Source organism: Giraffa tippelskirchi, chromosome 10 (genome assembly GCF_054371585.1).
Source record: "Giraffa tippelskirchi isolate mGirTip1 chromosome 10, T2T-mGirTip1v1.2.pri, whole genome shotgun sequence".
NCBI lineage: Eukaryota > Metazoa > Chordata > Mammalia > Artiodactyla > Giraffidae > Giraffa > Giraffa tippelskirchi.
In genome coordinates, this window is record NC_137284.1 from 7310963 (window position 1) to 7450905 (window position 139943).

General features: G+C 49.4%; 6 protein-coding genes, 1 long non-coding RNA gene and 1 other non-coding gene across 15 annotated transcripts in view; 1 reads left to right on the forward strand and 7 right to left on the reverse strand.

Annotated features, from left to right (window-relative positions):
* Positions 1-8790: 8790 nt before the first annotated feature.
* TIGD3 (tigger transposable element derived 3) lies at positions 8791-11741 on the reverse strand. Its single transcript, XM_081532442.1, has 2 exons — positions 11514-11741; positions 8791-10569 (listed from the first exon to the last, which is right to left on the reverse strand). The coding sequence occupies exon 2, from the start codon at positions 10551-10553 to the stop codon at positions 9141-9143; it is 1413 nt and encodes a 470-aa protein (XP_081388568.1). The 5' UTR covers positions 10554-10569; positions 11514-11741; the 3' UTR covers positions 8791-9140.
* Positions 11742-15080: 3339 nt separating this feature from the next.
* DPF2 (double PHD fingers 2) lies at positions 15081-27709 on the reverse strand. 2 transcript variants are annotated; one of them, XM_081532443.1, is made up of 12 exons: positions 27658-27709; positions 23304-23464; positions 22812-22919; positions 22348-22511; positions 21443-21535; positions 21202-21280; positions 20651-20692; positions 19498-19635; positions 19242-19370; positions 18983-19095; positions 18393-18474; positions 15081-16372 (listed from the first exon to the last, which is right to left on the reverse strand). In XM_081532443.1, exons 1-12 carry the CDS (start codon positions 27687-27689, stop codon positions 16296-16298), a joined length of 1218 nt encoding a protein of 405 aa, XP_081388569.1. In that variant the 5' UTR covers positions 27690-27709; the 3' UTR covers positions 15081-16295. The 2 variants fall into 2 exon arrangements, with proteins under 2 accessions (XP_081388569.1, XP_081388570.1); XM_081532444.1 differs by lacking the exon at positions 20651-20692.
* A 9790-nt stretch (positions 27710-37499) lies between these two features.
* On the reverse strand, positions 37500-43306 carry CDC42EP2 (CDC42 effector protein 2). The gene is made up of 2 exons (XM_081532445.1): positions 43205-43306; positions 37500-38928 (listed from the first exon to the last, which is right to left on the reverse strand). Exon 2 carries the CDS (start codon positions 38632-38634, stop codon positions 38002-38004), a length of 633 nt encoding a protein of 210 aa, XP_081388571.1. The 5' UTR covers positions 38635-38928; positions 43205-43306; the 3' UTR covers positions 37500-38001.
* An 8703-nt stretch (positions 43307-52009) lies between these two features.
* Positions 52010-52081, reverse strand: TRNAS-GCU (transfer RNA serine (anticodon GCU)). Its single transcript has one exon. It is a non-coding gene; the product is annotated as a tRNA-Ser (tRNA).
* Positions 52082-60466: 8385 nt separating this feature from the next.
* POLA2 (DNA polymerase alpha 2, accessory subunit) lies at positions 60467-87183 on the reverse strand. 2 transcript variants are annotated; one of them, XM_081532447.1, is made up of 19 exons: positions 86719-87183; positions 86072-86152; positions 83587-83711; positions 82994-83091; positions 82587-82644; positions 79125-79231; positions 76548-76741; positions 75820-75908; positions 74227-74382; positions 73648-73710; positions 72645-72687; positions 69269-69393; positions 68406-68444; positions 67300-67373; positions 63688-63796; positions 63327-63433; positions 62439-62498; positions 61673-61799; positions 60467-60964 (listed from the first exon to the last, which is right to left on the reverse strand). In XM_081532447.1, the coding sequence occupies exons 3-19, from the start codon at positions 83668-83670 to the stop codon at positions 60815-60817; spliced, it is 1683 nt and encodes a 560-aa protein (XP_081388573.1). In that variant the 5' UTR covers positions 83671-83711; positions 86072-86152; positions 86719-87183; the 3' UTR covers positions 60467-60814. The 2 variants fall into 2 exon arrangements, with proteins under 2 accessions (XP_081388573.1, XP_081388572.1); XM_081532446.1 differs by lacking the exon at positions 86072-86152.
* A 24231-nt stretch (positions 87184-111414) lies between these two features.
* LOC145522989 (solute carrier family 22 member 20-like) lies at positions 111415-132494 on the reverse strand. Its single transcript, XM_081532449.1, has 10 exons — positions 132120-132494; positions 131936-132039; positions 130140-130294; positions 126831-126999; positions 125570-125693; positions 124469-124584; positions 120173-120387; positions 117966-118074; positions 117563-117766; positions 111415-111972 (listed from the first exon to the last, which is right to left on the reverse strand). The coding sequence occupies exons 1-10, from the start codon at positions 132492-132494 to the stop codon at positions 111876-111878; spliced, it is 1668 nt and encodes a 555-aa protein (XP_081388575.1). The 3' UTR covers positions 111415-111875.
* LOC145522990 (uncharacterized) lies at positions 112215-115307 on the forward strand. The gene is made up of 2 exons (XR_014066289.1): positions 112215-112409; positions 114497-115307. It is a non-coding gene; the product is annotated as an uncharacterized LOC145522990 (long non-coding RNA).
* Positions 132495-133958: 1464 nt separating the features above from the next.
* CAPN1 (calpain 1) overlaps positions 133959-139943 on the reverse strand; it is a 25980-nt gene continuing 19995 nt past the window's right edge. For all 6 annotated transcript variants that reach the window (XM_081532451.1, XM_081532450.1, XM_081532453.1 and 3 more), the window contains 10 exons: positions 138980-139191; positions 138823-138862; positions 138193-138258; positions 138056-138113; positions 136920-136984; positions 136463-136531; positions 136143-136221; positions 135453-135569; positions 135126-135184; positions 133959-134733 (listed from right to left, as the gene is read on the reverse strand). In XM_081532451.1, the coding sequence (XP_081388577.1) occupies positions 134707-134733; positions 135126-135184; positions 135453-135569; positions 136143-136221; positions 136463-136531; positions 136920-136984; positions 138056-138113; positions 138193-138258; positions 138823-138862; positions 138980-139191 (792 nt within the window). In that variant the 3' untranslated portion in view covers positions 133959-134706. The remainder of the gene's footprint in view (positions 134734-135125; positions 135185-135452; positions 135570-136142; positions 136222-136462; positions 136532-136919; positions 136985-138055; positions 138114-138192; positions 138259-138822; positions 138863-138979; positions 139192-139943) is intronic.

Consider the following 139943-nt stretch of genomic DNA (forward strand, 5'->3'; position numbering starts at 1 on the left):
CCCAAGATCTTTTGATGTAGACCATTTTAAAAAAGTCTTTGTTGAATTTGTTACAATATCGCTTCTGTTTATGTTTTGGTTTTTTGACTGCACTGTATCGTCCATGCTGCGAGCAGGCTTTCTCTAGTGGTGGAGAGTGGGGGCTTCTCTCCAGTTGTGGTGCACAGGCTTCTCATTGCAGTGGCTTCTCTTGTTGCAGAGTCCCGGCTCTAGGCACTTCAGTAGTTGTGGCACAGGGCTCATTAGTTGTGGCTCACAGGCCCCAGGGCACGCAAGCTTCAGTCTGTTGTGATGCGTGGGCTCAGTCACTGTGGCTTTCAGGCTCTAGAGCGCAGGCTCAATAGTTGTTGCACACTCGCTTAGTTGCTCAGTGGCATGTGAAATCTTCCCAGACCAGGGATCAAACTCATGTCCTCTGCACTGTCAAGCAGATGCTTATCCACTGTGCCACCAGGGAAGTCTTGCAACTTCGTTTTAATTAAATCCTTTTGGGGGCTGTAATTACACCTGCAAGCTTGCCTTTGCACTGTGGGGCACAGAGTTTCTCTTTCCTCTTCGTGTGGAGGGGCGGGAGCCCCCTTCCTCTGTGCTCCTTATTAAAACCAGAGAGAGTGGCAGGCCCCACTCTGGCTGACCATGCAGTCCCAAGCCTGAGTTGCTTCCACTGGCCGATGGCAAGGGCTGCCAGCTGACCTGGAGAGCAGCACTGTGGTGAGGTGAGGGTTAAGCGCAGTGTGATTAGAGGGAAAACAACTCACTCCTCTTGGAAAGGAGGGTGGAAAGACAAACAAAGATCAGGCAGGAAATGACTGAATATATTTTAAAAAGCCAGATGTTTTTACATCAGCAGGGGCTCAGAATATGCCTGTTAAACTCCTTAAGGAATTAACACATGTTGTTTGAGCATCACTGGGCTTCCCTTGTGGCTCAGTTGGTCAAGAATCCACCTGCAAGGCAGGAGACCTGGGTTCGATCCCTGGGTTGGGAAGATTCCCTGGAGAAGGAAAGGCTACCCACTCCAGTTTTCTGGCCTGGAGTATTCCATGGACTGTAAAATCCATGGGGTCACAAAGAGTCGGACATGACTGAGCGATTTTCACTTTCACGCATCGTTATTTGAGACTCATTCAGAGAGGAGTCCCTGAGAACTAGGAATAGTAAAGGAACCTGCTTTGAGGTTGAACACGGGGGTGGTGTCTGAGGGTCACAAGCAAAAGGGTTTACAACTTGGGTAAACATATTAAACAGTGTCTCATTGGATTTGGGTCATCAAATGTCATACTTATTTTTTTAAGGTCTTTATTGAATTTGTTACAATTGTGCTTCTATTTTATGTTCTGGTTTTTTGGCCCTGAGGCTTGTGGGATCTTAGTTCCCTGACCAGGGATTGAACCTGTTCCTCCTGCACTGGACTGGAAGGTGAGGTCTTAACCACTGGACCATCAGGGAAGTCCCCTGTCATATTTATCCTTACAGCCAGATGTTACACAGATCAATCACAGTAGGAGAAAAGGAGGAAATTAATTTCTGGGTATAGATTCGAGGGCTACACATGCAGGTAAAGGAGGCCAAGGCAGCACCCTGGGATGATTCTGGTTAAATCACTTTTGCCAGACTCACTGAGCCAAGAGGAGTCACACTTAATTGGTGTCTCTCGGCTGAGCACTGTCCTGAGCTCCCAGCCCACATGGCCAACTAACTGTCTCTGGTCGCAGATCCTTGAGCATCCCAAAGGTGCCTAGAGTTTCTGGAGGCCAGAAGAGCAGCTCTCCTTCTCCCCTGCTCCCACTTCAAAAGGGTCCCCAACCCCTGTGAATGCTGCTTCTAAACTTGGGACTTATTCTCTCTTTTCCAATCCTACTAACACACTCCAAGTCCTGTCTGGAATCTGGACAGATAACTTTTCAAATGCAAATCTAATCAGGTCCCTCTACTCCTCTTGCCCCTCGATGGCCTCCCATTGCTCTGAGGAATCAAGGCAGTTTCCTTCCATGGCCTGTAAAGCGCGTGGACATTCATCTTCTCTTGGTTCCCTCCCATCACAGGACATTTGCATTGCGCATGCTATTCTCACTATCTGTGTGCCTCTGGCTCTCAGTTCAGCATCACTTCCATAGTGAAACTTTCCTCGGCCCCTCTTTCTAGGTCAGTGTCCTTCGGTTTAGGCCAGTGATTCAGAATCACCTGGCGGGCTTGTTAAAATACAGATTGTTGGGTCCCCCTCAGAGTTTCCGATTCAGTAAGTTTGGAGAGGGTCTGAGAATGAAAACTGAGAATTTGCTTTTCACTATATTCCTGGATGCTGCTGGTTTCAGTCACCCTTTGAGAACCACTGACTTGTACTTTCATGTTATCTCCCCTTTTCAGTCTGGGAAAGTATGTAATCACATACTTTCATTAGCGTGACCCTGGTGGCTCAGATGGTAAGAAATCTACTTGCAATGCAGGAGACCCAGGTTCAATTCCTGGTTGGGGAAGATCCCCTGGAGACAGGAATGGCTACCGGCTCCAGTATTCTTCCCTGGAGAATCCCACGGACAGAGAAACGTGGTGGACTATTGTCCATGGGGTTGCAAAGAGTCGGACATGACTGAGTAACTAACACTTTCACTTTGGTTATAATTGTCTCTTCTCTAAACTACGAGCTCCATGAGGCAGAGACCTTGACTCTTGCTCGTTAAAACGCTAGTGGGCTTATACAGAAGCTCAATATATAATTGTTGAACGAACAAATGAATGAATGAGTGAAAACTGGTCTTCTCCACTTCCTCCAGCAGGCTGGTACTCTAGATTTTACACAGAGCCCTCCCACTATAAGGCATTAGGTTTCAACTTTTATAACAAACATGACTGTAAAACCATCGCTAACTTTGCAAGAAGTGAGGGAACTTCCCAAAGACCCCTTCGAAACAAGGAAGTGAGTATGTGTTGGACCTGTGCTGCCCTTGAGGCAAACGGTGACACTGAGAACCTGAAGATGAAAGAAACACACAGAACAAGACTTTGGCCCAGACAGGGAGGTAGCTGAACCCAACATTCATAAATTAAGTGAAGATCCCGGAAAGGGCTACACCTTTAGTAAAAGAGTAGAACAGAAAAATTCCACCCACCAGTAAAGGGAACCTACAAAGAAAACTGCCTTTCCCTGTGGTGGGAAAAAATGAAGAATAAGATGGACTCGTGTAACTCTGTTCAGTATTGTATAACAACCGAAATGCGAAAAGAATTGAAAAAGAAAAGATACAAGTGTATGTATAACTGAATCACTTTGCTGCACACCTGAAACTAGCACAACATGGTTAATCAACCAAACTCCAATTAAAATAAAAAGTTTAAAAAAAAACAAAACAAAAGATAGGTTCCTATGAACCACAGCATCTGCTACCAGAGTGTCCTTCAGCTCTGGGACATCGTCCTCCCAGAAATTAATTTATCATGAATGTAGTGTCCCCTTGTGCCTAGTAGGGATAACTACAGGTTTTTCCAAAGGAGAGTCCCCAAATGGGGATTTTCAGGTTTTCCAGAGATTAAGTGCAATCAATAAAAAAATTCCCAGGACAAAAAAACCCACCAGACCCACTAAGAAAAAAGCCACCATGAATTAATGCACCAGGAGAAACAAAAGCAAACAGATTTAGCTCGCCAGGATTTCAGGTATTAGACTTAGCAAATACAGAATTTAAAATAACCATGCATGAAAGATCTAAATATATAAAAGAATTAAAAGAGAGGAAACAAGAGAGTATAAAAATGACTACAGGGCTTCTCTAGTGGCTCACTGGTAAAGAATCCATCTGCCAGTGTAAGAGACATAGGTTCGATCCCTGGTCCAGGAAGATCCCACATGTCTCGGGGCAGGCCCATACTAGGCAACAAGAGAAGCCACTGCAATGAGAAGCCTGTGAACCGCAACTGGAGAGTAGCCCCCACTCACTGCAGTTAGAGAAAAGCCTGTGCAGCAACAAAGACCCAGAACAGGCAAAAATAAATAAATAAAATCATTTAAAAAAAAGTTTTAAAAAATGATTTGTTGTTGTTCAGTCATGTCTGACTCTTTGCAGCCTCATGGACTGCAGCACGGCAGGCTTCCCTGTCCATCACCAACTCCCGGAGTTTGCTCAAACTCATGTCCATCGAGTCAGTGATGCTATCCAGCCATCTCATCCTCTGTTGTCCCCTTCTCCTCCTGCCTTCAGTCTTTCCAAGCATTAGGATCTTTTCCAATGAGTTGGCTCTTGGCATCAGATAGCCAAAGTATTGGAGCTTCAGCTTCAGCATCAGTCCTTCCAATGAATATTCAGGAGTGATTTCCTTTAGGATTGACAGGTTTGATCTTCTTGGAGTCCAAGGGACTCTCAAGAGTCTTCTCCAACACCACAGTTCAAAAGCATCAATTCTTCAGCACTCAGCCTTCTTTATGGTCCAACTCTCACATCCATACATGACTACTGGAAAAACCATAGCTTTGACTATATGGACCTTTGTTGGCAAAGTAACGACTCTGCTTTTCAATATGCTCTCTATGATTGTCATAGCTATTCTTCCAAGGAGCAAGCGTCTTTTAATTTCATGGCTGCAGTCACCATTTGCAGTGATTTTGGAGCCCAAGAAAATAAAGTCTGTCACTGTTTCCATTGTTTCCCCATCTATTTGCCATGAAGTGATGGGACTGGATGCCATGATCTTCGTTTTTTGAATGTTGAGTTTCAAGCCAGCTTTTTCACTCTCCTCTTTCAGCGTCATCAAGAGGCTCTTTAGTTCCTCTTCACTTTCTGCCATAAGGGTGGTATCATCTGCATATCTGAGGTTATTGATATTTCTCCCAGCAATCTTGATTCCGGCTCGTGCTTCATCCAGCCTGGCATTTCGCATGATGTACTCTGCATTTAAGTTAAATAAGCAGGGTGACAATATACAGCCTTGATGTACTCCTTCCCCAATTTGGAACTAGTCCATTGTTCCATGTCTGATTCTAACCTGTTGCATACAGGTTTCTGAGGAGGCAGGTAAGGTAGTCTGGTATTCCCTTCTCTTTAAGAATTTTCCAGTTTGTTGTGGTCCACACAGTCAAAGGCTTTAGTGTAGGCAATGAAGCAGAAGTAGATGTTTCCTAGAATTCTCTTGCTTTTTCAATGATCCAGTGGATGTTGGCAATTTGATCTCCTTTGCCTTTGCTAAATCCAGCTTGAATATCTGGAAGTTCTCGGTTCATGTACTGTTGAAGGCTAGCTTGGAGAATTTTGAGCATTACTTTGCTAGCATGTAAAATGAGTGCAACTGTGTGGTAGTTTGAACATTATTTGGCATTGTCTTTCTTTAGGATTGGAATGAAAACTGACCTTTTCCAGTCCTGTGGCCCCTGCTGAGTTTTCCAAATTTGCTGCCATATTGAGTGCAGCACTTTCACAGCATCATCTTTTAGGATTTGAGATAGCTCAGTTGGAATTCCATCACCTCCACTAGCTTTGTTCGCAGTGATGCTTCCTAAGGCCCACTTGACTTCGCACTCCAGGACATCTGACTCTAGGTGAGTGATCACACCATTGTGGTTATCTGGGTCATTAAGATCTTTTTTGTAGTTCTTCTGTGTATTCTTGCCACCTCTTCTTATCTTCTGCTTCATAGGTCCATACTGTTTCTGTCCTTTATTGTGCCCATCTTTGCATGAAATATTCCCCTAGTATCTCTAATTTTCTTGAAGAGACCTCTAGTCTTTCCCATTCTATTGTTTTCCTCTATTTCTTTGCATTGAAAAACATGATTATATATATTAAAAAAACAGCCCAAAAGAATTGTCACAGCTGAAGAGAACTGGAAGGTAGATGAGGAGAAATTTCTCACAGGACGATGCAGATGTAAGAAGACAGGGAACCAATCTTTCTGCTTTGGGGATCTCTGCATCCCACGTTCATCATCTCAAGGTGGATGCTGATGATGAATGTAACAACAACAATAATATCTATTGTGTGCATGTGTGTTCAGTTGTTTCCAACTATTTTCTGGCCCCATGGACTATAGCCCTTCAGGCTCCTGTGTCCGTGGGATTTCCCAAGCCAGAATACTGGAATGGGTTGCCATTTCCTTCTTCAGGGGATCTTCCCAACCAGGGATCGAACCTGTGTCTCCCGCATTGGCAGGAGGATTGTTTACTACTGAGCCACCAGGGAAGCCCTCTCTAGGACATCATTATTTTATTTTCATCTTGCACTTATTGCTGTCCAAAATGACCATGTGTATTTCTTTACTTGTCTCTTCTTTATTACCTCTACCAGGAAAGAAGGGCTTAGCGAGGAAGATCTTCTTTTTTTCTGTCTTGTTCAGCACTAGCTTCAGGTCCTGGAACAGGACCCACTCCACAAGCAGTAAATGTCAGTGAATGCTGCTTAAATGAGCTCATGGAGTCACCAGGAAGAGGTAAGTATGGTACCTGGTAAAAATACAAAAAAGGAAGATGTAATGGATGGGTTGGGGAAAAAAAGGCTCTGGGACAGTCAATGAGAAAACCCTGTGCTGTCTCCCGCTCCTCCAACAGGAATAGGAAGGACCCCTGGGAACAGAGCTCATCCGTCCCCTCTGTTCCTCTGAAGCCTATACAGATTCTGTAAGTTTTGGCTTCAACATTTAGAGTTATGTCAGAACTGGAATGACTTCAGAAAAAGGACAATTTAAATAAGTACAGGCAAGGGGGACTTCCCTGGTGGTCCAGTGGCTAAGACTGCTTGCTCCCAGGGCAGGGGCCCCAGGTTCCATCCCTGGTCAGGGAACTAGGTCCCACGTGCTGCAACTAAGAGTTTGCATGCCTTAACTCAAGATCTCGAGTGCTGCAACCAAGACCTGGCACAGGGAAATAAATATAAGGAAAAAGGAATGAAGACAGGTAGGAAAGCAGAATCTGTGGGGAAAGGAGGATGATTTGGGATCTTATGCTGGGAATGGAAAGCCAGCAAGAAGCTTCAGAACAGTTTACGAGTAGACCGTGACATACCTTTGTCTCACTGTTGAGCTGCCAGGAGTGGAGGTGGTCAGTGAGGACGATGAGCCAAACTGAAAGAACAGTCGGCCTTTATTCGCTGAGGTGTCCCTGTGAGGGGCAGAAAGAGGCACCAGCTTCCAGGGGTCCATTTTCGCCAGCCTGGAGGGGAGGGTCAGATGGCAGGCTGCTGAAGGGGCTCCTCCCTCTTTATGGGCTCTGGGGATCGGAGTGGTGGAGGGAGGGAGAAAGGGCTGGGAGTGAAAGATGCTGCATCAAGGTGGAAGAAGTGTCTCAGCCCACGACCTCAGTAAGGATCTCAGTAAGACACAGTAAGGGTCTTGGCTGAGGCCCCATGGGGAGGGGCCTGGGCTGGAGATGCACAGCTGGCCTGCCATCCTTGCCAGCAATGCCCCCAGAAAACTGCACTGTGCTGGCTTGTGATTCCCGCAGTCGACCTGCAAGGCCACATGTACGATTTCTGTCAGGAGCTGGACTCCTCACCAGCCTGAGTCTGTCTGTGTCCAAAGTCCCGATCCTTTCCAGGTAAACCATCCTCTTCCTGCCCTGCTCCCTGGATCTGGCCCAGGCTGCCCCATCTCTCACAGGGACCAGTGGGAGTTTCTCTGCCTCTAGGTCTCACATCTCTGACCCATCTCCACATCTCAGTTTTCTAGAATCTTACAAATGACCTGTCCCCACCATGACTGAAACTCTTTGGGGGTGCCCCACCGCCAAGCTTGGTGGACTCCAGGCCCCTCCTGCTCCCCCTGGGCCTCCCTGTGCACTCTGGGAACAGCTGCCTCTGTGCCCACTACCCTTTGGCCAGGACTGTCCTTGCCTCTCCTGTCTGTCTGTCCTTCAGCTGCAACTCAAAGCTCCCCTCCTCCGGAGTCTTCCTAGGCTCACAGCCCTGTGCACACGCCTTTAGGATGACCGTTCATCGCACTCCACTGCCACTGTCTGCAAGGTCCTACCTGGCAGGGACACGATCTTTGCAACCTTGCCCTCAAGAAGCCTTGCTAAAGAGATGTGAAATAATCAGACAAATGAAAAAGAAAAGAATGAATGACTTCCAAGTTCTGGCTCCTTCTGTTTCCCTAGAATGTTCCTAGCCCGCCCCTCTTCCTTTCTCAGACACCACTCCAATAGTCACAACCTGAGAGGGAAATGATCAGAGCAGCAGAATGTCCTGGGAATCTGTCGTCTGTTAGCCCATCAGAAATCCCCACGCCCAGGGTTCCTTCTTGCTGGAATTCTGGGAGAGGAGGTTTACTCCTGGTCATTCTCAGACAGCTCTAGACAGCTGCATGGCAGCAATCCTTGGCAATCAATTAAAAAAATCTGAGTCTTGGGACTTCCTTGGTGGTCCAGTGGTTAAGACTTCGCCTTCCAGTGCAGGGCATGAGGGTTCAAATCCTGGTTAGGGAACTAAGATCCCACATACTTTGAGGTCAAAAACCAAAACAAAACAGAAACAATATTGTAACAAATTTAATAAAGACTTTAAAAGTGGCCTGCAGAAAACAAAAACAAAAAAGCCTGAGTTGGAAGTTTCTATACTCTCCTCCCATGAAAATAATGGGCTTCCCAGGTGGCACAGTGGTAAAGAATCTGCCTGCCAATGCAGGAGACGCAAGAGACGCTGGTTCAATCCCTGGGTAGGTAAGATCCCCTTGGGGAGAAAATGGCAACCTACTCCAGTATTCTTGCCTGGAAAATTCCATGGAGAAAGGAGCCTGGTGAGCTACAGTCCATGGGGTCGCAAAAAGTCGGACATGGCTAAGCACACATACACACATGAAAATAATACCTTGGCCTCTTTTCTGATTAAGCTTTATTTCCAGAAGCAGAACTGTTTTGAACACAGAGTTCAAGGGGTCAGTGTGTCTGTAAAGCCCTATTCTACCTTCCTAAGTCCCAGCCTCCACAGAGGTTCAGAAACTACCCAGCTGAGCTTCACTACCCCAATGCTCTCTCTTTAGACTCTCTTCTCAGGGCTTGGACAACTTTCGCTCAGAACCTACACTTGGTCTCCCAACTTGTCTCCCTTCAACACCTTTCACAAAAGCTCCATTTCCACGGGAAAGAGACCAGCCCCCAACCTGCCTTCTGAGAGGGCGTTTCCATGGGAAACAGGAGAGGAGGGGGCTCTGGCAGGAAGGGCCCTTCACAGGCAGCAGAGTCGCTCCACCCCCTCCTCACAGGCATAGAAATTTTCAAATAGCTCCGGGGTGGTGCCGCTGCACTCCAACCACCTCCTCAAGGTGCCCAGAGCCCGGAGGGCATCAGCCTTGGTGGGCAGGGGCTCGAAGCCATCCTCTCCGCCCCCCACCTCATCTGCAGGGCCCACCTCCTCTTTGCACGCTCCAGACACAGGCTCCTCACTCTCCAGATCCACAAAGCGGGAAAATTCCTCGAGGCTCAACCCACCGGGGACCTGCGGCACCTCTGAGGCTTGGTCCTGGGCCAGTGGCTTTTTGCCAGGAGTCAGCCCTTCCTGAATGAAGCTGCTCACAATGAGCTGGAGAGGCACCTTGGCCCAGGCCGCTGCTGCCATGTGCAGAGCGTCTAGCACTGTGATGCCCGTCCCAACCTCAGCCAGCGACATGCCAGCCCTCTCGCTCTGGGCGGCAGCCAGCTTGCTCAACAGACGGCGCCGGTAATGGGCCTTAAACGCCCGGACCACAGAGCTGGGCAGGGGCGGTGTGGGGCTCGCAGCAGACAGAGGCAAGAGCCTCACGTGGCAGAGCCTGGGCAGGCCTGCCACCTCCACCACTCGGGAAGCCATCAGCAAGGCCACCTGCCGGCCCTGCCGCCCCATGTCCTGATCAAACTGTGCCAACCACTCCGACCAGGGGATGGCCAGGTCAGGGTGGTAGGAGGCAGGCAGGGCCTCACTGCTGACCCCAAAGAAGCATCGTGGGGCAGCCTGGGGCCCACTGACCAACAGCCGCCGTTTCTCTGTGCCCCTGCTGTTGGCACACAGCAGCACCTGCACCCGATCACACGTACCCGCTCTGCTGGGCACTGCCCGATACAGCAAGGGCACTTCAACACAGCCAAAAATGTCCTCTGAGGAGAAATCTTTAAGAGAAAGAGGCAGCTGGGCCTGGGGAGTGGGAGCTGGGGGAGGTGGGTCAGGGGGAAACGGAGGCCCCAGTATGTGGCGGGCCCCGAAGCCCACGTTGTTTCGGCGTTTCCAGCGGACCAGCCAGCCGATGCTGGGCACAAAGTCCTGGCCCAGTATGTCGGCCAGCTCCTTGGCTTTGTGGAGCAGCATGGGCCCCGTCACGTCCCAGGCCTTGGCCTGGGCAATATGGTACCAGCAGAGTAAAGCCTCGTCGATGCCGCTGTACTTGGACTCCCGCTTGCGCTTGCGCTCCCGGTTGGCCGTGCCGCTGCACCAGTCCGCCAGCAGCTTCTCTTTATTCTTGCAGATGCGGGAGATCTGAGGCTGGGAGACCTGGAAGCGCCGGGCCACCTCTGACTGGGACATCTTGGATTCATCCAGGAGTTCCAGCACCTGGATCTTCTCGGCCAGGGACAGGGCATGAAGTTTCTTCTTGCCACACAGCTCCATGGCCTCTCGGCGGCACCTGGGCGGGGAGGAAAGGGTGAGCGGGAGACCGACGGTGGAGGCCATGCGGGTTAGGAGACCGACGGTGGAGGCCATGCGGGTTAGGAGAAGAACGCAGCAAGGAAAAGAGAGTATATGGGGCAGGGAGAGGTTGGTGTGGAGGGGCGGGGGGCAGTCCAGGGAAGGCTGGACCAGCTGGGAGAGGGCGTGGGTACCCTGGGTAGGAGGTGAGAGGGCTGGGCTGAAAGGAAGGGAAAAGGTCAGGCTGAGTGGGCAGTGGGCCGGGCACTGATGGGAGAAATGACAGAACAGAGCCTGGAGGGGGTGGCCCCCTGGTCAGAGGGAGAAAGGGGTCCGCGGGAAAAGGATGAATAGAGCCGAGGGGACAGCTGCAGACACAACAAAGGAGCGTGGATGGGGGCTGGGGCCGAGGGGGGCAGGTGTAGGGGATAATCAGAGCCGGCGGGAGGAACCTCCAGGAGGGGGAAGGGGGCGGAGGGCCTAGGCTGAATTTAGATGAAGATGTTGGGGGCAGGGTGGAGGAGTGAATGAACAGAGTTGGGGTGACAGGTGTACAGATGACAAAGAGGCACGGACTGGGGGCTGAAGAAGCAAGTCTAATTTGGGGCTGAGTCCTGAGCAGGGAAGGCTGGGCCGGGGTCCGGCCTGGAGAGGGGGAGTGGGAGCACAAGGCCGAAAGGCAGGTGCACAGGTGACAGAGGGCAGGAGGGTTTAGGAGGCCGCGGGCAGCGAGAGGGGCGGGTTGTCCTCAGCGGGGAGGCTTGTGGCCTGGGAGGGCGGGGGGGACGAGCGTCCGGGACCCAGGCCGGCCAGGAGTCGGGGTCCGCACCTCGGCCGGCCTCTCCCTCTGGTGACCCGGAGTCCATTGGGGGGTCGGACCCAGTCATCCGCCTGCCCGGCCTCCCAGCCTCCCGTCCTCCAGCCCTTCCGCTCCGCACCCACCTCAGGCGCTCGTCCCGCGGCTGCCGCCCCGGTCCCAACCCTGGCTGGGGCCGGACTCCCGAGCCCCTCTCCCGGCGGCTACTGGAGAGCAGGAGAGGAACGAACCGAGCGGACAGAAGGGCTGCGCGGGCGGCGGGCGCGCGCACCCGTTGCGCGCATCCCGCGCGGGGGTCTCTCCGGGCTGGGAAGACCGCGGTCCGCCGCTCAGCTCCCACCAGCCGCAGCCCCGCCCCGAACCAGTTAGATTGGCCTTCGGTGGCGTCCGTCCCGCCCCCGGCTAAGTCTCATTGGACATTGCGAAAGTGGCGGGTCGTCAGGTCCCCGGGGGGACGGAGCTCTCTGCAAGAAGGGATGGCGAGGCGGAGACTGGTCGCGGCGGGAGTCCTGGCTGCGCCGCCAGCATCAGGGGACCGGCCCCTCGGAGCCTGACAGGACTCGGCAGCGTCGACGCAGGACGTCTTCCTGGCCGTGACCCTAGGCAGCTTCCTCATCTACCAAACAGATCTCACTCCCCTCACCCAGTGGTCTTTAAAAAATAGAACCAGGTTATAAGCCACACAAAAGATGTTACCATGGACAGCAGTGACCTCAGGTCGGTCAGCCAAGATACAACAGACTGTTGTAACCACGCGTTCCGGGAAACAAACTCACTCAGAAGGACAATGCAGATAGTGGAGTGGTTTATTACACCAGCAGGCCCAAGGCAGAGTCTCCTCTTAGCCAAGGACCCCGACCAGTTTTTGTGAAAACCTTATATACCCGTGAAGGAGAAAACAGAACAGGCTCCATCTTGAAAGCAGGACTCCATCTTGGGCCGGACTGTGGACTTTGAGCTGTATGCCCAGTAGCTATGGAAATCACATACCAACTGGAAAACCAGACCCCCCCCACCCCCACTCATGGAAGAGCCCCAGGGCTCGTACCTAGACTCTTCATTGCCTGAAAGAATAACCTAATTATCTGTGTAACTGAATAAAATCACAAATTCTATTATGCTTATTGAGGTATGCTAACTGCTAAGTCACTTCAGTCGTGTCCGACTCTGTGCGACCCCGTAGACGGCAGCCCACCAGGCTCCCCCGTCCCTGGGATTCTCCAGGCAAGAACACTGGAGTGGGTTGCCATTTCCTTCTCCAATGCATGAAAGTGAAAGTGAATTCGCTCAGTCCTGTCTGACCCTTAGCAAACCCATGGACTGAAGCCTACCAGGCTCCTCTGTCCATAGGATTTTCCAGGCAAGAGTACTGGAGTGGGTTGCCATTTCCCTCTCTGATTGAGGTATGACCACAGGCCTATTGATAATTGTCCACTGTTAACTACCTAGGCTTAAGGCATGTAAATCACGGGTTAACTTTGATTGTATCTTTCCTTTGTTCAGACTAGTTTCAGGGAATTTGGGGAGGTGGGTTTGTGGACGTACACTTACGGTATACAAGGTTTTCACAAAAACTGGTCAGGGTCCTTGGCTGAGAGGAGACTCTACCTTGGGCCCACCAGTGTAATAAACTGCACTCCACTATCTGCAGTGTCCTTCTGAGTGAGTTTGTTTCCCGGAACTCGTGGCTGCAATACCCTAAGTGTATGTGCCCAAACCCACCTCCCCAAATTCCCTGAAACTAGTCTGAACAAAGGAAAAGAAAGATACAATCAAAGTTAACCCTTGATTCATATGCCTTAAGCCTAGGTAGTTAACAGTGGACAATTATCAATAGGTCTGTGGTCATACCCGAATAAGCATAATAAAATTTATGATTCTATTGGGTTACAGATAATTAGGGTATTCTTTCAGGTGATGGAGAGTCTAGGTATGAGCCCTGGGGCTCTTCCATCCAGGGGGGGATCTGGTTTTCCAGTTGGTATGTCGTTTCCATAGCTACTGGGCGTATAGCTCAAAGACCACAGTCCGGCCTAAGATGGAGTCCTGCTTTCAAGATGGAGCCTGTTCTGTCTGTCTCCTCCTTCAAGACTACTTGCTTGGGGCTAGTTCTGATTTAGGGCGTGTGGAGATTAATTTTTATTTAGTTTTGGTACCTTTTTGGCAAGACTCAAGTTCCTAAAGTCAAGATTTAGTAGTATTCCTTTCCTTGGTAGACTTCAGTTCTTTGAAGTCCAATATAGACTTTTTAACCCCGGGTCTAGAGTGCCGAATCCTCAGCTCTAGCCTGCTTTCCTCTCCCTTCACAGTCAATTGGAAGGCTGGGGCCACAGGTGAGTCCTCTTTCTCACAGGCTTTCCTTCCCATCCCAACCCTGATCCCTCTTCATCCTTCTATGTCCCATCTTAAATCCTCCTTCAGCAACCTTTCCAAATTTCTTCTCAATAATACAGGGCTCTCATCAGCATTCTTTTTCTACACTTTTTCTTTTAACCATCTTATCTGGCCTTAGACTACTCAACCAGCAAGGATCATTCACTGCTTTACTCCCTCTGCTCCAGGCCTACTTCCAGGTATAGACATGAGGATGGGGGCTGTGCTGTGTTCCTAATACAATTCCAAACTGGAACACCTGGCTTACTTAACTGAGCACAGGGTCCCAGGCCACTCACTGCCTTCCAGTAGGAAACAAGTGACTTTCAGGCTGTCCCAGAAAACCCTAAGCATATTTCAGGGGATTCACAACTGATTCATACCTTCCACATGTTGGCTGCAGAAAAAGGAAACTCATTTTTGTGCTCATAAATCTGTCTGGAGGAAGGCTGTAGCACTGTATTGTGGGCTCATTCACACTGCATTCAATTAAATGAACGAACGCCAGGCAAGCAAGGTTGGGGTCTCTCATCTGATGTTCATGGCTTATGCAAAGTCGTGTGTCTCATCATGATGTCATGAGTCGTCCTGTCATTCTATTTATGTAATAATCAAGCTTCTGGACCTATTTTTAAGTATCTTAAATTGCAAGGTCAACTGTTATAAAGCTGTCATTACTTGCATGTACAAATCCAGCAGAGTTTCCCCCAAAGACGCAAAAATACAGAAACAAACAGGATTCTAAAGTTATTTTTAACCGCAATGTTTAAAATTATTTTTGCCTGCACTGGGTCTTCGTTGCTGCACAGGCTTTCCTCTAGTTGCAACGCTCTGGCTTTTCACTGCAGTGGCTTCTCCTGCTGCGGAGCACGGGCTCTAAGGTGTGGGCTTCAGTAGTTGTGGCTCCTGGGCTCTAGTGCACAGGCTTCAATAGCTGTGGCCCCCAGGTTAGGGTTAGGGTTAGTTGCTCCGAGGCATATAAAATCTTCCCAGACCAGGGATTGAACCTGTTTCTCCTGTAATGGCAGGTGGATTCTTTACCACTGAGCCACCAGGAGTGCCCCCAAATTTTGTATTAATCAAAACAACTTTATTTTCCTTTATAAGAAATTGTCATAACTTAATTTACATAAAAGATTAAAACAAAGTACCCAATTTTGTATCAACTTAACCTACTAAGGTTAAGCAAAAATTTTAAGTTGGGTGAAAAGCTATGCTTCAAAACATTTAAAAACCACTGTCCTAAGGAAAGAAGTTTTAGGATAAAGTGGCCTTAAACAGGAAAGGAGATCTGGAGATAAAAGAATCCAGCAGAAGGCTCTGTGTAAAAATGTTTATTTGTACTAATGCTTAGAATATAGGAACTAAGGAAAGAAAGAAAAAGACACCTCAACTCCAAAGTGACAGTGAATTAGGGCCTGCCCACAGCCAAGGGGAAGGACATTCCAGGCTGTCCTGGGATGAACAGTCACCCCTATTACTTAAAGTGTCACCAGGCAGAAAATAAAAGAATCAGGGTGTGAAGACCTTACCAGCTGCTAGCAAGTGTGCAAGAGAAGAGATGTCTAGGTGGCTTCCCCACGACCCAGGAGCCAGGATACACAGAGCAGGCGGCAGAGGCTCCCAATTCAGTTAAGGGCAGGAGCTGAATGCCCAGGTCCAGGAAGAACAAAAAGGGGATTTCGGAGGTAGGCTTTTTCATCGAGTTAAAAAACAGGCACATTATCCAATCTCTCCCAGTGGCCCCCAAGCTTCTGGCCTGGCCCCGTGCTTCCCCTCTCCCCACAAAACCAAAGGGAATAAGGGGTGGGGGGGGAGACAAAATAACAAGGGTGGGGAATGCTTCAGTCACTAGAGACCAGGGCCTGTGAGAATGAGACAGGCAAGCACAAGGAACAATCAGGGTGAGGCTGCTACTCCCCCTGGAGTAGGTTGGTGGGAACGGGGTAGAGCCAGGAGCAGGACCAAGAGCATCCTGGCTCAGGTAAAGGATCCTGGGTTGCAGGAACAGAGGGCCACAAAAAGCCACTCTGGGGGAAGGAGGCGGTGAGGCTAAGCAGCATGAGGGCATGGGCAGCTGCTTGCCAGCTTGCTCAGTTCTCACTCCCAGCTGCTCTGGCATATGCCCCAGTCTGACTCACCTTCACAAGAAGGGGAAACCCTGGGACCAGAGTGGAGGCTGAGCTGAGAGAAGTGAGCTGCTCTCCCACTCTTTCTCGGAGGACACTGTTTGAACCCTGTGATCACCAGGGCCTCGGCCCAAGGCAGACAGAGTGAATGCACTTCAGGGAGAGCAGGGAGAAGCTGGGCCCACAGCTATGCCCTGGGGCAATGTGCTGCTCCGTTCTCCCTGAGGGCCTGGGGCCAGAGGTGGTCAGAGCTGCCACCTCAGCTTGCTGCTGCCAAAGGCAGGTTGGCACAACCACCCTGCGATTCTCTGGACTTGAGAAAGGGGCGGGGGGGAAAGTGGGTATGAAAAACAGAGAGGAGGAGCGAAACAGCCCTAGATGTATGAGGGGTCGGGGGTGGCCACATCAAGAGGAGTTCTGATTCTGGTAGATGGAAGCTTTTTCCTTCAACAGGTCCAGACACAAGTGGCAGCTCCAACTTCCTGCAGAGAAGCATAGAGAGTCAGGAGGGCTCCACACAATCCTCACCTGCTGTCCTTCGACCTCCACCCCTCACCTCCAGTGGCAGGACTGGCTACAGGTAGGACTGGAGATGTGCTGCAGTAGCAGTTTCACAGTTATCCTGAGCAGGGACGAACTCTAGGTCTTCAAACAGCATGAAAAATAATTCTCAACAGAGATGAAAGAATGAATCACTTGGAGGCCTATTTCAGAATACAGATACCCAGGCCCTCTGGGCCCTATTAAATCATAATCACTAAAGAGGACCTGGTGAGATATAAAAACTTTTCTAAAGCAACCGAGCTTTAAACTCGTGATTACAGAAGAGCCAGACTTTGTTCTCAAGGCCCCAAAGGTTAGAATAAAGACCATGAATAGAGGGTCTAGAGAAACCAATACTGATTCCACAGAAGACGGTTTTCTGCAAAGCCCACAGACAAAAGAGAAGGGCTCTCCACCATCACCAGGCGTCTGAGCAGAGGCTGAGGACCCAGTGAGAGGAAAAGGGGGCAGCTATGATGATGCAACTGATTGTGACCCAAGTCTGGTTTCATAAAAAAAAAAAAAAAAAACAGAAATAATATCCCTTATAAGAAAAGTAACTGGTTGATACCTCATTTATTAATACTTGCTACAGCTAAATTCTTCTATGCCTTTTTTTTTGGAGAAACAAAATTAGCCCTTAGTGCCTCACAACTATAAGCATAGCTGTACGTATGTATTTCAATGATGTGTATTTCAACATCATTCTGAGGGAAAAAATCCACAGCTTTTATCAGCTCTTCAGAGGTGACTCTCAGAAGGCTAAGGTCCTTTCTAACCCAAAGGTCAATATATACCAGTTGATAGTTTTTTTCTGTAAACTGCCAGACAGCGTTAGGCTTTGTGAGCCACATCGTTTCATTTTTTTTTTTAAACTGTTTAAAAATGTAAAAATAATTTTTAGCTTGTGAGTTATCTATACTAGGTTCAGCTCAGTTTGGCCTGGGTTTGGAACTCCTGACCTAGAGGCTAGACCATCGGATGGTTCTAGCGGGTACTCCCCAGCTGCCTGCAACTCTCCTACTACCTCAGTGTCTGACAGCACTTCCACAAGAAAGCCTTTCTACAGTTAATGCAGAACTGTGCCTGTGAATTGGTATTTTATGGTTAAAAACAAACAAACAAACATGCTGCTTCTCCCTAAATGTGGCCCCACAGATAAAACATATAAATGTGCTTCCAGATGGAAGATCGAGTGAGCGCTTCCCTGGAGCTGTTAAAGGACCCTCAGACTTTGTTAGTGGCATCCTCCTCTAGGGGTTGACAGCAGTCTGACCTACACAGCAAGTCAGCTCACATCAGGTAGTGAGCTCCTTTCTCTTGCCTATAATGCTGGCCCACATCCTCTGCCACAGTAACAGCTCCTGGGCTTCACGTACTCCTGAGTAATTTTCTGAATTTATATAAAGGAGGGACTTCAGCACAGAAATCTGGTGAGAAGAGGACTTGTGGAGAGGCAGCCACTTTTTGGTGTCCCCACTGGTTTCGTCGAAGACCTTCCATAAATTTGAAGCATCTTATTAAGCAATGCTGGAGGGCCGGAGCGAACTGTTCAGGTTCCAGGTTCAGCTCCCTCTCCCAGCTGGTGGAAATGAACACTCAAATCTGTCAGGCATGAAGTGGTGAAACCAAAGTCCCCCACTGGACAAATTATGACTGAGTTTTGTAGGCTGGTTGAAGGATAATAGATCTCTCCTTCTGGTGATTACTTTCTGCTCAGCATCTGTTTTCTTTCAGGCTGTCCATTTTCTGTGGCTGTACATGTTATCTGGTGATAAGGTACAAACATTAAACCCTAGAAGTTGCAATGCTAGTAAAGCACTCTGAACCAAGTGAAGGCTAAGAGCCTACTCCCTAATCTGGAAGACTATCACTGATATGGGAATACACTTACTGTATAAGTGATTTTCCAAGTCACTAATAAATACTTGTTCTGAGTAAGAGTACAGGGAAACCTACCTTCAGGAGGCTCAGACATGGACGGGGTTAGACAATACATGTGGTAGCCACGATCGCAGTCATCACAGAAGAGCAGCTGGTCCTAGAGGAGGTGAGATGGAAGAGGAAGGGGGATGTGAACGACTCCCCTTGCCTGGGCCACTGGGAATGGGTTAGGAGGGCTCTTCCAAGAGGGGCGGGGTAGATGGCAGGAAGAACAGACGTGGGACCCTCTGGCCAGAAAACCACTGCTGTCCCTCTCCACCCAGAAAGTCACTGTCATCCCACGAGGACCCCAACAGCCTCAGAAAAGACCTCTCTAAATCAGTTACTCACTTACTCTAACAGTTAACCACACTACTGGTTTCCTTCTCTGCATGGAACATCATAAATATGTCACCCATTTCCTTGCTGAGTGCTTGTTCACATGAGAGTGTAAGGCCACCGAAGTAGGGCCACTGTTTGTCGTTAGTGTCCTTAGTGCCTCAAACGGGGTCTGACACAAAGCAGATGCTCGGTGAACACCTGCCCAACAAATCAAAGTTCCCAGTGGTGGGAAGGACAGGAAAGGCTGAGCAGGAGTGCGCTGGGATCGGGGGTGGGGCACGCACGTCGTTCTCGGAGGTGCCACAGATGTTGCAGCATTTGCACTCTATGCACTGCCAGCGGTAGGTCTTCACGGCTGCCATCATCACGGGGGTGAACTGGAGGCAGGACGGGTGCCCTGTGGAGGAGAGCGGGTCAACCAGGGAGCTGAAGCCTAGGGAGCAGAAGCGACCCGGCTCTGACAGCCACTGGATGCTGGTGAGCCACAGGCCCCTCGGGCTCTGGGCGCCGGCAGAGGCTGCACTGGCCCTGGGTTGGAGATACCTGAGCGGCCACAGTCAGAACAGGACACCAGCTCCTCGGGCTGTCCTGTCTTCTTGTTGATCTTGGAGTCCCCCAGGCAGAAGTCACAGTAGTTGTTGGGCAGGGCCAATCCATCAGGACCCTTCTTGGCTACAACGAGAAACGGAAGAACTCAGATGATACCCATGCGGGCCTCTGGGTCTCTTGACATCCCTGCACGGAGGGTTTTTCACAGCCAGGCCGACTCCTGCTTGCCCCGCCTCTGACACCAGCTTACATTTCTGCTCCTCGGACCTCTGGGAAACCGGGGTGGGTGGCTGTGAGTCTTCCTTGTCCTCACCCTCCTCCTCAGCCAAGTGGGAGTGAGCATAGTGGTAACTGAGGCCTGGTCGGTTCTTGTAACGTTTTCCACAAACTGAGTGGGGAGAAGATTGCAGAGAAAAGTGTTAGGATCTGATGGTACCTCATCCCTGCCCCTCTAAGCTGTGGGCTCCACCTGAGGCAGAGGTAACCGCCCCCATCAGCTCTGCTCAGGGACAGACCTTTACTGAGAGCCGCCTCCCTGTGGCCAGGAACATCAGGCCCGGGGGCTCTCAAGCTTCCATGGCTCCTCCACTTACTAAAGCCCAGAGCGTGGCCACCTCTATTTCCCCACTCAAGCTGTCTGGGAGACTGAGCCCTTACCTTCTGTCTGCCCTGAGAATAGTCTGGGGAGCTCCATGTCAGGAAGGAAAGGGACCTTCTACAGTACTGCAATAATTTTGCAATAATGGCAGGCAGGAGGAAAGCTAAGACTCCAAACTTTTTTACCTCTCAGTAAATGTGGGCTCATGCTACTTCCTATATACAACACAGCCCACCTCTGCCCAAATAAAGAAGTAGGGGTGGATCTCTTGGGGAAAATCTATCAACTGAGTCTGCTGGGGTAGCTGTCCCCCCGATAAACTCAAAGACATGCCCACATCAGTGCTCTGCCCAACCAATGACCCCTCAACCAGCAAGGAAAGCAGATCCCCATGAGGCACCCTGTACCTTTGAGCAGTGATACCAAGAATAATGGGGGTGGCAGGAAAGGAATGGGGAAGGGATGGGAAGGGGGGCGGGATGGTGGGGAACGTTAGCTGACCACCACATGTCTGTTTTGGGGAAGCGGAAGCAGAGGGATTTGGGATAACGGGTCCCTCAGAATGCTTCTGAAGCCACCCCATGCAGTGGGCCCAAGCAGCCCTAGAGCAACGTGGTGGGAGACAAGCAGGTAGAGGCAGCTTCCAGGACTGTGAGGAGTGGACCGCAACAGAAGGTCCAGGGCTCCTATCTCCATGCCATTCCAGGGACCTTAACACTAGCATCATAGATGAGAAAGGCAGGAACAAAGGGAGAAGGGAAAAAGGGATAGGAAAACCAAAAGTCTGAGAAGTTGAGAGAGCTACCTCTCTGGGGCGCTTTCGAGGTATGCTTTTGTTTGAAACTATCTGAAAGACAGAAAGAAAAGTCATGAGAAGAGGGCCTTGGTACACTTGAGACAGGTACGGCAGCAGCAGGAAAGCAGAGCAAACGAGAGAGAAACCCCAGCGGTGACGGTGCTCCCAGGGTGGAGGGACAGAAGTGGGGCGAGTCAGAGAAAAGGGGAAGAGGGAACAGACATTGGAAAAGTCAGCGCTGGACTCCTGGGGCCTGACTTGATTGGGGCCAGCAGGCCCAGATGTCATCTACTGAGAGGCCAACTTTGCCTGCTGCGTGTCCCTCATGGGCACCCCCACCCCAGAGGACAGCAGAAATCTCCCCCAGAGCATGCAAGGCTCACCCATCGTGCACCAGAGGCCAGGGCCTCTCAGGGATCTCAGAGGGAACCAGTCAGCAGGCAGGACAAGAGTCCAAGCTTGTTTTACCACTTTGAGCAAGAATACAACCTTCCCTCCTCTCATATCCCGAGGAGCTGGGTCCAAGGCAAGGACTACCCACCCACTTGTGAGGCACTCACTGTCACAGGCATAGGGTTTGTCTCGATCCTCCAGGATGGAAGCGTCCAGTTTCTTACGGGCACTGCCCACACCTTTACTCTGCAAAGAAGAGCAAAAAGATGCCCTTACTAAGGTGTCTAGGCCTAAAGAGTTACTCTCCTGGTAGTGGTTGCTAATCTCATTCAGGAACGATGATGGCAACAACAAGCAGTAAGACAGTGGAACTATGAAGGCTCCCCAATCTCCCGAGCTGCCCCTCACCTTGGACTTCCCCTTGCCCCGACGCTTGGGAGTATCTTCTTCATAGTCCTCATCATCAAGGTCATCCAGGAAGTCATCTGGTTCTAGGATCCGCTGAGTAGACAGGAGGATTAGGATGGGCAGAAATGAGAACATCCAACAGCTCCCCCATGATGGGACTGGCCAAGGCTGCCAGAGCTGCCTCCGTGACCCAGTGGCTCCGCTCCAGCCTCACTCCTTACTGCTGTTCTTTCAAGGCTTTGGGCTCTCCTTCCTCTGGGCCTTTCTTCATGTTGTTCCCCTAGCCTGGAATGCCTTTCCCACCATCTCCAAGTAGATAAATCAAATGCCACGTTTTCATAAAACTTTCCCTGATATCCCAAGTAGCATGCCCTCTCCTGCCTCTGATCTTCCACCTGGGAGCATGTCAGCAGCGGTTCCCTTCTAATACCTAACTTCCTAGAGTTAAACTGGAGCTTTGTTGCTTACTTATAGCAAGTTTTTCTTTTCACTAATGTGCTGCAGCACCCCCATATGTGAAATGGGCAATGGTACTTATTTCCTAAGATTGTAGAGACTGCAGAAAATGATGGAAAAGCACTTAGCATAGTGCCTGACATATTTTTATGTACAGTTTTTGCTTCCTTGTTGGCAGGGACATCACCTATGTAACCCCAGGCACTAAAAAAACTCTGGTGGCAACAGAAGATGAGTCTACAGTTACTAGAAAAGGAGCAGGAAAGACAGGATGGTGACAATGAAGCCAGTCAGTACCCAGTGCTCATTAAGGAATGAAGCCGGAACAGAACAGCAGGGGCCCCTCCCGGCCCATAGCTTCTGCTTCTATTCTGATTACTGGGTGGCCTCTGATGAAGAGGAGACTGGTTTCCACCACTGTTCCCTTAACCACAGTGTTAATCGTGTACCTTCCGTGCTCGACTGTTCGTCACAGGAAACTCGCCCAGGCTGTCATCATCAACTCGGGGATCCGGGGCACCTCGCTTCTCCAGGGGGTCAGTGCGTAACAGAGCCTCTAAACTACTGCCGTCCTGAGAGATCAGCCCCTCCTTCTTCAGGGTCTGGTCTGTGTCTGTGGGCAAGGTCAAGAGGAGGGAGGCTCAGAAGGGCTGAAACCAGACCTGCTTGGTCTACACAGTGTCAGACCAATCACAAGCCAGTCACTGTCTTCGGGTCTCTGGCTGCCCAGGAACCAAGATGCTTTGGTTTACTTGTCTCTTAACTATTAGACTGAATTCTTTACAGAAAGACTCACATCTCATTCATTTTAGTATCTTGAGAATCTAGCACTGGGCCTGGTATATAACAGGTGATTAGCAGGCCTCCAACTATGCAGCAGGGGATACCCTGCTCAGGGAGGACTGTGCTTCACCTGGTTTAATAGATGGGAAAGAAAGCCTTGGATCCTCAGGAGGGTGGGCTCGCCGCTTTTTCCGCCAGCGTCGGGCAGGGTAAGAGTACAGCTGCCCAGAGGCCAATCCTAAGGAAGGAAGGAAAAGAGAGAAATCAAACCCTAACACAGCCCTAGAAAATAGTATCAAACTCTTTCTACATAAGTAGAGTTCTAGAGCAAGGGAGCAATATGGATGGTGAGCACCTGGGGATGGAGGGGGCATGGCTTATGGACAAGAAAACAGATGTAAACTCAGGGGCCTTGGCTAACACATAGCTCTCCAGAGCCCAGCAAGACCCTGAGCAGTGTAACCCTGTGGAAAACAAAAGGTGTTTCAACCTCTCCAGGCTTCTAATCACGGAAAGACCTATGCATTCCTGGGTGGAAAGCAACAGGGAAAACCTATTCAGCTAGCTCATCACCTAAGATGAGGAAGCTGCTTCCTCCTTGGGCTCCGAAGTGGATTCTCACCTGGACCCCGATGTCGCTTTTCCATCCAGATATAACAGTTGCTCTGGGCTACTCCCGTCTGTGAGTCCAAGAAAGGCAGGCGTACGCTGCGCTCAGCACAGAGGCGGGCGTTGTAATTGTGGCACTGCTCCATGGCATCTTTGTAATACTGCTCCCCAAGGCTGCAGGAAAGACAAAACTCAGGTGTGACTGCGCACGTTGTGTGTGTATGTGCTGGGCTATCCCTTTCCCTTGCCATCTGTTTCTCTAGAAGGCTCAAGGGACTGGGAGAATGTCACTCTGCTTTTATCTGCTTCCATTTCTGCCTCATGGGACACCAAACCTCTTCACTAGGCCATTATGAGGAAAAGTACCTTACAAATAAATTACCATCAGAGCTTATGATTGCACCCTGTGTCTAATCAGTCCTTAGTCTAATCCACAAAGAGGGGAAGAAAATAATGTTTGTTCTGTGCCTATCATGAATCCAACCCTTTGGTAACCAAAGTGTTACTTCTCTTAACCTTCAGGATTCTGAGAAGCTGAAGTTACTCCTGTTTACAAACAAGAGGAGTTCAAAAGATCTGGCGGGACTTACTAAAGTTTAGCAAACTCCATCTATACAAAGAAATTCAACTTAGCTATAAAAAAAAAAAGGAAGCTCTTCATGTACCAATATTAAACAATCTCCAAGATAACTACCAAAAAAAAAAATGGGTACAGGGCTGAGGAGTGGTATGGGATGCTACCCTTTATGTTCCTAAGTGGTAGAAAAGACACTGCAGCCCTCCAAGGAGAAAAACCAGGTAACTAGGGGACTTTCTCCTATGTGCCATTTTATATCTTTTGCGTTTTAAACTAGGTATTTGCAAATCCTATATACTAACTTTACAATCAATAGAAAACATTTGGAAATATGTGAACACCCTTGAAGCCTACTTTCTACTGAGTACCATTACACTGATACAAAACCTGTTTGCACAAGGCCTATTCTAGAAGAACCTTCTTGAACTCAAAAGACTTACTTTGAAATGTGAATTTTTTAAGCACTTTAAAAAGCTGCAAAACTGCACAGTGCCAGGAGTTATCTGGTTCTAAGAAGCATGTATATAGAACCAACCTTGTTCTCATCCTTCAGGGTTTAACAAGCACAGTAATACTAGAGCTTAAACTAATACAATTCACATTTATATATTTGAGCAAACCTTTTCTCTCCTCGCACTATGTGGCTTGCAGGATCTTAAAGTTTGCCAACCAGAGATTGAACTTATGCCCTTAGCAGTGAAAGCGCAGAGTCCTAACCACTGTACCACCAGGGAATTTCCCTTGATTGATCTTAAAATAAACAAGCTGAGGGCAGATGATTTCTTTCCCACAATATCCTCAGCACTCATGAAGGTGTCTGGAATATCCTGACTCAGAAGTAAAAAGATCTGGCTTGGCTGCAAGTCACCACATAAATGTGGACATTCAGTCAACCCACATGGACCTCAGGTATGCTATTGAGTAGGTAGGCTGAACTAGATAAGCTCTGACATATTCTACAAGAGGGAGACTCCAAGCATGAGAAGTTGAACACATTAAATTTCTGTCACTTATGTTCATAACTCAAGCTGCAGCAACAAACCCTGCTCTGGAATCTAAGGTGGGCTTTCACGGGCCAGCCACAATAGACCACTGAGGCACAGCTTAGAACGTTCCCGGCAACCAACAAAGACACACACTGCATGCAGGCAGTGACACCACAAGATAGCCTGGCTTGATTCAATGCGCTGTAATGACTGTAATTTGAGGTAGGCATGAAGCCTGTGTTGGAGAGTAAAGAGAAGGAATAGGCTCATATTTGCTCGCCTTTAGGAGGCAGCCATGTCCTCATTAAACAGAGGAAAATTGGATAAACAAGGCTGAGTGTGGCAGTGCCTTTGTTTCTGCTGATGGAAATTGATACTGACACTGTAAGTCAGATGGAAGGAAGGACCAGACAGGCTGAGAACTGCAAAGTCAGAGTAAGGAGGCAGGAAACTGTGGGAAGTGGGTTGGGGGGGTGAGATATGGATGAGATGTTCTATCAAAGCTCCTGTGAGTTAAATGGATTTCAGAAGGTGGGGCAAACTGCATTGTGAGAGAGCTGATAAGGAAATACAAGTTGGAGAAAGAGAGGATCTGATGAGGATAGAGCACGGAGGAATGAGAGCTCTCTTAAGAATCTAAGGCTCTTACTACAAGAAATTTTAAGCTAACATCATTCTCCAGATCTTGTTACCTAACTCAGAGGGTTTCAAAACCAGTTAGCAACCACAGCTCTTTTATACTGTTGTTTTGCCCCAGTAAGACCCCTTAAAGATGCTTCAATTCTGACACTACTTTTGGGAGGGACGGAGAATTTACAAATAGGAAAATTCTTCTCCCAGAACAAGATGCAAGTCAGAAAAGATGAGCTAGTACTCCTGACCTCGATGTAAAACCTCAGCAGTCAGAAGACTAGGCACACCATGATCAAGAAAAGCGTCTCTTTGCAGGACGAGAATGGTACAAGAAGACTGGAAGTCTCTTTTTAAAGAGACTGCAGGTTCTGTAGGAAAATGTAGTTAACTGTGGTCCACAGCTCTTTACAGCTAGAACCGAGGAGCAGAAAGTTGGTTATTTATTACTAGTACTTAGGAATCAGTGGTTGGTGACCCTCACAATCTCTACAGATCTTTAAAGAGAAATAAGCAGTCAAGTTCTATTTAAATGGGCAATCCCTCACTTCCAATATCGCATGAAAGGGTTGGTGATCTTATTTTCCAGATGGAAGTTTTCCAACATAAACAATCTCACTACATAAAATTCTTAAACCTAGGCAAGTTTTGACATTCCCCCACTACAGTAAGCTTTCCAAGGTAGAAGCTTTGATTCTTTTTCGAGAGGCATGAAACCTGTGTAAAATCTCCCTTTACAATGGGACAGGGGCAGTCAACAAAGAGAAAGGCAGGGAAACAAAGAACATCTGAGTCAGTATGGATAACATATAAATGGTAGATTAGCAGCGTCATTTCTAAATTGAGGGAAATGTCAGCTTGGAGAGAGCGCTGGGGAAACTGAAGTGGGCACATCAGAGAGAAAGATAATAGTGCTGGGAGGAGGGGTGGCTGAAAGAGGCAGTAGGCTGGATCTGGAAGCAAGTTAGAAAAACACACACACACACACACACACACACACACACAAAACCAAAAAACCCACAAGGAGAAGGCACTTAGCTTAATGGAAGTGGGAAAGCATTCTCAAAGAAAAGGCTCCAGGCAGGGGGAGGGAGAGAAGCAACGTACCCTTAGAAAAAAGGCTCTTGGGAAGAGTGGGGCTCAGCCTACTACAAAGACAGATGAGAAGCTGTGTGCCCCTTAGAAGAGTTCCCAAACCTTTACCTTCTCACCCAGTCAAAATCCAAAAGCCCAACTGGACACCTCATTTTTCCTACCCCTGCACCAAGCCAAATGTGTTCATTAAAGAGCTTGCTGTATTGGCCGAAGGGGATGGGGGTGGGGGGCAAGAACCCATTGCAAAACTCATTTAGATTCTTCTTCGGGGAGGAGGCTGGGTTAAATCAAGTCCCAAAGCATCTTTAACTCACAGCTAACAGGCCCTTCTCAGTTTGCCAAACAACCATGAACTTTAACTTTGCTTGAAATCTGTCCAGTCCAAGAGTATTGCAGAGCGAAGACGGCCGACCTAGATGCCCCTCGGGGCGGCCAGGGCATACTGGACTGCGTCTGTCCAGTGCCCGCTGTCTGATGGCTGGGACTGGCCGGCGCCAAGCCCCTCTTCCCTTAAGTTCTTTCCTTCTGTATCTGCCCCTCCACAGATTCTTCCCAGGAATATTTTTGGTCTCGGGTATCTGATACTCAAGGACCACCCCCCCCACCCCCGCCCGCCCAGGAACGTCACGAGGCTGTTCAGAACAAAACAGCCCTGAGTGCTTAACGGCGCCAGGGCGGCCGAGCCTGCTCCTCCGGGGCCCGCTGCGGGCAGCCGATGGGGAGGGGTCGGCGGCCGGGCTACGCGGGGGTCGGCCCGGCTCCCCCGGACTGAGGCGAACCCGGGACCGTCTCTCGTACGCAACAACGGCGCCATACTCTGGAAACCTTCCGCCTGAAGGAGCGCCCAGCCCCACAGGGAGGCTGCCCGTTAGGGGCTCCTGTGTGCCCCCCTCAGGGCCTCCACAAGTTTCTAAAGAAGCGCAACGTCTTCCGAGTCTCCTGTTGCCCTCCCCTCTAGGAGTCGCAACACGGCCTCTCCGGGCACGTCCCTCTCTCCGCCTCGTCCGTTCCCACACCGCCCCGTTTCCAGGTCCCTTACAAGACCTCCCAGCCTAGAAGAGAAAGAAACGGCCACTCACAGCTTCACTACATTTTCCACCACGGCGGCCATCTTCCCGGCTCCTCTCCCTCAGGCCGGGAGGCCCGGAGCCCGCAGCGCGCAGGCGCTGGGACCGCGGGGGGAACCAATTTCCTTATCCTTCTGCGCAGGCGCCACCTGGGCGCGTGCGCCCGAGAGCGAGCGAGGGAGAATGAGTTTCTGGCCGGTTCTCCCCGGCCTGGAAATCCAGGGAGGAGTGCGCAGGCGCAATGGAGGCGGGCGCGCGCCCCGAGGCTTCTGCTCCTGTTTTGCCTCGTCCGTGTAGTGAGAAGGGAAAAGGGAGGGAGGATCTCACCAGGTCCAGAAATGAGGTGAGAGGTTGGTGAGAACTGGCAAGCCCAGAGGTGGTCTAGATGGAGATCATGCGTCCTGTTACCTCGCCTCGTGGTTAATAACCCTTTGCCCTCACGTACAGACTAGTTGGTTGTTATGGCACCCCACTCCAGTACTCTTGCCTGGAAAATCCCATGGACGGAGGGGCCTGGTGGGCTGCAGTCTAGGGGATCGCTAAGAGTCAGACACGACTGAGCGACTTCAGTTTCACTTTTCACTTTCATGCGCTGGAGAAGGAAATGGCAACCCACTCCAGTGTTCTTGCCTGGAGAATCCCAGGGACGGGGGAGCCTGGTGGGCTGCCGTCTATGGGGTCGCACAGAGTCGGACACGACTGAAGTGACTTAGCAGCAGCAGCAGCCGAAGGTAAGAGCAGTGCACACTCCTCTTGGGCTGCCCGTTTTAGGGAGAGAAATATTAACTCCAAGAACCTGGCAGATCTTTGGCCCGAATATTGGGGTCTGATAAAGGTTCCCTCACCTTCCTGCCACCAACTTAATTGATCCCCACCTCTTCTCCCCTGCTTCCTACCCCTAAGCTCTTTTCCTCCTCTGAAGAACTTCTCTCCTGCAATTCCCTCTTCTGTACCATTCACTTCTCCTTCACTATTGAGTCATGCAAATTCATCTACAAACAGGGCTTAATATCCTCTTTACAAAATATCAGAGCCCTTCCTTAAGCCCTTTCTGCCTTTATCACCCTCTTTCTTTTCACCCTCTCGGAGCACATATTCTGTTTATACTTACTATCTCTGTTGATTTATTTCCAAGTGTCTCTCTGCCCAGTTTAGTGGGGATTTTGTTCTCATCAGTTCATTGAAACATCTAACAATAACACCACGATCTCCATTTCAACAGATTGAGAGATCTCCCTGTCTTTAACAGCCTATCAGCCCCCATGACAACACTGGCCATTCACTTCTTTTTTCAAACTCATCTCTGAGACACACACTCTCCTGGCTGGCTGCCTGTCACACTGGCAGCTCCTTCAGCTTCTTTTGCTGGCTCTCTATCCTCACATCTACCTAGGCCCGTCAGAGTCCCCAGGGCTTGGTCTTTGATCCTGGTAATGTGCTGTATTTCATCAATTCTAAGATGCACATATTCTCTGCCTCCCCACCCCCCCATTTTAGTATTTCAGAATCAGGACACATCTTACCATCATTGTGCCTTAAAATCAAGTTTGGCAGGTGAGAGTTGAGTGGTATTTGTCATTGTTTACCCTGCACCAAATTTGCAGAATAGATGTCAGCAGCTTGGAAGGAAAACCTAGTGACAATACTGTTGCACTCTTGTTCCCCAAATGATTGTGGGAATCAAAGGTGACGCCAAAAGAATTCAAAAGTATGTGTTTCAGCCTGAATGTTTGTGAAAAGTGAAAGTGTTAGTTGCTCAGTTGTGTTCGACTCTGCGACCTCATGGACTGTAGCCCATCTGGCTCCTCTGCCCATGGAATACTCCAGACAAGGACACTGGAGTGGATAGCCATTCCCTCCTCCAGGGGATCTTCCCAACTCAGGGATCAAACCCCGGTCTCGTGCATTGCAGGCAGATTCTTTACTGTCTGAACCACCAGGGAAGTCCCCACCCCCAAATTCATAGGTTTAAGTCCTACCCACTAAGTCTGATAGTATTTGGAGGTGGGATCTTTCAGAGGTAATTAAGTTTAGATGCAAATCTGAGGGTGGAGTTCTTATGGTGGGATTAGTGCCCTCCTTAGAAAAGGAAGCTGGAGATCTCTCTGTGAGGAAAGGCCATGTGAGGACCCAGCAAGAAAGCAGATGTCTACAAGCCAGGAAGTGGACTTTCACCAGGAACCAAATTTGCTGTCACCTTGATCTTGGGATTTCCCAGCCTCCAGAATTGTGAGAAATAAATATTTGTTGTCTATGGTACTTTGTTACAACAGCCTGAGCTAAGACAGCATGTGAGCACTGAAGCTGAACACACGCATACCGTCTGACCCAGCAATTCTATTCGTGCATGTATATGGAAAACCATGTATAAGAATGCTCACAACAGGAGAAGGAAATGGCAACCCACTCCAGTATTCTTGCCTGGAAAAGTCCATGGACAGAGGAGCCTGGTGGGCTGCAGTCCATGGGGTTACATGACTGAGCACGCGTGCATGAGGGGGGAGGGAGATGGGTTGGTAGCAATAAACTGGTAGAACTAAAAAAAAAAAAAAAGAATGCTCACAACAGCATTAATTGTATTAGCCCCAAACTAGAACATTCCAAATGCCCATAGCACTAGGGTGGATTGACAACATGGAAAAGAACAAACTATTGCTACACAACAACATGAATGAATCTCAAAAACTTAATATTTGAAAAAAAGAAGCCAATTTCCAAGGAGGACATATTGTGTGATTCCATTTATATCAAATTAAATAATCACACATGCTAAACTATGGGGGCAGAAGTCAGGAAAGTGGTTCACTTTGGAAGATAATAACAAGGAGGGGGCATAAGGTGGCTACCAAGGTGCTAGTAATATTCCTTTTCTGGGTTACACAAGTTGGTTCACTGTGTAAAAATTCATTGACCTACCCAAGATTTGTGCACTTCTCTGTAGGTGTGTCTCAATAAAAGTTTTAAAATAAAAGATATTAGTAATGATAAGTAGCCTGCTGCTGCTGCTGCTGCTAAGTCGCTTCAGTCGTGTCCGACTCTGGGCAACCCCATAGACGGCAGCCCACCAGGCTCCCCCGTCCCTGGGATTCTCCAGGCAAGAACACTGGAGTGGGTTGCCATTTCCTTCTCCAATGCATGAAAGTGAAAAGTGAAAGTGAAATCAGTCGCGTCCGACTCTTAGCGACCCCGTGGACTGAAGCCTACCATGCTCCTCCATCCATGGGATTTTCCAGGCAAAAGAGTACTGGAGTGGGGTGCCATTGCCTTCTCCCAATAAGTAGCCTAGTTCTCTTTTATTGGAAAGGCAGTTTATGAGCCCAGTACCAATGGCTTTTGATTCTTTTAGGATTTTTTCTTTCTTTCTTTCTTTGGTTGTGCGGGGTCTTAGTTGCCACACGTAGGATCTCCGATCTTTGTTGCAGCATGTGGGATCTTTAGTTGTGACATGTGAACACTTTGTTGGGGCATGTGAGATCTAGTTCCTTGAGCAGTGATCAAACCTGGGCCCCCTGCATTGGGAGTGTAGTCTTAACCACTGGACTACCAGGGAAGTCTCTCTGTTAGGATTCTTTTAAGAAATGTTCCATCACTGAACGATAGATCCTCTATAAGCTCTGAACCAGTGACTGATACATATAGGGTTTCTCTTACAGACAGGAACCAAGAAGTGGAAGTGGGGGTGCAGCCTCTTGCAATCTCAGCTAATGGTTCTTTTGCAAAATGTTTGTTTTCTGTTCTTGTCACTCTGGGCTCTGGCTAATGCAGAGCCTTTAGGACACAAGGGAGGAAGACTTCCACCAGGGGGCACAATAATGATTTCTCTGAATTATTAATAGGCTCAGAGATTGCCAATGGGCTGTTTTGAGTTCTACCTGTCACTGGGCAAGAAAGTAAAAAGGAAGTATCACTGATGGCTGGGGTGATTGATTCTAATTGTTTAGGGTAAACAGGATTGCTGTTACCCGTTGAGGACAAAGAGAAATGTAAACAAAACCCAGGAGATCTTTCTAATATCGCATTCAGGTAGTTAATGGGAGACAGGCCTCCTGGTTGGGTATTTAATTTTAGCCTTTCTACTGAAAAGAAAATAAAAAAAAACAGAGGAAAAAAATCTTTAAAAAAAGGAAAACATCGTAAAAGCATTGACAAGCTAATAATATAGTGAAGAATTACAGATCCAACATTTACAAAGTTGAAACCCAGAGCTGTAAGCCCAGAATTCAAGACAGTTTTTGTCTTGGGGACATTTACTGATCTTGAAGATGTAACTGAAACTGAGCTCTTATTTGGTGGTCTTTGGTGGGGAGGGTCAAAATCAAAACTTAGAGCCTGCGCAAGGTCAGATACCCCAAGTCAGATACCCCACTACTAATACATAGATACTTTAAGATGTGATCCCAACATCAGTGGACTAGTGGTCCCAGGAACTCAAGCCTTGAATTTGGATTAAAGTGACCCATCCTGATAATGCCTCTGCTCACCTAGTAGAAGTGAGCATGTTTGGGATGAGTCAATATCCTTTTTGAAAGAACGTACTGTCATCCAAGGCCTTAAATTATGTCTTAAAAGTACTTTTTCATATACAATATCCAGTACTTAGTCAAAGACAATCAGGCACAGAAAAAACGAGAAACCTTGCATAAGAACTGACTGCACCCAATAGAAAGCACAAATTGACCTACAGAGATTACAGATGCTGGAATTATCTGATACCAACCATAAAAGTACACTGCTTACTGAGTTTAAAGAAGATGAAGACAAGCGTAAAAATGTCTGCAGGTGACAAGTTTCTGTTAAGTGTCACAACAGAATTTTTAAAGAATCACATTGAACTCCTCCAACTGAAACACACAATAACCAAAATTAAGAACACAATAGATTGGTTAAAAAGAAAATTTGACACAGCTGAAGACAGAACAAGTGTGCTACCAGAGTGGTCCCCAACCATTTTGTCACCAGGGACCCATTTCGTGAAAGACAAGTTTTCCATGGACTAGAGGAGGGTGGGATGGTTTCAGGATGATTCAAGTGCATTGCATTTATTGTGCACTTTATTATTCTTACATCAGCTGCACCTCAGACATTAGGCATTAGATCCCAGAGGTTGGGGACCACTGAACTGTATGACATTCAGGAAGATATTCTCTTGTCCTTAATATGGCATGGAAGACAACGGACAGGAAAAACAGAGTAGAAACAGAAGATAAATATAGAGATCTAGGATATATTTAATTGGAGTCCCAGAGGGTGAGGAGAAAGAAAAGGTGTAAAGGCAATATTTAAAGAGAAAATGATCAATAATTTTCCAAAAGTGATGAAATACACCAATTCACACATTGAAGAAACCAAATAAAGCCCAAGAAAGCTAAAGAAAGACTAAACAGAAATAAATACTGACAAGTCGTGATGTCTGTAACTTACTTTCAAAAGGTCAGGAAAAAAGCTTTTAGAGAAAGCAAATTAGGAAAAATGGTAATAATTGGCAGATCTAGATGCAGATATGTGAGTGTACATTGTCACTGTTGTTGAGTGGCTACGCCATGTCCAGCTCTTTGCGACTCCGTGGACTGCAGCACGCCAGGCTTCCCTGTCCTTTACTATCTCCCAGAATTTGCTCAAACTCATATCCATTGATTCGGTGATGCCATCCAACCGTCTCATCCTCTGTCGCCCCCTTCTAGCCTTTCAATATTTCTGTAGGTTTGAAATGTTTCAAAATAAAAAGTTTGGGGGAAATATCAGTTCTCTACAGGAGATCCACCGAGTGCTCAGATTCTTGAAAAAAGTAGGTCTGGGATGTGTCATATGGTGAAGAAACCTGAACAGGCAAAATGCAGGCTGGAGGCAAAGGGAACAGGAGCTGGGTAGCAAAGAAAGGAGATTATTCATACCAGCTACAGCTTTGTTGTAGAAAAGCCCAAGCTTCTTTTCTTTTCTTGCTGTGTCAAGTATATTTTTTAATATATTTTAGTTTTCCCATTCTTCTCTGGTTTTCTCCACTGTTGTACACAGTGGTGATTAACTTTACAGTGTAGTTTATAGTTTGGAAACTATTGAGATGAGCTGGTAAAGAACTGCAGGGGGAAAGGACATCATCTCGAAATCCTGGACTTGAAAGTGGATGTGATCTTTTACAAGATTTTGAGTTGTCTCCCTTTAGGAAATGAGTGAATGTATTTTTAAAATTGTTATTGTAATAATTAATAAGTTAGTATTTATTTGGCTGTGCCAGGTCTTAGTTGCAGCATGTAGGATCTTTAGTTGCAGCATGCAGACTCTTAGTTGTGGAGTTGTGGCATGTGGGATATGACTCCCCACCAGGGATCAAACCCGAGCCCCGTGCATTGGAAGCACAGAGTCTTAGTCACTGGACCACCAGAGAAGTCCCGAGTGAATGTGTTTTTGACAGGGATAGACATGTTATACCAGAGATGATATATACAGATTATATAAAATAACACATGTAATATTTTTAAGAGTAAATACTCCAATAAGGACATGCATGGATGTCAGACATTTAAAACAGTGGACTGTGAGGATATTTGCTTTTTTTTTTTTTTTGGCCGTACCACGTGGCTTGCAGGATCTTAGTTCCTCAACCAGGGATTGAACCCAGGCCCACAGCAGTGAAAGCACCGAGTCCTAACCACTGGGAAACCAGGAAATTCCTGTGGGATTTTTTTTTTTGGCCATCCAACAACTTCACTTCCTATATAGGGGGATTCCTTTGTGGGAGTGGTATCTGTAGGGAGTATGTACAGCTCTATACAAGCTGAAGGGGGAAGGTCCTTCACTCCATCTCTGCCCACCTTAGTTCCAAGTTTAGATAGTCCAATGCTTCAGTTTCCCCATCCAGTTCCCTTTCTCCACCCAGGCATGGTAGCCCCGAGTGGGTTCCCAGAGTCCTTTGAATGTGCCTGCTAGGTAGGGAGCAGTTCCAGGGGACCCAGGACAAGAATGTCCGCCTTCCATGGCCACTTTATCCTCATCTCAGGTCCAAGGTGACGTGCTGTTTTCTGCCTGGGTGAAGCTGTAAGGAATATGTCATGTTTCCTGTCTTCCCCTCCCGGGCAGATGGGGCCAAGTCACCCAAGAACTGAGGGGGAGCCTGCAGGCAAGACGGGTGCTGGCCTTCAGCTCCCCACCCTTTGCCTTCCTACTTTACCAGGGTCTGAAGCTGAACACCAGTGGGAGTAGAGGGTTGCAATCAAGTACAGGCTTTGGGGCCTCACAGACCTGGGTTCAAAATCCCACTACAGATACTGCAACTCCTATTCTCTAAATGATGGCAAAAATTTCAGATTAAAAACAAAAAGTCTGGTGGTGGGAATGTAAAATGGTGCAGCTCCAGTGGAAAATGGCTCTTCCTTAAGAAATTAAATATAGAGTGATCATAGGTTTCAGCAATCTCACTTCCGTACACATCCCAAAGAAGTGAAAGCAGAGATTCAGATATATGTACACCCATGCTCCAGAGAAGGCAATGGCACCCCACTCCAGTACTCTTGCCTGGAAAATCCCATGGACGGAGGAGCCTGGTAGGCTGTAGTCCATGGGGTCGCTAAGAGTCAGACATGACTGAGCGACTTCACTTTCACTTTTCCTGTTCATGCACTGGAGAAGGAAATGGCAACCCACTCCAGTATTCTTGCCTGGAGAATCCCAGGGATGGCGGAGCCTGGTGGGCTGCCATCTATGGGGTCGCACAGAGTCGGACACGACTGAAGCGATTTAGCAGCAGCAGCAGCAGCAACACCCATGCTCATAGCAGCATTATTCACAATTGCCAAAGGGTAGAAGCAACCCAGGTGTCCATTGATTGGATGAATGGATAAACAAAATGTGGAATATACAGACAATGGAATATTGGGTGCTAAGTTGCTAAGTTGTGTCCGACTCTTTATGACCCTATGGACTGTAGCCCACCAGGCTCCTCTGTCCATGAGATTTCCCAGGCAAGGATACTGGAGTGGGTGCCATTTCCCTCTCCAGGAGATCTTCCCGACCCAGGGATTGAATCTGTGTCTCTTATTTCTCTTGCATTGGCATGTGGGTTCTTTACCACTAGTGCCACCTGGAAAGCCCAATGGAATATTTTTCAGCCTTTAAAAAGAATGAAATTTCAGTGCCTGCTACAGCATGGATAAACCTTGAAGTTGTCATGCTGAATGAAATAAGGCAATCACAAAAAAGACGAATAACATGTGATTCCACCTGTGTCAGGTCCCTAGAGAAGTCAAAGTCACGGAGACAAAGTAGAAAGGTGGTTGCCAGTGGCTGGGGTTGGGGGGATGGGGAGTTAGTGTTTAATGGGTATGGAGTTTCACTTTGGGAAGGTGAAAAAAGTTCTGGAAATGGATAGTGGTGATGGTTGCAGAATAATGTGAATGTATTTAATGTCACTTAACCATATGCTTAAAAATGGTTGAAATGGTAAATTTCATGTTATATATGTTTTACCACAGTTTTTAAAAAATCACTGAAAAATAAAAAGGTAGTATGGCCAAGAAAAATGTCCCCTGCTCCAATTCTGCCCCTGCCTCTAGTATGAAATCTTGGCCTAGAAGCAGGAAAGGCTGGAGGTGAGGTGGGAGTCAGATTTGTAGGATCAAAAGGATGGAACAGAACCAGCAGAGTGGAAGAGGGAGGTCACTGAGGCCAGCACTTGCTTCCAGACACCAAGCCCCAGCCCCTTTCTCCGTCCCCACTTGGGGCCAATTCTCTTCCTGCAACAGCTTTTCCCTCTCTAATCTGTGGTCCATCTCCCACTCAGCCTCTGTAATGACCCTTCTAAAACCTGGCTCTGACCACGTATCTCTCCTTCTTAAACTCTTTCAGCGGCTCCCATGGCCTCAGCTTCAGTCTTGCAAGTAGAATTGTTCTAAACTGACTCTGAAACTGTTTTTCCAGCTTCACAGTCCTGTCTTTCCTGAGCCCCGGGTTCCTTTAAGTCGCACATCATAACCATGTTTGAATACCTTCCATCTGCAAAGAAAGAAATGTTATCCCTGATTTTCTCAGCAACCCTGCAAGGCAGGTGTCACTGATTCCCATTTTAGAGATGGGGAAACTGACTCTCAATAAGGCTAGGTTGGACTCAGAGACCTAGGCCCTTTTGGCCATGCTTTGGATCCTCTCTCGTTCACTCAGGGGCCTCAGTGCCTTTGTTCAAGAATGAGCATAAGCCCGTCGGCCCTCAGGTTTGGCTCAGAATTGTGACACCACCCCACCCTGCCCCAGGCATTCATGATCTTGGTGTCTTCTTCACAGTGTTCAACACTGTTGAAAATGCCCTTGATTACAGATTTGCTATCCTTCCCCCCACTAGACTGTGAGCTGCAGGAGAACAGGGGGCGTGTCTGTATGTCTGCTGGTGCCCCAGCACCTGGAGCACATGTGATGCACTGTAGACCAACAAGCAGCACTGATGAGATGGGTCCACTGATGAACACAGTCGGATCCCTCCCAGTGCCAGGTCTAGCCTGCCCTTCTGCATGCTCCCTCAGTCCTCTGACGCCAGAGAAGCTGTTGGTCCCTTGCATGGTTATTCCTTGGCTCTTGGGCCTCTCTTGATAGACCTCAGTCTCCCAGGCCCAGTGCCTGGCCTACTCCAGCTACCTCTCATCAGACACCCCAGTCAATGTCAGAATATCCCCAATTGGCACGTGGTTCGATCCGGCTTCATTCTCACTACGGGCTCAGAATACCATAAAGTTTCTTCCAGAAGGCAGGCCTTCCCCGCACCCCATCCCACCATATAAAGCCCTCTGGGGCTGGAGTGAGTGAGCCCACAGCTCCCAGAGCCTGGCCTGTCTTGAGGAGGGGCCCGGAACAGAGTACCGGGAGCACAAGTATCAGCAGCAAGTTTTATTGCAACTAGAATCCCCTGGTCATGTGGGAGGGGTGGCGTGGAGCGACACTGGTCACTGACGCCACGTTCCCAATCCACAGCATGGAGCCAAAGGTCCAGTCAGCTGTGCCCCGCCTCTTCCCCGGACCCCCTCCCATCAGGGTGTCATGGAGGCTGAGTTAGAGGCGGGTGAAATGTGGAGTCCATTTCAGCAGAGCCTTCGTCCGAGGGATCTGAGGAGCGTTTGGCGGCAGGGGTCCAGGTGGCCCGAGACGCTCGGGGCGCTTCGGGCTGACGTCGGCACGTGTCCTTGCGGGGCTTGGGGGGAAGCAAAGAGGCCACTGTGTCCACGTGGAGAGGGTGGTAGGGAGGGAGTCAGAGGCTCAAAGTGAGAAATCACTGGCCAGCAACCGCACAGGTGGGACCCGGGGACCCCGAGGCCTAGACCAGGGTTGGTGTCCACCCTCTGCCTCCGCGGCATTCACCCCACTAGCCGCTCTCGGGTCCTATGTGGGGATCTGCAGGTGGCCCAGGTCTTGGTCCATGATCTGGAGGACGTCGTCCAGGATGGAAGGCCCCAGGTCCACGTGCAGGGACAGCAAGGAGCTGGCGTGGGACAGGAAGGGCTCCTCCGTCCCGGACTCGGGGGTCGGCCCACTGTGGGCGGCGCCAGCCTCGGGGACCCTCCACACGTCCACAGTCCCCGCCTCCTGCAGGGAGGGCTGCGGGGTCTCCAGGTGCAGGCGAGGGGGCTTGGGTGGGGCCTGGGCGGCCGGCAGGGTGAGGGCCTGGGGCCCGCCGATGACCGGCAGGGAGATGGCATTCTTGAGCAGAGGGGACGGCCCGTCCGGGAGCTCCCGCCCGCACAGCGTGGCCGTGCGCGTGAACTGGAAGGGCATCTGGAAGCCGCTGTCCTCCCGGGCCTCGTCCACCGCCGTCCCCGGCAGGAGGTGGAGCTTGCCCTGCAGGAAGGAGATGTCACCGAAAGTGTCCTTGCCGCCTCCACTGCCGATGTGGATGGTGTGGCGGAAGTCCCCCAGCGGCGGGCTGATCATGTCTGAGGACAGCAGGTCCCGCAGCTTCTCCTTCTTGCCCTTGCGGCTGCCGCGCTTCAGATAGATGGGCACCTTGGTGGACATCGCGACCTCACCCCCGGGGGCCGGGACCGGCCACTCGCAGGACCGCGCCTTCTGCTGTCTCCTCTCACCCCCGTCCACGACAGACTCCCAGAGCAAGGTGTCCAGACACCAAACACTCGCCAAAGGGCTAAAAAACGATCAGCAGAGTCAGAGGGTCAAGATAACCAAAATCACTTTCTCCCAAGAAGGTTGAAAATGCTTCTGAAAACCGGAAGCAGGCAGGCGCAGAGCTGGTAGGCAGCAACGCTCTCTGGGCTTGTCCTTGGGAGATTCTTTCCGGTCCGGGCCGAGGAGCTGAAACAAGAAGGATATGAGTAAGAGATGGCACCTGTCTGGTTTCCGGGTGCCCTTCAGGAGCCCAGGCAGGGCCACACTCCTGTGGGGAGCCCTCCTGCCAAGATCCTGTGCTCCTCCACAGACTTACTGCGGCCTCAAGGCCTGGATCCCAAGCACCAAGCCCATCCCTCTACGAGTGGGAACCCTGAGTGACAGGCCTAAAGTCACAGACATAGCCCTGGTTCTGGCCTCTTGCTCTGAGTCCGCAGCTCTGCTCCTCTTAATCGTCTGCACTCAACTGTGCCCAAGACGTGACCAGTGCCAAGTCGTCGGGGGTCTCAGATTTGTCTCAGCTCCTGACTTGACCGAGGATGGAGATCTTGTGACCTCTGTCTCACCCACCTAGGCCCGGCCCAGGACTGGATGCACAGCAGGTGTTCAGCCCACTGAGCCGAAGGTACACCCTTTTGGCCCAAGTACATCCCACCTGGAAGGGAGATGCCTGCTCAGAGCTTCCCTTTTCTCCTCCTTGGGGTAGGAGCTCCCTGTGGGCAGGAGCTGAGTCTACCGTAGTTTCTGCTCCTTCTTTCTGTCCCAGCAGCTAAGAGGAAGATGGAGTGGGGGATAGAAATACTTGGGAGAGGAGGCTCTGCTCTGTGCCCGGAATTTTGTTGAGTTCTTTGCGAACCCATCTCATTTAATCATCACAACCTCTCTCCTTTCATTCCCATTTAAAATTAGAGCTCTCAGGGAATTTCGTAGTGGTTAAGTGGTTAGGACTCACAGCTTTCACTACTGTGGGTCCGGGTTCAGTCCCTGGTTGGGGAACTAAGATCCCGCAAACCACATGACATGGCCAAACAAATAAATAAAATTAGAGCTTTCAGACATTTTGGAGGGATTCCCATAAGGCATTGCAAAATGAGAGAAGCAAAATGCAAAAATGTAGTCTAGAAGATTCCATTTGTTGAAAGCAGTTCCGCTCCCCACTCCCCATACATGCATGTATGTGTACCTACACATACAGGTCTGCAAAGGATTATTTCTTATATGGGAGCAGGAAATAATATAGAAAGCTGGCACTAGGTTGGCATAGGGGCTACCTAGAGGCGGGGGGGTGGCAGGGATGGAGTGTGGGGTCTGTGACATGGGAGGAAAGTTGTCCTCAATAAAAATTATCTATAATATCAGGTCTCATTACTAAAAAATGATATACGTAAGCTAAGTATGAAAGATGGTTGCCAGATGTTGATGGTAGTTCTCTCAAGGTGGTAGAATTTCAGGTGACTTCCCCTTTCTTGTTCATCCTTCTATAAGCTCAAATTCTTAATAAGAAGCGTGTATTACTTATGAGCACATATTATTCATGTAGTCAGAATAAACAGATATTTTTAAGGTGGAAAAAATAAATACACTCTGGAGGGATGTCATACAGGTTTAACAGAAAAAGGAAGTGGAACAAGCACTCCTTCTAGTTCCCGCAGCCGGGGACTGGCCTGATGTGTAGAATCAGCAGGAAAGGCAAAGAAACTTGTCCAAGGTCACCCAATGGGTGAGCACGTGAGCCCACCCTCCTGGGGCCAACAGGGGCTGAGCAGGTGGGAAATCGCTGGGGAAGGGTCAAGCAGCCTCTGCCAGTTCCTCTGCCCCATTCTTCTTCATCTTTTTTTTTTTTTTTTAATATTTATTTATTTCTGACTGTGCCGGGTCTTAGTTGTTGCACTCATGTCTTTAGTTGCAGTAAGCAAACTCTTACTTGCGGCATGTGGGATTTTTTAGTTCCCTGACCAGAGATCGAACCCAGGATCCCTGTATTGGGAGCACAGAGTCTTAGCCATTGAATCACCAGGGAAGTCCCCTCTGCCGCATTCAGCCTTGGGAGCAGGCTGAGAGAAGAAGGAGGGGGCTGGCAGGAGGGAGCAGGAAGGAGGATGCAGGAGAGGCAGAATCCCAACTACAGCCCTCCCCCCAGCCAGGCACTTACTCAGGAAACCCCACCCCAGTACCGGACAGCTCGGGTCAGTGGTGCTGAGCCACAGAGACCGGACATCTTGCCCCTCCCAGAGCACCTGCAGCTTAACAGGAAACAAAGGAATGACTCTCCGGTGGCAGAATTCCAGCTAAGCTTGGAAGGAGCTGGGGGGGAAGGGGAGGGAGGCAGGGCGTGCTCTGAGGTCCTGGACTCCCATCACTCATTTAACTAAAAGATATTTATCTGTGCCCACCATGCCAGGTCTGGAGGCATGCTGACATATATCCTATCTGTCCCCTTGGCAGGCGAGAAATCCTGGGATAGTTTTCCTTCCTTTTCACTCCTGGAGAAGGAAGCCAACTGGTGGGATCTGCCCAGAACTTGGGCCAGACCTCCTCCCTCCCCCTGCCCTCCATCATACAGGGGCGCCAAGACAGCCTGAGTGTTTCCACAACAGATCCGGATCCCTGACAGCTCTCTCCCTCTGAGCCAGATGTACCCACCCAATTCCAGATGTGAGGAGAACTGAGGCTGGGGGGAAGGGTTGGGCCAGTGTCAACCACCGCGGGAGAGCTGGGAACTGCAACCATCAAGCCCCAAATATTCAGATCTGGCAACTCCAAGACCCCAGGCTCCAGCTAGCCTTGCATGGTTTCCAGTTTAACCTCCGAGGCACAACATAGTGTCATCACTGGCCTTTACAGAGGCAGAAACTGAATCTCAGAGACATCAAGCAACTTTGCCCAGGTCACCCAGCTAGTAAGAGGAAGAGTGGGCACTGCTACCCAGCTGGGTTCCAGTGGCTCAGATACAATGGGCCATGCCAAAATATGTGCACTGCCTGGGGAGCAGGAAGGAAACCGATCCACCTGGGCTGGGGCTGCCAGGTCCCCAAGCCTCGTCCATTTAAGTCCTACCTCTTGGCTGCTTCCCTCTCTCAATGTGCAACTGTCCAGATATATGAGAATAAGCTGTCTGTCCATCAGGACAAGGCTCTGGGGGCTGGGCTAGGTGGCACCCTGCAGCTTTGGGAGGAGCAGATAGGAGCCATTCCAGCTTTGTGGGCCTCCTTTAGAGAAAATGACCTCTTGGAGGCAGAGCCCCCTCCTCACAAGGAATACTAGGCCACTCCCCACCAGGGGTGTTCCAAAGGTAGGCCCCTAACCCTGAACCCTTTGCTGCCTGGAAAACATCTTTTTTTCTCTGGGCCTCACCTTTCTCATCCATGAAATGGGATGACCACAAGGCCATTACCAGGGAGTTACTGGAAGTCAGAGAGAGTGCGGATGTAAATGGGGGTTAGTGGGTCACTGTCAGCCCCGACATTTATTCAACAAATAGCTATAGGGACTTCCTCAAGCATTCTGGTTCTCCGGGGACAGTGCTCCAGACAAGACCGAAAAAGAGCAGCCTCTGGGCGGAGGGGTCCTCCTGTACAGGCGCCCTCGCTGGCCGCGGGGTCTCCCAGCTTCCCTGTGCAGAGCGGCGCTCCGTTCCGTGGCCACCAGGTGGCGCGCGCTCTCCCTCTACCGCCCCTTGTCCCGGAGGGGTCCTGCACGCACCGGGGTCTCCAGCGAATCTACAGTTCTAGGCGGGTGCCTCCCAAGGAGAGGCACGCACGTTCCCGTACCAGGTGCGGACTGTCTGCAGGATCTTTTTCCCTTGGAGGATTCTGGGCTCACAACCAGACGGTCAGGGGAAGAGGGAGCGATCGGGGACCCTGCCCGGGTATCCAAGCTCAGGGAGGAGCCTCCCCTGTGCTTTCCGGCCTAGGCGATGTCCGAGTGTCCGCTCGGCGCAGGGCCAGAGTTCGGGCGTGCGGCCCCCGCCCCGTGGCTCCCGCGGGTCCCGCTACTCAACCCCAGCTCGGGTTCCGGCGCCGACCCCCTCCCCGCCCTCTGCCCGAGCGCAGCCCAGCCCAGTCCGGATCCGTTTCAGGACACTCGCGGCCACGGCTAAAGATAGGAGGATACCTCACCATCGACTAAAAATACGACCCCGGGTCTGGGCGAGGGCGCTGAAAGGCAGGAGGGCACTCCCGGGTCCCGGGGTTGGGGCGGGGGCCCCGGCGCAGCATGGAGGGCTGGACTGGGAATTCGGGTCGGGATGCGCGGCGCCCCGCAGGCCGAGGGGAACGCGGGCGTGGCCGCCGGGACCGAGACGCGGGAGAGAAATGCCGTGCATCTCACGGCAGAAAGGACCTACGTAGAGATGAGTTGGGGACAGAGGCGCGATCGGGGATGAGGCGCCTTAAGGATGGGCCTCTCGAGGGACCCCCCCTAGGAGCCGCGATATGGCTGCAGAATCCGGGCCTGAACTCACCTTGAAGTGCGTTTAGGCGGCTGTCTGGCGAGAGGCGAAAGCGCAGGAGCTGGACCGCGCGGCGGTGATAGACCTGAGCTGCGAACTTACAGGGAAGACCGTGGCCCCTGAGGTCCCGCCCCCTGCCCGTAGAGCCAATGCCGGGGCCGCTCCATCTAGGCCACGCCCACAGCCTCGCCCTACTCACGGGCCCGCTTGGTCCCTCTTCCTGGGCGCCTCACAGGGGTCCAGCAGCCGCGGGGGCCCGGGGATCCAGTCGGAGCTCTGGCAGCTGCGGGCCAGGCCGTGTCGGGTGATGGGGCTGGACTCCGCGGACTCCGGCTATGTCCGTCAGAGCCAAAACTCTCGGTTCTAGGAGGGCCGAGGGGAGAGGTAGCCCGAAGACCCAATTCTTTAGAATTCAGAAGAGGAGCGTCCCTGGAGGGTTGCCTCCCTGGAGGGCACTGGCATAAAAGTATTGAGTGACTGCTGAGGAAATGAATGAGGCCTCGGAGGCGCTTACGTCAGTATATTACAGACTTCCGAGAGCTTTCAGAAGTTGGCCATCCCCTAGAAAAGAGGGCTTTGGGAGTGTGTGCGGGATGAGTGGCCCGGCCACGCCCTTATTTATCGTATTTACCTTCAGGTTCGGTGGCTTCCGGGACGGGGGTGGGACTGGTACTCAGGCTCTTTACAACGTTGGGTGGGGCCTGAGCGGCGGCAGGGTGAGGTCCTGGGGCTCGCCGATGACGGTGACCGGGAGGGTTCTTGATTGGTTGGTTGGTTGGTGGGTTCATTCATTCGGTAGAAGAAACATATCCTGAAAGGCAGACCCTGCAAAGGGTGGATGGTAATGAGGTAAGGGGACCTGACAGCTGTGACAGTACGATGTGACCAAGATGACAAAAGCTTCCATACTGTAAATGTGGGAGGGACTCAAGAAGAGGGGGTCAGGAAGGCAGCCTGAAGGAGGGAAGGATGCTAAGGGTGGAGGTGAAGGTCAGCTAAGCCAGGAGGGAGGGAAGGATGGGGAGAAGCAGAATCCAGTAGGCAGAGTAATGGCTCCCCCTAAAGAGGGGAACCTGTGAATGTATTTTGTTACCTGGCAAAGAACAATTGAGTTTGCCAATGGAATTAGAGTTACTAATCAACTGACTTTAAAACAGAGAGATTGGGACTTCCCTGGTGGTCCAGTAGTTAAGAAGCCACCCTGCAATGCAGGGGACATGGGTTCTACCCCTGGGTGGGGAACTAAGAACCCATGTGCTGCAGAGAAACTAAGCCCGTGCACCCCCAACTAGAGAGCCCTGTGCTGCAACAAAATATCCCATGTGAGGCAAGTAAGACCCAACACAGACAAATAAATAAATTTTTAAAAATTGTGTTGTGCTTTTAAAAAACAAAACAAAAAACCAGAGAGATTGTCTGAATTATCTGTGTGGCTCCAGCACAATACGGAGACGGCAATGGCACCCCACTCCAGTCCTCTTGCCTGGAAAATCCCATGGATGGAGGAGCCTGGTAGGCTCCCGTCCATGGGGTCGCTAAGAGTAGGACACGACTGAGCGACTTCACTTTCACTTTTCACTTTCATGCATTGGAGAAGGAAATGGCAACCCACTCCAGTGTTCTTGCCTGGAGAATCCCAGGGACGGAGGAGCCTGGTGGGCTGCCGTCTATGGGGTTGCACAGAGTCGGACACGACTGAAGCGACTTAGCAGCAGCAGCAGCCAGCACCATAATGATTGATGGTCCTTAAAGTGGAAGAGGGAGACTGGAGTGTCAGAAAAAGAGATGTGATGATGCAGAAACGCTGTGTTGCTGCTTAGGAAGATGCGGGAAGGGGCCACAAGCAGGCAGGCTCTAGAAGCTGGAAAAAACAAGGAAATAGGCCGTCCCCTAGAGCATCCAGAAGAAACACAGCCCACTGACCTTGATTTTAGACCCATGTTGGCACTTCTCACCAACGGGACTGGAAGTTTATAAATTTGTGTTCTTTTAAGCCCCCAAGTTATGGATGTGAGAGCTGGGCAATAAAAAAAGGCTGAGCACTGAAGAATTGATGCCTTCGAACTGTGGCGCTGGACAAGACTATTGAGAGTCCCTTGGACTGCAAGGAGATTAAACCAGTCAATCCTAAAGGAAATCTGTTCTGAATATTCATTGGAAGGACTAATACTTTGGCCAGTGATGCCAAGAGCCAACTCATTGGAAAAGACCCTGATGCTGGGAAAGATTGAAGGCAGGAGAAGGGGATGACAGAGGATGAGATGATTGGATGGCATCAACAATTTAATGGATATGAGTTTGAGCAAGCTCTGGGGGTTGGTGAAGGACAGGGAGGCCTGCGTGCTGCAGTCCATGGAGTCACAAAGAGTTGTACAGAACTGGGCAACTGAACAACAAAGCCCCCACATTGGTGGCAATTTGCTACAGCAGCAATAGAAAACAAATGCAGGGAAGTTTCAGGTTTTAATCTTGAGCCTTCCTGGCCGCTCCTTCATCTCCCCAAGGAGCATCAGTTAGGTGGATTCTGCCACGACTGGCCTAGTGTCTCAGAGGAAAGCTGAGCCCTGGACAGTGGAGGAAGGGGGCCCTAGGCCAAGTTGTATGGGTGGGTAAGTGTTGTACCTTTCCCCCTTCCTGCCGCCCAGGCTTGTCAGCCACCAACCCACCCAGGCCGGCCTATGCCCCTTGCCCAGTGCCTTTTGCCCTTGAGCTCCTCAAATCCTCTGAGAGCCAGTGAGATGGACAGAGCCAGCATCACTATCCCCCTTTATAGAAGTGAAAATTGAAACTCGGGGCACTGACAGTGATCTACTTAGCCTGAAAGGGCAAGACCTGCTGTCTCTGGGTCCTCCTCCCCGCTCAGGCTTCCTACCCAGCAATTGTCACCCCTGCCCTCCCCTCATTCCTCAAGCCAGGTTGGGGGGACAGCTCGATGCCCAGCCCTTAGCACTGTCTCTGAGCCACAGACCCAGGTTCTGAGCTGGCTGTACTGCCGACTTGCTCTGTGGCCACAAAGAAAGGACAATCCCTTTCTGAGCCTCTTTGCCTGTAAAAGTGGAGTTCCATGAGTCCCAAACAAGATAAGGGACTTGGGCTTGTCTTGTTGATGGCAACACACAGTCCCTGCAGGCAGGAGTTTCGTGGAAACATTCTAACTGGAGCTTTGGGGGATGGCGGATGGCCTTGCCACCTGACTTGGAATGAGTCTAATGATGAATAGCTGACTCTGTTAATGACTCCTCCGAGCCTGTTGGAATAAGGCTGAGACGCGGCCCCCACTCTCTGCCCATCAGTGAGCATCCTCCGTTGGGGGAAGGTCAAGAGCTCCATTCAGGGCTGGTGACAAAACAAAATTACAGGGACGAAATCTTGGAGAGGCAAAGACCCTTATCCAAGGCCACTCAAAGCCAGGAAGCAACTCCGGAACTCTTTGGAGAAGTTCTGGGGTGTGTGGGAGGGGAGGGCAACTGAAAAGCCCTGGGGATGACAGACAGCACTTGGGCGATGATTTGACCTCCAAGCCTGACCCAATCCTGGGCCCCTCCCTCAGCAGTCAGTCATCTGCCCAGCCGGGCTGTGTGGTCAGGGCTCCCAAGCAGGGCCTAAAGCCACAGGAAGTGCCACCTGCACTCTGGGGCTGTTCTAAGCCCACCTGGATGTGATACCATTCCACCCAGCGCTGGCTCCCTGGGCGGTTCCTACTCCCCTTGTTATCAACCGGAGTTCCGGCCCCCACACAGCCCACATCCAAGGCCTGCTCTGTGCCCGGCACTGGGTTCTGCGCTTTGCAAGCACTCAGGTAGGCGGGTCGATTCTCCCCATTCATAAAGGCAGCTGTGTGGCTTGGCTGGGGCCTGAGGAGTCCCTGGGGAGCCTGCTGCTGGCTGCTCTCAGCTCTGCTGAATGGCCGGGATCCTTGCAGACACGCCCTGTGTTGCCATGGTAGCCCTGCAGTTAATGAGCATTTATAATACAGGATTTCATTGACTAGAATTGGGTTTTTTATGCAATGTCTCAGGCCATGTATAAAGGCCTGAGTACAGGTAATGAGGCTGGGATCCTGGGCCACGGGAGCATCGAGGTGTCTTGCGTTCCTGACCCAGTGGAAGCTCAGGCCAAGTGCCTCCTGTTCAGCCTGACCCCATGTCCAGGGACTGCTGCCTCCACCAGGGTCTGGACTGGTCTTGCTGGAAGGGGTTCCGGACAGCCTAGAGTCTAAGGGGTAGGACCCTGAGGGACGTTCAGGGGAGGTGAGAGGCGAGGAAGCCTGGAGGGAGAAATGCCCCAATGGGTCATTCAAGTCCCTTCCCCTCAGCCTGGAGCCTTGCCTTGATCCTGAGCTAGGCCCAGGCGCCGTCCCCCTGCCCCCCAACCCCACAGCTGCTTCCCCCACCCAAGGACCTGTAATCGCCACACAGGGACTGACTCAGCCCTTCCTTCCCCTCCCGGCCTCTTCTTCCTGGAAATCACCCGCGTCAGCAGCCCCAGCCCCTGAGGGCCCTGGGGGATAGAGTTGGAGGCCCCCTTCTCCAAGGTCATCTGGGGAGAATGATGGAGGAACCGGGCTGGACAGTAGGACTCCCAGGCTGGAGCCAGCTCTCCTTGGCCCCTCCCACTGGGGACCTAGGGAGGCAGGGGAGACGAGGGGGGCCAGGAGTCTGGGGACAAGTCTGGGGGCAGGGCATCACAGGGGAAGGGACATCAAGGGGGCAGAGAGAGGAGACAAGGTCCCCAAAAGGGCCTCAGCTCCCCCCACCCCGATCCCCTGCCATGGGAGGCAGGGAACTGGACAGGCTGTATGCTTCGTGGCGGCCTGAGGTCAGCCTGCAGGGCCCAGTGGCCTGAGCCAACCCCCGGCCTGGGATGGATTTTTCCTTGATTGTTTCTTGCTTCCTTCCTCCCCAGGGCTCCTGCCAACTCCAGCCCTACCCTCCTCGCTTCTCACCCGCCTTTAGGGAACTCTGACCCGACGGAGGCTGGGACTCCAGATGAGAGCTCCCCCAGAGCGCCCCCAGCTCCTGCCTCTGCCTTGGTCCCCTCCATAGGAACTCGGTGGCAGGGCCTGACTGGGGGACCTCCCTGTGGGTCTGGAGTTTTGGTCCCAGGCCCAGGGCCAAGGGGGTTTCCAGAGTTGTGACAGCCCTGTCCTAGAAGGGACCAGTCCAGGAACTTCCTTGGGAGCCTCCAAGCCACATGGCCGTCCTTTGGTCTGGGCAACGCAGAATTAGCAGAGGTTCTGTTCAACACTTCCCACCCTTTTGAGACAACTTTGTCATTATTCATTTTGAAAATTCATTGGCATCTACTTTGTGCCTAGGGCTGAGCCAATTGGAGAAGACACAGATGGCCAAGGCTGGGTTCCAGCCCTCAGAAAACAGATAAAACAAATGACCAATTCTGTGCCATAATGGAGATCCTTGAAAGCAGAGGCCAGCTCTGATTTATCTCTTTCCTTCCAAGGTGGCATGGATGAGGCCCAGTCAGCGACAATGCATACTACTAATAAGTCGCTTTAGTCGTTCCCAATTCTTTGCGACCCTGTGGACTCTAGCCCTCCAGCCTCCTCTGTTCATGAAGTTTTCCAGGCAAAAATACTGGGGTGGGTTGCCATGCCCTCCTCCAGGGGATCTTCCCGACCCAGGGATTGAACTCACCTCTCTTAAGTCTCTTGCATTGGCAGGCAGGCTGTTTACCACTAGTGCCACCTGGGAAATGGATTGAGAGAAGAACCAAAAAGAACAGCAGTAAGATGGGTTTGTTCTGCTAGAGGTGGGGAAGCAGGTGGAAGAGTCAGGAAGGCTTCAAGGAAGAGGTGATATTTGAGCAGGATGTTAATGGGTAAATAAGAATTTGCCAGTTGGAGAATGGAAAAGATATTTCAGGGGGAGCAGGCAGGGACAAAAGCAGAGGCCAGAAGGAGTGCGAGTAGATTCATGGTGTGATCAGGAAACAAGAGATGTCTAGCAGACCGTGGCATAGAAGAGGGGGAAAGACCAAGAGGGTAGAGGGCACCATTTGCCTTGCCCAGCTCCCGTCCTTCTTATTCTGGTGACCACCCCTCAATTTTCCAGAGTCTCCGGTATGACTGACTCCACTGCCAAGCTCTAAAAGTGGGTCTGAGACCCTGGTCTACCCAATCTGAGTGATGGGGATGGTTTAGGGATAGGCATATATCAGCAAGGGCTTCCCTGGTGGCTCAGTTGGTAAAGAATCTACCGGCAATTTGGTAGACCTGGGTTTGATCCCTGGGTTGGGAAGATCCCTTGGAGGAGGGCATAGAAATCCACTCCAGTATTCTGGCCTGGAGAATTCCATGGACTGTATAATCCATGGGGTCCAAAGAGTCAGACACAACTGAGCGACTTTCACCACTATATATCAGCAATGAGCTTCAGCCTGTGATTGATAGGGTGACAAACGGCAAGACGTCAACTCAGGGCTCCCGGCAGCCAGCTCTGCCACTCAGAGGGAAGAGCCTGTCTGAGAATAAAGCCAGCACAGAGAAAAACAGAGCCAAGAGAATGAGTTTCAATGACATGGCTTGTGCTCCTGGATCCGGTCTTGCCTGAAGCAGACATCCATTCTGTGAACCAACGACTTAATGACTTTTGTTTAGTCCAGTTGGAATTGGGTTTCTGTCACTTGCCACCAAGAATCTTGCCTATTAAAGAATAATTAAAAGCAGAACTTCCCTGGTTGTGCAGTGGATAAGAATCTGCCTGCCAAGGCAGTGGACACAGGTTCGATCCCTGGTCTGGGAAGATTCCACCTGCTGCAGAGCAACTAAGCCTGTGTGCCGCAACTACTGAACCCTGGAGCCCTGGAGCCCGTGCTCTGCAACAAGAGAAGCCACCACAGTGGGAAGCCCTCGCACTGCAAAGAAGAGTAGCCCATGCTTGCTGCAACTAGAGAAAGCCCGCTCATCGCAACGAAGACCTAGCACAGCCAAAAAGAAGAATAATTAAAAACAGACAATAGCTCATGCTAGCTGCTGAATGGGAGGGAATCAAGGATCTGTGTAAGTGCGATATGACCAGAATTGCATTTTTTTCATTGGAATTACTTTTTTTTTGACATGGTAGCGCTTTCATTCGGTTCACAATTTGGAAATCACAAGGAGCAAAATGTCTCCCTTTCACCCTTGTTTTCCAGGCACCAGTTCTCCTCCCCACAGACAACCAGTACTATTTCTTGTAAACACTTCTAGAGATACTCTTTGCACAAGCAAGGCCTCTGTCATCTTTTTTTTACACAAGTGAAAGTTGCTCAGTCGTGTCCGACTCTTTGTGACCCCATGGACTATAGAGTCCATGGAATTCTCCAGGCCAGAATACTGGAGTGGGTAGCCTTTCCCTTCTCCAGAGGATCCTCCCAACCCAGGGATCGAACCCAGGTCTCCAGCATTGCAAGCAAATTCTTTACCAGCTGAACCACAAGGGAAGCCTAAGAATACTGGAGTGGGGTAGCCTATCCCTTCTCCAGGGGATCTTCCCAACCCAGGAATCAAATCAGGGTCTCCTGCATTGCAGGCGGAGTCTTTACCAGCTGAGCCACAAGGGAAGCCCTTTTTTACACAAATGGCAATATTTAGACAAGGAGAGCCCCAAAGTACAGCAGGCCATGGCGGGAGTGGGGAGAGGAGAGGCCCCATTGCCAGGGGTGGTGGGGGAGAATTTGCAGGGGCCGTGGGAAGCTGCATTTTGTTGAATCCCTACTATTCACATTGTCCTGCACCTTCCTTTTTTCATTTAACGCTATACTTATGACCACTTCATATCCGTGCATAGAATATGTCCTCAGTGTAATTTTCTCACAGCTGCATAGTATTCCACATGTGGTGCTCCATAATTTACCTAAATTATGGCCTCTCCAGCCTCAAGCCACTTCTCGGCTCCCTCGGCTCCAGACGTGGGCCTTTCAGCTCTTAATGGTCTCAGCTGATAGGCGTTTAGACTGTCTCCAGGCCTTTCCGTGACAAGCTGCGCTGCGGCGTGTCATCTTGTATAGATGCTGTTTTACATACCTGTGAGCACAGCTGCAGAATAAGTTCATAAGAACTCGGTAGTCATATGCTTCCCAGGTGGTGCTAGTGGTAAAGAATCCACCTGCTAATGCAGGAGACATAAGAGACGTGGGTTTGATCTCTGGGTCTGGAAGATCCCCTGCAGGAGGAAATGGCAACCCACTCCAGTATTCTTGCCTGGAGAATCCCCACGGACAGAGGAGCCTGGTGGGCTACAGTCCATGGGGTCACAAAGAGTCGGGCATGACTGAAGCAACTTGGCATGCAGGCACACGAGTGTCACAGGACACTCACAGTTGTCATTTGGTCAGCTCTGTCCACTTGTCCTTCCCAGGGGATGTACGAGGTCCAGGGTCCCCACACGGACCACAGGGCCGGTTTCTCTTCAAGCTTCATCGGTACCAGGTTCTCAGCTTTTTTGATTATTTTTAAACATTTTATTTATTCATTTGGGTTTGCCAGGTCTTAGTTGAAGCATTCGGGATCTTTAGTTGTGGCCTGTGAGATCTAATTTCCTGACCAGGAATCAAATCCGAGCCCCCTGCTTTGGGAGCACAGAGTCTTAGCCGCGGGATCACCAGGGAAGTCCCAATCTTTTTTATTGCTGTCACTGTGATTGATAAACACTAACTAAAGACAAGGGAAGCTTGAAAAGTGAAAGCAAAAGTGTTTGTCGCTCAGTCGTGTCCGACTCTTTGCGACCCCATGGACTGCAGCACTCCGGGCTCCTCTGTTTATGGAATTCTCCAGGCAGAATACTGGAATGGGTTGTCATTTCCTTCTCCAGGGAAATCTTCCCAACCCAGGAATCGAACCTGGATCTCCTGCATAGCAGGCAGATTCTTTACCATCTGAGATACCAGGGAAGCCTTGGTGTTGGTTTAACCTACATTTCTCTTATGATAAATGAGGTTGGCCATTTTTCATAGTCTTCAGGGCCAGCTTTCTTTCCTTTTCCATGAACTGACTGAGAAGTATGCTTCGGAGGGTCGATTCAGAGACAAGGGTGGGGCAAGAGGCCTGATTGGAGGCAGGGGCCACTTTGGGGACAGTTGGTTCAGAGGAGAGATAGAACTTGGCTCTGAGCTGTGGTGTAAAAGCCAGCACTGGAGATAATGAGGTCGAAAGATTGGAATTTGGAGACAGATGGGCTATGGGGGCCAGGGAGGAAGGAGAAGGTGGGGTCAGGCAAGTCCAGGGTGATGATTTGGTTGATATGAGGGGGCAGGGTAGGAAGGGGAGGACAGGCGAGTCATCAAGGGAAGTGGAGGATCCCAGCGGATCCCTGCCCACTCTCCATCCCACGTCATGACTGATGCAAAACACCGAGCTGAAGGCCACACGCCCCTGCTCACATGCTTCGGTGGCCACACACCCTGGACAGTGCTCCTGCTCGCCTCCAACCCCAAGCCACCTCTTGGCTCCCTCTGCTCTGGACTCCGGCCTGCACACAACCAGCCTCCAGGCACAGGTGCCTCTCATGGCTTCTCCTTTCTCTGGGCCATCTCTCTTTACTCTGCAGCTCTCAGCCATGGGGTCAACCCCAGTTGATGTCACGTTGCCTCAGAGAAACTCTGGACCACGGTTCTCTCTGTGCCAATGTCATCTGATTCATGTCCGTCCCCTCGACCCCCACACTGGACTGTAACCACGGTTGTCTCCCCAGAGTGGATGCCTATGAATGTGAATGAATGAATGAAGGGCAGGGTGCTAGAGGCAGAAAACAGGGGGCAAACAGGAGACGAGGGTTTGGGAAGCCAAAGGGCCTGCAGCCGGCCACCTCCGTGTGAGGCACAGCCGCTCGGCCCCTCCCTGGCGCTCCCTCTCATTTGGCTTGCTTGGGTTTTCTGCTTAGCATTTGTGCTAGTGCTTGCTGGCTTGCAGTTTCTACCTTGGAGTGGAAACTCCAGGTGGAGCAGGGGTTCTCTTTGGTTGAGGTCTGCATCTCGATGCTGAGATGAGATCTCGACAGGAGCTGGCAGCACAGCAGTTGTCTGAACAGGAGAGGGCATGGGAACCAATGGGCTGAGGCCCAGGGCATCACGCTGCTGCTTCCTTCTCTCTAAGAATCTGTTTCTGTGGATGGAGGCGAGGACGTGTTATGACTATACATTCCTTCGGTGGGTATCTCTTGTGGGTCTACTGTGCGCCAGGCACTCTATAGGGATGAGACAAAATCCTTGCCCTCAGGGGACAGGTTTACAGAGCTGAAGGGCGAGAGAGTTGTATGTATGTGTGTATATATATATATATATGGCTTCCCATGTGGTGCTAGTGGTAAAGAACCCGCCTGCCAATGCAGGAGACTTACGAGATGCGGATTCGATCCCTGGGTCAGAAAGATCCCCTGGAGGAGGGCATGGCAACCCACTCCAGTGTTTTTGCCTGGAGAATCCCATGGGCTGAGAAGCCTGGCAGGCTGCGGTTCATAGGGTCATACAGTCAGACACTACTAAATTGACTTAGCATGCACGCACCTATATATACATTGTTTTCTTTCTTTTAAAAAAAATTAATGCATATGGCAAAAGATTTTAAACAGGATGTGAGAATGGACATGACTAATTCTCTGAGACCTTCTGCTCCAGACCCTGCTTCTTCAACCCCCAGTCCCAGAAGAAAACCACTGTGATTGAAAATATTCTTTTCTTGCTGTTTTTAAAGACTTTTTTTTTTTTGATGTGGATCATTTGAAAACTCTTCATTAAATTTGTTACAAGATTATTTCTGTTTTATGTTTTGGTTTTTTGGGAGTGTGCACAATGTGGGATCTTAGCTCCCTTACCATGGATTGAACCCTTGCAGTGGAAGCCAAAGTCTTAACCACCAGACCACCAGGGAAGTCCCCAGAAATATTCTAAGAGCAGAACATTTGAGATTTTTTTGTTTTGCTTTTAATTTAATTTATTGAAGTATAGTTGATAGACAATGTTGTGTTAGTTTCTGGTGTACAGCACAGTTGTTCAGTTATACATATATGATAGTCTGCATCTGCTAACCTCAAACTCCCAATCCATCCCTCCTTCACCCACCCATACTTGGCAGTTGCAAGTCTGTTCTCTATGTCTGTGAGTATATTTCTAATTTGTAGATGAGTTCATTTGCGTCATATTTCATTTTACTATTATTTTTTTTGGCATGCTACAGTATGCAGGATCTTAGTTCCTGGACTAAGGGATTGAATGTGCACCCCCCGCCCCCCCCCAGTGGAAGCCCAGAATCCTAACCGCAGGATCTCCGGGGAATTCCCCATTTGTGTCATATTTTAGATTCCAAGTATAAGTGATATCATATGGTATTTGTCTTTCTCTTTCTTACTTCTCTTAGTATGATAATCCTTAAGTTGTTGCAAATGGTATATGTATATATATACCAAATTAAAAAAAAAATATTTGGCAGCATGTGAGATCTTAGTTCCCTGACCAGGGATTGGACTCTTGCCTCTGCTTCAGAAGTTGGGAGTCTTAACCACTGGACCACCAGGGAAATCCCTACCATATTTTCTTTATCCATTCATCTATCGATGGACATTTAGATTGCTTCTATGTCTTGGCTATTGTAAACAGTGCTGCTATGGACACAGGGGTGCCTGTATATTTTTGTGTTTTTTTTAATTTGCATGTATCTTTTTGAATTATAGTTTTGTCCATATACATGCCCAGCAGTTGGATTGCTGGATCATATGGCGATTCTGTTTTCAGCTTTTTGAGGAATCTCCATACTGTTCTCCATAGTGGGTGCACCAATTTACTTTCCCATCAATGGTGTAGAAGGTTTTCCTTTTCTCCACACCCTCTCCAGCATTTGTTACTTGTAGACTTTTTTTTTCGTAAACTTTTTAATGATGACCGCTGACTTTTTAATTTCTGACCACTTCCAAGAGGTGGTACCTCATTGCAGTTTTGATTTGGATTTTTCTAATAGAGTCTGGCGGGCTATAGACCAAGGGGTCACAAAGAGTTGGACACGACTTAGCAACTAAACAACAGCATATAATTAGTGATGTTGAGCATCTTTTCATGTGCCTATTGGCTGTCTGTATGTCTTCTGTGGAGAAATGGCTATTTAGGTCTTCTGCCCATTTCTTTTTTTTGCCCATTTCTTGATTGTGGTTTGTTGTTGTTGTTGTTGTTGTTATTGAGCGTATGAACTGTTTATATATGTGTGAAAGTGTATGTCTGACTCTTTGTGACCCCATGGACTGTAGCCCACCAGGTTCCTCTGACCGTGGAATTCTCCAGGCAAGAATACTGGAGTGGGTGACCATGCCCTTCTCCAGGGGATCTTCCCGACCCAGGGATCGAACCCGAGTCTCTTAAGTCTCCTGCATTGGCAGGCAGGTTTCTTTACCACCAGCGCCACCTGGGAAGCCTCTGTGTGTGTGTATTTTAGAAGTTAAGTTGGGGGCAGAAGATTTGAGGAGGACTCCAGATCTCAGGGGAAGGTGGGCCCCAGGGCTCAGTCAAGGCGAGCCTTCCAGATTCTGGTAGAGGGCTCCTGCAGCTCCTGGGAGCAGAGAAGCCGGAGGAGGGGCGCTGCTGTGGGTCTGCCGTCCACTGGCCTGGCTCTCCCGCGTCTCACTCCTTGGGGTGGGGCCCACTGATTCGGCCCTCCAGGCCTCCAGTTCTGTTTCTCAGTGAGAAATGCTTCAAACCCTGGGAAGATCTGGGAGCAATGGAGCTGGCAGGAGAGATGGGGCTCTTCTGGGCCCCACCAGGCTTGGGGCGGACGCCTGGGCTCTCAAGGAGCAATGTACAGGGACGGGGTCAGCGGGGTCACAGCCGGCAGCTGTCCCGAGACTCCTGAGGGGCCATGGGCAGCTGCACGGTGCTCAGCTGTCAGGCGGGCTCTGGGCTGACAGGAGGAGGAGGGTGGGTCTGGGCGGGGGAGTCTGGAGCTGGCCATGGGCCTGGTGGGCCCAAGAGCAGGCCAGCCCTGAGGCCCCTAGGGCCCTGGCATTTCCAGCAAGACCCAGAGGGAGCAGAGATAGACCTGGCTGCTCAGGGATAGAAGATGTAGAATGATGATGTCAGGGAGCCAGAGGGGTCCAAATGCCTGAGTACAGGTGGTCAAGTCCCATCCCTTCGACCTCTGGACTTTATGGCCAGACAATGTGGCCTGGTGCTGACCTCTCTCTCCCCAGCTTCTGGTTCTCTGTCCTTTGGTTTGATCCATACTCAGAAGGTGTTTCCCCTCATGGAAGCAAGATGGCTGCAGCAGCTCCACCCTCGTGGCTGTGTCTTTTCTCCTACCTCCAGCAGAAGACTTGGAGCCATTGTATTTACCATGTCTTAGGTTGTGCCTATCCTTGGCCAACCACTGAGGCCAGGGAAATGCAGTGTGTGGTTTGGTTTAGGCAAGGGAGGAGGGGGGAGGTTCCCCCCTCCATGGAAACTGGGGTACTGTTTCTGTAGGAACAGACAGAGGGTGCTGGGGAGGCTCTGTCCTCTGATGGTCTTTTTTCTTTTTTTCTTCCATGCTGGGTCTCTTGCTATGTGGGCTTCATTAGTTGCAGCATGTGGGCTCAGTAGTTACGGCGCACAGTCTCAGTTTCCTCTCTGCAGCTGGAATCCTCGGGGATCAAATCCATGTCCTCTGCATTGGCAGGTGGATTCATAACCACTGGACCACCAAGGAAGTCCTGTCCTCTGACAGCTATTAAAGTGTCTCCCATCTCTCTCAGCTTCACTTTGCCCTGTGCGGCACTGCCAGCCCTTTCCTAAGTCACAGGTTGGATGTTGTCTGTCTACTGTAGAAAAGCCTTCAAAGATCCCCTGAGACATACACAGTCTGTCCAAACTCCTTCACAAGTCTAGACTGCTTGAGTCATCTGGCTCTAAAACGCGGCTCCAGGTCAATCACTCAGTTCTTTTTTCTTTTCTTTTTTCCCTTCTCCCTCCCTTCCCTTGTATTCCCTTCCTTTCTAAATTTAGAGCCTGGGCATATGCACAAGAGTATTGGGAACACGGTCACACAAAAACTTGTACACGAGTGTTTATAGCAGCACTACTCACAATAGCTCCAAAGTGGAAACAACTCTAATGTCCATCAACTGATGAATGGATAAACAAAATACAGTCCATCTGTACAATGGGATGGGGCTTCCCAGGTGGCGCTGGTGGTAAAGAACCCGCCTGCCAATGCAGGAGACCTGAGAGACTTGGGTTTGATCTCTGGGTCAGGGAGGTCCCCTGGAAGAGGGGATGGCAACCCACTCCAGTATTCTTGCCTGGAGAATCCCATGGACAGAGGAGCCTGGTGGGCTACAGGCCACAGGGTCACACACAGTTGGACACGACTGAGGTGACTCTGCACACATGCACATACAATGGAGTAGTATTCAGCCATAAAAAGAAATGAAGCCCTGATAATGCTACAACATGGGTGAACATCGAGAACATTATGCTATTGAAAGAAATCACACACAGAAGAACACATCTGGTATGATACCATTTATTTGATATGCCCAGAAGAGGTAAACCTGTCGAGACAGAAAGTAGATTAGCGTTTGCCAGGGGATGGGAGTGGGGTGGAGGTGGTGAGTAACTGCTAGTGGGTATGGGGTTTATTTTGGGTGATGAAAATATTCTAGAAGTAGTGGTGATGTTTGTACAACTTTGTGAATGTACTAAAACCCACTAAATTATACGCATTAAAGTGGTGAAGTTTGGGAATTCCCTGGCTGTACAATGGTTAGGACTTGGTGCATCCACTTCCATGCTGGGGCCCCTGGTTCCATCCCTGATTGATTAGAGCTAAGATTCTACAAGCCACGTGGCGAAAAAAAAAAAAAAGAATCTCTGTTACAATTACAAATTATTCGAGTTTTCTGTACTGACAATCTGAACGAACTTTTGGCCAACCAATATCTCAGTAACACTTTTTTTTTAAATTAAAAACAAAACAAAACAAAACTACCCTCCTCTACCCTCCACCAGTCAAGGTTTTTCTTCTCTACTTACAGGTCTATTTGAGGGGGAGGCCACGTGTGTCCCGCCGGGACTGGCTCTCAGGTGGCTCAGCCAGGAGACCCAGGGTCAGGGGAAAGAAAGTGTGTGTCAAACAGAGAAGTGAAAAATCAGCCCAAATGGCTATTCCCAGAACCAGGGGAAGCAGCGGGGCCGGGCTGAGCCGGCCTGGGTGACCCCGAGAGAAGGGAAAGGAAATATTGAGGCCGAAACGGCCACAGGAGGCAGGAAGGATGGATGGCAGAGAAGTCATGGCCCTGCCCAGGTCCTCACCCCGCCAGGACCTCCACCCCCGGAACCCCCAGCTTCCTGGTTGGTATATAGTTGGGTTCCCAGGCACAGAGCTACAACGGGCTTTTGCTCCCTCGGTAGCTCTTCCCTGACCTTCCTTGAGACAGAACCTGAGCCTAAAGGGTGGCTAAAGGAGCAGGGGCTAAAGGAGGCAGGGCAGGCCCCTGGGCCAGAAGGTGAGAGGGCTGGGGACCCTGCCAAGGGCAAGGCTGGGGCATTGAGGGGTGGAAGGCAAACTTGGTTGGAGTGCAGGACTTCACTTCTTCAGAACCACCTGCTTCATCCTTGGGCTTGTATCTCAAGGGCCCAGGGCACAACCCGGACCAGGGAAGATGCCACCAAAGTGGGTTCTGGAGCAGGTGGGTCCCAGGAGTTCAGGCCCAGCTGGACTCCTCTGCTTCTCCCACCCCCATCACCAAGGCCCCTCCACCCACCAGAGCCTTATTTTATAGTCGTGAGCCCCACACGAGTGAGAGGAACGAGGCTTAAGGAAACTGCTGAGCCAGCTAGAGGGGGCCGAGGAGCAGTCGGCTGGCAGTTTTTGGGCACTGACTTCCTGCCGAGAGCAAGGGAAGTTTCTGGTGTGGGGGGTGCGTGTCTGCCAGGCCTGTCTGCATTCTGGGGTTTTCATTCTGCTTTTTCTGTTTGTTTTCAATGCCTGCCTAGGCCCTCCCAGAGCGCTGCCCACAGTCACACGACTTGTATCCAGGCAACGGGCTCTTGTTCCCATTCATGCCAGCTCCAGCTTTCTCCCCCCACCTGTCCTGTACGTGCTTCCCTCCCCTCCCCCCGCCCTGCCCCCACCACCACCAGGATACAGGTATTCTCTCCCCTCTGCTAACCAACCCCATCCCACTGGGATCTCTGGACCGTCCTTGCCAAATGGGCACCAAGACATTACCATTCCCCACAGGGCTTCTCCAGCAGCAATGTGAAAATAATTGCCAGGGTTATGGCACCCTGGGAAGCCACACGTGGCTCACATGATGAGGGTCGTTTTGTTTTGTTTATTGTGGCCAAAGGCTTGTCATCAGGGTTTTCCAAGGCGGGGCGGGGTGGGTTTTTAGCTGACGTTTGGCTCAGTAGAAATGCAAATGACATTCTTGAGCTGTGGCAATTCTATGGGGTTGTGGAAGAGGGGCCCGGGCTCCAAGAATGCCAGGTCTGGAGGCTGATAAGTCACGGTGGCCTTCTGGACCACGGTCGGGTGCTTCACGTGTGGGGGACCCTGGGGAGGAAGGAAAACCAGCCCCCTCCTTTGCCGGTGGGGCTGGTCTCTAATTCTGGTCTTCAGAGGAGGCGCCTGTTAAACGAATGCAATGGAGCAGCAGCTGCTTGTTTTCAAAAGGAGACCGGTTCTGCCCAAGCCTGGTCAGATCTGTCGATTCCACTGCGCCTTCAGACGGGGGAGGCAAAAGTTGGACACAGTCAGGTTATCTATTTATCTCTGACTCAAGGCATTGGCCCTTGGCCTGGCAGCCGGGGGTTTCCAGCCGTGGCTCTGGAGTCTGAGGCAGGACAGCCACCAGGTGAGAACAGAAACCCATTCCTCATTTAGCAGTGACAGCCTCTTGCTAGGTGCCAGGACCCCCAGGGGTGGGGATGTGGCAGGGGCCCTGGAGGGCCTGGCCTTGTCCGAGCATTCTGGGCTGGAGGTGAGACCCGGGCGGTGGTGCAACTCAGCCGAGCCAGCGCGAGGAGATCCAGCTCTGGCGCAGCTCTGGGAGGCCCCCCTCCAGATGCAGGGGTCAGGCTGGGACCATGGCGGGCCCAAGAGGACCACGCCTCGCGGCCTGGCATGCAGCCAGCTGCACGCTCCTCAGCCGAGCGAGCGCAGCGCCTCCTCAGCACAGAGGCCATGGGGGCCTCAGAGGGTCAGAGCTGGGGCTGGGTGGAAACCCAGCGTGACAGACGCTCTGCTTCTCTGGACAGAGGTCAAGGAGGCAACATACTTTGTTCACTACCAGGAAAAAGAAGGAGCGGAAGACAGAGTCAACGCAGAAGTTACAGAATTTATTTTATTTCTCTCAAAGTTGTTTTTCTGTTTGACCCACATAAGAAATCATAAAGCCTTGGCCTTCCTGAGCGTGTTGCACCCACAGCCGGTTCTCTCTGGACTCCGAGTGTCCAGGAAGAAACAACAGCTTTCTTCCAGAGAAGCTGGACTCAGGGTTGGGGACCAGCTGCCTGAGGCCTTCCCACAGGGCCCCCTGCCCTTGGCTTGCTCCCCTCCTTCCACGGGTGGGATCTCGTCAGAGGGCTACTCCCAGTCCCGTCAGAGGGCTACTCCCAGTCCTGACGTCTGTGAGGCCCGCGAGACACGGGGTGACAGACGACGGCTCAGATCCTGACCACCTGGGCGGCAGCACACGGACTCTGCCTCCCCTCGCCGCCTGCGGTCTGCCTCCTGAGGTAGAGTCGGCCGAAGGTGCCCCCCACCTGCCCTTTGGTGAGGCGCCCGGGGTTCACACAGACACAGCCGAGGATGTCCTGGGGGGAAGGAAAGAGCGACTATGGGTCTGGAAAGGCTGAAACCATGGGCACAGATGTGAAGAAGCTGGACTCATTTAAGGGTTCAGCCCCAGAGAATGTTATAGAAACTGGAAACGAAAACCATCTTCGGTTCAATATGTTAATTTATTACTAGAAAACTCTGAGTCTGTCTTGTGTCTCCAAAACAAAATAAACAAGGTGACTCAGCCAATTTCCAAACGTGGAGACAAACTTGCTTATTTGTTTCACAGCGTGAAAGAAGGTTTACCTCCGGAGGTTGGACTGGCTCTGGTTTGGCAAGAGGAGGTTGACGGGGTAGATTCCCCGTGAGGGTCCGAACCTGAACGTGCCCAAGGGCTGCTGGGAGCTCATCTTGGAATTTGGGGAGGGGACAGGCAGGCCCAGGTCACCCGAGGTGGCCGTGGGTGAGAACCGTGGTTAGAAGGTCTTCCTAGCTGCCTCTGGGGCTCCCAGGCTGGGCTGCCTGAGCACCATGCTGGGGGTGGGATGGGGTGGTGGTGGTGGGCAGCAAGGGCATACCACTTACTTAAGCATTATACTAACAAATTTGTTTTCTACCCCTCCCCCCTCCCCCAAAGGAACGAGGCCACTGTCCCCACCAGCAGACCCGAGAGGAGTAAGTGCCGGGGGTTCAGAAAGGCACTGGTTCTGTCATTTCTGGGAAATGGCTGAGTTCAAACCCACCTTCACGAAGTATCTCAGCTCTGATGGGGCTATGAACACGTCGGGGGTGACTGGCAGCTGAGCATAGAGGTAGAAGTTCTCGTAGTCGATGGACATGTCCTCCTGGGGTGGGTAGAGTGGGTAGTAGCTACAGAGAAAAGAGAAAGTTAGCAGCAGTGGACTCGGGAGCCCTCCCCAGATGGACTCTTTCTCTGCCGCTAGTTTCCATGCTGTCAAACACTGCCTCTCCCTGCCCTCTGTGTTTGGGGGACAGAACAGGCCTGTCATGCCAGGAGGGAATTCCCTGGAAGTGGCCTGGGGAAGGCTGTTGTTGTTCAGTCACTAAATCGTGTCTGACTCTTTGTGATTCCATGGACTGCAGCATGCCAGGCTTCCCTGTCCTTCACCATCTCCAGGACTTTGCTCAAACTCATGTCAACTGAGTCAGTGATGCCATCCAACCCTCTTATTCTCTGTCGCCCCCTCTCCTTCTGTCCTCAATCTTTCCCAGCATTAGGGTCTTTTCCAATGTGTTGGCTCTTTGTATCAGGTGGCCAAAGGCTTGGAGCTTCAGCTTCAGCATTAGTCCTTCCAATGAACATTCAGGGTTGATTTCCTCTAGGATTGACTGGTTTGATCTCCTTGCCGTCTATGAGGTTGCAAAGAGTTGGACACAACTGAGCAACTTTCACTTCCACTGGGGCAGGTTCTTGAAGTCAAATCTGTCCCAGTTCTGTGACTCCAAAGCACTCCCGGCACGGGCAGATGCCCCACAGGGCGGGCTCACCTCCGCTGGGTCAGGATGTGCTTAAGGATTCGGCTGAACCGGTCTGAAGTTCCAGAAGAACTGCAGAAAGAAGAAAAGCAAGAAACGGAATGTGGAAACTTGTTTCTCAGGGCCTGTTTCTCTTCGGGGAGGATTTCTTAAACTAGAGAGAAGCGATGTGGCCAAGGTGTGTGACAGAAGTTGCCTCTGGAGAATTTTAAAGACGTGTCTGTAAACAGCTCAGTCTGATGAGCAGGACACTGGGCTGAGAAGGGGAAAAGCGGGAACCCCTTGTGATCAGGGCCCAGGTGGGCCGTCATCAGCCCCACATCATGCAAGAGCAGGTGGGGCCTGCCCCTCAAGGGGCCAGCTGTAGCCGGGTGACCCTTGCACCTCCAACCAGAGCCAACCTGCACACACCCATCTCGCCTAACACACGAATGGCTCCACGCTCCTTCCCATCACAGGTGATGGGAGAACTGAGCCACCGAGCCTCGGTTCAACACACCCGGCAGCGTCTGATCCCCTGCAGAGTAACACCCTGTTCTGGGAGAGGGAATACCCTCCAGGGTAAATACAGTCACCTCCATGCGCAGGGACAGCTTGTTTAGGTCACACATGTGGCAAAGGAAGCAAAGTAGATGAACTTCTATGACTAGAAATTAAGGACAAAGATAGGATGGAAGGGGCCCTGCAAGGCCTCAAACACCATAGACAAGTGGTAATAGATACACGCGCGTCCCGTCGCCCACTTTGGGTGCAGAGAAACTCAGTGGCCAAAGGGTTTGGCAGAAAGTGCTGCTCTAGGGAATGCCTGTTCGAGACTCTGCCCAGCAGGCCTTTGGCCAAGGACAGGACCAGGGTCCAGAGGGCCGGAAACTGCTCGTGGGACTGGAACCACGTTCTCACCTACTGATCTCCTCGGCCCCCATGTGGAACAGCAGGTCGGTGGACGTCAAGCCAAAGATCACTCCATTTATGGAGAGGGTGCAGGGCTCGGACACGAGCTGCACTCGCTGGAACGAGAAGGGTGGGGCAGGCGTTTGCACACTGAAGTTAGAAACTTCTCCTCTGGGAAAGTGGGGAGTCCACAAGGGCTGGGGAGAGCACTGAAAGTCCAACACCCAGTACATAACACCTGTGCTTGTGATACAGAGAAGCTGAGAATCAGGCCCTCCATCTCCCCACCCTCCACTTCCAGATGGAGCTGGGTGGTCGCCACCGGCACGTTGCATTCGGAGGCCTGCTGTTAAGGAGGGGACGCGCGTACCTTTTTGTCCTCTCGAAGCAGGTCAGAGCAGCTGAAGGGAGGCTGTGGGTACACAGGTTCATGATGCACGTCTCTCAGCGATGGGACGAAGATGAGGTGGGAGCCGGAGCTGGTTTGCCAAAAAAAAAAAACAAAAAACAAAACACGTCAGGAGAGGAAGGAAAATGAACACAGCTCATAGCTGGGTGACAGACTCCAAGCGTCAGGGCCTCAGACAAGAGCCTGCTTCCGAGGGGGATACTCAGAACGGAGCTCTTCCACGAGGAGGGGCTGCTGTTCCCCGCAGGGCACTGGGTGTGACAGACGGTCTGTTCTATCACACGACCACCTCGAGAGGCTCAGGACGTGCTTTCTCCCAGCTCCGCGTCATGTTCTACTGAGAGAGGAAGAGGACGACCGGTAGAAAAAGGAAAGACAAGACAGAGATTCTAGAAAATCAGGAAAGACAAGAGTGTGACTAGAAATCCTCAGAGCCCAGATGGCGCAGTGGTAAAGAATCTGCCTGCGATGTAGGAGACCCAGGTTCGATCCCTGGGTTGGGAAGATCCCCTGAAGAAGGGAATGGCAACCCACTCCAGTATTCTTGTCTGGAGAATTCCATGGACAGAGGAACCTGGGGCGCTGAAGTCCATGGGTTTGCAGAGTCGGACACGGCTGAAAGACTGATATACCTTCACTTTCCTCAGAGCCAGAGCTGAAGCCGAAGTTCTGACTCTTCACAGTGGGTGAACAGATGTGGCTTTTAGGTGTCCCGTTGCCTCCCTGACTGGGGGCTCTTCCCCCGGGAGGGACCAGGCAGGCAGAGTGGATCCGGGAGGGGGAGACACAGTGGGTTCTCCCAGAGCCCATGCCCCCTCCCCGCCCCTCCACCTCACACAGGGAATCAGCGCTGGTTTTTATTCCTCAGCCAACTGTCTGACAAACATGAAGGAAATATCTAACAGCAACAGTAAAAGCAGAGATGACAGATCTTTCCTCTGGTGGAGAGTTATAACACAGAAGTGAAGAAAAACCCTGTAACTCTAGGGGCCGACGCTTTATCCTCCCCAGCCACACAAGGGAAGAAAAGGGAAAAAACCCATCTCCTTGATTCCCTCGCTGTCCTTGGCAGAGGGGCCTATGGTGGAAGGTGTTATTTTGGAGGCATGTCTAACATCCACTGGGCTTCTCTGGGAGCTCAGGGGTAAAGAACCCACTTGCCAAGCAGGAGATTCGGGTTCGATCCCTGTGCATGCTCAGTTGCTCAGTTGTGTCCGACTTTGTGACCCCATGGACTGTAGCCCGCTAGTTTCTTCTGTCTATGAATTTCCCAGGCAAGAATACTAGAGCGGGTTGCCATCTCCTATTCCAGGGGATCTTCCCCACCCAGGGATTGAATCTGTTTCTCTTGCGTCTCTAGTATTCTTGCCTGGGGAATCCCATGGACAGAGGAGCCAGGCAGGCTACAGTCCATGGGATCACAAAAGTCGTTAACAACTTAGCTACTAATCTACAAACAACACTCACCACTAGCTCTTACTTCTAGCGCCCTCTCTTGCTTAAAACGAGATGGCTTCCCAAAGGTGGGTACTGGCAGGTACCCACCTGTGCAGGTATAGGGACATGGCTGCCTCTCAAGTGGGATAAAGGCGCTGATGATGTTCATACACATGCCACTTGTTTATCGTGCCTGCTCAAAGCGTGAGCCGACACTTCTGCAGCGGAAAATCTGAACTTTGAGACCAAAGGTACTCTGCAAATTAGCTACTGCCCCTTGCCACTGAAAAGTTCCCTGTGATTATCCAAGACTACCAATTTGGGTGCTGAAGCCTGGCAAACGGGCCGAGGGGTGACCTGGAGGGGACAGTGTGTATTTCAGACCCCCAGGGCTCAGTCTGTGATGGACACAAAGAGCAGAGGTGCAGCCGGCAGCTGTTAAGATGTGGACTTGCTCTGTTTACTCGTAGGAGCTGGCAGAGCAACAGTTAAGGAGGAAACGGGCCTCCTGCTCTGGGTTATACACGGGTTGTAGGGGGAGGGATCCGAGAGAAAATTCCAACTATGCTGAGCATTGCACAACTTCACACATCATGGTGGGCCGGGCCTCGCAGCCGCTCCCTCAAGCTCCGGGGCTCTGCTGGGCTCCCAGGAGGGAGGCAGTGCTTCCTCACGGGCTCTGGTTTTCACTGATAAATGGGTTCAATGCTCTGCGTTGCTGACCTCTCAGAGTAAAAATAAATCCCCCCAAAGAGGGCCATTTTTATACTGTTTGGGGAGGGTGGGCAGCCCCTCTCCCCGAGGCACACTCTGGCTGCAGATGAAAGTGCCTGGTGGTGCTGGGAGCTCACCCCAGGGCAACAATGCCCGGTCTGTTCTTTGTTTGTGGCACTGCTGTCAATACCACATGGGGTGAGGAACCAAAAACAGAACCCCATCTCAAATGGAAAGTACCCGGCTGGCGTGCGGGGCAGTCCCCGCCTAACCCGGAGGGGACCCGAGGGCTGACAAAACAGGGACACCAGGCCTGCCCCTGTTTTTCAGGGATTTATTTCCTGAGGAGCCTCCAGGTCTGACAAACTCATTCAGGGTCCCGACAACCCTGGGGGTGCAGAGGGAAGACACCTGTCCTGTCACTTGGAGTGGGGGAGGGGGAAGGGAGCGGCAGGCCCAGCTGCAGGCTGTCGCACCACACGATTCGAGCCCCCCGACTCTGGGGTCGGTTGGGGTTTTCCCACAGTCCGAGAGGCCTACACTGCTAGGATGAGAAGGTAGAATCACAGCTAATCATTGCTGGGATCAGTTCTCACCGCCAAGGGCAGAAGACTATACATCTTGTTTCAAAAACCACCCTTCTTCCAGACGTATTTTACATTTAGCCTCAGGAATGTTTGTTTTTGATGAGCTCAGCTCCTGGCAGGCGGATCCCCGGAGGAGGAGATCCACCATCAAGACAGCTTCTCTCGAACCCAGGCACTGGAGGAAAGCGACAGGAAATGGGGGTGTCGGCTTCCAGAAAAACTTTCTACTTCTGGCTTAGGCTCTTCCTGGAATAGCGGCTTTTCTCTCAAATTAGAACTGCCCAGCCCTCATCACCACTATGACCTTTCCCAGTCCCATCCCTCCAGTCCGTGGCAAGGATTCAAAATCCCCACCCTCATGCGTCCCCACCCACGTGCGAGCCGTCGCGGGGCGCCCATGAAACCAGGGAAGCACTGACTCGGGGAAGGACTTGGGCTCACCCCCAACTCTCACTCACAGGAGATGTTAGGCCCCCCAGGACTCTGTGCTGTGAGCCATCAAACACTCCCCAGCCCCACCCTGGGAAGATTCCCAGGGAACATGAATTTCTACAAAAGGGAGTGAGAAAAGGAAGGAAGTAGGGAAAGAGCCAGGGAAGAGCCAAAGTCTGGGCAGCCTTGGCCTTTCAAGTGTGTTTATCTTGGTGTTTTACAAAGATGCCTCTTCACTCAGGGTTGGCGCGCTTGAAGTTCAAGGGTTCTATCTGATCTCTGCAGTTCAAAAGGATATAAGGATGGGAACTACCACGACTTTTGAACGGTTTCAGTTTCTTAACGGGAAGCCCTGGAGAAACTCAGGAAGTATAAGGTTCTGCCCAGTATTTTGAATGCTGACCTTCGCGTTCCTTCGATAATTGTTCGGAGACATTGCTTGAAAACATCTTCAAATGAGCTTGTCAGCAGACAGCTCTGCAAGAAAAGAAAGGAGATTTACAGGGTGAACGTTTGGTGTCTGTTCACTTATTGAGCGCTGCTTAGATGACCCTGGAGGCAGATGCTGGGTGAGGAGCTGAAGGAGATGCAAAGATACCCAAGACAATGGTCTCTGTCCTTTTGAGAGCTGAGTCTAGTTGGGAGCAGGCAAGGAGGTTGGGGAAGAATCAGTCCTGAAAGTGAGCCGAGGGGAGAAGTAGGAAGAAGAGAGCTTTGAAGCCTTTGCTGTGGCTGGTAAACCTCCTGAGAGGGCTTCCCTGCTGGCTCAGCGGTAAAGAATTCATCTGCCAATGCAGGAGATCCCTGGTCTGGGAAGATCCCCCATGCCGAGGAGCAACTGAGCCCACTGAGCCCACGTGCCACCACTACTGAGCCTGTGCTTCCGAGTCCAGGAACTGCAACGACTGAGCCCATGTGCCGCAACCACTGAAGCCTGCGTGCCCTAGGGTCCGTGCTCCGCAACAAGAGAAGCCGCTGCAACTGAGGAGTAGCCCCTGCTTGCCCCAACTAGAGAGAAGCTCGCACTGCAACGAAGACTCAGCAGTCAAAAATTAAAAAAAACAAAACAAAGAAACCCCTCCTGAGACAAAAGGAGGTGCTGTCTCCAGGAGGGCCATTTGTGTTTTAAGTTCAAAGGACAGTTACACTCAGGGCCTGGAGCTGTCGCAGCCAGGAAAGGGCTTTCACAGGCACAGCTCCGGGACCATGGGCACCTCCCCCACCCTCCTGCCCCAGAGCCACAGTCGAACACGAAGGGGACCAGGACTCAGATATTTGGATCCCCTCCCCCACCCGCCCCATCTTCCAGATGGCTCTGTATTCTGGTGAAATGAAGCCTTCACAGTCAGTACCTTTTTAAACTTGCCCTGCAATAATGTTTTTCTGATCAGCCACAGGGATTCATTTAGGCTGTTACAGATGCAGGATAAACTCCAAGAGATGAAAGTAACAGGCCTCGACTGAATGCGAGTACCCGGTCTCTCCCTGACTCCAGCCCCAGTCACTTACCTCAACCTGTTCATGCTTAGCATCCAGGAAAGGTCCAAACTGCAGATCAGCCCGAAGTGGAGAAACAAAGGTACCAAAAGAACACATTAGAATTGCACGTGCCTCTGAGTACCCTCACATACCCGATTCTAGCAGTTCTCTGCCCAGGGTCCATCTCTCCCTCCAAGGCTGCCTGTACAGCCTGGGACAGGTGGCAGGTGGGTGGGAGTGGGATGGTGCCCAGCCAACATCACAGGCAGAAGGACACAACCTCCTGGATGGAGAGGGCTACTGGGCCCTGTCACTAGCTGCTTTGCCTCCTATAATACTGGGCTTTTTTCCCCCTTCAACCCAGAAAGGGCAATCTACCTCCATGAAGCAGTACTCTGAGCTTTCAAAAGAGATGAGTTCACAAATGGGAGTAATTAGACAAGAGGTGAAATACTCAAAAACCAACGCAGGTGGCAAAACACCTTGGGCTTTTTGATTAAGACTATGCACACAAGGGGACTTCCCTGGTGGGCCGGTGGCTAAGACTCTGCTCCCAATGCAGGGGGCCTGAGTTCTATCCCTGGTCAGGGAACTAGATCTCACATGCCACAGCTAAAGATCTTGCATGCGGCAATGAAGATCAAAGACCCCACGCACCACAAGTAAGACCTGGTGAAGCCAAATAAATAAATATTAAAACAAACAAAAAACACGCACACATTGCCAAAGATGGAGACCAAGAACTCAAAAATACTTTTAAGAAGGAGGAGAGTTTGACACTCTTCCTAAAAATTTACAACCTCATCAGACCTTTTTCTAATATTACCCCCCATCCCCCAACTGTTCTTCCTTTGGTGCCTGCCTGGGTGAACTGTCCCCCAGAGGGGCCCTACCAGGATGCAGACGTCCGGTCGGTCCCGGTTGATGACGGTGATCAGGTCGAGCAGGGGGTCAAAGGTGATGCTGTCAGACGTGGTGTACGGCCCACAGGCCACCAGGACCATGAACTGCTCAGAATCTAAGCCGGAAAGGATTGTTAAGGTGTTGATGAGAAGATGCTGGGGTGGTGGGAGAAAGGACAATGAGGGCAAGATGCCTCGGGACTCAATTAAGAGTCTAACCTGTGCAACTCTGGGAACTGAAAGGAATAAGACCTCACCCTGCCCTCAAAGAGCCCTCCATGAGCTGCACAGACAGGCAAGTGTGCAAGCAACCAGAACTCCAGGGACATTTACCAGCAGAGTGTGGACGATGGGAGGAAAGTGGCAGTCATGAGAGAATTGATCAAAGTGGCATTTGCTCACATGGTTTTCCCCTTAATTTTTTTTTTGGTGGTAAAATACATATAACACAAAACTCAACTTTCTTTTGGGAGGGGGGCAGTGCTGCATGGTTTTCGGGATCTTAGTTTCCTGACTAGGGATCAAACCTGTGCCCTCAGCAGTGAAAACTCGGAGTCCTAACCACTGGACCACCAGGGAAATTCCTCCTGATCATAACCATGTTTAAGTCAACATTTCAGTGGCATTAGATAAATCCATAATGTTGTGCAATTGTCACCACCTTCCGCCTCCACAACTCTCTGCATCTCGTGAAACTGAAACTCCATACCCGTTAAATACTAACTCCCTGCTCCCCTTCCCCCAGTCCCTGGCAACCACCTCTATGATTCTGACGCCTCTAGGAACCTCATCTAAGGGGAATCAGATGGTATTTGTCTTTTTGTGACTTTGCTTACACTTGAGAGTCGAGTTTTTCAGGAGCCAGGGCAAGGCGGGGTCCCCGACAGCACTGAGGTTTGAGAGCTCAGTGGGAGGGACCATCCAGTGGTGAGAGCAGCTGGAAAATTTGGTACATCGAGGGCTCCAGGAAGACAGGCTTGGGATGGGAGACTCTCGTGTTATGGGGTGCAGGCCTTGTTTCAGGGCGCCCTTTTCCTCAAAGCATCTGCTTTTCTTTCAGAGAATCAGCCTTGGCCTCCATAAGGTGCCCCCCGCCTATGGAGATGTAAATTAGGTGCATCGTCCTCCCCAGCCAAGGAGCAGGCACAGACCGGCTTAAGCCATTCACTCTCTCCTCCGGATTCTAGAATCTCAAGGTGAACTATCGAAGGACAGAAAAAAGACTGGCGCTGACCCATCCAGCTGAGATGCCTGGTCAATACAGCCCAGGACTCCCTGCTACCTGGACACCTGGCGTCACTGAGCCGTGATCCGGGCTGTAAACCTGTTCCAGCCACCTGTCCGGTCTGTGTGCTACCTGAATTTCCCCTAACAAATTCTCTTAAGTTAGTCTGAACCAGGTTCTGTAGCTTACAACAACAAATCCAATGATCCTTGTCTTCTTAACAGGCAGCTTTATTAGCTTCCTACGGTTTCGGTAACAATCGACCACAAACGTGGTGGCTTAAAACAATACGCATTTATTATCTTACAGTCCAAGAGGTCGGAGGTCCTAAAATCAAGGTGTGGGCAGGGCAGCATTCCCTCTGGAGGCTCTAGGGAGAATCGTTTCCAGCCCCTTCCAGCTTCCGGAGGCTGCCTGCATCCCTGGCCCACGGCCCCTCCTCCACCTTCAAAGCCAGAACCTGACATTTCCAATCTCTGTGACTCGCCCTCTCCCACCCTTCTTTATAAGGACCCTTGTGATTACACTGAGCCCACCTAGACAATCCCCATCTCGAGAGCCTTAACTTAGTCACACCTGCAAAGTCCCTTTTGCCATATAAAGTAATACATTCAGGAATATATTCCAAGAATGAGGGCCACTGTTGGTCGAGCGTGGCTGTAACTGAACTGAGACAGAGAATTCAAGTAGGAGAGTAAGACTGGCGCTGTGAAGGGGGGAGGGGACAAAGCTGCATTCGGTTCCAAGGAGCCCAGGAGACACTGGCCCCAGGGTGAGTGCCCGGGGAACAGGTCCATGTTGTATTCTGTGTCTCCACACCCAGGTGTTGAGACCAACACCTTGCTCACAGAATGTCTATTAACAACTTTTTCAGGGACTTCCAGCAGTTAAGATTCTGCACTCCCAGTGCAGGAAGTCCAGGTTCAATTCCTGGTCAGGGAACTAGAGTTTGCATGCCATAATGCAGACCCAATGCAGCCAAATAAATAAATAAAAATAAATAACTATTAACAAAACAAAACCAACTTATTCAATTGCTTCCAAAGATTTCCCTGGCACAGCTCAGGCTCTGGGCATTTCAGCCCTGTCTCTTCCCTGTGTTACCTGAACTCGATTCAGTACCAGCACTCTAGCTTCCATAAACACTTACTTCCTGAGAGAATGTGCAATGTCATAAACTCCTAAATTTTGCTCCCAATTCCAGGCCGCCTCTAAGAATGACCTCACACAATATTAACGTAGGGGGTGTTGACAATACAGCTAGCATCAGCTATCTCCCTGCTAATCCTCAACAGTCTACTGCTCTGCTTACAAAAATGCTTGGAATTGTTCTGAAGCCAAGTTTACTGAAATGTTCGTCTTTTCTCATCTAGGTTAGCTACCAAGTAACTCTAGGCTTCCTGAGAAAAGTGTCTAATTTTTAAATACAGTTTTCATCTTGGAATAACTTCAGAATTATAGAAATGTCCCCAACAGAGTCCAGAGTTCCCGTATGTACACCTTTCACCCAGCAACCGCTAATGCTAACATCTTACATAACTAGGGTACATTCATCAAAATGAAGGAATTAATACTGGTATGTTACTGTTAGCTCCTGATTTTTATTTAAATGTCACTGGTTTTTCCACTAATGTCCCCTTTTCTTGTCCAGAATATCACATGGCATTTAAAGAAATTCTTTTTTAAATTGGTGCTCTTTACCCTTTTCTTTTTTTCCCTTTTCTTTCCCCTTCCCTTTCTTTTTTTGGCAGCACAGCATGCAAGATCTTTCCCAACCAGAAATGGAACCTGTGCTCCTGCATTGGGAGCTTGGGGTCCTAACCACTGGATGGCCAGGGAATTCCACTGTTTTTTTCCTTTCCAAAGCAATCTCCAAACACCTGTTAAATATTAGTCTTGAAATGACAGCTCTTGTGGAATCAGAGCACAGGAGGTAAGGCTGACCAAGCCACGTAGGCTCAGACCCCTGGGCTTCCACAAAGGTCCTGTGAACCCATGAATCTGCGGTTGCCCTTGGAGCTCCAGAATGGTGCTCTTACAGCTTCTGAAGCTTTCCCAGGGCCAGAGGAACTGTGCTCCAGACCCTGGCCCACCCCTCTCCACCTGTACTGTTGGCAAAATACTGTTGGAAGTCTAGCTCACCTCCATCCTCTTCATCGGGCTGATGGAACGGGAGCGGCACACCCTTCAAACAGGAGAGAAAACCGTGGTGAGGTCTTGCCCCAGGCACTGCCTCTGGTCAGGAATGGGGTGGGCACTGAATGGGGGCATGTTTGTGGGTGTCTTGCTCCTTGGAGCTAAAGCCCACAGAGTTGATGAAAGTGAAAGTCACTCAGTCGTGTCCGACTCTTTGCAACCCCATGGACTACAAAGTCTATGGAATTCTCCAGGCCTGAATACTGGAGTGAGTAGCCTTTCCCTTCCCTAGGGGATCTTCCCAACCCAGGGATTGAACCCAGGTCTCCAGCACTGCAGGCGGATTCTTTACCAGCTGAGCCACCAGGCAAGTTCAAGAATACTGGAGTGGGTAGCCTATCCCTTCTCCAGTGGGTCTTCCTGACCCAGGAATTGAACCAGGGTCTCCTGCATTGCAGGTGGACTCTTTACCAGCTGAGCTACCAGGGAAGACCACAGAGTTGATGACCCTTCCCTTTTTCTTTACTGCTCAGAGTGGCCAAGACACCTGGTAGCATGAGGTCACGGCTAAACTCAAAAAACACCCAGGAAAGAGCAAGAGCAAAACAGGCGACCATAGGATCGGTGTCCTGCCTGGGAGGACAGGTGCTGCTACTACTTCTGCCTCCCCTGGAAGCCTGCGGAGGATTACTATCAGAGCAGGAGCCGCTAAGCTACAGGCGAATCTGGCTACTGCCTGTTGCTGTAAGCAAACTTCCACTGGCACACAGCACGCTCTTTGGATATTGGCTTGTTCGTGGCTGCTTTTGTGCTACGATGGCAGAGTCGACATTGTATGAACACCAGGTCTGCGGAGTCTGAAATATGTATTGTCTGGCCCTTAGGGGAGCAGTTTGCTAAGCCCTGACCTAGAGGTAGATCGTACTCTACAGACAGAGAATTGAGAAGCGAATCAACAGGCCTTTACAGGGGACGGGCTCTAGGACAGACAGAGGCCCACACACTGTACCTCGTAGAGTCTGGTGGCAACAAGTTTTCTACCTGTGGTGTTGATTCCTTCCATGACCACCACCTGAAAGGCAGGCAGCAGACAGACTTGATCAATGGGAGGTCTGGAATAAGTTATTGTGATAGAGTTATTAAGTACTGTCCAGCTACTCTCATTCTGTAATTGTAAACTTGGGAGTGTTTTTCTAGAAAACAAATGAAGGGGGTTATATTAGTGTAATAATAATTGTGCTTTACACAGTGATCTCATTTTTACAACATTCCTATGAGGTGAGAATTATCATTCCCATTTCACAAATCAGGACACTCTGGGTTTGGGAGGTTAAGTAACATCGCCACAGTCATCCACCTTGCGGGGTGGAGCTGGGGTTGAAACCTGCTGCAGCAGATCCCAGAGGCAAGGTTGGAGCGCAGAGGGGATCGGAACCCCCACACTGGCGCCCACTCTGGCGCCTGAGCTCCAGTTACACCTCTTGGCATCAGAGGTCAAAAGCGCAGGGCAGCTGGCCACAGTCCACTGCACACACCAGGAGCAAATAGCATAGCCACACCCAGAGGGGAGACACACCCCTGATCTCACCTGTCCAGGAAATAGAGAATATTCTTTGAGCTCAGATAGATCCACTGGAATCTGAGCACCTGAGGAATGTTCCAGATCTCCCTCCAGAATCACCGACTTGTGGTTCAGCTTCCCATTGCTGTCACAGCCAATCTGGCCCAGCAGGGTGACGGGTTCCTACCGAGATGCACAGGAGAAGGACAGTCTTTGGGACACAGGAGCTTAAAATCTGGTCCACGCGATGGAAAACAAAACAGACCTCCAACAACAGCACACATGTTTTTGGTGGGGCATCACTTTGAGCCTGAGGTGACCACAAGTATCATCACTGGCTCCCAGGGGTGAAAGGACCCTTAAAGGGAATCTAGCCTGCCCAGCATCTAATGCCTCAGCCCCTCTAAGTGGCTGTTTGAGCCACAGCATCTCCAGTGAAGGGGAACTTGCCCCCGAGCCCACCCCCCCACCAGCAGCCCACTCACCACATCTCTCTCTCTCTCTTTTTAAGTTCTGCCAGTTTACTGCTACCAACCCATCCATCTCCCTCCACCTTCCTCATGCATGCATGCTCAGTCATGTAAACCCATGGACTGCAGCCCGCGAGGCTCCTCCGTCCATGGACTTTTCCAGGCAAGAATACTGGAGTGGGTTGCCATTTCCTTCTTCACACATCTCCTGAATAACTATTAACGACAGCCCTGGTTTACTGGGCTCACTAAACACCAGGCACTGTTCTAAAGGCTTATGTGTATCAACTCACTTAACTCTCACAATAACCATGAGGTGGATATTATTATTGCATCCATATTAGAGATGAGAAAAACCAGCAGCAGAAAGGTCAGATAATTTAACCAAGGTCAAACAGTGGGCAAAGTGCGGGTCTGAAGGCCAGATGTTTGGCTCCAGGGCCATATCCTTTAACCACACACCATACCGCCTTGTAACAGGAAGTTCTTCATTAAACTAAGCTGAAATTCCTCTCTTGGTGGCTTCCTCTATCCTGTTCTCACTCCTGGGGGCAAACCGAGGAAGTCTAATCTTTCCCCATGAGATCGTACAACCCAGCCTCCCCTCCACTACTTCCTCCCAACTCCCCTGAATCTTCCTTATATGACATGGCTTTGCATGTCTTCCCCAGCTGGCCATTCTCCTCTGAATGCAAATATGTGACAAAGGCATCGTAAAGAAATTTTGAGAACACATCTCCCCTTAAAGTACGTTCTAGAGAGAAAGCACTATACATGTCCCAGTTTAAACTGTGACGTAGACACTATTCACAGCAATTGATCCCTGATGACAGAGACCAAAGAAGGGGAGAGACCATGAGTCACCGTTGCTGGAAATCCTCACCTTGCTGCTGTTCTCATATCCTGACACTTGAATGCTTAAGGCCCTCAATCTTGTTTACATGGAAGACTCTAACCCAAGCGCAAAGAAAACGACTTAATCTGGTCACAAAACCAGAGAACACTTATAACCCATTTTACCAAGTTCATCCAAGATAGATGTTCTAACTAGAAGGTAGACAGTTAGTGAAAAGGAAGCAGGAGGTTGACTTTTCATCACTGATTTAAAAAAACAATATCAATCAGGAAAGACTATTAAACAAATTTTTACCTGTGCTGGGACTAGAATGGGAGCAAAAGCCTCAATCTTGTAATGTTCCTTGAGTTCACTGCCAAGTTCTTCTATCTTACAGGTCAGAACTGAAATCCCAGAGGGGGAAAAGCATGTTTAAGACATTTTACTTGCCAAGCAGGAAAAACACAGCACCTTGTAAAACATTAAAGTCAGTCATTTTACAGAGGCAGGCAGGGTGCCGAGGACACCAGCCAGTTTGTAACTTTCTCAAGCCCGAGCCAATTTTCCAATATTTGGTTGCTGAACCCAGCCTTCCATTTGGCCATGGCAGGGGGAGGGGGTCACGCATGAGGTCATAGTCCCAAAGTTGGCCTGGCTCCCTCCCCAGCCTCCCTCTTACTTAGGTGGTCAGGGGGGTTTCAGGGAAGCCAGGAACAACCGGAAGAGCCTTCCAGTCTTTCCAAGGAAGAAGCCATAAATGTCTCCGCTTCCTTTAACACTGTAATTGGCTTCCTTTACACAGTTCAAGTGGTTGTTACTGGGAAATGGTTATGTGCTTTTTCTTAGCAAAGTGATTGTGATTTGGGAGAATTATTGAGAGTGGTCATCTCATATCCGTTTCCTAATAGGGGTGCCCAGAGGACATCTATCAATCAAAGGCAACCTTGAACTCGTTCTACCAGCCTAGCTGACGCTTTGTTACTGATTCAAACCCTTCCAGGTGGTTTTATACCTTCCAGAATGTCAAAGGGGTAAACAAATACCTTCTCGAACGTCTGGGAGCTTCTGAAACATGGATTTGTAGCTGCCGGTGAGCGGCTCTGGATGTCCCAAGACCTTCAGGCTGAGGTGATTGGCTCCTCCTCTCCCAGACCAAAACACCCCCTGCGCCGAGCCAAAGGAGGTGACCACTTCTCCCCGGTTAGTTCTCGAGCTGTATTTCTGAGGGGGAGTAGCGCTGATTGGAAGCAAAAGACATCAACGTTACCACATTCATATCTACAAGGAGAGAGGAGTCTAAGATGAGGTTACCTCTTGGAAATTTGGGATTGGAGGCATGCCAGGCTGGCCTCACATTTTATAAATCTAATCAGCTTAATGGGGTTGGACATTCTGGACCTTTAAGGAATTTCAGGAATGAAGGGGGTTGAGGAATACCAAATGTGTTTAGAGAAGCTTGGACACAGAGATGCAGTTTAAAAGGTCTTCTCCTGGCTTAAAACTAACTAAGTAAAACAAAACCCAAACTCTGAATTGATTAAAGAGCCAGTTTAGAGTACCGTTTTCTTTCTTCTGAATTTTTAGCATTTGTTAGAATATCATCAAAGCCTGGAACTGTGGATAAGCCAACAGTTGCTCTGTGTACAGGTAACACCTCATGATATAGTTCAAGGTAGAAACAGTAACAATGAAGTTAAATGAAAGGGAATCAGCTTTCCCCCGTGTCTCTGGAGGTGAACAGGTAATGAATTCTGTCAGCTAGTGAACAAACACGCCCATTCTCCAAGTCTCAATCGGCAAGTTCTCGTATTTCTCCTCACTCACTGGTAAATTCCACCTCCGGGGACATACAAGTGTTGCTGATCTGCTTAGAGGACAGCGAGGTCTTCTAACCCTTTGGTTGTGAACACAGTGCACCGAGAGGCCTGATTACACAGGCTTCATTTAATGCCCCGAAACTCTGCAGGAACCAGTTCTCCGTGGGCACTGTTACAGTGGGTGCTGCCAGTCCCTCCTTTCCAGAGGGGCTACAGAAAACGAGCTCGACTAATTACCTCTGTCTCCAGGGCTGCCTCCACCTGAATAATTTAGAAGCTACTTTCATAAATTGCGAAGCCAGTTTCTGATGTCAGCTTTACTAGTGTGCATTAAAGAATGACTAGGCAGTGCATCTCGACTGCGCCAAGCTCCTCCCTGAGAAGCTCTGTGAGATGCACATTACAGCCAGCCCTGTAACCCAGGGAGATGCTCACACGGGGTCCATTGCAAACAGATCTACAAGCTTCAAAGTCTTGCTTGTTGAGAGAATAGAACTGCTGCCATGGTGCTGGCACCTATGAGAACCACTCTGTAACCAGCCATCTCTGTGCATCCAAAGATGCCCTTCTAAGTCTAGAAAGTTCTATTCAGAAGCCAGGGTGAAAACTCCTGAAAGCAGGAGTGGGCCACACTAAAGTCAAATCCGCCCTCGGGATCCAACTACCTTTCAGGGGACTTCCCTGGTGGTCCAGGGCCTAAGACTCTGTACTCCCAATGCAAGGCGCCCGGGGTTCAACCCCTGGTTGGGGAACTAGATCTAAGTTCCACAACCAAGACTAGGCAGAGCCAAATAAATAAAAAAGAAATTAAAGAAAAAAAGAAGAATCTGACCCCTTCTGATCTTGAACAATGCTATCGCTCCCTTTCTTTTTTTTCTTTTGTGTTTTTTGGCCCTGCCAAGTGGCTTGTGGGATCTTAGTTCCCTGACAGGGATCAAACCCGGGACTACGGCAGTGAAAGCGCTGAGTGCTAACCACTGGACTCCCAGGGATGTCCCTATCACCTCCTTTCTAACGTGATAGAAAGTCTTAGGCTGACAAGTCTTAAGCTCTGCTTGGTCTAGAAGTGACTCCCGGCAGCCAGTATCACCCTAACTGGTTAACATCACTGTTCCTTTGCCCCATCCTGATGCGGCAGCACCTAAAGCCCTTTCTTCTCTTCAGCAGAGCTCTCATTATGGAATTCCCTCACGGAACACATGTCGTTTATAGATTTCCACAAGTCACATGTGACCTCTGTGGATTTATGTGCAGAAGTGGCAGCAGGGATAAAATACCAATGAAGTTGGGGTAGGTTCAGGGACAAGAAAACTCTCAGCAACTAGCTGTAACCTGAGTGAGGAACAAAGAACAGGTTATGCAACATTGTGAACAAAGATACGTGCTTTTCTTTTTTAAAAATAAATACCTCAAAAAAAAGAAAAAGAAACCCAACAACACATGAACTAACAGAAGCAGGTGGAAACCTATTTGCCTCCTACTGGCAAGAGACTTGCAGGCCTCCCAGACTTCTGAATAGACAGGTTGTTTTCAGTAGGAGATGTCAGTTCCTGATCTAGGAAATAAGCCCCAGAAAAGAGGGTGGAAAGTGAGTTTCCTTAACCACCGTTAAGAAACAGTAATTTTCCACACAGGATAAGGAGGGGGAAGGTAGGGAGCAGTTGGCCTTCCAGCCAGTCGACTGCAGAGGGAAACGTCCGCCCCTATTCCTTAACTCAGGTTGTAGTATCGGCCTCCACCAGGTAACCAGAGAGAGGGGAGGGCGGGCCTGCTGCCTGGCAGCTGAGTCATCAGGATCCATACCTCGGAGAGAAACTCGACGGTGAGAGAAGCTGATGGGGGCTCCGAGCAGACACACTCCTTTTTGTGAGGGGGGTTTCTGGGGTGGTGATAGTTCGCTTCTGAGAACCCTAGAGGCAAAACAAGAGAAGGGCCCAGTCACTCTAGACCCAGGGGCTGCTAGTGAAGAGCGCAGATCCTCAGGAAGAAAGGGAGGACATGCCTGAATGAAGGGCACAGATCACACAGGGCTGGTTTTCTTCTGAAGGCCCCATCTTTCAAGCAGAATCTCAGACTTCAGCAACTGTAATACAGTCCTCGTCAGGACACTGTCTCTATTTTGGAGGCAACTATGAAGAAAATGCCAACGACATCCCCCGAAAGGACTGCCAAGTAGGCGATCTGTCCTGTCAAATCGCTCGTGTGTTCCCTTTCTTTCCCCGCCTCTCTTTGCTTTACCGCAGCTGAGAGTTTGGCTACACACTCAGTTTTAACCTGCACGGACACATTTTCCTGTCAAGGGATGGGACCATGTTACTATTTATTCTGGCAAAGTCTACCACACATTTTCAGAATTAAAGAAGGGAGTGACTCCAGGCAGATAACACGGGTGAGCTCATACTTGGAGAGTATTTAGCACACGCCTCACTGATGGTCAGTTTTGTTTTCTGGGTGGTTTTGCTCATCAACAAGAATCCAAAGAGATGCCTGGAGTGGAGGGTGAAACCGGCAAATCCTGAGACCCCTTGCTCCCCAGAGTCTGGGACAACGGACTGTGGCTGAGCAGAGACAAAATCCTCGGCTGGAGGGAAACCAGGCAGCCAGCTAATTGGCTGGCGTTCCCCTGCCCTTGGGCTCCTCCTGGCTGCGGGTTTAGGTTATGCCACCAAAGCTGCCTACAGGGGGGACTACGGACAGGCAAGGAGAGAGAAAGCAGGATTCGAAACCACCCTTAAGTGGCTGGAATGGAAACTAGATTTTAAAAGGACCCTTCCTTATGTACCACACTTATACAATAGCCATTTAAAAATACTCCTTTCTAGTATTTCAATATTTTTCCAATTGAAAAAATTCTAATAGTTATAACCTTAGTTTGAATATGATCCTTCATTGAAGTATTGTATATACTGAGTTTTTTGCTCTATATTAATTCTGAGCATTTCTCCCACATTGTCAGTCTTCATCCTTTCTGGGAGCTGTGTTGATGGAATTGATATATAATATAATAGTTTACATAACTACTTCTCTATTGTTGGGTGTATCTGTTTCTGGAGACGACAAATACTGAGGTGCTCACTATCATGCACGTAGCTTTTCCTGGAATTTGGATAATTTCTTACAAGAGAGTCTTACTAGGAGTGATTACTGGGCCAAACGATGGCAAAGATTTTATGGTTTCAATAGGTTTTTCTCAAACTATTTTTCCCGAAGACCTTTCTAATAAATAGGGGGTACAGAGCTCCAGGTCCATCTCCCAGGATGAAGCAAGAGGACAGGACTCTGGGAAAGAGCAGAGCCTCGGGGCTCAGCCCTCAGCCACGTGGTGAAACCTGGTTGTGTCAGCAAGCCAGCTTGAGACGTTCCTCGGGGTGTGCTCACTCTACGCAAGCTCAGGAGACTCACTGCTAATACTACAGGCCGGTTTATCCACCCATGAGAGATACAGAGGGACTGCAGTCTCATACCCTGGGGGGAACACATCCTCACAGCACACAGGAACCCAAATTATAGCCAGATTATTCACTTATTAGAAGCATGATGCCAGCAGCATGGGGACTTCAAATCCCCAGGCTGACACCTCTCTCCCTGTCAGGCAGGACATGTGGAGAGCCGGACTACAACCAGAAGATGTATGGTGAGCACAGGGGCAAAAGAGTAGCTGGTGGGACTTCCCTGGTGGTCCCTGGTGGCTAAGACTCTGCATTCCCAATGGAGGGGAGCCTGGGTTCAATCCCTGGTCAGGCAACTAGATCCTACATGCTGCAACTAAGACCTGGCACAGTCAAATAAATAAATAAATATTTAAACATACAAAAAGAGTAGCTGTCATTGCACAAGTTAAATATTTAATGGTGACAAGCTAAGACCACTGACATACTCACCTCTGCAACATGGGCCCTCCTGCCCCTGGCACCGGTCTGGGAAGGGAAGGCCAGTCCTGGGCTCTGACCCTGTCATTGTGCTGTGCTGATGCCCGAGTTCCCACGTGCTGGGCACTGTTACAGCCTTTTTCCTATTTCTACCCCAGATCCAGTCTGCCTCTCCTCTGAGCTTCAGATGCATGTTTCAAATTGTTCACTCATTTCAGCTCATCTCTTAGCTATGATTCCGTGGCCAAACTTTGATCTGTGATTGAGCCTCCTGAGTACTTTTATAGCAGGAATGGGGTGTCCTCAATATGGTATTTCAGCCATCAGAAAGGTGTATACTTCAACAGTAAATTAAGTAAATTTGCATCTGATTTATGCATCAGTCTATGACAGCTGAGTTACCACAAGTCAGTCCTCCCAAATATGAACAACTCTGATGCTGTGAACATTTTAGCTTTCTTGTTCTCCACAGGCACACTTAAATGACTCACCTTTCCCTCCTTCTTTTTTTTGGGGTGCGGGGCCATGCAGCGTGACTTGTGGGATGTTAGTTCCCAGATCAGAGACTGAACCCAGGGCCCTGGCAGTGAGAGCACCGAGTCCTTGCCAGGGAATTCCCTAATCATCTTCTTTCTTACAGTGTAATTTACTTTGATAGATTAAGGCTTGCTCCTTGTTTAAGGATTGCCACAAATTCATTTTTGATAAAGACTAACTATGATTACCGAATACATTGCTTTGGGCTTGGCACTTTACATGTTCATTTAGTTTTCAAGTCCTTCAAGATATTATTCAAGACAATATCATGGGGTATTATCTGCTGGCTATAGGCTTCTTGAGGGCAGAGCACATCCTTGCCTGTTTCATTCACCAGCTCATCCAGTGTCTGGCACACAGTAATTGCTCAGTAAGTGAATGAATGAAACCTGATTTATGTAGGAAAGGAAATGGCAGCTCAGAGAGATAAAAGCAACTCACTCAAGGTCACTTAGGTCTTTGACTCAGGCTTTGAGGACAGTGCCTTTCCACTGCACTACTCCATCTCTCATCGTGGGGTCCAACGCCTAAACTGGATGAGTAATAGTTATAATGCCTCCACTTGATACAAAACTAGACACCCATTAAAAAAGAGTAATTATGGAGAAATTACATTGATAAAAATTTTATGATATGCTAACTGAAGAAAGCAGGATAACTATGCGTCCACAAGGATTGCCATCATGTCAAAACATCTATGCACATGATCGGAAAGGAAGATGCATCCGTGGAAACAGAGTAGGAACTGTATGAGTGGCTAATTTTCTCCCTTAGAACTTCAAATGCTGTGCTGATATTTTTAGAATAAAGAAAAAAAATGCTACATGTAGAATGCAATTTCCAAACAGGGTACACGTACCTTAGAGGGTGTGGTGTAAGAGTTCAAGAGGGTCTCCTCTTCCTCCTCCACTTCGATTCTAAAAACATTGGTTAAGAGAAACAATAAACTTCCACCCAAAGTCTAAGGCAAGGAGTGACCAAATAAGAAATCTGAATACTAGATATATTGCTTGTTGTTTTTTTTTTTAATTTGAGTTTGTTCTCATGTTTTTTGTTCTTTTTAAGCCATGCCATGTAGCATGCCAGATTTTAGTTTCCTGACCAGAGATGGAATCCATGTCCCCTCCATTGGGAACTCAGAGTCTTATCCACTGGACCACCAGGGAAATCCCTTATTACTTGTTCTTAACTTACACATGCAACTGTAGACAAATGATAAAATACAATACGCAGTTTGATACAAGGGCCTTGAGCAGAAAAGGATACAGCTCTTGTATGGAAACAATGTCTCTGGCTCCTGCGTGCCCGTGCCCTTTGTCCTTGGAGGCACCATGCCGGGTTTTGGACAATCTTTTGCTCAGAAACTGAGGAAGAAAAGATAATGAGTATATTATTCCATAGTCAAGTAATAGAGGAAGCGTTTCCCACAGTCATGAAGTGATAATGGGCATTTGAAATATAATCGAAACTATAAAATTCCTCAAAGGAAGAATGAAGATGTACACATAGACTAAAGATTAAAGACTTAACCTGTCACTGTTTCTCTCCAACACATAACAATTCTAATATTAACACCAATTATTTGCTGAAGAACTACCACCTGTTGAGCATAGTTTTAGGAGGGATTTACAACCATTCTCAATTCATTCAATAACCATAAAAAATACGGATCATGGGAACCACTGACTGAAGAGGAAACTGAGGTTAGAGGAGTCATTAAGGAGTTGGTCCAAGCTCACGTTGGGACTGGAATCCGGGTCTGATTCTAAGGTACACACTCTTCTCAATACAGTGCTCCGCCTTCCGACAGAGCAGACACGGAAATTTACATTATTAGTTTGCCTACAGTTTCTTCTTACCTCGTGCTCAAAAGAATTCAGGGTCTCTAAGGTAAGGCAGTCTTTATGTGTGCTGGTGCAGAAGGCTATAAGCTCGCTGGTCATTCCCTCTTCATTCTGTCCATACAGAATGCACAATTCTACCACTGTAGGGGAAAATGGACACATAAGAACTTAGTTCATTTCTTGTGGCTTTCACCTTGAAAAGTGAAAATAATCCTTTATTTTTTTATTCAATAGTCATTGATCCAGAACCTATTAGGGACAGGCACTGTCCTAGACACAAGAATATATTAATAGCAGTGAATAACAAAGAGACAAACTCTTGTTCTCACACAACTCACTATGCAGGGGAGACAGAAAACAGCCAAATAAGTAAAAAATGTTTGTTAGCTGGTTAAATGTGTTTTGTAGAAAAAATAAAGCCTGGAGAGGGATCGGGGGCTGGAGGGAGGGGCTGACAATTTTAAACACAGTGATTAGGGAAGGCTTCATTGAGGGCATGACATTTGAGTCAAGACTTGGAAGACGTAGAGGAGTGTGGCAGGCAGTGTTGAGGGGGAAGAGCTTTCAGGCAAGGATACTGAGGGAGAAGCAAGATCAGCAAGATCTCCATGGCTGGAATGCAGAGAGGAAGGAGGAGACAGAGACAAGCTGAAAGGGTAAAGGGGGTGCAGACCATTGGCCACTGTAATTATTCTGAGCAAGCTGAGAAATCACTAGATGGTTTGAACAGAACAGTTAACACAACCTGACTTCCACTGAAGAGGGTCACCCTGGCTGCTGTATTAAGCAGATTGAAGGGGACGAGGGCAGAATCAGGGGGACCAATTAAGAGAATCATGGCCAAATCCATGACGAGAGATGATGGTTGCTTGGGTCAAGGTGGTGTCAGTAGAGGAGGGGAGAAGTGGTTGGACTCTAGACTGGAAACATCCCGAAGGTAGAGCCCTTGGGATTTGTTGACCGGATGTGGGGTGTGAGGAGAGAAAGCCATGAAGGATGATGCTGTGGGTTTAGCCTGAGCATCCAGATGGGGGCAGTTACTATTAACTGAGGTGGGGAGGCAGCAGGAGGAACTCTTGAGAGAGAGCAGGAGCTTAGCTTCAGACACCAGAGGTTGACATGCTGATCAGACTTCCAGATGGAGACGTGTGGGAGGCAGACTGGCCTGCAGATCAGGCAAAGGGTCTGGGCTGAGTTATAAATTTGGGGACCATCAGCAAACACATGAGACCAGGTGCAATCACCAAGGAGCTGAGTGTATTTTGGGGCTCAGGATGCAGAGGAATCTGCAAAAGGCTGAGAGATGGTACATGCACATTAGAACACCCAGAAGGAGTATACAAGCAGCCAAGAGGAAAAGGCATTTTAGAAGAGGACCCTTGGAAGAGGGCCTGATGAATGGCATCAAATGCTGCTGCTCATCCAAAGGGGGACTGAAAAATGCATCTGTGGCTTTGGCCAGGTGAAGGTCACTGGTGACCTTGGGAGGAGCAGTTTTAGTGAAGTGGTGGGGATGAAAAAGCTGACTGAAATGGGCTTAAAGAGGAAAAATCTGAAGAAGAAGCCATCCTTCTGAGAAGACTTGTTGTAACTGGGAGAAGATTACTGGAGTGGGACGGGGCAACAATGGAGTATTTAAAGGTTGGGGTAAGAGTCACATTCCTAGGCTACTAGGAAAAAATATCTTACGGAGAGAAGATAGAAAATAAGAAAGGGAAGAATTACAGGAGTGATGTCCTTAAGGAGGAGAGAAGGAATGGGATTCAGGACTCAAGTGGAGCGTGTGGCTTTTGCTGGAAATATGGAGAATTTATTCACTGTAAGGGGAGGAGGCAAGGAATATAGCATAGACACAGGTCCTTCTATTTTTCTCAGCGAAACAGAAAGTAAGTTCATCAGCTGAGAGTGAGCATGGGACAGAAGACTGTCAAAGGAAGAGCAGGTGATGAATGTCTCCCATAGAAGACTCAGAGTGAACAGATCAGGGAAACGGTATGATATGTCGGGCAATATTAAGGTCCAGGTGAGGTTAGCAATTATGAAGTACAAGTCTAGAATTCCAACATCACTGCCAATGTAGTCCTACGTGAAATGGAACCAGCGGGCATCTTGGATTGAAGCTTTTACAAACTTACTTCACACAACCAATTTGTCTTGTTTTGACTCTAGGCTCATCAAATAAATTTCTGACTATGATTGGTTTTCTCATTCAAGTCTCCTATTAGGAAGAGAATGCCCTGGAGATAAAAATTTAGAGTATTCCAGTCTCTCATAAATTAACGTTTGCATTCTGGTTTTATATATTAAAAAAGAAGTTCAATGTGCCAATGAAGAGTAAAGGTAGATGCATGATCATTCTGATTCTAAAATCGGGAATTCCACACCTTGAAAGAATTTGCTTTCTGACACTGCCCTAGAGCCTCACCAACACGATGGAGCACAGGACGCAGGCGCAGGAGATCTGGCTCACAGACCAGCTCAGGCAATTAACTTTCCTTACCTGTTTCTCCGTGGCTCAGTGGCAAAGAATCTGCCTACAATGCAGTAGACATGGGTTTGATCCCTCGGTCGGGAAGATTCCCTAGAAAAGTAAATGGCAACCCACTCCAGTATCTTGCCTGGAAAATCTCATGGACACAGGAGCCTAGCAGGCTACAGTCCACGGGTCGTAAAAGAGCTGGACTCAGCTTAGAGACTAAACGACAATAGGTTTCTCCACCTGTAAACAGCTGACAAGCTCCTTAAAGTTCCTTGCAAAGCTAAAATTCAATTTTAGGATCCCACCTCAGGGACTCATATTTGCACAGTTTTGATGAGAAGTCATGGATCAGCAGAAGTTTAGCTGTAGGCTGGAAAGGGAGGAGCCAGGAATAAAAAGCTCCATTTCAAAATCCCAACATCTCTTGCTTTGCTGTTAAGCTTTAAACATTTTCCAAATTCTGTGCAACTGCACTGGCTGAAAACCATTCTTCACATTCTTATTTTTCAGTTGGGATCCAAGCAGTACCCTGTGAGCATTTCAAAGTCTCAAACTCAGTTTCACTCATCTCACAAACACCGACAAGCCCCATCTAGGGGAGGTGAACCTCGGAATCGAGCAGAGGGGTGGACCTGGGCTGGGGTCCAGACAGGGGGCAAGGAACTCACATTTCTCAATCACAGCCTCCTCGCATTCTAGGCCGAAGATCTGCAACTCCTCCACCAAGAGCTGGGCGGACACAGCCATGATGACCCAGGAGGGGGCCAGGGGCCGGGGGCCGGGGGCGGGGGCCGGGCCCACCCTAGCTCCGACCTGACGCCAAGAAACCCACAAGTGTGGAGATCGATGAGCAGAACGAGGTCCCTCTGATCCTTTCACCCTCCGAGGGCCTGAGGCGGAGAGTGACCAAATGGCTCAAGACCTCAGGCGGTCAGAAGGCCCCAGCCGTCAGTCACGGAGAAACACTTTTTCTTTCTTTCTTTTTTTGGAAGCCCTCAAACGCCTAGAGGAAGAAAATAGAAATCTTGAGAAGTTCGTTCTCCTGGGGAGAATGTCCTGCTTCCTAAAAGCCACCGCAGAGCTTCTCAGGGATGGGAACAAAACAGATTAGCCCGGAAAAACCCGCCAAATGCTTAGTACGGCAAACGCATGCGCGAGTCCCGGGTTCAACCCCACCCCTTTCCCCTGCTTCCGGCTGTCAGTTCCCTGACTACGCGCGCGCACGCGCGTCCGGGGGAGCTGGAGTACGAACTCCTGAGCGCCGGCCCGCGCGCCGGTGCCTGGCTGCAGCCCCGCTCTACCGGCGGCTGCACAGTTAGCTCTGGTGCTATGCTAAGTCTTCAGTCGTGTCTGACTCTTTGCGAGCCCATGGACCATAGCCCGACAGACTCCTCTGCTCATGGGAGTCTTCAGGCAGAATACTGGAGTGGGTTGCCATTCCTACTCCAGGGGATCTACCCAACCCAGGGATCCAACCTGAATCTCTTACTTGTCTTGTATTGGCAGGCGGGTTCTGTACCACTAGCGCCACCTGGGAAGAGATTCCGTCAGTTCAGTCCCTCAGTCGTGTCCGACTCTGCGACCCCAGGGACTGCAGCACACCAGGCTTCCCTGTCCATCACCAACTCCCGGAGCTTGCTCAAACTCATGTCCATCGAGTCGGTGATGCCATCCAACCATCTCATCCTCTGTCGTCCCCTTCTCCTCCTGCCTTCAATCTTTCCCAGCATCAGGGTCTTTTCCAAGGAGTCAGTTCTTTGCATCAGGTGGCCAGAGTATTGGAGCTTCAGCATCAGTCCTTCCAATGAATATTCAGGACTGATTTCCTTTGGGATGGACTGGTTGGATCTCCTTGCAGTCCAAGGGACTCTCAAGAGTCTTCTCCAACACCACGGTTCAAAAGCATCAGTTCTTTGGCACTCAGCTTTCTTTATGGTCCAACTCTCACATCCATACAGGACTGCTGGAAAACCCATTGCCTTGACTAGACAGACCTTTGTTGGCAAAGTAACGTCTCTGCTTTTTAATATTGACCCAATAGAGCACAACAAAGAAAAAAAGCAGAAGAGGAAGTTATTAGAACAATGACATGATTTATTTTGAAATATATAATGCCTTCAATATTGGATATGGTTTCATTACATGGTAATTTCCAAAATATTGTGCTATAATAGTGAGAGAGTTAAAACATCATCTGTTCTGGGTGTTAAATAGGCTAAGAATGACTTTGACCCCTCCTCTCTTTCCTTTTCTAAATTGTCATGCTTAGTTGCTCAGTCGTGTCCAGCTCTTTGTGACCCCATGGACTGTAGCTTGCCAGGCTCCTCTGTCCATGGGATTCTCCTGGCAAGAGCACTGGCATAAGTAGGCATTCCCTTCTCCAGGGGATCTTCCTGACCCAGAGATCGAACCAAGGTCTCCTGCAGTACAGGCTGATTCTTTACCATCTGAGCCACCAGGGAAGTCTCCCAGTTTTGTTTTTTTTTTTTATTAACTGTTATTATCTGGAGATGAATGATGAGGGTTGATAGTCAAAGGACTGGTTCTGGTCTCTTCTAGAAAGCTTTCAAGAGCATGTCAAAACTTTCTCTTTAGAATGTGGGATTATTCGTCATATATTGTTTTCAGGTAAAAGGAAAAAAATCTCATTCTACATCCTGTAACAAATGCTTAGTGACTGTTTGGATTGTTTTTTTCCTGCAGGTTTACATGCGTTGTCCTTTGCCTTTCCTTACCAAGCAACAGGAGCTTTTTGTACATCAAAGACAGGGGTCGAAAACTACGGCCCTTAGGCCAAATTTGACCAGTTTTCTTTTTTATGAGGCTTGCAAGTCAAGAATGGTTTTTTATATTTAAAATTATTTTTTTATTTAATTAATTAATTTATTTATTTTTTTGACCTTGCTGCTTGACTTGTAGGGTCTTAGTTCCCTGACCAGAGATTGAACCTGGGTTCACAGCAATGAAAGTTAGCAATGAAAGTCCTAACCCCTGGACTGTCAGGGAATTCCCAGTTTTTGCATTTTTATTTTTTTAAAGGGATATTCCTTTACTTTGCATTATTACCAACAGTGCTTATCAATTTTATTATGATGTCATAATTTAAAAAATAATTTTATTTATTAGTTTTTTTGGCTTCCCTGGGTCTTTGTTTCTGTGCACAGGCTTTCTCTGGTTGTGGCAGGTGGGGGCCAGTCTTCGCTGTGGTGAGGAGACTTCTCTTTGCAGTGGCTTCTCATTGTGGAGCACAGTCTCTAGAGTGTGTGGGCTTCAGGAGTTGTGGTGTGTGGGCTTAGTTGCTCTGAGGTGTGTTGAATCTTCCGGGACCAGGGGTCAAAACTGTGTCCCTAGCATTGGCAGCTGGATTCTTAACCATTGAACCACCAAAGAAGTCCCTCAGTTTTTACATTTTTAAATGGTTGAAAAAATAATAATTTCTGGAAATTATATGAAATGCAAACTTCAGTATCCATATAGTTTTTTTAGAACACAGCTGTGCTTATTTGTTTATGAATGGTTTATGGTTGCATTTGTGCTACAGAGAAAAACTTGAAGGTTATGATTGAGGCCCTGAAGCCTCAAATATTTACTGTCTGGCTCTTTACAGAAAATGTTTGCAGATGCTTGCCATAGACAATAATCACTGTCCATCAAATGTGTTGCACGTATGTTTTTCCCAGCCTTTTTTTTTTAGCAAAGGTATTTTTATCCTATTTTCTTCCAGGTGTATTGAGATATAATCGACATACAGCACTGAATAAGTTTAAGGTGTATGGCATAATGATTTGACTGACTTACATCATGAAAACATCTATTTCTGCTTTATTGACTATGCCAAAGCCTTTGGCTGTGTGGATCACAATAAACTGTGGAAAATTCTGAAAGAGATGGGAATACCAGACCATCTGACCTGTCTCTTGAGAAACCTGTATGCAGGTCAGGAAGCAACAGTTAGAACTGGACATGGAACAACAGACTGGTTCCAAATAGGAAAAGGAGTACGTCAAAGTTGTATATTGTCACCCTGCGTATTTAACTTATATGCAGAGTACATCATGAGAAACGCTGGGCTGGAAGAAACACAAGCTGGAATCAAGATTGCCGGGAGAAATATCAATAACCTCAGATATGCAGATGACACCACCCTTATGGCAGAGAGTGAAGAAGAACTGAGGAGCCTCTTGATGAAGGTGAAAGAGGAGAGTGAAAAAGTTGGCTTAAAGCTCAACGTTCAGAAAACTAAGATCATGGCATCTGGTCCCATCACTTCATGGGAAATAGATGGGGAAACAGTGGAAACAGTGTCAGACTTTATTTTTGGGGGCTCCAGAATCACTGCTGATGGTGACTGCAGCCATGAAATTAAAAGATGCTTACTCCTTGGAAGGAAGGTTATGGCCAACCTAGATAGCATATTTAAAAGCAGAGACATTACTTTGCCAACAAAAGTCCGTCTAGTCAAGGCTATGGTTTTTCCAGTGGTCATGTATGGATGTGAGAGTTGGACGGTGAAGAAAGCTGAGCGCCGAAGAATTGATGCTTTTGAATTGTGGTGTTGGAGAAGACTCTTGAGAGTCCCTTGGACTGCAAGGAGATCCAATCAATCCATCCTAAAAGAGATCAATCCTGGGTGTTCATTGGAAGGTCTGATGTTGAAGCTGAAACTCCAATACTTTGGCCATCTCATGCGAAGGGTTGACTCATTGGAAAAGACCCTAATGCTGGGTAGGATTGGGGGCGGGAGGAGAAGGGGACGACAGAGGATGAGATGGTTGAATGGCATCACCGACTCAATGGACATGGGTTTGGGTAGACTCCGGGAGTTGGTGATGGACAGAGAGGCCTGGCGTGCTGCAATTCATGGGGTCGCAAAGAGTCGGACACGACTGAGCGACTGAACTGAACTGACATCATGAAATGATGACCACAATAAGCTTAGTGAACATCCATCATTTCCTAGAGATACAACATTATAGAAATAGAAAAAAATTTTTTTTTCCTTGTGATGAGAATTCCAAGGGTTTACTCTTTAACAACTTGCATATGTAATGTACAGCAGTGTTAGTTATATTTATCATGTTGTACATCACACCCCAGCGAAATCATTAGGCCACATTTTGGGGTGGTCCAAGAGGCTCTAGTTCTGTATGTCTCAGTGCAGAAAGAACTCAGTGAGAGGCGAAGTGATAGATAAGAAGTGATTTACTAAAATGGGACCCTTGTGAGGCTTACAAGTGGGTGGGCAAGAGGGTGCCACGTCCCGAGAACTTATTGGGCTACAGTTTTATAATCAAGGGAAAAGTGGGGAGGGGAAAAGAGCATTTTCTTCCTCATTCTTTTTTTTTTAACTATTTATTTAATTTTTGGCTGCGACGGGTCTTTGTTGCTGTGCCTAGGCTTTCTCTAGTTGTGGGGTTGGGGGCTACCCTTTGTTGTGGTACTAGGGCTTCTCATTGTGGTGGCTTCTCTTGTTGCAGAGCACTGACTCGAGAGTGCTGGCTCAGTAGTTGTGGTGCAGGGGCTTAGTTGTCCTGCAGCACGCAGAATCTTCCCGGACCAAGGATTGAACCTGTGTCCCCTGCATTGGCAGGCGAATTCTTTACCACTGAGCCAACAGGGAAGCCCCAATCTGTCTTTTAAGGTTTTTAGGTTTCCTGCTTTACTTAACAAGATCTTCCCAACCTAAGCTTATTCAGCTATCCTTCTAATATTTCTTTTGTTAACTGCTTTACAATTTACTTTTTATACTGATCTGAATCTTTAAAAATTATTTATTTAGGCTGTGCCAGGTCTTAGTTGTGGCATGTGAGATCTAGTTCCCTGACAAAGGAGTGAGCCCAGGCCCCCTGCATTGGGAGTGCAGAGTCTTAGCCACTGGACTGCCAGGGAAATCCCCACACCTTGAAATCATTATTGAATCATAGCGGACATCCATACCTTCTTCCTGTGTCTGATGGCAGTGGCTTCAGGATGGTTCCTTTAGTTTGATGTTTGCTACTTGTTTGTGTTAAGAATTCATCATCAGAGTCTAGTTTTTTTCTTCCAGTTCTGTTTTATTCAGAGTTTATTAGAAATGGCTGCTGAACTGTGCCCAGTTCCACAAGAGAATGATTTCCTCTTTTAGCTCATGAGTGTAGTAAAATGTCACTTTTATAATGATGAAATAAAGATTCACTCTAATTTAACAGATTGTGTATTATTTTTTTTTCAGATTGTGTATTAAAAACATTTATCTGTCAACGAATACTATCAAGAAAGTGAAAAGATAATCCATAGAATAGGGGAAAATATTTACAAATTATACATCTGATAAGGGTCTAGTTTCCAGAATATGTAAAGAACTCTTACAACTAAGCAACAAAAAGACTCAATTTAGAAATGGGCAGAGGACTTGATCATACTTTTCCCTAAAGAAGATACACAAATAGCCAATAAGCATGAAAATATGCTTAACCTCATTAGTCATCACAGAAAGGCAAATCATATTACTTCACACCCACTAGAATGGTTATAACAAAAAAGGATGAACAATAGCAAATGTTGAATTTGTGAAGAAACTGGAATCTTCATACATGCTGGTGGGAATGCAAAATTTAGAGCAAACAGTCTGATAGTTACTCAAATAATTAAACATAGAGTTACCATGTTGTTTTGCTAAGTTGCTTCAGTCGTGTTTGACTCTTTGTGACTCTTTGGACTGTAGCCCACCAGGCTCCTCTGTCCATGAGGATTCTCCAGGCAAGAATACTAGAGTGAGTCGCCATCACCTCCTCCAAGGGATCTTCCTGACTCAGGGATCGAACCTGCAGCTCTTATGTCTCCTGCACTGGCAGAAATGTGCTTTACCACTAGTGCCACCTGGGAAGCCCCTGCGAATTACCATATGATCCAGCAATTCCACTGCTAGGTATATACTCAAGAGAATTGAAGGCATATGTTTACACAAATACTTCTGCAAGAATATTCATAATGGCACTATTTATAATACCCAAAGACTGGAAACAACCCAAATGTCCATTGACTGATGAGTGGATAATAAAATATGACATATCCATACAATGGGATATTTTTCAGTGAATAAAAGAGAAAAAAGTTACCGATACGTGCTACAACATGGATGAATCTTGAAAGCGTTAAGTGAGACAAGATAGAAACAAAAGGCTGTATATATTGTAGAGTTCCATCCATATGAAATGTTCAGAACAGATACATCTGTAGAGACAAGGAGTAGATTTGTGGTTTTAGGGGTTAGGGAGGGAGAATGGGGAGTAGCTGCTAATTGGTAAAGGGTTTCTTTTTGGGAGTGATGAAAATGTACTAGCATTTGATAGTGGTGATGGTTACACAATAGTGTGAATATACAACATTGTGAATGTACTACTGCTGCTGCTGCTAAGTCGCTTCAGTCGTGTCTGACTCTGTACGACCCCATAGACGGCAGTCCACCAGGCTCCTCTGTCCCTGGGATACTCCAGGCAAGAATACTGGAGTGGATTGCCATTTCCTTCTCCAACGCATGCATGCATTTCCTTCTCTGAACATCAAATTGTACACTTTGAAAGGCTGAAGTATCTCAATAACGCTTTTAAAAATGGTCATGTGGCTGTGTTTTGTAATAGTATAGACCAATGTAAATGCTCATTATGTAGTATCTCACATTAAAGAAAAACAATTTTGGTTGAAACCGTCAGGTGGCATTTTGGGGGGCTCTGAAGAGCTCTGGTCCTTTATATCCTAGTTCAGAAGGAATTCAGCAAGAAATAGTGATAGATAAGTGATTTATTAGAATAGGACGCTTGTGAGACTTACAAGCAGGCAGGCTAGAAGATGCCGCCTGAGAACTTAGTGGGTTACAATTTTACATTCAAAGGAAGAAATCATCAGCTTCTCCTCCAAGTTGGGCAGGGAGTTTTCTTGTCCCTGCATGGTCAAGCTAGGTCTACCAATTACTGTTTTTTTATGTGTGCAGAGAGCATGTCCTAACTTGCTGAGCTCACTGGGCAGGATATGGGTCTCATGCCACCCATTGCTGTGTTTTTGGTTGTGCTGGGTCTTTTTTCTCCAGTTATGGTGAGCAGGGGCCACTCTCTAGGTGCGGTGTGTGGGCTTCTTGTTGCCATGGCTTCTCTCATTGTGCAGCACAGGCTCTAGGGCATGTGGCCTTCAGTAGTTGCAGCTCCTGGGCTCCAGAGCATGGGCTCAGCAGTTGTAGCCCAAGGACCTAGCTGCTCCACAACATGTGGGATCTTCCTGAATCAGAGATCGAACCCGTGTCTCTTGCACTGGCAGGTGGATTCTTAACCACTGAACCACCAGGGAAGCCGCCACCATTGTTTTATTGTTTTGGCTCACGTCTCGTGCTTCTGTTGGTAAGCAAACCTGCTTTCTTGAGTGAATATTAACAGGGGTCTCCCATTTTTTTTCTACTTTCAATTCCCTAGTGAGATTAACTATTTACTCACCTATTTTGTCCCTTTACTCTGTCCCTATCACTGTTAGACTGTGAAAAACCTGTAATATCCTGAAAGGCTGGGGCAGAGAGGGTTTATCATTATTATTATTATTTTTTTGAATAGCTTGTCATCTCAAAGGAACAGTTTGGTCAGGGAATAAAATACATGCGATGTCCCATGCTGTGACATGCTGTCCTCGCCATATAAAGTCTGCCTGTGGGTAGAAAACCCAGGCTATCTATGGTGGAGGGAGGAGCAGCTCCTGGTCCAAGTGGCCGTGGCAGGGAACAGCCACTCTGGGGAGGCTCCCAGACCAGCCTGTGTTTTCTAACAGAGCCCTTGGCTACCAGATATTGTGAACCTGCTCTCAGATAGCTCTTTGATCTTTGCTTTGTCATGCAATGATGAGGCAATCCCCGAGTTATTGGTATGGTTACCTCTATTTCCCACATGCAAATAAGGAAACTCAGAGAGGGAAGTGACAGGCCCGGGGAGAGTTCTCTCTGGGCAGAGGCGGATCCAGTCCAGCCCAGATCTCAACCTCAAGTTCATGCTTTAAATGCAGCCCTAAACAAACAAAACTCCCCAAAACGAAAAAAGAAAAGAAAAACAGAAAATCCCATCTTAATATAGGAATACAATACTTGCATAGTGCTTTCCAGCTTATAAAGCTTTTACTGTAATTTGTCATTTGATTTTTGGCACGTTGGTTATTAACCCCATTTTACTGATAGGGATTCTATAAACTTGGAGAGTTTAGATAATTTTCTGGGGGTCACATTACTGGTAAGGAACAAAGTAAACTGTGGACCAGTTCTTTAATATTGCAGCTGTGAATAGGCGTAGAGAAACTGTTGTGGGGAACTCCCAGGGAACAATGAGGTGAGATTTAAAACCAGCTCTTGTCAGAGATCCTGGACTTTGATTGCAAATCGGGACCTCATGTACCTCACATTTGTTAGAAATGATTTAAAGGATTAAGGTCAGGGCCAATGGCACACTGCTGTTGGCTCATGCAGTGGCTAGGTCGCGTGTATTCTGTACCCCAGAAGGCGCTGACGCAGTGGAAATCAGAGGGAACATGATGCTGAGAATTTATGCTTGCAAACTTAATAAAGGGTGGCTTTTGAGCCAAAGAGCAGCAGTATACATAAACATAACATATAATATATTGTTGTCGTTCAATTGCTCGGTTGTGTCTGACTCTTCCCAATCCCGTGGACTGCAGGACGCCAGGCTTCCCTGTCCTTCACTATCTCCTGGAGTTTGCTCGAACTCATAATACATGTTTAATAGTATATAATTATATACACCCCCAAGGATGCCCAATAGAAATTATAAAGAGCTTGAGGGAAATGCAGAGATAGGACAGAACTGTTATGTAATACTACAGTTTGTAATAATGAGAAGTAAATCTTGAGACTACAGCATAATCTCAATATTAGGCTATGCTATATCCTAAATCAAGTGAAAAAGGATTTATTTCACACTTCTAATTTTTATTATTTCATTTATTTTTATTGTGGTAAAAACATAAACCTAAAATTTATCATCTTAACCACTTTTATTTGTATGCTGCTGCTGCTGCTAAGTCACTTCAGTCGTGTCCGACTCTGTGCGACCCCATAGACGGCAGCCCACCAGGCTTCGCCGTCCCTGGGATTCTCCAGGCAAGAATACTGGAGTGGGTTGCCATTTCCTTCTCCAACGCATGAATGGGAAAAGTGAAAGTGAAGTCGCTCAGTCATGTCCGACTCTTCATGACCCCATGGACTGCAGCCTACCAGGCTCCTCCGTCCATGGGATTTTCCAGGCAAGAGTACTGGAGTGGGGTGCCATTGCTTTTTATTTGTATCAGTTCAGTTCAGTCGCTCAGTCGTGTCCGATTCTTTGCGACCCCATGAACTGCAGCACGCCAGGCTTCCCTGTCCATCACCAACTCCCGGAGTCCACCCAAACCCATGTCCATCGAGTCAGCGATGCTGAAGAAGGAATTCATAGGGCCTGGACTCCATCTTAGGCCTGTTCGTGCTGATCATGTTCGGCCACCTCTCTAATGGACTCTGAACTCTGTGCTTAGTGCCTGCAGAAACGACAATAGAAGGATAAGACCCCCTCCGGACAGGGAAATCTTGAAGATTGTATCCAGGTTACTCATCACCTAAGAGAAAACATACACTGATCCCCCTACCTCCGGACAGGTCATAAATTTTTTTCTGTAACCTCAGGCTTATTGATTATTGACTGTTTGAAATGTAACCTCGGGCTTATTGATTATTGACTGTTTGAACACATAACACATGAATGATGGGGTTATTGTGATTGTATTTACCTTTCCTTTGTTTATGTAAGTCACAAGGAAATTGGGTGGTGGGTTCAGACACGTACACATGGTGTATAAAAGATTTTCACAAATGCTGGTCGGGGTCCTTGGCTAAGAGGATACTCTGCCTTGGGCCCACCGGTGTAATAAACTGCACTTCACTATCTGCATCGTCCTTCTGAGTGAGCTTGTTTCCTGGAACGCGTGGCTATAACAATGCCATCCAACCATCTCATCCTCGGTCGTCCCCTTCTCCTCCTGCCCCCAATCCCTCCCAGCATTAGGGTCTTTTCCAATGAGTCAACTCTTCGCATGAGGTAGCCAAAGTATTGGAGTTTCAGCTTCAACATCAGTCCTTCCAATGAACACCCAGGACTGATCTCCTTTAGGATGGATTGATTGGATCTCCTTGCAGTCCAAGGGACTCTCAAGAGTCTTCTCCAACACCACAGTTCAAAAGCATCAATTCTGTATACTTCATTAATATTCCCTTCTATTTCTGACACTAGTATTGCCTGGCGGAGAAGGCAATGGCATCCCACTCCAGTACTCTTGCCTGGAAAATCCCATGGACAGTGGAGCCTGGTAAGCTGCAGTTCATGGGGTCGCTGAGAGTCGGACACGACTGAGCGACTTCACTTTCACTTTTCACTTGAATGCATTGGAGAAGGAAATGGCAACCCACTCCAGTATTCTTGCCTGGAGAATCCCAGGGACGGCGGAGCCTGGTGGGCTGCCGTCTATGGGGTCGCACAGAGTCGGACACGACTGAAGCGACTTGGCAGCAGCAGCAGCAGTATTGCCTGGAGGCATTGCCCTGCAGTGTAGACATGTTGCCACCAGGTGGCGCACAGTCCCAGGGATTGGGCTTCTGCAAGATTTTTCAACCTCTGTCCTTCCCAGACTCCCCAGGCTGTTGCTATGGGAAACTAAGACATTCTGAAGAGAGGGAGGCAAGATTTTAAAAAAGAAAGCGATGAACCTTGAGCTAATTAGCTACAGTTTATTGAGTTATTATCAAGTCTGAGGTGCAGAGATGGGGGGTGGGGGGGAGGGATTGTTACAAAGATGGTACATCCTGGGTGGGCTGAAGGCTGGCGTCATAATAACCGAAGTGGGTATCTACTGAGCACTCACTCTGCTGGGTGCCTGTCCTGAGTTTTCCTTACTCCTAAGGCAACCTTGTGTGGCATTACTGCAACCTGCCTCTACTTCCCCTGTGTGTGTGTGTGTGTGTGTGTGCTCGTTTTAGTTGCTCAAATGTATCTGACTCTTTGTGACCCCATGGACTGTAGTCCGCCAGGCTCCTCTGTCCATGGGCTTCTCCAGGCAAGAATACTGGAGTGGGTTGCCATTCCCTTCTCCAGGGGATCTTCCCAACCCAGGGATCGAACCCTGGTCTCCTGTATTGCAGGCAGATTCTTTCCGGTCTGAGCCACCAGGGAAGTCTGCCTTGTCCGTCAGTTGCTTCCTTATTTTGGCCTCTGGGATCTGCTTGAAATTCAAACGTAGTCATGTCAGCCCGGCCCCTTGGGTAGAACCCTTTCAGTGGATTCCTCTTACCTTTGGACACCCACCCCCGGCACGGCCTTTGTTCTCCTTTCTCAGGCCACGCTGGTCCATCCTCCACGGAGGTTTTGTTCCCGCTCTGCCCTGCACCTGGAGTGTTCTTGCCACCCCTCTTCACGGATTGACTCCAACTCCTCTTTCTCAAGGCCTCTTCCTTGACCTCCAGAATCTCTCGTTCGTGACCCTCATCACAGCTTTATTTTCACATTTGTCATTTATTTGTCTTGGATCCATATCTCTCCAGCTCATTTTCCTGTAAGCTCCCTAAGGCAGATCACATGTCCGCTCTTCCATCTCGGTGCTGACCCTTGGCAGGTAGATGCTCTCAGGAGGTGCTTATTGACTAAACAGAGGAAAGAAGCTGGCGGTCGGAGGGCCTTGCTCAGGCTCCTGCAGCCGGTAGAGGTGCCAGCCGAGACTGGGTGCCGATTCCCACTCTGTCCACTCAAGCCGAGCCCTTTGTGACCTCGGACTGATGAGCTGACCTCTGCACTTCAGTTTCCTCATTTGTCAAATGGGTACAAAACCAGGTGGAAGGACTGTAGGACCCCAGGATGGCTACGGAATCAAAATGAGTTGACACATGTGGAGGAAGGATATAGGCATTGGAGTGTTGGCTAGGGACCAATGAAAGAATGTAAAATATCTCATTGATACTGCTTTATATTGATTACAGGTTGAAATAATACTTTGAATATATTGAGTTAAGTAAAATGTCATATTGTATTACAATGTGTATTATAAATTAATTTCTTTTTCCTTTTTTTGGCTGTGCTGGGTCTTTGTTGCTGCACCTGGGCTTTCTCTAGTTGCGGCGAATGGGGGCTACTCTCTAGTCGCGACGCACATGCCTCTCCTTGCAGTGGCTTGGGCTCAGTAGTTGCGGCACACGGGCTTAGTTGCTCCTCTGCATGTGGGATCGTCCAGAACCAGGAATTGAATCTGTGTCCCCTGCATTGTAAGGTGGATTCTTAACCACTGGACCACCTGGGAAGTCTCTCTTTTTACTTTTTTAAATGTGGCCACTAGAAAATTTTAAATTATACACGTGACCTGCATTATATTTCTACCATCCTATCTCACCAGGATGGCTGGATTGGTCCCCACACCACTCTGGCTCCCTTCCAATCTATTTTCTATTAATACTCCAAAGCCAGAGCAATCTTTTCAAAAAGCAATGTAATCCTGTCACACCTGCCACCTCTTGCGTCTTGCCCCGACTTACATAAGACCAATCCTTCATTTCCCTTTGTTTATAGGATGAAGGACCACATCCTGTTGAAGCCTTAAGTGTCTACCCAGACTGGCCCCAGCTACCTGCCTCCACGTGGCATGTGAACTCTTCGTTGCGGCGTGTGGGATCAAGTTCCCTGACCTGGGATTGAACCCAGGCCCCCTGCATTGAGAGTTGCAGAGTCTTAGTCACTGGACGACCGGTGAAGTCTTAGCAGCCTCCTCTTTAAAAAACAAAAACAGAACATTCCCAGTGGTGCAGTGGATCAGAGCTTGCCTGCCAATGCAAAGGACGTAGGTTCCATCCCTGACCCGGGAAGATTTCACATAATACTGAGCAACTAAGCCTGTGCCCTGAAACTACAGAGCCCAGGCTCTAGCGCCCGAGAGCCATAACTACTGAGCCCACGTGCTGCAACTACTGAAGTCTGGGTGCCTACAGCCTGTGCCCCAAAACAGGAGAAGCCACCGCAACGAAGCCTGCACCCCGCAACAGAGTCCCCCGCTCATCGCAACTACAGAAAGCCCATGCGCAGGATCAAAGACCCAGTGCAACAAAAAATAAAGAAATTAATACAATAAAATAAAAATTTAACAAGAAAGTAGCTATTGCTGTGAGGTATTTTTGAAAAATATTTTATTTTTATTTATTTTTGGCTGTGCTGGGTCTTTGTTTCTGCACAGCTTTTCTCCAGTTGCGGGGAGTGGGGGCTACTCTCCACTTGTAGTATGAGAGCTTCTCGTTATGGCGGCTTCTCTCGTTGCAGAGCACGGACTCTAGGGTGCTCGGGCTTTGGTAGTTGTGGCACGTGGTCTCAACTAGAGCTCAGGCTCAATAGTTGTGATGTATGGGCTTTGTTGCCCCACGGCATGTGGGATCTTCCCGGATCAGGGATCGAACCCGTGTCTCCTGCATTCGCAGGCGGATTCTTTACCACTGAGCCACCAGGGAAGCCCTGCTGTGAGGTTTTGAATTATCAGTCAACTGTACACAATAGGAATTAGGCCAGGCAAACTGTTCTCCTCCTACAGTAGAACAGCTTAATGTTTAGTGAGTAAGCAGAACCTCTGAGTGCAGTTGGGCAGGCTGTTCACTGAGCAAGGAGGCCTGGCCAAATGGGTGGGAACAGGCTGTTGAAATCGAGCTCTTGTTTTGCTAGCCAAGCTGTGGATCTCCCTGGGGGTGGAGTGGGCACCACCCACCCACCAAGTTGGGTGCTAAGCACGCTGCATCTGCCTGAAGGGGGTACCTTTTCTAAATTCACCCATGGGTAGAGTATGGTCTACGTGGCCCTGCATTTATGGTCAGCCCAATGGTATGTTTTATTTTTTTTTTCTTTTTTTTTTTTTCAATGGTATGTTTTAATTGAATCAATCATTCTACTGTAATAAATTATGAAGAAAAGACAACTTGTTTATTTGGGGTGCATGCTGCATGCTAAGTTGCTTCAGCTGTGTCCGACTCTTAACGACCCACTGGCCTGTAGCCTCCCAGGCTCCTCTGTCCTGGGAGTGCTGTGTATAAATGGGAGGATATGGCAATAACATTAGTCTTTCTTCCCCTCACTTTCCCAGCTGTGCCCTCGAGCTGCAGGATGCTTGGCATCTAGACCTTCTTCCTTAGCACATGATGGGAACTAGCACCAGGTTGGACTGAGCTGGACCCCAGTTTTGGCTGTTTATCTTGTCCTTAAAGGTGACATTGTGGGAGATGAGTTGTGTCCCCAAGGATCAGGCCAGTGTACAAGACAAACTCTGCTTCTCCCTTTAGCCAACACTCCCTGAGGGCCAACCCAGGCAACTCCTTGCCACTGTGGTCGCCCGGCCTCCCCCACCCCCACCCCCGTTTATCAAAGAAGGGCTGTTCTGGGACTTCCCTGGTGGTCCAGTGGTTAAGACTCCACGCTTCCACCGCACGGAGCATGGATTTGATCCGTGGTGGGAAAACTAAGATCCTGCATGCCATTAGAGAAAGTGAAAGTCACTCAGTCATGTCCGACTCTTTGCGACCCCATGGCCTTATACAGTCCAAGGAATTCTCCAGGCCAGAATACTGGAGTGGATAGCCGTTCCCTTCTCCGGGGGATCTTCCCAACCCAGGGATCGAACCCAGGTCTCCCGCATTAGAGGCAGATTCTTTACCAGCTGAGTCACAAGGGATTGGGCATGGCCAAAAAAACCCGTTCCTCCCCCAATCCCTCTCCCCCAGGGCTGGGGAGGGGTAGGGACAGCAGCCGAGGTTTCCCTTCTGAGTATTTCACCCTGAGGTCCAATCAGACTGGAGCTGCTGCCCCGAATGCTCCCGTTTCTTGGGCTGGAGGAACGGGCAAGTTTAGTGAGTCCAGATGTTTTTCTGGCTGGTTGTGGGCACAGTGTAAGCATTCAGGAAGACAAGGAGTTGTGTATTTCACCCTGAGGTCCAATCAGACTGGAGCTGCTGCCCCGAATGCTCCCGTTTCTTGGGCTGGAGGAACGGGCAAGTTTAGTGAGTCCAGATGTTTTTCTGGCTGGTTGTGGGCACAGTGTAAGCATTCAGGAAGACAAGGAGTTGTGTGTGAGGTAGGCTGGGAAGATGGAGCTATCAAGAAGGCGAGTTTTGTGGGGTTTTTTAGAATTAGCTAATTTATTATTATTATTATTAATGAACAAAGTAAAACAAATACCTGGAATACATGAGGTAGCTAGCAAGTGGCCACAAAGCTGAAGTGCATTTTAAGCTCCGTTTATACAGCATTAACGGAGAAGGCAATGGCACCCCACTCCAGTACTCTTGCCTGGAAAATCCCATGGACGGAGGAGCCTAGTAGGCTGCAGTCTATGGGGTCGCTAGGGGTCCGACACGACTGAGCGGCTTCACTTTCGCTTTTCACTTTCATGCATTGGAGAAGGAAATGGCAGCCCACTCCAGTATTCTTGCCTGGAGAATCCCAGGGACGGGGGAGCCTGGTGGGCTGCCCTCTATGGGGTCGCACAGAGTCGGACACGACTGAAGCGACTTAGCAGCAGCAGCATACAGCATTAAAGCTACAGTTGTTACACATTCTCCTACTTTAGTAAATAGCAGATGTTCAATTCATGTTAGTAGGTACAATGAGCTTCCTCAAGATGATCAGGCTGACTCTGACATTCTGTTCTGTTCTTTCTCTTTTTTTGTAAGCATAAAAAAGTTTTATCTTTTTTTTAAAAAAATTGAAGCGTAGTTGATTTATTTTCTGTTTCTTTATCTTGTTTTCTTTCAACTAACATGTTTTCATAGTTTATTATTTCTTCTTTCCTAATCAGGCCAAAAAACAAATCTAGAGCATTATGAGTCTTTTTCAGATACAAGAGGACATTTAGTTATTTCTTCTTTGTGTAATATTTGGGGCTTCCCAAGAGGTGCAGTGGTAAAGAATCCACCTGCTAATGTAGTAGATTCAAGAGACACGGGTTCAATCCCTGGGTCGGGAAGATTTTGTGGAGTAACGAAAGAATCTACTCCAGTATTCTTGCCTGGAAAATTCCATGGACAGAGGAGCCTGGCGGGCAGCAGTCCGTGGGGTCACAGAGAGACACAAATGAGAGCACTCACACACACACACACTCACACACACTCACGTGTAATATTGAAGTAACCTTTTATGTTCTAAAGTCACACTGTTGCTTTTTTAAACCTTCAAAACTGTATTGCATGTAGCGTGGCTTTCTGATAAATAACAATGTCTTGTTTGGCATATTGAATGAACTTATGTTTTATTTTTGGCTGAGCTGGTCCACAGCTCTCTAGTTGTGGCCAGTGGGCTTAGTTGCCCCACAGCAGGTGGGATCTTATTTCCCTGCTGCTGCTGCTGCTGCTGCTGCTAAGTTGCTTCAGTCGTGTCCGACTCTGTGCGACCCCATAGACGGCAGCCCACCAGGCTCCTCTGTCCATGGGATTTTCCAGGCAAGCGTGCTGGAGTGGGTTGCCACTGCCTTCTCTTCAGTTCCCTGACCAGGGGTCAAAACTGCATGCCCTGCATTGCAAGGTGAAGTCTTAACCACTGGACCACCAGGGAAGTCCCTTGAATGAAAAAGTATCATTACAAGTTTGTTGGTTGAATTTACTTTCAAATACTTCTTAGCTTTTAGCTGTTAACATGAAATCAGGCAAAAGTTTGGGAAGAGAATAAACTGTGAACATCATGGTAAAACAAATTTACAATACGGAAATCCTTGCTATATGTCATCAGAATTTCTCTGACTGGTTATTTTTGTGCAGCAGCAAGCATTTACCCCTCAAGTGTCTAGACCCCAGGGGCCCCTGGGATGGCTCTGTGGCTCGCTGACCCCCTACTTGGTGCTCTGTGGCTGCTGCCCAACTCTTCAGTCCCCCCATTTCCTTGCCAGGCTCCCCACTTGCTCGTAGATTAACGCCTTCCATGGAAAAGCTCAGGCAAAACCAGCTACATAATTTGTGAGACCGGGTGCAAAGCGAAAATGCAGGGCTCCTCATTCAGAAATGACTGAGCATTTCAAGATGATAGCAGCCAAGCATTATACCCAAACGTGGGACCCTTCTGAGTGTGGAGCTCCGAGCAACTGCAAGGCTGCACACCCATTAAGTTGGTCATGTTCACAGTCCTCGCTAATGCCAGAGCCTTCCTTTGCTTGAAGTCAGCACTGGACTAGGCCCCTGTGGGCTGGCTGCCCTTCTCCTGACTTGGGCTCTTCAGCTGCTTCCCCTCTGCCTGATGGGTCTATTTTATAATCTTAATTAAGTCCTTCTGAGATCTGAAACTGATCTGTGAGAGGGGAGGGGTGTCCTGGGAGCAGACATGGCTGGGGAACCCGGAGACCTGGCTGGGTTCTCTCTCCAGAAAGGGCTGGGTTGGGGCTAGGCTTATATGACAACTGACCTTGGGTTGCCCTTGGGTGAGTGCTTGCTAAAGAGAGAAGTGGTCTTGGCACCTGGGAGCTGATGAAAAGCTGCCCGAAAGAGATAACAATGGTAGCGTTATTGAAGTTTGTGTGTTTTTTTGGTGTTTTGCACAATCATCCTGTCTTGCACAGAACTATTCTGGAAACTTGTCTAGAAATAGTTGGAAATCACCCAGGAAAGTCATGTGTATCCATCACCGTATCATTAAAAGTAATCAGGATTCATTAAAAGAGCTGCCTCCCTATAAATAAAGGAGCCTCTATGCCCAGGGCCCCTTCAACATCCCAACGGTGATGATCCTGAGACAGCTGGAGAGGAAGTACCAAGAGCAGGGCCATGGTGGAAAGTTTCTAGATCTGTACTGCCTGGTATAGTAGCCGCTAGCCACATGTGGCTACTGAGCACTTGGAATGTGGCTAGTGAAACCCAGGAACTACATTTAAATTTTATTTAATTTTAATCAGTTTCCATCTCAGTAGCCACAGGGACCCAATAGCAACTGCATTGGATAATGCAGACTAAATCTGGAGTCTAGATTCAGAACAATGTAACCACAAACAATTTAAAAATATTTGCAAAGACCCAAATAATGTCAGAAAGCGATTCTATTAAATGTTTTAGGCAGACAAAGCACAGCACTGGGAACCAGATAGAAGAGTCTTGTATTGACAAGGAGACAGATACAGAACATAGACTAAGATGTAAGAATTGTAGAATTCATGAGCTGATAAGATCTAAATTTTTTAAAATTCCTTTTCCAATTGTGCTTGTAGATTCTGTTGTAGAAACAACCTTGCAACCTGATGATGATGGTAATGTCTTGTCAATGTCATCCAGCAAGAGTCAGCAAGGACAGTGGTCCTTCCAGTGGAGTAAGTACCTTCAAAATCTTCTCCCCCATAAAAACATGTGAACACTGGCCAAAGATGTTGAAATCTGAAAATTAATTAATCGAAGGCTTGCAACAGATGCTTAACAGATCAGTCATTAAGAAAATGCAAATCAAAACTGCAATGAGATACCACTTGACATCTACTAGGATAACTATAATGAAAAGTAGAAAATAAGTACTGGCAAGGATGTGAAGAAACTGGAATTCTCTGCTTTGCTGATGTGAATGGAAAATGGCACAGTCGCTGTGCAGGCCCTCAAAAAATTACCTGATTACCCACAAATTCTCTCCTGGGTATTTAACCAAAAGAATTGAAAATAGGTATTCAAACAAATACTTGTATGTGAATATTCGAAGCCACACTATTCACAGTATTCCCAGAGTGGAAACAACTCAAATGACCATTAGTTGATGAATGGCGAAACAAAGTGTGGTTTATCAATGCAATGGAATATTATTTGATCATAAAAAGGAACGATGCACTGATATATGCTACTATAGGGATAACCCTTGATAGCATCATACTAAGTGAAAGAAATCAGACACAATGACCAGAGTTTATATGATTCCCTTGTCCATCTCTCTCTCGAAAGGTAAGTACCATTCATGGTTCTTTATGATTGGCTGCTGCTGCTGTTGCTAAGTTGCTTCAGTGTCCGACTCTGTGCGACCCCATAGATGGCACTTAAGGCAAATCTATAGAGATAGAAAACTAGATCGGTACCTAGAGGGGTGGGAGGGACAGGGAGGTGGGAGGCACGTTTGAGTGGGAGGGGACATGGATAAACCTGTGGCTGATTCATGTTGGTGTTTAGAAATCAACACAATACTGTAAACCAATTATCCTTCAATTAAAAATAACTAAATTTAATAAAAAGAAAAGCCGATTAGTGATCACCAGGTGTTAGGGGAAGGCAGTCATGGGGCTTGCCCTCACAGAGTTCACAGTCTAGCAGAAAAGGCAGACACTGAACAAGAAGGACAAATGAGATGATAAAATGTGCAAAGGGCTATGGTTCTATTCTAAGAGCATGTGGTCCAGTCTGGAGGGGATCCTGGCGAGGGGCGGGGGTGCTTCCTGAGGGAGTGATATCTACCCAGGACCTGCCAGGTAAGAAGGCATTAGCCAGGGTAGAGGCAGGGGGAGGGAGGAGGGCCAGCCATCAGTTCATCCCCTTCTCTTGCTGCCTTTTCTTCTAACCCTGACACATCTGACCCTCCCCACTGCTGCCAGAGAGGTTTTCCTAAAATTCACATTTGTGCTCGTCACTTACTTGAAACCCTTGACTGAAAAAAACCATAAAGAACTATGAATGATATTTACCTTTGGGGAGAGAGAAGGACAGGGAAATTTTTTTTTTCATTTTGTGCTTTTCTGTGTTTATATTTTCTACATGTACAACTTCTGCTTTTAAAATGTCAACAGAGGTCATTTCCTTGATACTTTCCTTTGCTATTTCCTTAGGAGATTATATTTTCTTCACACTCTTCTCTGACTTTCTGCTGCCAACTGGAGAAAAAAGCCAGTTTAGCAAATACGATCTTCCCTCACATCTCCCTTTTTTTTTTTTCAATCCCAGTTGATGCTCCAGTATTTCAGTCAGGACCTATGAATGAGAAATGACAGAAACATGACCCAAAATAATTGATGCTCTTGGCTTTGCTTTGTTCTGGTTGGTTTCATTCTCACCCTGGCTTTTGTTGTGTTCATTTGGCATGGGCTGGGGAGCTCCCCTCTGCCTGTTCTGTGTTTATTTTCTAGTTAACTGTCCTATTGGGTAGGCAATGCTTATTACTCTCATTTTATAAAGAAAACCAAGACGACAGAGGCCAGGCAGCTCCCCCAACATTTCACAGTTAGTAAGGGAGCTGGAACCAGGCAGTTTGCCTCCAGAGCCTGCCACCCAGGACATGGATCTCTTGCTGAAGATCTCCTGGGTCAGGATCCAGAGGATATCTTCCTCCAAACCCTAGTCAGGATTTCACAAAGTGAATCTGATTGGCCCTCCTTGGGTCACATGGCCTCCCTGCACCAAACCTTGGTGCTGAGGAAATGGCATGTTCTGATTGGTCAGGCTGGCCATGGAGTCAGCCTCTTTTGAACCACAAGGACTGGGTTTTCCCACCTGAAAGTGGGGGGCTTTGTTACCTTTGCTCTGAGCTCATCTAGCCACAGGATTCCACCTTGCATCTTCTAATATGCATCACACTCTCTTTACTTCTTTGTCCCTGCTTATGCCCTTTCTTCTTCCTGGGACTATTCCCCACTCCTTTCCACTCCACACTGCTCCCCACCTCCTCCGCCGGTTGAGGCTTTCTGATCCATGTGTTCAGGATGCACCAGAACCAAGCAAAGCAAGTCAGATGCCATCCAAGGATTTGAAAATGTAAGTGAGGAATCAGAGGCAGAAGATGCTCAGAGCTGCACCATCACCCACAGGGCCCTGGTTGTCTACTAAGGCTGGGGCACTCTTGCTGAGCAGCCCTGGGGCTGCTCGGATCCTTTGGCTTTTTCCTCCAGTCTGTGAATTCACCCAACAGCTGTCCAGAAAAACCTCCCCTGGGATTCAGTTTAGCCAGAGTCAGCTTCTGTTGCTAAAGACTGGAAGAATCTTAGTAGACAAGTGCCTCTTGCTCTGGTCATACCTGTGCACACCTGTCATACATCTGCAGAGCTGAGTTATTTGCTCACTAAACCAGTTTCCCTGCATACAGGGTATTGTCCCCATTTTACAGATGAAGTAAGCTACGCTTTAAGATGTTAAATGCCTTGCTCAAGTTTACACACTTGGTAACTGATAGCACTGGGACAGATCGGTACTTGAAATAATGGGAAATGAACGGTTTTATGGAAATGCAGTTGTCGCTGTTGTTCCATTGCCTGGTCGTGTCTGAATCTTTGCGACCCATGGACCGCAGCACGCCAGGCCTCCCTGTCCCTCACCATCTCCCGAAGTTTGCCTGACTTCATGGCCATTGCATCAGTGATACCATCCAGCCATCTCATTCTCTGACGCCCTCTTCTCCTTCTGTCCTCAATCTTTCCCAGCATCAGGGACTTTTCCAGTGAGTCGGCTGTTCATACCAGGTGACCAAAATAATGGAAATGCAGACCTGGGTTCCAATTACAGCTCTGCCACCAGCCAGTGAGTCAGTCAAGTTACTGACTACTTGACTTTTAGCCAGGAGAGGTATTAACTGAACGTTCGCTAGATGCCAGGTAGGGTTATTTGTATAGATGATGTCATTTACTCCTTAAGGCAACTCTGGTGGGTAGGCCTTATTTCCCCTCAATTTACAGTTGAGGAGACTGAGAATCATAGTAGTCAAGTGACTTGCCCAAGATCACAAGAAGAAAAACCATTCTGAAGGAATTTACCTCTAACTGTGAGGAGAGCGTGGGAATTGAGAGTACAGGGAAGAAAATGTCACGTGTTTTCCTGACACTTTCAAGTTTGAATTTTTACAACCTGTGAATTGCTCCCTGGGTAGCATTAGCAGTGAAGAACCTGCCTGCCAGTGCAGGAAATTTGAGAAATGTGGGTTTGATTCCCGTATCGGGAAGATTCCCTCGAGGAGGGCTCAGCAACCCACTCCAGGATTCTTGCCTGGAGAATCCTATGGACAGAGGAGCCTGGTGGGCTACAGTCCAGGGGGTTGTAAAGAGTCAGACGTGACCGAAGCGACTTAATGCACACACATAGATAAAAAGATAAAAATGTCTGAATAATATTATTATCACTGTCTGAAGGCTTTAAGGTGGTAGGTGAAGTCTGGGGAGGAAATATCCTGCCAAAACCACAGTCAGACTGTTGGAGGAGAGTGTGGAAGCCAACCTTCAAAGCCTCCTCCCCAAAATCTTCACCTCCTGATATCCAAGGCCACAAGTAGATTCATTTGGCATGAACCACGACTAACTTGAGTGATTAGTAGAATGTAGCAGAAGTGTGTGCTTTCTGAGGCTAAGGTCACAAAGGGCATTCATTCTGGATTCTACATTGAGCTCTGGATCACTTCTTATGGAAGATGCCAGTCGCCATGTATGGGAATGCTTTAACAGTCCAGGGGAGGCCTTCGGGGAGAGGAACTGGAGCCTCCCGCCAACAGCCAGCTCCAACTTGCCAGCTGTGGTGGGTGAATGACCTTGGAAATGGATCCTCCAATGCCAGTCAAGCCTTCAGATGACCGTGACCTCATGAAATTCCTGAGTTAGAGCCAGCCAGCTGAATCCTTCTTGAATTCCTGACCCACAGAAACCATCAGGAATAATAAACATCTATCATTTTTTTAAGCCACCAGGTTTTGCGATGATTTGTAAAGCAGCAACAGATGACTGATTATGAGGGTGAGTGGAGTGGGGTGGAGATCATGGTTGATTGTTTCACTCTGTTTTTCAAACTTGCCATAGTGTCATATTCCTAAGGACAGAGTAAGGGACAAGGTAGGTGATGAAGTAGTTAATCCCACTGCTGCTGCTGCTGCTGCTAAGTTGCTTCAGTCGTGTCTGACTCTGTGCGACCACATAGACGGCAGCCCACCAGGCTCCTCTGTCCCTGGGATTCTCCAGGCAAGAACACTGGAGTGGGTTGCCATTTCCTCCTCCAGTGCATGAAAGTGAAAAGTGAAAGTGAAGTCATTCAGTCGTGTCCGACTCTTCGCGACCCCATGGGCTGCAGCCTACCAGGCTCCTCCGTCCATGGGGTTTCCCAGGCAAGAGTACTGGAGTGGGGTGCCATTGCCTTCTCCAGTTAATCCCACTAGGGGATTGTAATTTTAAAAAAGCATGGGAAGCCCCTCTAAGTTAATGATTACACAAGAAAGCAGGTTTGCTTAACCACAAAACCAAGCAGGCTTGCTTAGCAATAAAACCATGTAACAGAAGCAAGAAATATGCTCTAAAACACTAAAACAATGGCAGCATGAGACCGATGTCCTGCCCAGTGCACTCAGTAAGTTAATGATCCCCTCTCTGTACACATAAAAAATGATTATTTACAGAAAATACTCACTGTACAGAGACCTGAAATAATTTCTACAGTCCTGACTTGACCATGTAGGAACAACAACAAAAAACTCCCCTGCTCAAACTGGAGGAGGAGCTGATGTTGGAAGCATGACGTCTACTCAAGAAAGACAAAGAAGGTCTTCTCCCCCTCCCCACTCTTCTTTTGATTATAAAACTGTAGCCCGCTAAGTTCTCAGGGCAGCACCCTCTCCCCCGTCTGCTCGTAAGCCTCAAAATCATCCTGTTCTAACAAATCACTTTTTATCTATCACTTTGCCTCTCACTGAATTCTTTCTGTGCTGAGACATAAAGGACCAGAGCTCTTCGGAGCCCCCCACAATGCCACCTATAGTTTGCTATAACTGAAGTTTGCTATAACTTCAAAAAAACAGTGGCAAAAATCATTTAAAAGAAGAGAGAGAAACAGGTTATCTCTATACTTCTGTATTTGTTCCAATACTCCATGGAAATACCCCATGAAAACATTATAATGTCTTAGTATTTACTTCTTTTTTTTTTTTACTAAGATAATAAAAATAATGCAATGTATCAGGAAAGGCGTTTGAATTTGTGTTGTACTTGTTTCTGCTGCTAAGTCACTTCAGTTGTATCCAACTCTTTCTGACACTATGGACTGTAGCCCGCCAGGCTCCTTTGTCCACATGATTCTCCAGGCTAGAACACTGGGGTGGGCTGACATTGCCTTCTCCAACTTGTCTCCAATCTTTCAAAATATATTTAATATTGGATCTGAGCTCAGAGGGGTGCTGTGTCATATCAGGGACTCGATCTTCTGCCTGACTCTTGGGGAACCGAACCACAACCCATTTCTGCAAAGTGGAGTTGCTAGGAATGCCAGTGATGGGTGGAGGTCTCTATCCATTGCCCGAGTCAGGTTGCATCATTTACTCATCAATTGTGTGTTGAGACTGTACTGTCTCCCAGGCCCATTGCTGGGGAGACATTTGCCAGGGGAAGATACAAATCACACACCAGGGAAGAGCTTTAATCATATAAGGCAGGAAAGAGTTAATGCCAAATGAATGAGCACAATGAGTCCTGAAGTTCCTGGAACCAAGCAGGCAGGGGCTGCTCCAGGGACAACTGGGGGCAGAAACATCACCTTAACCCTACAAAGACATGGCATTTCCACGTGGGACAAGGATGAACAGAGAGGTTTTTAAGGGGCAGATTCAGGGGTTGGAAAGGAAGATGGTGCCTTCTTTGGTCCCTGGGCACGGTTTATCTTTTCTACACATTCACAAAGCCACCGGGCTGCTGCTGGCTGGTTTTCTCCAGCAGCCACAGCCTTGCTGTCAGGGCAGCTCTCTCTCATGGGTCTGCAGAGTCCTCCTAGTCCTCAGCCAGTCTTGCCCCCACCAGCGCCAGGAGAAACTGGAGGAAACTGGACACTGGCTGGGGCACTGCCAGCAAGTGCCAGGCTGTTGGCAGCTTAGATGGTTTCCTTGAGGGGCGAGACTCCCAGCTGCTGAAGAGAAACTTCTTCACCCTTCTCTTCTGCATCCTTCCTGGACAGGCGTTCTTTGGCTCTGTTGAAATGAAAAGACAAAAGACATAAAAAGGAGGTGATGAGGGGCAGGTGTTGTGAGCGTTGTGGTCAAGGGTGTATTTGTTCCACATACAGGAGGTGTATCTCCGCTGTCCCACAGTCCCCAAAGAAGGTGACCCGTCCTCTAGTCCCTGTGAGGAGCCTCAGCGGGTGCCCTCCCACCATCCCGTCCACTCCCTCGCTCTCTCCTGAGGTCCACAGCCACCAGCGGCTGGCCTGGCTGATATCAGCCAGATTTGGAAAGGATGCAAAGTCAAAGAGTCTTCGGATGAGGAACTGAGGCCAGACACACACCCAAGGTCACACAGCTGGCGAACAGGACACCAAGCTCAGCCCAGTTTCTGCTGCTGGGCAGGGCTTGCCCGTGGACTAAGGGCACCAGCGAGACCCCGGGACTGGGCCCTGGCCCAGATAGAGGTCAGTTGCTCAGGAGGCAGGGAGGGAGGAGTCAGGGGAAGATGAGGGCAGGGAGGTCACTGCAATAGCCTCCCAGGAGCCCGAGGGCTGTCCCAGGGCTGCCTGTCCTGGACCACATCCAGTTCCTCAGTTTCCTATTCGACCCTCTAATCTTTGAAATGATTGTGTTCTGACCTCCTTCTGTTTCTTTCATCCTCCTCTTGCACAGACTAAGAACTGTTTGTTTTTCTACTTAGTTTTTCTTATCTTCTTAATCACTCACATAGCTTGCCAGATTCTCCTGTCCAGTTTCAGCTGGTTCCATTTTTAGAACTTTTTCCTCCTTCAAAACATTTCATCAGTGTTTTTTTATTTTTAATCCTTGCCTATTCTATTTCTGATCTTTTAGGTCAACGGTTTAAGCCTTTGTGTGTGTGTGATCGCGTCCTAACATAATCACAAAGAAACATTTTTCTCCTCTCTCTTTTCTGCCCATTAAGCCTCATCTTCCCGACTTCTGTCCCGTAGGGTCATTAAGGGACGGAAGCTTGCTGGCTTTGTCTGCTAAGTGCCTGTGGCGGTTCTCTCTAGTTCTGTCTAATAGATTCCTCTTCCCTTTCTAAGATGATTCCTAAAAACCCAGAGGCAGACATTCTCCACATTAAACTACTGCAATGAGTAGGCTTGTTCAGTGTTATTTTTTAAACTCATCAAATGAGCAAAGACAACCAGAGGCAGCCTCTTCACGTAATCCTCCACAGTCTTTTTCTTTTTTTTCTTTTTTTGGTTGTGCCTCACAGCTTGCAGAATCTTAGTTCCCCAACCAGGGGTTGAACCCAGAGCACAGCAGTGAAAGCGTGGAGTCCTAACCACAGGACCATCAGGGAATTATCAATGGTTTTGTTTTTTTAAGCATTTGAAATATAGTATATATATATATATTGTTTTTCACTATATTTCAGATACTTAAAAAAAGAAGACCATTGGTAATTAATTCCCTGGCAGTCCAGTGATTAGCACTCCATACTCTCAAGGTAAACATTTTACTCTCAAGGTAAACATTAAAAAAATGCTTGGGTCAGCCATGCAGCTGGTGCTCACTATGGGTGGGAGGGCGGCAGGAGGTCCTAGCTGGCCAAGAGCCTGGCCCTTAGCCTTGGTGGAGAACCAGACCTCTTCTGAAAGACGGCACCTCTCTCTACCCCTCACCTCTCCGTGCCCCCTACCAGTGGCAAGAGCTCCATGGAAGGTCACTGGTTGGACCTTTGGAAATTTCTCAGGCCAGGCTACCTCTCTTCCAGGTTTTCCTGACCCCTCACAAGCTGAGGAGAGCTTTAGCTTCACCCAGATCCCTCCCTCACTTCTAGGCCACCAGAGGGACTGCCCTGTGTCTGGGAAATGGCCTAATTGTGTGACTCATCTCTTTGATTACCAAAGAAAACCTGCTCAATGAAGATAATTTGGAGAAAACATTTTAAATATAAAGCAGCCAGGAAAAAAAAAATATCACTTATACTTTGAGACTGTCACAATTTTAATATTTTTTTCTCTTTCAAGTCTCTATTTCTTGACATAATTAGGAAAATATCCTAATTATAACTCACTGTTTAACAGCATATTGTAAACATTCCCCATGCCATTAAAAACTCTTCATCAACATAACATTTAACTAATGTACAGTGTATCATAGTTTATTTAAATTGCTGGGTATTTGGAGAGTTGACATTTTTTTCTGATACATTAAGCATGATGATGAATATCCTTGTAAATAAACTTTGTCCACATTTCAGCTAATTTTTTTAGGGCAGAGTCTTGGAAATGTCATTGCTGCCTAGAAGCTTGTGAAAATTTTTCCAACTCATGGTCAGTAATGCTAAAGAATCTTCCAGAAAGGTTGCAGGAGTTTCCTCCTTGTTACCTGTACATCTCCTGCGTTGAAAATGTTTCCTTAGTGGATATCTAAAACAGGACATCACATGGTTTTAATTGCATTTCTCTGATTATGATTGAGGTGGATATTTTCCCCCTGTTTACTTCCTACTGGCATTTCCTTCTTTGTGAATGTTCTATTCTTACATAAAAGGGCCTTTTTTTTTTTTTTTAAACAGGATTAGTCAACTGCTCCTTTGCTATGTTGCTCCAACAAACTAGGGCGTAGACCCAACTGGGGCTGAGCCCTGGACCACACCAGGCATTCAGATCCTCTGCAGAAACAGTATCTGGTCTCGTGATGAATGAAGGATCTTGAGGATGAGCAACCTGAATCTTAGAAACAGGTGTTTTCTTTTCATCTTAATCTTTAACATCCTAGGCCTGTGACTGGCATTCATAAGTATCTGATGAGATTATAAACTGAGAAAAATGAGAGGGGCTGAGAAGTTCTGAATTCTTATTGTCTAAATGTCTGAAACTCCACTCAACTATCTCATCAGAAAGGTTGTCTCTTGCCTCTCCTTCCCCAACAAACCAAAACAAGTCCAGATGTTGCCATCTCATGTTTGGTTGGACAAGAACAGTCAAGAAGAACCCTGGACTGGTCACTGAAGAAGCCCAGGTACTAGCTTCTATAATTTATAATATGCTGGTCAAGTCTAAATCTCCTCTTGGAGGCAGCCTCTTACCAGCCTGTCTACACTGTTGATTGAAAATTATAGATTCGTGGTCTGCATCTGGCTTACCAGATTACACAGGGTGGCTGGGCTATGACCAACGGAATGGAAAAGACCCTTCAGCAAGCTTGTGCTTGGCCTCCCTGAGATCAAGACCCTCATCCTGATGGCTCGTGATGTGGGAATGGCATCCTGGGGGCTATGAGGACCCTGGCAGGTGCGCTGGGTGCCCTGGCCCTTCCTGATGTCAGCCTGTATTTTCTTCCTCCTGCCATATTGTATCCTTTGAATTATGACAACCTTAAATAAGTGTGCTTTGTGGAGTCTTATTAGTGCTTCCAATTACAAAATCCTGTGTAATTGCTGGAGTCGTGGAAGTCAAAGAGCGAAGGACCTACTCCAGCCTGAAAGAGATGCTACAACTAAATGCCACTTGTGATTCTGAACTTGACCCTCCTGCTCTATAGGATGTGGTTGGGGAGGACTTGAATGAGGTCTGAGGGTGAAATGGTAGTCACATAGCAACATTAACTTTCTGACTGGGGTGGCTGTATTGTGCTCATGCAGGAGAACACCCTTGGAAAAATTACACATGAACATATTTGAAAGAGATTTCAACAACGTTCTCCATATGGTTCAGAAAAAAAAAGTTCTTTGTCCAAAACTAGCACTTCTGTTTGAGATTGTTCCAAATCACACAGGCATATGTGTATACATACATATATATATATATACACACACACACACACACAATTATATACAACTTTAAAAATAAACAACAAAAGCAATACAAAATACGGGACTACTTTGTCACGCTTAAGAGAACTTCTCGTACTGTGGCCATCACAAGCTCTTCCTCACCCCTGGGAGGAGGGGACTCCTGAGAGCACCAGCTAGATCAGACCCAAACAGCAGATGGTTGTGAGAAGGAATTGCTTGTTGTCAATTGCTATAAAAATCAAAATTATTTTGGGCAAAAGGTGCCCCAAATTCAGTTGGTTCATAGCCAGTAACAACATACTGTAGTTTCATAATTAATTGTTCCTGGCAAGGTCAAAGGAAAGTATATTACCTAAAACCAGAATTTCATTTGGCATTACTCAGATTTTTCTATAGCCAGGGCAAGCAAAATCTGATTTTAAAAATGCCCAGGCCAGACCATTACCATGGTTCTCTCTGTCATATTAGGGAAGGACACTTCTCCAGTTTCTCTTCTAAGTACCTGGGGCCCTCAGGCAACATCTCAGAGCACCTGCGAACAGGTTCCGGACTGGGTTATTGACAAATACTTACCAGCCCCTGGGATACCTGGACCTATATCTGTTCTGTGGGATGAATAGGGGCTAAGAGCAAAAGGAAGAGCATTCCAGGCAGAGACCCCTGGTGGTGGGCAGCGGTCGACCATGGGGAGTGGGCAGGGACAAGATCCTGAAAGTTTTGTAAGGTTTCAATTTTTATCCTCAATGCAAAAAAGAGCCAGGTAAGGGTTCTGAGGAGAGGAATGCCGTGATTCTACTTATAGGACAAATCCTTCACACCAGCGCCTGTGTAGAGAGGAAAGAGGAGAGGGGCAGGGGAGGATCTGAAATTTTTGTGATTGTCCAGACGAAAGATGATGGTGGCCAGGAAAGTGGAGAGAGATGGACAGATTCAAAATATATTTCGGAGGTAGAATTGACAGGACTTGTCAAGGTCTATATCCTTGATCTATATGAATCCAGACTTTGTCCACAGCTCAGGGTAAAAATGGAATGTTTATGGTTTGGGTTATGGATCCTGCAAGGCTTGCGGCATCTTAGTTGCCCAACCAGGAATTGAACCTGTGCCCCCTGCCGTGGAAGCACAGAGTTCTAACCACTGGACATCCAGAAAATTCCATGGGGGGTTATTTTTAAGGGATACAAACACAGTCCACACACACAGGCCTCTGGGCACAGATGGTTCAGCTGTGGCATCAAGCTGGACCCAGAGAGGCCTCCTGGCACCCTAAAACTGAGGCTCATCACGGAGCCCTTGTTGGTGAGAAATGCCTCAAGAAGCCACAGGAGTCCCCTCCAGCTCTTATTTTAGAAACATTGTCAAGGACATCCCTGTCAGCTCACACAGTAACCTCCCTGAGAAGACGCGTTAGAGACACATCTTCCAGTGCTAGCTGCTGAGAAAAACTTTCTTTTCTCTGAGGAACTGGTGTTCCTTGTCCTCTCTGAAAAGAGTCATCAACAAGGGTCTCCCTTTCTGTTGCCAGGAAGCTTAGAGCCACAATGGACAGCCGCAGGACAACCACGTGGGCCGGTCTCTGGTTCAAACTGGGGCACCTCTTCCTCTGGCTAAACATCACCCCACTGCTCTGCCACACTTCACTTCAACTCGTCCTATTTTTCCTGGTCCTATTTTTCCTATAGGTTATTCCTATTTCTGTTTCACCGTTCACTGTGGAAAGATGGCGGCAGGCAGGATGCTGGTCTCTTGGGCTCTGCTGTTGCCACCAGACCACATGTTAGCGGCACGGGGAGGACCCGCACTAGTCTGCGCCGCCCACCCCGACTGTGCCCAGAGGCCCCTCACCTCCTCTCCATCGCCTCGATGGTCTCCACCAGGGGCACGTCGCGCGTCTCAGCCAGGAAGCAGACGGCCAGCCCGGCCAGGATCGAGGGGGCCCCGAAGCCCACGGGCAGCAGGACGGCGCTGAACTCTCCGAGCATGGTGAGCAGCGGCGCCGCCAGGCCCCCGAGCCGGGCGTTGACCGAGGCGAAGCCCATTGCCATCTGCCTGTCGGAGCAGTAAGGCCGGGTCAACGGCCTGGACGCCCGGAGGGGCCGGGCGCGCTGGGTCCTGGGTGTTGGGGGCAGAGCAGGACGGGGAGCGGGTCCTGCTTCAGCAAACCCAGCAGGCACCAGCCTGGAGTGAGGACCTCCCAGTTTGGGGCCAGCACCCTTGTGCACCCCCTCACCTGTCCGCAGGCCCCCACCTGATCTCTGTAGGGTACAGCTCTCCCGTGAACAGGTACACGCAGATGAAGGAGCTGGCCAGGCAGCCTTTGCCCAGGGCCGCCTGGGCTGTGCGCAGGCTCTGCATATCTGGGGGACAGGGGGACAGAGTTGCAGGGAGAGCCCAGCGCCCAAAAGGGGAGCAGGGAGGCACAGCAGGGTGGGGCTGGAGGGGAGACACTCATGGGGAGGAGGGTGGGTGAGGCTCAGAGCCTGCAGAGAGAGAAAGGAGGCAGAGCCATGAGGGTAGAGGGTGGGGTTGCAGAACAGGGAGGGGAGGATGGGGGCTTTCTACCTCCCAGGACCCAGAAGTCTGCACACTGCCCTTCTCTGCCCTCTGTCTCCTTCCTGCCTTATTCCATCTGTCACCTGTCCTTCTGGGAGGCAGGCCGAGCTGCAGAGTTAGGCCTGGGTTCCAACCACAGCTCTGACTCAGCTGGGTGACCTGGCCACTGTGACTCAACCTCTCTGAGCCTCCCTGTCCTCATCTGGAAAAGGAGGGATATACCTGTATCTGCTTCAGGGGCTTGTGGGAAGCTGGCATGACGTGGTGAGCGCAAAGTACTCAGTGTCACTGAAAGGTTGCTGTTACCATCATTATTCATCATGCAGTTGGTTATAAACAGCAAAATTCCAATGACAAGCCCATCATCAGGGTGATGGTCAAAGAAATTATGACATGTCCTCTGGATGTGGGGGCAGCTCCCTCTGAACACTGGAATCAGGAGAGGAGATTTTATAAAACACCCACACCTGGGCCCTGCTCCATCTCCAGGGACATCAAAGCCTCTTGGGGCTGGTTCAAGTTTGGGTATTTTTAAAAGACCCCCCCCAGGGGAGTCTGATGTGCTGCTAGAGTTGAAAAACACCAATCAGGTTAAATACTAAATAGTATAAAAAATTAGGGTCACGAAACATTTGCATTAATGTGGAAAAGCAGATTTGTGTTACAACAAATAGTGAAAAGAGGTACGTTTTATATAGATAACTATGTACAGTATATACATATATAATCCTATTTATAGTATTATGTCTATATTTATCTCAATTATGTCAAGTACAAAATCTATGAATAGAAAAAAGATTGGAAGAAAATAAGTCAAAATTTCAATAGTAATAATCTATCTATTCTACCATTCCCTGGTGGCTCAAACAATAAAGAATCTGCCTGCAATGCAGGAGACCTGGGTTCAATCCCTGGAATGGACGATCCCCTGGACTAGGGAATGGCAACCCACTCCAGTGTTCTTGCCTGGAGAATCACATGGACAGAGGAGCCTGGTGGGCAATAGTCCATGGGGTCACAAAGAGTCAGACATGACTGGGTGACTAACACACACACACACACACACATCTATTCTTCAGGGGAGGAACTGAAGCCCAGAGAAATCAAACAACCTGCCCAAGTCTGTGGTGGCAGAACTGGGGTCACAGCTGGGCCCTTGGCTTTCCTCGGGTCTCTGATATGCAAGCCTGGCTTCTTGCTGTGATCACTGGACTAAATACTAAGGTTTGGGTCCCTCTCTTTGAGATTGGTTGCCTTGGCCTGGAGCCCATGGGCTTTGGGAGTTTTCGAAGGTTTCCAGATTGGCAATGATTGCAGCCAGCTTTGTAAACCACTGTTTCAGGGCCAGCCAGCAGAAGTTCAGACCCTCAAGATACTGCCTAGCCAGGCTCCAGGTGGACATGCCAGCCAGCCCTCTGCCTCTCCGTCTGTTCTTAGTGAAGCAAAAAGTGACAGTGTTAGTTGCTCAGTTGTGTCCAACTCTTTGCGACTCCATGGACTAGAGCCACCAGGCTCCCCTCTCCATGGAATTCTCCAGGCAAGAATACTGGAGTGGGTAGCCATTCCACTCTCCAGTGGATCTTCCCAACCCAGGGATCTAACCCAGGTCTCGTGCATTGCAGGCAGTTTCTTTACCATCTGAGTCACCAGGGAAGCCCTGGTATTCGTATCCATCATTCTAATCTCTCTGACAAGACAGTAAATGCTCTGAGGGCAAAGACTCATGTCCTTTGTAGATTCTCCACTGAGATACTGTCAGTAGGTCCTAGTGTTTATTAAAAACTCCAGTAGTCTATAGTCACTTTCTTTCCAGATCCAGAAGAATATCCCTCAGCCTTGTTCCTGCACAGTATCTGTTGCCCCTCAAACCCTCAACCCCAAAGGCAGAAGTACGCGACTCACCTTCCGGCACAAACATGTTCAAGATCACCATGAGGCCAGCCAGGATGAGGAAGGAGGCCACTGTGGCCCGGCGGCCCACATAAATCATGGTGATGGTGGCCACCAGCATGGCCGGGATGTCTATGACGCCGAATAGGACCTGTACCAGATACACGCTGAGCCCAAACTTCTGCAGGTCCATGGCCAGGCCGTAGTAAGCCAGGGAGTTGGAGAACCTGGAAGAGGAGGCAGAACGGTCCTGCTTCACCCCTGAGCTCACTGTCCTGGACCTGAGAAGGGCACCCAAGGATGAACGACACAGGACTCCTCTCTCAGGGAGTGAAAATCCCCCGACTTGGCAGGACACTCCCTCCTGATCTCCTAAGCCTCTGACTTTGGCCTTTGAGCCCACGCCCCTCCATCCACATCCCTTTCCAGCCACCCTGAGTCCAGCCAGCACCATTCCAGCCCCTCTGTCTCCAGGCTTCAGCAGCTGATCTGATCCGGACAGGACATCAAGAATTAGAGGGAGGTTTGAGAAAAAGCTTGTGACCATTTTGTATAGCTTGTCTGGAAACTTCTGTAAATCCTATGTTTTAGTAAAATATTTTTGTTATGCTTAAAAAAAAAAAAAGAATTGGAGGGAGGGACATCCTGGTGGTCCAGTGAGTAGGACTCGGCTCTTTCACTGCCCTGTCCCGGTTCCAATCCCTGGTCGGGGAGCTAAGATCTTGGGGTTCACAGCCAAACTTACTGCACTGGCCTGGAGTTCCAACACTTGGGGTCTCCACAGAAACTTAGAAGGTCCCCGAGACAGTGTCTCAAACAGTTACTTGTACATCCATGTTCATAGCAGCGTCATTCACAATGGCCAAAAAGTGGAAGCAAGCCAGGTGTCCATCAACAAGTGGTCTACACACACAATGACTCAGCCTGAAAAAGGCAAAAATCCTGACCATGCTACAACACAAATGGACCTTGAGGACATTATACTAAGTGAGATAAGCCACTCACAAAAAGGTAAGTATATGATTCCACTTATGGGAGGCCCCTAGAGTAGTCAAGTTCACAGACATGGAGGGTAGAATGCTGGTTGCCAGAGGCTGGGGGGGAGCAGGAATGGAGGAGGTATTGTTTAATAAGTACAGAGTTTCAGCTTTGAAAGATGAAAAGAGTTCTGCTGACGATGGTACAACAATGTTGTAGGTACTCAACACTGCTGAATTGCACAGTTACGAATGATTAGGACCCTGCAACTTCCCTGGTGGTCCAGTGCTATAGATTCCGCACTCTCACATCAGGGGGCACAGATTTGATCCTTGGAGACTAAGATCCTACATGCCATGTGACATGGCCAAAAAAAATGGTTAAGATGCTAAAGTTTATGTTATGTGTATTTTATGACACTTTCTGGAAGTGAAACAAAATAAAATGTCTCTGAGGAAGGGGCTTGAGATGGGCGCTCATGACCCACCCGCATAGGTCTTGTTACTCTGCTGGACATGCTGGCACAGACCCAGGAGTGTAGGGAGAGGGGAAGTGGAAAAACAGAAAGTGGCAGTGGGCTCTCTCCTACCAGGGCCCAGCATCAGCCCCCAAACCACTTACTGAGAAATTCCTGCCATCCCTCCCGGTTATCCCCAGCTGTGTGAGTCAGTGAAGATGGAGAAAAGTAGAACAGACTTCAGGAAAAGGTGACAGTCATTCTTCTAGGCACTATTGACAATAGCCAATCATGGAAGCAACCTAAATGTCCATGGACAGATGAAAGGATAAAGAAGTGGTAGGACTTCCCTGGTGGTGCAGGGGTTAAGAATCCACCTGCCAATGCAGGGGACACGGGTTTGATCCCTGGTCCAGGAAGATTCCACATGCTGTGGAGCAACGAAGCCTGTGTGCCACATACTGAAGCCTGCGTGTCCTAGAGCCCACGCTCCACAACAAGAGAAGCCGCTGCAGTGAGAAACCATGCGCTGCAACTAGAGAGTAGCCCCAGCTCTCCGAGCCTGGAGCAAGCCACTGCAGCAATGAAGACTCAGTGCAGCCGAAAACGAAATAATAGAATGAATAAATAACATTTTCAAAATAAAATAAAGAAGATGTGGTGTATTTATACAGTAGAATATTACTCAACCATAAAAAAGAATTAAATAATGCCATTTGCAGCAACACGGAAGGACCTAGAATTTATCACATCAAGTGAAGTAAGACAGAGGAAGATAAATATCATTTGATATCACTTACATGTGGAATCTAACAAATGATACAAATTAGTTTATATACGAAACAGAAAGACCCACAGACATAGAAAACAAACTCACAGTTTTTATAGGGAAAAGTGGAGGAATTTGAGATTAACATATATACCTACTATATACAAAATAGATGACCAACAAAGACCTACTGTACAGCACAGGGAACTATATTCAATATTTTGTAATAAACTATAAGGGGAAAGAATCTGAAAAAAATAGATAATGTATAACTGAATCATTTTGCTGTATACCTGAAACTAAAACAACATTGTAAATCAGCTATATACGTCAATTTTAAAAAAAAGAGAGAAAAATGACTGATTTTTCTGGGAGAACCTGACCTAGTCATAGAAATCCTTTAATTCTGGATATAGAGGTCAAAGGTGAAGAAGCCAGAGACTCGAAACATGAGAAGGATTTGCTGTGATGAAAATTCTCCATTGAGATGGAAGTGGCCATATGGCAAGGAATATAAACGGCTTCTATGACCTGAGAGTGGCCCTTGGCTAACAACTAGTGGAGAAATGAACATGTCAGTCTCACAACAGCAAAGAAATGAATGCAGCCAACAATTTGAATGAATCTGAAAGTGAATACTTCCCATGCAGCCTGCCCACCATCTTCATTTCAGCCTTGTAAGAATCCTGAAGAGAGATCTCAACCAGATTATGCCTGGACTTCTGGCCTACACAACTATCTAAACTCATAAATGGGTATTGTGTGGAATCTAAAATATGACACAAAGGAATTTATCTATGAAATAGAAACAGACTCACAGCCGTAGAGAACAGACTTGTGGTTGCCATGGGGGAAGAGAAAAAGAGGAGGTTGGACTGGGAGTTTGGGATTAGCAGATGCAAACTGTTATATACAGGATGGATAAACAACAAGGACCTACTGTATAGCACAGGGAACTATATTCAATATTTTGTGATAAACCATAATGGAAAAGAATATGAAAAAGAATGTATATTTATGTAATATAACTGTCACTTTGCTGTACAGTAGAAATTAACATACCATTGTAAATCACTGTAAACCAACTATACTTCAACAAAATAAACTTTTAAAAAATGGTATTGTTTTAAGGGCGGTTCAAGAGGGAGAGAACATATGTATACCTATGGCTGATTCATGTTGATGTTTGACAGAAAAAAAACAAAATTCTGTAAGGCAATTATCCTTCAATTAAAAAATAAATAAATTAAAAAAAGGGGGAAATTGTTGCTTAAAAGACATTGTTAGTTTATTGAACCTGGGTATTTCTTAAGACTTCAAATGTACTTCTGTATCATTAATATTTCATTAAAGAAACTCAACTAATGAAAAAAAATGGTATTGTTTTCAGCTGTTAAATTATGGTCATTTGTTACGTAGCAAGATGAAACTAATACAGTATATGAAAACTAAAGTGATTGTTGAGAGGGTTGAGGGACACCCAGGCAAAAACTAACTGGTTTCCATTCACATCCTTTGCTCAATAACGCATTTGCTCAACCGGGGATTAGAAAGTGGGGAATATAAGGAGTGGCCTGTGAGGACGTGAGCCCCTCAGCTGAACGTCTTCCCAGAACCTGGGTCCTGAGGAGTTCTCTGGCTGCCCAGGCCCAGAATGGCCTCACAGGCAACACTTTTGGGGCAGAAGCCCTCTGAATGCTCAGTGTGGAGGACAACCCCACATTTGCAGGGTACAGGGACACAAGTGTTTTTCCAGAGTGGGGAACTTCCCAGAATCCCCTGGAGGCATATCAGGATGCGACCAGGTATATTTTATTCAAGTTGCCTGGCTGATTTCAGTCGGTGCCCCCAGCTGGGTGAGACCCATCCCCAGATGTGGGTTCCCAAGGTCAGCAGGGATATCTTATGCACGACCAGGTCTCAGCAACCAGCAGGGGCCCAGAGGACCCTGGATGCTCAGAAGACACAGGAGAAAGTGTGGGGAACAGGACTGACTTCACAAGGCCGTTCTGCACGTTGCATTAAGTATTTAAGAGTTTGTCAGTGGGGACACTGGCGTATCCTGGCCTTGGGTCAAAGAGCTGGACAGGAGTCCAATACCTACCAGACCACCATGAGACAGCAGGTGATTTTACGGATGGCTGGGGTTCGGAAGAGGTCCAAGACTGAGGTGGAGGGGTGACCTGTTGCAAACTCACTCTGGATGTAGGAGCTCACCACCTGGACAAGGAAAGTCTGATCAGGGGAAGGGCGAGATCTGTGATCCTATTCCCAGGGGAGGGCCAAGGTCCAGAGCCCTGGCAGGATGGTTGACCCTTGTCCCCTCCCCAGGCTGGTTCCAGAGCTTTGAGGTGAAGCAGAGGCTCCAACCTGAGTCCCAAGGTGCCTGGGCTGCCCACTGATCAGGCTGAAATAACCAGGGGCACCCTCAGGCCCCACTCCTGGCATCAACTCTGAGACAGTCTCAGCCAGTGGTTAAGAAGTCAGGTTCCCAGGGGTTCTGCCACCTCCTGGTATGTTATCTTAAGCAGATTGCCTAAGTTATTATTTCTCTGTCTGTTCCCTCTGGATCCAAAGGGTTGGGTGACTTGGTAATCCAAACATCAGATTCCTCATCTTTAAAAGTGAGGCATTAGGAAATCCCCTGGTGGTTCGGTGATTAGGACTTGGCGCTTTCACTGCCATGGCCCCAGTTCAATCTCTGGTTGGGGAGCTGAGACCCTGCAAGCTACGCAGAACAGCCAACAAAAGAAAAGTGAGGCATTAAATGAGATTGTGTACATAAAGCCATTAGCACGGTACTGAGCAATTGGCTCAATAAATGTATTTGTTTATAATAAATGGTAGCTATCTTATCATAGATGGTATGCATAGTAAATGGTACTTTTATTACTGATCATTTGATAATTTCATTTTAAGATTTTTATTTTATTTTATTGAATTTTTGGCTAAATGTGAATGGGTTATTTCCCCATCCTATGGATGGATAGACTGATGAACAAAGCAGTGAAATGATGTACCCCAGATCACAGAGCCATTCAGTGGTTAAACATCTTCGCCCCACTGGAGTTCTTCCCGCTCTATTTATTCTCAGCCTGTTCACCTGGATGATGAGTCCTGGCAAGTCACCAAATCCTGGCACATCTCGAGGCTGCCAGAAAGACTGAAAACCAGTGCTCCCCTAACTTGCACCAGACCTGCCTACCTCCTTGGTCAGCCTTTCCCCTTCCTCCTTTCTGCCATTCATCGCAGCCACCTTCCGCAGGTTCTTCAGAGCTACCTGGGACTTGCCATGAAGGAGGAGCCATCGAGACGACTCTGGCAACCACCTGGGACCAAGAGAAGGATGGAGAATGAGTGGCACTGTGATGGGCACTTAATGGCCCTGTGATGGCCACTGGGGCACTGAATGGGCTGAGTGGCACTCAGGCCATTCCTCAAACCCAAGTACACCCTCCTTCACCTTCCAGACCCCAGCAAAAAGGAAAAACCCTTGCTGTTGGCAGAATCGGGAAGACTGGGGGACATGCAGCCTCCCTTTTTTGCAGCACATCTTTCAGAGAATCTCTGCAAGATAATATGGACCTTCAGGTATCCACAGATCTGGTTTTGAACCTGGTTCTGACCCTAGTAGGTGGCTTTTTTGCTTGTTTTGTTTTGGTTGTTTGTTGTAGTTAATTTTCTTTTTTTCTTAAAAATTTTATTGGAGTATAGTTGATTTACAATGTTGTGCTACTCTCTGCTATAACAGCAAAGTGAATCGGTCATACATATACCTAAATCCTCTCTTTTCTAGATTCTCTTCCTATTAGGTCATTATAGAGTACTGAGTAGAGTTCTCTATGCTATACAGTAGGTCCTTATTGGTTATCTATTTTATATATGAAAAAAAAGTCAAAGTGTGTTGCTCAGTCATGTCTGACTCTTTGCAACCCCATGGACTGTAGACTTCTCTATCTGTGGAATTCTCCAGACAAGAATACTGGAGTGGGTAGCCATTCCCTTCTCCAGGGACTCTTCCCGACCCAGGGATTGAACCTGCGTCTCCTGCACGGCCTGCATATTCCTTACCATTTGAACCACCAGGAAGCCCTAACTTATATATAGTGGTGTGTATATGTCAATCCCAGTCTCTCCCAGTACGTGGCTTTGAAGAAGTCATGGATCCACCTGGGCTGCCTCAGCGCTCCTCCTATAAAATGCCCCGGGGTTGTTGTGAGGCGCAAAGGAGCTGATGAAGGCAAAGCTCTTGGTGTGTTCTGGAGCCCCACAGTAATGTAAGTGGTTCTATCCTGAACCTGCCCACACCCATGCATAGTCCTCATGAACCCACGTCCTCATTCCTTCATGTCCCCACCATGTCCACCAAATTCCAGTCGCAGCCCACCTCAAGTCTCCCCCAGGGGCAGGTGAGGGCCCGGCTATACAGCTGCACTCTGCCCCAGCCCTCTCTGCTCAGGACATACCAAGAGTAGAGGAAAAAGACGAGGAAGGGGACAGAGACGGCAAACTGCAGCCACCGCCAAGGGCGGATCAGGTACGCCACGCCCGCCAGGATGAGCTGACCCGAGGTGAATGAGAACCCCAGCAAGATCCCCGCCACGGTCCGGCCCCGGGTGGGCATCCACTCCACGACTGCGGAGAAAACCATGCCAGGCTCAGTGGGGCTCGTTGCTCACGTGGGTGTTTAATTCAAACCTCCCCCCTCCTTAAGAAGGACTCTGTGGCCACTGGAAATCATTCCAGAGAGGCCCTGAGCATGGACAAAGATGTTCCGACCTCAGTCCTTACCCTTAGACAAATGCCAGGTGGACTAAAGAACTTCTTGTAGGGCTTCCCTGGTGGTCCAGGGTTAAGAATCCACATTGCAAGGCAGGGGACACTGGTTCAATTCCTGGTCCAGGAAGATTCCACATGCCATGGGGCAACTAAGCCTGTGTACCACAACTACTGAAGCCTGAGTCTAGAAGCTGTGCTCCACGATAAGAGAAGCCACTGCAGTGAGAAGCCTGCACACTGCAACTAGAGAATAGCCCCAAAACTAGAGAAAGTCCCTGTGTGGCAACGAAGACCCAGCACAGCCAAAAATAAATAAATACATATTAAAAAGGAACCTAAATATAACAATAAGACCATAACAATATTAGAAGAAACCATGCTAGATGTCTTTTCAATCTTAGAGTCAGGAAAGGTTTTTCCAAGAATATCACAAAACCCAGAAACAACAAAAGGGAAGACCAACAAAGAGCTTCACAAAAATAAGAAGTCTCTGCTTAAAAAAAAAAATACCCACCGTAAGCAGAGTCATAACTTCAGCAAAAAAGACAGGAAAAAAAATACCATTTCAAATAACAGTCAAAGGGTGAATTTCCCTAATCTGGGAAGAATTCTTACAGATCAACAGGAAAACAACTAACAAGCCAAAAAGAAAAACGGGCAAAGGATGTGAACAGTGGTTGAAAAGGGAATACAATGACTCTTAATTACATGTGTGCGTGTCTGTGTTAGTTGCTCAGTCGTGTCCAACTCTTTGTGACCTCGTGGACTATAGCCCGCCAGGCTCCTCTGTCCATGGAATTCTCCAGGCAGGAATACTGGAGTGGGTTGCCATTCCCTTCTCCAGGGGATCTTCCTGACCCAGAGATTGAACGAACCCGGGTCTCTTGCACTGTAGGCAGATTCTTTATCATATGAGCCACCAGAGAAGCCCCTTTTAATTACATGATTTTTTGCAAATAGCAAAACTTGGAAACAATTTAAATGTCCATCTGTGGGGGCCTGGTGAAATAGAGCAGGCACACTCTCACAAAGCAACCAGAATAAACGGAAGAGGATGCTGCTTTCAGTCAGCAGCCAGCTCGTGTGTCCAGGCCATTGGCAAATCCTGTGGCTTCTCCCTGCAGAACCAAACCAGACTCTGAGCCTTCCTGCCTCCCCCTGTGCTACCCCCTAGCCCACTCCAGCCTTGTCTCTTGCCAGCTGACCGGATGAGCCTCAGACCGGCCTTCTTGCTCCTGTCCTCGAGCCTCATGGCAGCCGAAGGGGTCCTGGCCAATGCCAAGTGGGACCAAGTCAGGCCTGTCTTCAGTTCAGGACCCTCCAGAGGCTCCCACCTCACTCAGAGTCAAACCCAACGTCCTTCAAGGCCACCAGGTCTAAGGATCTGCCGCTGTCGCCCCAGCCCTGTTTGTCACCCACCTCAGCTCTGTCCAGCCACAAGGACCTCCTCCTTGCTCTTGAGTCCACTAGACACACTCATGGCTCAGGGCCTTTGTCTGGAACGTTCTCCCCGTGGCCACAGGTCCCCTTCCCTCACCTCCCTCAAGCTTTGGTTAAAGTGACCCCTTCTCAGTGAGACCTACCCTGAGCCAATAAAACTGCAGGCTCTCTCTGCCTCAGGCTGCCACCACCCGGCCCCCTCGCCTGGCCGCTCCCATCCCCTTTCTGGGCTTTCGTTTTCCTCTGTAGCACTTATCACCTTCTAACACACTGCATAGTTCGCTTATTTGTGTTGTTTATCTATCTTCCTGCAGGAGAACATGGGCTCTACAGAGCAGGATCTACTTGTTCACCATCTCCCACACCTAGTAGTATGTGTGTATGTGTGTGTGTGTTCGTGTGTGTATGTGTAGGGATGTGTGTATATGGTGCATGTCTTGTGGTTAGGAGTGTGTATGGTGCGTGTGTAATGGTTAGGAGCATGTGTGTGTGTCTGTATGTAGGAGTATGTGTATGTGGGTGTGTGTGTTATGGTTAGGAGTGTGTGTGTAGGTGTATGCACACATTGTTGTGCATACAATATACACATTCTATATTGTGCAGGGGTGTGTGTTGTGGTTAGAAGTATGCATGTGTGTATGTCAGGATGTGTGTATATGGGGTGTGTGTGTGTGTGTGTGTGTGTGTGTGTGGGCGTGTGTATTATACAGGTGATTCTAGCAGGAGATGGATTTTGAACGACTGTTTCTGCCTTCAGATTCCACGAGCCATACTGGATGCCCACCCTGAAGAATGAGGCGGGTGGGCTGGGGTTTGCTGAGATCCCACAGTGAGCTCAGCACCCTTCAACGTCCGGATGTTGGCAGAAGAGCTGACCAGAGTGTGACCTGGAGCAGCCTGGTTCTCCGGCCCCAAGATTCCCCACTGCCCTGGGATGAAAGACCCCAGCAAACCAAGTAATTAGAGGGACGTGCAGGCAGGGGGCGTGCCTGCTTCCAGGGTGGGCTTCCTCTCCCCACATGGCTCTCTGCCAGAGCCACTGGGAGCTGCCTAGAACCAGCCTGGAGTGGCAACTGACCCTGTCACTGTGGGGTGGGGACATTCCCACCTGGCACCCAGGAGGCCAGGCCACCAGTGGCCCCAAGGGGAAGCCTCACCTCTCTTGGATCCACATACTTTCGGGGTGCCTGCCGCCCATCCTGGGGACCCCTGTGTCTCACCTCATTTCCACATCCCCACACTAAGCCCCACAGGAGCCTGGTACACAGTAGGTCCTTAGTAAGTGGTTATTGCTGACTAATTCACACAAGAAGGGAAGCCAGCCCTCTCAGCTCTCAGACAGGCAAATCGCAACCCAGGGTCCCCAGCTGGCAGCTGGCAGGCCACCGCTGAGAGCCCAGGTCTCTTGAGAACCCTGGTGGGAGGCTGTGAGCTGAGGTCACCAGATGAGAATCCCACCACCAGGAAATGGGAAAGATGCCCACCAATGGGGCTGCCACCGCCCTCCTGCCCCTGCAAGCCCCCTCCCCTCTAGGCCCTTCCACAGCTGGACTCACCCAGAGAGAGCGAGTTTAGGATGATGCCAGAGAAAGTCATGCCCATCAGGAACCGGCAGAAGCAGTAGGCACTGAAGGAGCCGAAGTACGCCGTGGCCGCCCCTGAAACTGCCAGCTGCAGGTACGACCAGACCAGGGGGGCCTTGCGGCCCAGCCTGAGCCCGGCCATGGGGCCAGAGTTAGGGTTTCAAGGTGGCAGCAGCTTCCCCCATGGCTGTCATGGAGGGAGGATGAGAGGAAGCTACTTACCCCCACTCATCCCCCAATTTGAAAGCCACTCATCCTAACAGAAGCACACTCGCTGGGGCCCAAGCATTGGCAGAGGCCAGGGAGGGAGAACATGGTGTGGAAGGAGAGCGGGGATGATGAGATACATTCCTGCCTTTGTTCTTTCACTCAAGGAGAATTCTAGTTCCCGACCAAGCCCCCACTCTCCCAGGATTTAGGGGTAGGCAGAGATTCTGCAGAGGCCCAGAAGCTGGTGCAGTGGGTCATGAGAGGGTCCCCTGAGTGACTTTCTGTTCGGGAACAGCCCTCAAACCAGAACTCATGGAGGGGGTAAGCCCTTGATGGGGCCCAGGCTGATGGGAGCAGGACCCCAGGTCTTCATTTGAATTGGTCATTTTGGGGGTGGGGGGCCAGGGTGAGGTGGGGCTTGTTATACTGTAAAGGAGTCCAAGGCCAGGGAAGCAGGGCCTTGGCATTGCCCCATTTGTAAGTGAGGGTCCAGGGCTGGAGCCCCAGCTTGGCCAGGTGGGCAGCACTTCTTGCTCACACACCGCAGGTTACACTCATTCATTCCATCATTCATTCATTGATTCTGTTGCACAGATGGCCACTGATGACCTCTAAGCGGTAGGTCTGAGCTGGGGGCTGGTGACAAAAAAGACACTATGCGTAAGATACAGGCTCATATAGAGAAAGACCCAAGGTGTCATGACACAGGGCGGCAGGGGCTGTGACAGGGCCACCCACGAGGGGGCTGAGGCACACAGCACTGTCCAGGGTGTGCGTCTGCAGTCCTGGAGACCCCAGAACCTGAGGATTGAGAGGAGGGGCTGTGGGGAGGGGAGATGAGAGGGGAGTAGAGAGAAGGGGAAGCGAAGCAAGGAGGGAAGGGAAAGAGGACAGAGGAGGGAAGGAGCCAACTCCATCAGAGCCGTGGTGCACACTGCGTTTCGGGGCGTCTCTGTATCCTCAGGGGCCCTTATGGTCAGCAGTGGCTCACCCACACAGTGGGGTGCAGCCTGGATGTAGGCAGGGTGGGATAGCTGTCTGAAGCAACACGCAGAGGCCACAAATGAAGTAAAACAAAATCTTGATAGAGAACCATGTGTGGGCTGTGCCAATGTTTGTATGGAAAAGGGGGATGGAGCACATGTACGTGTTCTCTTGGATTGTTGTTGTTCAGTTGCCCAGTTGTGTCCGACTCTTTGGGACTCCATGGACTGCAGCTCGCCCAGCCTTGGATTGTATAAAATCATAAAACATCTCTGTGAGATACACAGAAACCAGGCTGCCCTAGAGGAATTACTGGAGTGCAGGGCAAAGGGGAGAACGCTGGCCTGCATACCCACTTGTACCTTCTGGAATTTTGAACCACACGAATGTATTATATGTATTATAATAAATTATATAATACAATATATAATACACATATCTATTTTTAAATACAGATTTAAAATATATATGAAATACATTAAAATACATATTATTTTAAAATTTAGTTTAAAATAAACTTTAATAAAAAAAAGTTAATGAAGAGACTGGGGAGACCCTCACCCCCGAAGGCTTACCTGTCCGCAACGCTGCCAAACACAGCAGCGCCTGCCAGTACCCCGGCCATGTAGATGGACTGAGCCAGGTCACGGAGGGTGCGGGCCTCACACACCAGGTCCCACTGTGGGGGAGGGAGGGATGCTCTAGCCTCAGCCTCGGGTGCAGCCCCCACCAACCCCACAGCCCCTAGCCCCACCTGACCTCCGTCACGATGGTGGACGAGAAGACACTGCGGTCGTACACCCAGCCCTCCTTGCAGCCCTCCGTGGCTGCCCCATGGACAGAGGTGTTGGGGCTCAGGAGAGCCCACTGAGGCCGTGTGAAGCGCCGGCATGGCTCGGGGACCCCAAGCAGGTCCAGGGGTACGGTGGCTCTCAGCCAGGCCCCCGAGCCGTAGACGGCGGCTGCACTGTGGTTGGCAGGGCTTTGGCAGTGGTGGGGGGGCACAGCGGCCGTGAAGTTCTGCAGGAAGTTGTGACAGGCCAGCAGGCTGCAGGGCAGCAGCAGCAGGGCCGTGTAGACCAGCTGGAAGCGACCCACACCACCCAGCGCGTCCAGCAGGTCTGTGAACGCCATGGCCCCAGGCCTTATCTGAGGCCCAGGTGTGGGGCCTTAAGTAAAGGGGCTGGGACGGGGCCCTGGGAGGTGGAGGAACAGGCCAGGTTTAGGACCGCAGATGCCCGTGTCCGGAACTCACAGGGGTCCGGTTACACCTCACAGGAGGCCCGGGGCATCCCCACGTGTGCAGGCTCCCCTGCTGCCAGGCCCTTTCTCCTCGTTTCTCCTAATCTCTCACCTCCTGGGTTAGAAAAGCAAGGGGTCCCAGGAGGCCGCCTCACAGCCCCCTGCCCAAGGCCCTCATGTGGGGACCCCAGCAGTAAATGCAGAACCATCATCACCCTCTCCTTTTCTCTGGAGCCCAATTACAGCCTCAGCACATGGGACCCAGGCCTGTCACTGGTCTCCCCTGAGGCCAGAGCCTTGACAGCTTGGAGGTCACATGGTGGGATGCCAACAATTACTGCTGCTTGCCTCTCCCCCATTTTCCTGGAAGTCAGGGGCTGCACAGGAGATACTCGGAAAAAAGTCCTTTAAAAATGCCTAAATTGGGCAACCAAGAGGAAGGCGTGCTCTCCCTGCCTCCGCCCCAGGCACCCTCAGGCTGGGGGTGGGTGAGGGGGCAGGGCCTTCACGCATGGGCACCCAGTGTCCCAGCCTCTCATCAAAGGAAACCCACTACAGAGAACTAAGAGGGTGGGGCCCTCCATCTGCCCCCTCTCACAAACCAGCCCTAGCGCCCAGGAAATGACGGGCCACTCCCCTTACTGATGAGACCCAGCAGACTGGCCCAGGGGGTCCCAAAGGCAAAATGCAGATTCCAGGCCCCGTCTGCCACTCGAGGCTCCACCTGGGGCTCCCGGGGCCAATGGCAGTCCCCACCCCCCACCTGGCCCCATCAGTTTCTGCCCTGCAAATGCTGCCCTAGTTTGCGGTTCTCCCCTCGAGGCACTGGTCCCAGCCCCTCCTCTACCCCCAACTCAACCTTATTACTGGTTGAGTTGATTACTCTTATCTCTGGTAAGAACAGCCCGGATCCCAGAAGAACCGGAACAGCTTATATAAACCACAGGTGTCTGGGTCACAGGGGCAACTCCCCTGCCCCAGCCTCAAGAAGACCTCTAGGAGGCTCTGTGCTCTGGGGAGCTTCCTGGGGGTCAGGCTGGTGTTAAGTAGGTATTTGGGTCTCAGCCAGAGCCTCACGTTCCCTGCAGAACGTGCAGGGAAGGAAGGGGTCAGGGCTTAGAGGAGGGGAGCATGGAGGACCAGCAGGGCCACGTGGGACCTCAGCAGTGTGGCCCCATCGCCCCCCCTGCCCACGCCAGATGCCCAGGACTCCAGCAGAGGTGCCAGCCACTGGGGCAATGGGGAAGGAGACAGAGGGCAGGGCAGGGGTGGGTGTGAGGCCCTGAGCAGGCCTGCAGGACAAGGTGCCCTTGTGGGCCAGCAGGTTTAGGCAGAAACATACTCCAGAGACACAAGTGGGGCCTTTTCCTTTATTGTTCGGAGTTTCTCCGCATGTAAATCTGAGACCCCTCTCACCCCATGCCCAGGTGCCTCTGGTACCCCTGTAACTGGTACATCAGTCCCCACAGAGTCCCCTTTAAAATCACCAATATAAAAAAGGAGAGTGGGAGGAAGGGAGGGAGGGAAGGCCTGACCACCCCCCAGGCTAGGCTGCTCCTGGTCAGCTGGCGTGGACAGGCTGGGGGCAGTCATGGGGCAGAGGGGAGCATTGGCTTCCGCACAAGAACAAACAGGCGTTCCCAGGCCTGGGGTGGGGGCCCCAGCTGGGAGGGGGCTCCACAGGTCTAGACTGCAGACTGTTGCAGAGCTAGTGGTTATAAAGTGTGCAGGTGGGGGAGGGGGCAGATGGGTGGCCTGTGAGGGGAGGAGAGAGGACACATCAGGATGTGGGAGGCCTGGGGCCCCCAGCTCCCTGGGGAGCCCCATCCTGAGGCAGGAACTAGCGAAAGCTGCCTTCCTGATCTGGCAATCGGAGGGGCTAGTGGAGTCCATGTGCGCCCGGGGGAGGCAGGGAGGGCCCCACGGCTCTGCCCAGAGCAAATGAACCGCGCCGGCTGAGAGGTGAGGGGACAGGAGGTTGAGGCCGCCTCCTGCTCCAAGGAAGGCACTTTCAGCTATGTGGCCTGGTGTGGCATCGCAGGAAGGCATGGCTTGGCGCACGAGGAGGACAGAGGAGTGCAGCAAGGGGGCCCGAGCCCCCGCCTCATGCAAACATGGTCAGCTGTAACCACTGCAGGCAGAGAGGGCATAGAGAGCGGTCAGCCAGGGTAGCAGCCCCAAGTCCAGCCTCCCAGCTCCATGGCTCAGGAGCTGCTGTCTCCTCCCCTTGTCAAGGGCAGGAGGGAGAGGGACCCTCCTGAGGAGGGGGCCACTCTTCCCTCCTCTACCCCTGGGAGCCCAGGCTGCTGGCTCCTGTGCAGGCCTCCAGGGGCCCGGGCCTTCCTGCCGCCACCCTTAGAAACCAGAGATCCTTGCTGTGTCCTTGCAGGATGCAGGTGGCCAGCCTCAGGGCTGACTCTGAGGTTGCAGGCTCCAGCCCCGGCGGAGGGGGAGCCGCATGGTGGTGAGAAAAACCCACTGCCCCTGAGCGCCTTCCCCCACACGACCAGAGGAGAGCCCCACCTTAAACAAGTCAAAGGTCACCACTCCATCCAGATCCGTGTCTAGAGTTTTGAAAAACCCTGTGTGTTCAAGAAACGATGAGGTGGGATGAGGACTTGGTGAGACACAAGTTCAAGGGCTGGCCCCACCTCCCACCTCACCCTCCACCTCCCCACGGCACCCCAAACCCTCGTACCCTCATAGCCGGGGAGCACCTCCCCCTGCTGCCCGAGAGCCCCCTCCAGAGTTCCCTCCCAACTCCTCATCTCCTGGCACTCAGCCTGTGTGGACCCCCAACTCCACTCCCCAAGACCCTCGTTAGAAGGGGGAGCCCACAGGGACACTCACGGAACATGGTCTCCAGCCGCACTAGGCAGCACACAAAGTTGTCAAAGTCCACAGCCAGGTCGGGCTCCGAGTAGCGGGTGATAATGAGCTCGTACAGCTTCTTGTTGAGCTTGAAGCCTGGCCCAGGAGAGCAGGTGAGGCACCGAGAGGTGCAGGAAGGGGGACGGAAGGTGGGTGAGGTGAGCCCCTGGTGGGGGCGGGGGGGTCCTGGGCAAGTGCTGGCCCAGAGAAAGCTTGAGGACCCAGAATGCCCCACCCAGGAGCTGGCCATCAGGGCCAGTTTCATCTGCTCGCAAAGCCCTGGCATCATCCTGAAGTGGGACTGTGAGGGTGAGCCCTGCCCGGCTCCCACTGGAGCCCCTGGAGGCCGGCTGCTCTTCTCCCTGGCTGTGTGGCCCCAGGCCAGGCACTTCCCTTCTCTGAGCAGGCACTTTTCTCTCTACTCAGTGGGATAATAAAAGACCCTATCCTCAGCAGGCTGCAGTGAGGACAAAAGGAAATGCTGATAACAATCACCAGGAGAAAAAGGGAGTAGATGGCTGTTATTACTTCACCATCATTGCCATCAACACCCCTGCCCGCCCCCCACAAGGCCCAGTAGGTGGGCCACTGCCCTGGGAGCTGTCAGGGAAGCGACCCGGGGCCATCTCCCTGGGGGCTCCACAGGTCCTGCCCACCCTCAGGCCTCACCTGCAAACTCAATGGCCATCCGCATCTCGTAGGCACTCATGCTGCCTGACTTGTCCAGGTCAAACTTCCGGAAGATGGACTGGGGTGGGGGGCAGAGGGTGAGGGCTCGGCAAGCATCCAGCCCTTCCCATCTGCCCAGCGTGGAGGGTTAACGAGGGTGAGGGGAGAGGGGGTGAGCCGCTGGGACACGTGGGCTCAGAAAGGCAGAAGCCAGGGTGAGGGCTTGGGAACACATAGCAGGTCTGGGAACTGGGGGCCCGCTGTCCGCTGTGACTGAGGTCGCAGAAGAGGGGAGGGTGCTGCCGGCAGGAACCACCTACCAGGTAATTCCGGATCCGGTTCCATAGGATGTTGAACTCCACCAGGCCCAGTTTGCCATTGCCGTCGCGCTGGGCGGCCGTTAAGAAGAAAACTCCACAGCTTAAACCAGACACCGGGTGAGCCAGTACTGAGCACCGAGGGGAGGGGAGACTGGCCATGGAGAGAAACCCGAGGGAGGGGAGAAGCTGCAGGAGCCGCCCAAGGCCAGGCCTGAAACGGGGTAGGCTGGAAGGGGCGTTCACCGAGTGCCAGACTTAAGGTCACCTGTGGACGAGGCCCTCCCCCGTCACTTGACATAGCCCTGCGCCTCAGTTTCCCCCCCCAGGCAAGGGGAGGATACCAGGAAGGAACTGGCCCGTCCACACCTGTCCCTTTCCCTGTGCTGCTCCTGGGACGGGTCACCCACAGCCCTTCCCACGCCGACATTCCAACCCCAGGCCCTGCTCAGGAGGATACATCCATGAGGTTGACCATGCTGCGGCAGGACTCCAAGCTGAAGCCCGTGGTCCGCAGGTCTTTGTCTGCAAGAAAGACCAGTCTCAACACCTCAACCCGGCCAGCGTCCCCAGCCTGCCCCGTGCTGGGCGCACTGGGTGGGACAAGGGGCAGGGAGGCACCATTCCTGTCCCCTGGTATCTAAAATCTAGCTGAGGAGGTATGTAGGATTGTTTTTATCATCAGAAAAAGGAGTTTAAAGTATTCTAGTAATCAAGCCGCTGACCCAACAGCCACGTCAACAGCCACGTCAACACCACAGGCCCAGATGTGAGTAAAAACTGCTGCTGCTGCTGCTAAGTCGCTTCAGTCGTGTCCGACTCCATGTGACCCCATAGACTGCAGCCCACCAGACTCCCCCATCCCTGGGATTCTGAGGAAAAAGGAGCAGTGCCAAACAGAAGTGAAGGAAATGCAGTAGAAACATGCAGCATAGGTGGTCACGGCAGGGCTAGGGGTTGCCGCAGGTCCTGAAGGGTGAGAAGAGCAAGAGAGAGGGGTTCTGGGCTAAGCATGGACAGAGGTCAGAGGCGGGGGCAAAGGGAAGGCTGAAAGGCAGCTGCCTTCAGTTGTACACATTGGGGTGTGAAGGCAGTCACCTGTCGCCTGCCTTCTGGGAGGAAGGGGGCTGGCACACTGGCCCTAAGGTGCCATCAACTGACTAAGCTGCTTCTTTTTTTAAATATCCATCTATTTATTTATTTGGCTGCATCAGGTCTTAGCTGCCGCATGCAGCATCTTCCTTGCGGCACATGGACTCTCCAGTTGTGGTGCAAGGGCTTTGTTGCCTCTTGGTCAGGGATCAAAGGTGGATTCTTAACCACTGGCCCACTCCCCAGCTAAGCTCCTAATTACACCAGGGCCCAGAGCTCAGGCACAGAGAATGGGGTCCAGCAAGAGGCAAGAGGAGCTTAGGAGGAAAAAGGGGGGTGAGCAGGGCTCCAAAAGGCAGTGGAGGATGCCAGCCCTCGAAGATCGAGAGGTTGGGTTCAGCCCAGGGTGGGAGGAGAAGGCTAGATCCTGGAGTTTGGAGGAACGGGGTGGGGGGGGTGGGGGAGTGGGGGGGTGGTGGAGAGCAGCCGCCAGGGGACGCTCACGTTTGCTGATGATCCTGTTGAGGATGGTTCGCAGCTCCCTGACGCTGATCTCCAGGTCCTGGGGGGAGAGGGAGGATGACACCTGCCCTGGGGAAACCCCTCAGTGCCCCAAAACACCCGCCACAGGCCCAGCCTACCTCCCCTGCCAATTGTCTGAAGAGGGACTTGAAGTTCTCATCAATCTCCTCTTCTGAGAGCACTTGCTGGAGGGAGAAGGCGGGGAGAGCAGGTCAGGGGAGCCCCAGCCCGGCCTCTGCATGGCCAGCAGTGGCAGGCGGGGCTGGGAGCACTCATCAGCTAGCTGTCACTTCACTTCGGAGCCTCACTCTCCTCATCTGTAAAATGGGAACCCAGCCCCTACTCTATCCCTGTCTAGAACTCTTGTGGTCTAAATGTGCAAGTGGAAGTTCAGCTCAATGATGAGGGGTGAGCCTGGATCCCTGCTGGGCGACCTTGGGTAAATTCCTTGACCTCTCTGAACCTGAGTTTCCCTCTGAGAGGAGAGATGGTGACAGCACCCTGACACGGTTGTTATGGAGGAAACCAGGTGACCCAGGCAAACAGCTTAGCACAGACCCTGCAGAGAGCAAGAACCCAGGGGCCCTGCGCCATTACTATCACAAAGTCCTTTGCAAACTGCAAAGTGCTTGGCAAGTGAGGGATGTGTATGGCTCCTGTCAGGAGGGGCTCTGCCCTGCCGGCTGGAGACCAAGACACAGGACACCCGGGTCCCTATCATGCACCCAGGGTGGGGGCAGGGCACGTACCTCGTCGGGGAGATTGGCCTGGACCTGGTCGTCCAGCTCTCTGCAGAGGGTGGGGAGACAGAGGGGCCAGTCAGCCAGAGTTGGGGCAGCGAGGGCGTGGTGGGAGGGGAGCAAGCAGGGAGGAAAGGGGGAGACAGGGGAGGGGCTTTCTACTCACTGGGTCCCTGCGCTCTTCTCTGAGAAGAAACGCAGCACAAAGTCTCCCTCCTTGTTTGGCTCGAAGGTGGAGGGCACCACCACGTACTCCCCGGGCGGGAGGCGGAAGCGGGTGCTGACCTCCCGAAGGTTGATGAACTGCTCGGACCGGGCCCGGGAGGCGTTGGCCAGGAAGAAGTCCCTCTTCAGGTGCACAGCCGGCTGGCCCACCAGCTGATGGGAGGGAAGGAGGAAGTGGGGGCTGCAGCTCAGCCCACCCTTAGGAGTTGCCCCCAGACCTCAGGCTCCAGGTTCTGGCCAAGGGACCCAACAGCTAGGTCACGGTTCAGTCACCCGCAGGCGGCCCAACCCTGACTAGTCACATTGCTTGTTTCCTCATCTGTAAAATGGGTGTAAGAGCCCTGCCTACTGCACAAGGGGGAGGGGAGGAGACAACACGAGGGTGAATGCAGACACTAAGGGAAACCACTAGACCATTCAGGTATGACCTAAATCAAATCCCTTACGATTATACAGTGGAAGTGACAGATAGATTCAAGGGATTAGATCTGATAGACAGACTGCCTGAAGAACTATGGACAGAGGTTCGTGACATTGTACAGGAGGCAGTGATCAAAACCAACCCCAAGAAAAAGAAATGCAAAAAGGCAAAGTGGTTGTCTGAGGAGGCCTTACAAATAGCTAAGAAGAGAAATGAAAGGCAAAGGAGAAAAGGAAAGATATATCCATTTGAATGCAGAGTTCCAAAGAAGAGCAAGAAGAGATAAGAAAGCCTTCCTCAGTGATCAGTGCAAAGAAATAGAGGAAAATAACAGAATGGGAAAGACTAGAGATCTCTCTAAGAAAATCAGAGACACCAAGGGAACATTTTATGCAAAGATGGACACAGTAAAGGACAGAAATGGTATGGACCTAACAGAAGCAGAAGATATTAAGAAGAGGTGGCAAGAATACACAGAAGAACT

Bases quoted from the DNA above. Each gene is read 5' to 3' on its own strand.
- TIGD3 (XM_081532442.1), bottom strand. From the start codon at position 10,553: ATGGAGCTGTGTGGCAAGAAGAAACTTCATGCCCTGTCCCTGGCCGAG.
- LOC145522989 (XM_081532449.1), bottom strand. From the start codon at position 132,494: ATGGCGTTCACAGACCTGCTGGACGCGCTGGGTGGTGTGGGTCGCTTC. The intron at 120,388-124,468 runs GTAGGTATTGGA...CTCCTCTTCCAG, and splicing joins TGCTGTCTCATGGTGGTCTG to GTTCTCCAACTCCCTGGCTT. The intron at 111,973-117,562 runs GTGAGGGGCCTC...TCATTTCAACAG, and splicing joins ATCGAGGCGATGGAGAGGAG to AGCCAAAGAACGCCTGTCCA.
- CDC42EP2 (XM_081532445.1), bottom strand. From the start codon at position 38,634: ATGTCCACCAAGGTGCCCATCTATCTGAAGCGCGGCAGCCGCAAGGGC.
- DPF2 (XM_081532443.1), bottom strand. From the start codon at position 27,689: ATGGCCGCCGTGGTGGAAAATGTAGTGAAGCT. The intron at 22,512-22,811 runs GTGAAGCACAGT...CCTTGCCCACAG, and splicing joins TTTCCCATCTATTAAACCAG to ACACAGACCAGACCCTGAAG. The intron at 18,475-18,982 runs GTGCGTGCCCCA...CACCTCCTCTAG, and splicing joins GTGGCACCTCCGAGAACGAC to GACCAGCTGCTCTTCTGTGA.
- POLA2 (XM_081532446.1), bottom strand. From the start codon at position 86,797: ATGGCTGTGTCCGCCCAGCTCTTGGTGGAGGAGTTGCAGATCTTCGGC. The intron at 75,909-76,547 runs GTATTTGTTTAC...CTGGGATTTCAG, and splicing joins GCTCCCAGACGTTCGAGAAG to TTCTGACCTGTAAGATAGAA. The intron at 63,797-67,299 runs GTCAGCATTCAA...TTGGCAAACCAG, and splicing joins ATTATCGAAGGAACGCGAAG to CTCCGGCTCCCACCTCATCT.